Source organism: Henckelia pumila, chromosome 4, assembly GCF_033568475.1.
Source record: "Henckelia pumila isolate YLH828 chromosome 4, ASM3356847v2, whole genome shotgun sequence".
Lineage (NCBI taxonomy): Eukaryota > Viridiplantae > Streptophyta > Magnoliopsida > Lamiales > Gesneriaceae > Henckelia > Henckelia pumila.
The window spans coordinates 11550671-11668865 of record NC_133123.1 but is presented as its reverse complement, the minus strand read 5'-3'; the positions used below and the strand labels follow the sequence as shown (position 1 = coordinate 11668865).

General features: G+C 33.7%; 7 protein-coding genes and 1 pseudogene across 7 annotated transcripts; 5 read left to right on the top strand and 3 right to left on the bottom strand.

Annotated features, from left to right (window-relative positions):
* Positions 1 to 5386: 5386 nt before the first annotated feature.
* On the bottom strand, positions 5387 to 10332 carry LOC140860355 (3-phosphoshikimate 1-carboxyvinyltransferase 2-like; annotated as a pseudogene).
* An 8168-nt stretch (positions 10333 to 18500) lies between these two features.
* Positions 18501 to 21412, top strand: LOC140860265 (pectinesterase 2-like). Its single transcript, XM_073263201.1, has 2 exons — positions 18501 to 19397; positions 20479 to 21412. The coding sequence occupies exons 1-2, from the start codon at positions 18539 to 18541 to the stop codon at positions 21165 to 21167; spliced, it is 1548 nt and encodes a 515-aa protein (XP_073119302.1). The 5' UTR covers positions 18501 to 18538; the 3' UTR covers positions 21168 to 21412.
* A 12671-nt stretch (positions 21413 to 34083) lies between these two features.
* LOC140864783 (pectinesterase 2-like) lies at positions 34084 to 36227 on the top strand. The gene is made up of 2 exons (XM_073269139.1): positions 34084 to 34965; positions 35480 to 36227. Exons 1-2 carry the CDS (start codon positions 34089 to 34091, stop codon positions 36166 to 36168), a joined length of 1566 nt encoding a protein of 521 aa, XP_073125240.1. The 5' UTR covers positions 34084 to 34088; the 3' UTR covers positions 36169 to 36227.
* A 3310-nt stretch (positions 36228 to 39537) lies between these two features.
* Positions 39538 to 43174, top strand: LOC140865629 (Golgi SNAP receptor complex member 1-2-like). Its single transcript, XM_073270317.1, has 6 exons — positions 39538 to 39837; positions 40974 to 41170; positions 41728 to 41817; positions 41900 to 41971; positions 42632 to 42761; positions 42846 to 43174. Exons 1-6 carry the CDS (start codon positions 39717 to 39719, stop codon positions 42941 to 42943), a joined length of 708 nt encoding a protein of 235 aa, XP_073126418.1. The 5' UTR covers positions 39538 to 39716; the 3' UTR covers positions 42944 to 43174.
* Positions 43175 to 56902: 13728 nt separating this feature from the next.
* Positions 56903 to 60979, top strand: LOC140863760 (axial regulator YABBY 1). Its single transcript, XM_073267402.1, has 7 exons — positions 56903 to 57271; positions 58070 to 58222; positions 58631 to 58748; positions 59780 to 59828; positions 60264 to 60339; positions 60500 to 60574; positions 60776 to 60979. The coding sequence occupies exons 1-7, from the start codon at positions 57173 to 57175 to the stop codon at positions 60845 to 60847; spliced, it is 642 nt and encodes a 213-aa protein (XP_073123503.1). The 5' UTR covers positions 56903 to 57172; the 3' UTR covers positions 60848 to 60979.
* Positions 60980 to 80997: 20018 nt separating this feature from the next.
* Positions 80998 to 82975, bottom strand: LOC140865559 (protein GRAVITROPIC IN THE LIGHT 1). The gene has a single exon (XM_073270237.1). The coding sequence runs from the start codon at positions 82833 to 82835 to the stop codon at positions 81384 to 81386; it is 1452 nt and encodes a 483-aa protein (XP_073126338.1). The 5' UTR covers positions 82836 to 82975; the 3' UTR covers positions 80998 to 81383.
* A 23254-nt stretch (positions 82976 to 106229) lies between these two features.
* LOC140867056 (protein RGF1 INDUCIBLE TRANSCRIPTION FACTOR 1) lies at positions 106230 to 108918 on the top strand. The gene is made up of 6 exons (XM_073272124.1): positions 106230 to 106515; positions 106662 to 106708; positions 106821 to 106997; positions 107076 to 107150; positions 107248 to 107388; positions 108470 to 108918. Exons 2-6 carry the CDS (start codon positions 106706 to 106708, stop codon positions 108818 to 108820), a joined length of 747 nt encoding a protein of 248 aa, XP_073128225.1. The 5' UTR covers positions 106230 to 106515; positions 106662 to 106705; the 3' UTR covers positions 108821 to 108918.
* A 6336-nt stretch (positions 108919 to 115254) lies between these two features.
* Positions 115255 to 116408, bottom strand: LOC140894310 (uncharacterized). Its single transcript, XM_073302783.1, has 2 exons — positions 116014 to 116408; positions 115255 to 115810 (listed from the first exon to the last, which is right to left on the bottom strand). The coding sequence occupies exons 1-2, from the start codon at positions 116131 to 116133 to the stop codon at positions 115484 to 115486; spliced, it is 447 nt and encodes a 148-aa protein (XP_073158884.1). The 5' UTR covers positions 116134 to 116408; the 3' UTR covers positions 115255 to 115483.
* Positions 116409 to 118195: the final 1787 nt, after the last annotated feature.

Below are 118195 nucleotides of genomic sequence, written 5' to 3'. Positions count from 1 at the left end.
TGACTCGCTAGAAGAACCAGGGTCGGGCTCAAGATTAAAATCGATAGGCTTTGGGCTCTGTAATGATGCCGACGCAACGTCAAGTGTGACAGAATTACTCAAACTGACGATACCTACACCTGAGCTGGGACTATAAGTCGGCAATTCAGTTTTAGAGTATCGCTCAGAATCAGGGCTATGATTGGACTCAGTCTGGGATTCACGTAGAGACATTAATAAGGAATATTCTTTCCCTCTGCCGCATCCTACGTAATTTTGCGAGGATCTCACGAATTAAATTTTGTATATTTGAGATTCTTCTTTGAAAATATTCCTCAAAAATAATTAATGCATAAACATGAAACACATATACATAAACAAATATACAGTCAATAAACTGAAAATTAATTATATAACACATAAATACAGTAACAACAACCAAGGGAGCGACGCCCGCTCTTTCCCCTCCCATCTTCGCCAGAACAGTAAAATGAGCGACATCCGCTCCATGCACACGCAACCCAGCAGCACGCCGCTGCCCTCCTCACCGCCTATCACCACATCTCCGCCGATCAAGAGCGACACCCGCTCATCAGCACAACCACCCCCAGCAGCACGCCGCTGCCCCGTCTCTGCCAAAATAGTACCATGAGCGACACCCGCTCACCCGCATTCCACTCCAGCCCTACATCGCCCAAAGCCTTACAAAGCTTCACCATGATTAGTAGCACGCCGCTACAAGAATCACCCCTCCACGGCCAACTCACCATCATCCCACCCAACTCCAAATAGCAGCAAGCTGCTACAAACATCCCGAACAGCGCCTCGCCGCGCCCATTACTCCGCCCAGCAACACACCGCGGCAGCCACTCCTCCACTACGCCGCTACAATCAACACCCCGAAAAGCACCCCGTCACCAACGACCAGCCGCTTCAGCAGCTGTATCTCCGCCCAAGAATCGCAGCCTCCATGCCATACAATAACATCACTGCCGCACACCATCGCACCACTTCCAAAATCAACAAAGAGCGACGCCCGCTCATCTTCTCCGCCTAGCAACGCATCGCTGTTCCCATCACCACCTCGAAACCCCTGGCGAGCCATCGCCGCCATCACGCGCACACCAATCCTCACCCATCGCCCCAACCATCCCTCTGCCTCCTTCGAAATCTCAAAAAATTAGTGGAGAAACCACCAACAACACAGAAAGATGTCTATAAGCTTCGCGCAAGCATATCCACATGAGAACGGAAACTCATCTCTAATCGGCTACAATCAACGCCGTAAGAAAGAAAAAAAAAACAACAAACAAACAAAAAAAGAGGAAACAGAGCACGAAACAAAAACTAAAAAAGAGGAAAGAAGAAGGGGACAAAAGAGGTGCAGATTATATAAATATATAAAGAAGAAAGCACAAATGTGGGAGAAATGAGTAATGAACCTGTCATTTCGTGGGAGGAAATCGAGGTGAGCCAGCGGTACACTTACTATTTATAGGGGAGTCATAAACCCTAGAGTCGGGTAAGTGGATGATAGTGTGAATAAAAATGACTAAAAAATCCTTACTCTCAACATTTTCCAAAATAAATAAAATCGAGTATAAAATATATATATATATATATATATATATATATATATATATAGACGAATAAATTAATTTTTGGATAAACATTGAGAGTAGGGGGCCTATGATGGGTATAAATATATTTTTAATATACTTATAAATATAAATAAATAAAATGGTTCAATTTGCGAGAATAATATTTTTAAAAGGACTAATTCTTAAATTTAGAGTCCTGGGTAATTAATTTGCATTTTTGAAGCCTAGGAGGGTTAATGTGCGATTTAGCTCAATTTTGCCTATAAATAGAAGTAAATCTCTTCATCTCAAGGTAAGTGACTCTTGAGCCTACAAAAGCTCTCTGCTCTCTTATTTTGTGTGGTGGTGATCGCTGACTTGAGCGTCGGAGGGTTTTCGCCGGATAACCATCCGGCGCCTCTAACGTGTGTTCGTGAATCAGGTGACAGCCCAAAAGGAAGACGTGCGACTTTTTCAGGTGATCATAGAAGTAGGAGACCAGGAGGACGTATGACTTCCTATTTTATTTGCTGAATAGGGACATAATTATTTCGCTATTTTATTTGCTGAATAGGGACATAATTATTTCGCCCGCATCAATATGTATATATATGCACAAAATTTTTTATGTTTATTATTGTGTTATGTTGACAAGAATACACATAAGCATGTTGATTATGAGGATTATTTTGATTTGTACGAGATAAAATAAAATCAAAAGAGGGTACACATTGTTAAGATAATGCAAAATCTGACGATTAGTTCAAATCAAATTCATCGTAAGAGGTGGAAGTTGCAGTATATGTTGTGTTCCGAAAAAAATATTAATATTAGAGAATCAATTAGTTTTTTTTAAAAAATAAAGTTCTTGATTTTTTTAAAGTAAAATGATAGGAGGAAAAAAATATGGTATACATAATTGGATGGTTAGAGGGTGTTTTGGGAAGCAAAAAAAAAATTCATCACAAAACATCAAAGTTAGTTAGTAAAAAGGTGTTTAACTTTAATAAATAACTAGCATCTCGAAATAAGCATTGCGTACTTGTATAATCATAATTTTATTTTTACTTTATTCATAAATTTTGTAATTAAATTATAAAGTAAGAAGATTTGTAAAAACAAAACTTAAAAGTAAATTAAAATTTGGAAAACAAAAAACCAACTAAGGGTATTATTGGTATATTAAAAAAACTTCAACAAATTCAATTACTATTCATCCATCTCCTTTAACTAATAACTAGTCGTGCCTGAACACGCATTGTGTGTGCGATTCAAATATGAATATTATTTATTATATACATATATTATATTTTTTTATTTCAAATCAATTTAACTTTGAAAATAAAATGAAAGCATAAAATGGAGAAAATCATGGATAAAAATAAAGTTTGAAATAGAGATAGATATTTTGTTCATTTCTTCTTTTTTTTGAAGGGTATTTTAGATATTTCGTCTTTAGTTTCACCAAATTAATTTTAATTCGGATACTAATAAGTGATCTTTTTTAATAATATAGTAAGAGGGTGTTTGGGAGAGCTTTTAAGCTGTTTTAGAGCTTAAAAGCTCTTCGGATCTGCTTGGTAATTTTTTTTAGAAACATCTTATAAGCTGTCAAAATAAGCTGTTTGACAGCTTATAAGCTGTTTTTAAAAAAGTAAGGGGAGAGGTACTTTTTTCAAAAAAGATCTTATTTTAACATTCTATCTCTCTAAAATATCATATCCTTAAATATTTTAATAAATCTTCATCATATCCTCCACCCATTAAATTTTAAATATTATTTAAAAAAAAATTTCAAATCACATAAATTTTTTTAAAATAAAATATTATAACAATTTATTTTTAATATATGTTTATTCTAAAACTATTTTCATATATGTATAACTCGAAACATTATTTTCATATAATTATACCCTTTTTGGTAATTTCGACGATAAAAAGATCTTATAATACCAAACACATCAACATCTTTAAGTTATTTAAAATAAGTTTATCCAAGCACTTTAACAGCTTATTTTTAAAATAAGTTCTAACAGCTTATAAGCTAGTAAAACAGCTTTTAAGCTCTAGGAGCTTATAAGTTCTTTTTAATAAGTTTAGTCAAACACCCTCTAAGTAAGATATATATACATATTCAAAAAGCTTCACCAAAATTTATTTTTTGCTATTCACTCCTCTCTCTTAATTTTTTTTTGGCAAACACTCCTCTCTCTTTGAATAGTATAGATAATATATATATATATATAATACCGTTCCACTGCACCCCTTGGGCGCAGGAAAACTTGGGCACCTGCCCATGTGGCGCCCAAGTGTCTTTTTTTTTTTTTTTAATGTCATGTGGGTTTACATTTTTTTAATCACCTAAAAATCTTCTTCTTAGATCCCCAAACATCGCGACAATTATTTTTTTCTCGAGCATTTTTTAAACAACACTAATGCAGAACGAAATTTATACACATACAAAATGACATTACAAACAAGTCAGAACGCAATTTTCCCCTTTACAATCTACCGCAATCGAATGAGTAGAAGAAACCCTCAAAGGAGACCCACGTACAGAACAGAAATATGAACTAATCTTAAAACCAAATACCCGATATTCAGATGTGAGATGTGCAAGAAATGTATGCCAGTAGCTTGTTCGACGACGGGAAACTTGGGCATAAGGGAGATATGTTGTCCTTTTTTAGCGGTTTTGAAAATCGCAAAAAACCTAAACGTGAGAAGAGAAAAAAGGGCTTGCGATGTAATCGCCTATTTTAGAGGAAGAAAAACCTTAGAGATGGTGGAGATGTGGTCCTCCGATGCCGGATTTGAGCGGAGAAGCTTAGAGGAAGAAGAACCAATTCGTTGAAGAAGCTCGAGGAAAAAATAATTGTCGCGATGTTTGGAGATCTGAGAAGAAAACTTTTAGGTGATTAAAAAAATATAAACCCACATGACATTAAAATAAAATAAAAAAAAGACACTTGGGCGCCACATGGACAGGCGCCCAAGTTTCCCTGCGCCCAAGGGGTGCAGTGGAACGGTACTCTATATATATATATGTGTGTGTGCGTGTTTTTGTTTTTAATACATTTTACCAAAAGTTTTAGAAAAGATAAAATTTATTATGATAAACGCTTCGTACAAAACTAGAACTTTTTATTAGTAAATATTAGTTTTATATAGATTGATGATATGTATGTGGTGATGATTTATGTAATTGTCATTTTATTTTCATTGATCTTGATGTCATATTTTTGGAGGTTTACATTTATAATCGTTTTCATAGTCCTTTAATATATAACCAATTTGAGGTTGATTCTTTTTTTAAATAAATATTTATTCTTAAGAGTCGAGCAAGTGATTTTTACAAGGTGATGCTATAGATACAACGCAATTTGTACACCAAATCTTACTCAAAATCTCACAATATATTAAATACAAAATCTCGCGATAAATACACCAAATATTAAGACACAAAATACAAGAATTTAATATATCAAAATCTCACTATATATTAAATACAAAATCTCGTGATAAAATAGTAAAATCTCACTATATTATTATTGCAAATACCGTTGTATATAATATTTGCAGTACCTTTAATATTTCCTCTTTAACAATGTGGAGTCTCTTGATAAATAAGAAGAATATATTATAAGGAGTCTTCTAAAATTTTCATTCATTTCATCTCCTCACAAGTTCAGGAAAATTTATGTATTTCGATGCCTACATAAAATTTGAAAGGACACATATTTCTTTGAAATGACAACTCTGTATGAAATTATATATTTTACAACTTTACTTTAGTAAAATACATATGTCAGAAACATAGGTGAAGAACATATTTTATTCAAGAAATGATTAACATACAAGGACATACACCTCAACACCATTTCTGCACTTCTTACAAACAATCCCAATACGTTCGTACATAATTGAACTTAAAATCGACAACCTCGGTGGTTTTGCATCCAAATATCTTACTCATCAGGGACAATACTTGAAAATGCCCTGCGTAGTAAATGAGGAGTTCTCAGTCGTGAACATATAGAAAGATCGTTCAGTTCTTTGTAAAATTTGCAAGAACGTCGAAATAATTAGGGAACGTTTTTCGCGTGCAAGCAGGATCTCGAATAGTAACAGGAACATCAGCACAGGCTGCAAGTGAAAAGGCCATGGCCATTCTGTGATCATCATATGTGTCAATGGCTGTGACATTTAATTTCTCTGGTGGAGTAATCACACAGAAATCTGGCCCTTCTTCCACTGTTGCTCCCAACTGAAATTTGGAGTAAAATATTGCGGTTTTAAAAAAAAATATTTATATTAAAGTTAAGTATTTATGTATTTGATTGATGTGGCTCAAAATCTTGAATAAAAATGAAGGGACAAGCGATGAACACAAACCTTTCTGAGTTCAGTGCATATGGCGATCATTCGTTCAGTCTCTTTGACCCTCCAGCTTGCCACTGCAAATGGATTTATAAAGGTTCAAGTTGTTTCAAAAGAAGAGTATAATTTCGTAAAACACACTAATACCATCTCTTATGGTAGTCGTCCCATCAGCAAAAAGGGCTACCGCAGCAAGAGTCATGGCGACATCTGGCATTTTATTCATGTTAACATCAATGGCGCGTAGATGCTTCCTTCCTGAAAAGTCACGTGGAGGACCTTTAACAGTGACGCTGTTCTCTGTCCAAGTGACGTCAGCACCCATTTTTTCGAGGACCTCGGCAAATTTAACGTCACCCTTTAAGAAGAAAATACATGTGAAATACAAGAGAGGAGTTAATGAAAGGTCAAAACAGCTTGAAATGCATCCCATTCATGCACAAAGTGTCAACTGAGAATCAACTATATCATGTCTATATAGCACAGTAATTGACACGTGATATTTGAGCTACTATATGATTTCAAATAGTGTACGGTATAGCAGAAGACACTCATGATTGAGAATAATGGAGCAAAATAGCACCTGTAAACTACTAGTTCCACAGCCTTCAACGGTAACAGTTCCACCTGTAACCGCAGCACCAGCCAAGAAGTAACTAGCGCTTGAGGCATCACCTTCAACATAGGCGTTTCCTGGAGACCTAACGAATAATCATCCTTTATACTCTACAAAAAGGAGTTTACTTAAACTTAAAACATAAGAATAGTACTGACTTGTACTTTTGACCTCCTCGAACCAAAAATCGGTCCCAGTCATCACTGTGCTCTACAGAGACACCGAACCTTTCCATCAACTTAAGAGTCATCTCCACATAAGGAACGGAAATTAGTTTGTCGATTATTTCAATTTCCACATCGCTTAAAGCCAATGGAGCCGCCATGAGTAGAGCAGTTAAATACTGGCTACTGATTGATCCAGAGAGCTTCACCTGCAAAAAGAAAGATTGAGAAGAAGGAATATAAATAGTCAATACATGTTAACTTTGATCCAGTATTCCGTCGCATGGCGTCCTCCCTCAATTATGTTTCCACTGACTAAATGCAATAATGTATACATGATAATAAACTCTCGTGAAGGAACCATAAAGAAGCTAAAAGAAAAGCTGGAAACACATGATCGACAAGCTTATGTACTACGATGATGTGTAGACTACATCTTAGAAAATGGTGCCCAAACTTCAGTCCCAGTAACAACCATGTGTTTCTCTGCTAATTGAGTAATAAAATAATCACAAACTGGAAAATTTTGGTTCACAGGGCTCGGAAATAAAAAAATCTAATATCCCTTCTTTCCTTGATGCTTATGTTGTTGACAACGTGGGCTAGGATTGGATTTACGCCATAGTTATTGGGATAAGAATCTCGTCGATCGTCAATGTACTTCTGAACTGAAGAAAAACTATCAGACTTCTTTTCATTCCATTCAAAGTTGACGTAAATGTAAATTTCATGGACAACATCTTGTTCTTTCTTTATATGCATTACAAAGAAGGTTTGTGATACTGATACTTTGAACTAGAAGGTAATTGAATTCCATTTCGTGGCGTGACATATAAGAGCACAACCAAAAAAAATACCATATAAAACAGGAGTACAGGACACCTGCAAGTAGTTGCGAGTGATCTTAACATGATGTAGTTTGGAACTTACACCATAAGAGTTGAATATATGAAAGAAAGACAACCCACCTTTCCTCCAGGAAGACCACCCTTTCCAACAACACGAACGGGGGGACAGTTTGTTCCAAGGAAACAATCAACTTCTGCGCCAAGCTGTTTAAGTCCTGTCACCAGATCGCCAATTGGTCTCTCTCTCATACGAGGAACCCCATCAAGTACATAGCTGAAAATATTTTTTTAAAAAAAAGTGATGTAATTTCCGTATTCTCTGGCCAAGCCAATCAATTGAATCGAAGTTCAAGCACTCCCTCTCTTAACTTGAGATATTGGACACACTAGAGGCTAGAGCAAAGAATGTCAAGATCAACCTTATAAGGTGTCAATGTGTTACACAATGCAGAGGATGAGGACATTTATCCGGTTTTAAAAAACTGAAAAACCGGCAAAATAACATAGTGAGTGCCAGAGTATCGACAAGAAATTATGTGAATGAATATCAATCTGTTACACTAGTGTCTGGTAAATATAACATGTTTCTGTGAAATAAATCATGACAAATCACAACAAAGATCACAAGATGATGGGATTCAAGAAAATCCTCGAACAATTGAGGATGAAATAGAAGGAGAATAAACTATTTGTGAGTAATCAATATCCCTCTTCCATCATGTTCAAATAACAAAATGGAGGTCCTTCTTTTAAATAAATTTTTCCACAGGGTTATTTGCCCAAAAAACCCATATCCCAAAAGAATGACAACAATAAGAAACTAATGCAACATACCTTGAGTTACCACCAGCAGCAGTTACTGCAGCAGCCAACGGGCGCATTGCTGTTCCTGCATTTCCAAGGAAGAGTTGAATTTCGTCTTTGGCTTCTTTGGACACCGGAAATAGACCACCACAGCCTTCCACAATCGCTTTCTTCATCCAAATTCAGTCCAAGCGTTCTCAAGGCACCGAGCATGTAATGGATATCGTCACTGTTTAATAAGTTCTCCACAACAGTAGTTCCCTGGAAAACAGGGTATTTATGTAAGCCCAAGGATGACAACAGAAAACGCCCCTAATTCATCATTTGTACTGAAAAAGGCATAGAATACTGAAAAAGGAAAAGCGAAAAATTGTCACAGAAACCAAAAAAGGGAACACAGATGTTCCTGCGCAGTCTAGACTAAGCATTAAGTTTTGACAAAATATTCTTCTTTCATAATGCAAATGCTCCTATTTATAAATTATATGCTACCAACAATTTTAGCATCAATGATACCAGCTTAAAGCAATGAAGTGAACTCCATCAATTGTCAACAACTACTTTTAAAAGTTAGAAACAAATCCATCTTTAAACATCATATTACAATTAAATACCAAGAATAAAATGCCAACCTCCTCTGACAGTAAAAATACAAATTCCATATGTTGATTAACAGTGACGATGCCGAAGCACATGTATGAACGACAATATTGATTAATGCAAAAACTTAAAATGCATTTACAAGCTATCGAAGATGACATTCGCATTTCGCACAATTCTAGATAGAGTTAGAAGCCATCCAGGGACGATGTTGTTTCCATGAATTTGCCTGCAATGCCATGAAACTCATTGTGTAATGTAAATCGAGAGGCATTTTCTTGATCAGGATTCGTGATAAGTTCTCAATTCAACTGGACCAAAGTCTCTTCATTTCTTAATACTATTCGAAGATCAATCTACGTGAACAAAAACTTAAAATCCGACACACACTCCAAGAATTGTTTAACAAGAGTTTTGATTACATGGGCAACTATCATCATGGCCAACTACGTGAGCAACGACGTGGTACCTTGTACAATTCAATGAGTGGTTGTCACGTCAGCTGTCACGTCAGCTGGTGCCGACGTTTTGCCGTAGTTGCCCAGACTGGTGGACCATGTTATCGAAACTCTGTTTAACAATATATATATATATGTAAAGAAACGGTTGTCCAATCTTAAACACAATTCCAATACAAACACATTGACATTAAAAAGAACGATCACAATCATACATCATTATTCACGCATCACATTACCTGAGATAGAGCTGCTAGAAGTAAAATACGGTTAGAAAGTGATTTGGATCCCGGCAATTTAATATTGCCGGAGATTTCTTTGATGGGCTGCAACACGATTTCTGGCACCGTCGACGGCTTCTCGGCGGTGGCCACGGATGCAACAACCTTAAACGAATTCTTCTTTTCAGAAGTAAAGATGGGAGTTTTACCCAAAACCCACGAAGATTTTGACGAATTTTTTCGACTCTTTAAGCCAAACAACAAAGAGTTGGAAGTTGAAGCAGAAGGCTTGGCATCAAGGGTGGGAACTCCGGGGATGTGGAGATTTTGCGCCATGTTGCTAACGTGCACCATTTCTTGGGAAAAATTAAAAAATCTTTATCTTGCTATAGAAGTTGGTGAATTGTTTGAAACAAAGGATATTTAATGGGATTTCCGATTCGGGTGCGTATATTCTCCTGGGAGATTAGGTCGAAGAAGAGGAGTGAGTAGGTTGGCAGGGGCAGTGCGCAGGTTAGAGGGAATCATCATCAATGATGTGATTGCTTTTCCTCACCAACCAATCTTCATTCTTGACGGTAAAAACATAAATAATCTTCAACAATATATAAATGGTTATAAATAATTAAATCCCATTATATTATATATTAGAACATAATTCATGATTCTACCCTTTTTTTAATCTTTCGTGTTGATGCAATAGCTTACAAAACACAAGCCACGACAATAAGAATTATCATGTACGATATGTTTGATCTAAAAAATTTTTGTAAGTGAGAAGAAATCCGTGACCATTTGACATCATGTTCAGAGATCGTCTACTTCATTATCTTGTACTCACATTCACATAGAGTCTTTATTTCACTATTTATTAATTTTAGTTCATGTTTTCTTTAGCATTCGTTTTTGTCAAGTGAAAACTTTCAGCTGATATGGTTTGTGTTTTCCATTTTTGTTACATCCATGGTTGTGTAAAGAAACTCGCAATCTCCTTAATGGTATTATATCATTCGTTTCAGATCTAAATCTTCATGAATTTGTTTTTGAACTTTGATAAAAAAATGAAAAACATCATAAGTCTTATCTCAGTGGAAATAGTTTGGTTGCGTTCCAAACATCCGTGAAAACCTTTCATTTTCTTATATAAGTAGCCATCCGTGTTTTTATAAATAATAATAATTGGTCCATACTAATACAAATTTAAAATATCTTCATCAATTTTTTCTCCACTAATAAAAATATTAAAATATAATATTAACACACGTTGAAGCTAAATCCAATGCCTTGAGTTGAATCATGAATACCATTTGCAGCCACCAAATACCACCTAAAGGGTGGTGGTGGCACACTTGGACAAGAATTTGATGTGGGCCTGGACGTAAAATCTTGTTAACCATCTGGTCCAATAGACACGTGAAGTCCACTTGGTAACAGTTTTTTGTTTAGTGTCACTGGTGGCAGAGCCCGTTTGTTTCTTGGGGGTGATATTTAAAGGTCTGCCAAATTCGATCCAAATCATTTCTGGCCCAGGATGGCCTGAAATGTGTATTATAAATTATTTTTCCATTCTTCAATTAAAATACCATCACGTGAAGCCACTGGCTCGCTCCAGTCTACCTTCGAGCAATGATGGAACATGGATTTCAATTCCACTCGGGCTAAAATTTTTTAGCGAGAAATTCAAAAATTATGGAAGCTGAAAACATCGATTTTTGTAGAAAAAATAGTAAAATTTTTTATTTAAAAGAACCAAAAAAATCGCATCAAAATTAGTTATAAAAAAATTAAATATTTCTCAGCATATATACAAATTTCATAATTGTTTGGTCGATATATACTTTAAAAAATTTGGAGCATTATAATGTCAGAGCATTTTATAAGTTGGAGAGTGAAGAATATGACACTAACACAATAATAGATTTGAAGAAAAACCCATTTTTTTTATTTTTTTTAGACTAATTTTAAGAACTAAAAGGTGGGCTTCTTCATTTTTTTAATTGGACTATCCGGGCTAATATAACATTAGCCCCAAAAATAACACTTAAAATTAATTTTTTAAATTTTTGTGCCATATAAAAATTTTAAAAAAATTTGGGTCAACCGGGCTGAAGCCCGGGTGACCCAAAGCCTGCCTCCGCCCTTCCCTTCAAGTGGTGTGTTATATGATATAATTAAATATGCCCCCATAAAATTACGTTTTTTCGTGTTCCGATATGATGAACATTCACTTTGGATATCTTACAGCATTAACTTAGGTGATATGCATCTATTAGATATGCAAGATATCAAAAATATATATCTATACCATTTATTTAAATATTTCTAAATAATTTATTTCTTCCCGAATTTCTTAAAATATGAAATTTTAGACTGAAATTTTTAACTTATCGAATGCTTCAATCTGTAAATAAAATGGAACGAAAATTCTGAACATTAAAATAAATTTTAAAAAAAAAATCAAAACCACGAGTCTAATCTTGAATTTTAAAACATAGAATTTTTTTATAAAAACAATATAGTTAAAAGGGGAATTAAACCTTGAAATGAATGGCGGTGTGTCCTATTTATATGGATTTGGATTAAAAACAATTATGATTTTTCGGACAGATAAATTGATAGTTCTTATTATGAATTTGTATTTATTTTTTCTTAATTGTATTTTACATTTGAAGTGAAAGATGTTTATTCCTGGATCTACGTACTTCATTAACAGCTTCCATCGTACGTGACGAATTAATTATGTCAACTTGGCCATAAAATATTCCGACCAATATTATATAACATTCTTCTGATGATCGCGCTCGACCTTTGTATCAACTATCAAACACATTATTATTTTTCACACCCCCAAATGGACAGAGTGGCATAAAGTCTCCCCATTCCCCGCCGAGGGATATTTTACATATATTATATATATACATATATTATATATATAATATATATGTGTGTGTGACGAGAAATATTTCAATTTCATGGATCTTTTTTCATAAAACGAGTCAATTATGTATATATTTACAAAAAAAATATTTTTAGCATAAAAAATTATTTTTTTATAGGTGACTTAAATAGAAATTCGTGTCACAAAATTGATCATGAGATCGTTTCACATGAGTTTTTATGTATATATATGTGTGTTTATCTGCACACAAGTGTGTGTGAAAAGAGTAGTGCAAATGTGCAATCGACCAGTGTGTCTAGGTTAGATCTGGAATAATACTCTCTACATATTTCTTAAATAAAAAAAAATACTCTCTATATATTATTATCATTTTGTGGGCTCAATTTAGATGATAAATCGAATATTTTATCTTAAAATAGAGATAGACCGTTACTCCAAATGTAATATAAACGGACCTGAATTGAACTCATTTTTGAAAAAAAAGAAAAAGAAAAAAGTAGATAATAATTATAACAGAAAAGTTGTCATGTACGTTGCTGCAACGTGCAAGTTCACGGAAAAACATTGATGATAAATTAAAATATGGGAAATCTGTCACTATATTATTGAGAATTTTGTTATTATAGTAACTATTTTTTAATGGATTAATGATTGACTTTCATGATCATATTAGAATTTGGATCCTTTGAAAGCTATATCTGTTAGTCCTCAAAGACAAAACTTTATTTCTGTTGGTGTATTGATTTATGTCCCACGTAGGTTGGCTAAATAACCTGAACCTCTTTATATGAACAAGGGCAAACCTCACCTCTTGAGCTAGCTTTTGAGGTGAGTTAAGTCCAAGTTTAATTTCTAACATGGTATCAAAGCCCGGATTCCCGTTATGTGTTGGACGGCTCATAGTTGGCCTCACCCGTCCCATAGTTGGCCACCCATTTAATATATCCACGCTCCAGTCGTTTCATTCTTGGGCGTGAGAGGGGTGTGTTGGTGTATTGATTTATGTCCCAAATAGGTTGGCTAAATAACCTGTACCTCTTTATATGAACAAGGGCAAACCTCACCTCTTGAGCTAGCTTTTGAGGTGAGTTAGGTCCAAGTTTAATTTCTAACAATTTCTTTATATTTGTGGCAGCACAAATGAGTCGGGTTGTTGAGCCAATGTGTCTAGGGAGGGGCGTGTCTTATTGCTGATGCTGTCTTATATCCCTTTCGAGATCAGTCTTATCATCTTCCTACTGTCGACTCTGTCCCCAGCAAAGATAATATTACCCACTAAGATCTGGTGTCCTTCTATTAAAGTCCACTTAACCAACTAGATCAAACAGTGCAACGTTAGCATCTTAACACACTAAAATTTCTCAAGAGGTTACTCATCCTAGTACTACTCTTACATTTGCACCCTTAACCCAACATGATCTTTTATCAATTTTTAAAATTAAGATATCACTTTTATTTTAGTATAACTCAAATTAATCACAAATTTTTTTTGGTTAAGCTCAAAAGAAAATTTTCAGAAAAATAAAAGATTGTTGCGTGCGCGGAAACATTAGTTTCTAGATTATGTTTTAGCTGTTCATAACAATTTAAGTGCATATATTTATTTATTTTGTTTTGACGCTCAGATCAAAAGATTCTGCCAGAATTTAATTATGCTTATTACCTGCAAAATAATTGGATGTAGTGATATGTTTATTTGCCAGCTCATTCCTTGCGATTTACAGCTCCCAAACCTCCATTAGTGTGCACAACTTGAAGTCGTACGTGGACAAATTTTCGTGCCAATATGCCCGCGGAATGTTTGGTAATATATATTTTAATTTTAAACTATATATTTCTTCTACCTTAAATATATGTCAGAATTTTTTTTATCTTTAAGAAATGAAAAATATATACCAAAGTGGCCGGGATGATTTAAAAGAACATATATTTTCAGTTTATTTTTTAAAATTAACATGCTTAAAATATCCCCCTTTTTACAATCCGATGGCAAAAACTGATCAATATTGTACAAAACCTTTAATATTCAGACAGTAGAAAATTAATTATTATTATTGTTTTTAAAAAAGGCAAAACTTCAAAAGTATAAGCCTCAATTAACCCTCGGATGTTACTTGGAAGCTTGGGATGTCAAAGGATAATACTAGAAAAAGACTTTTGAATGAATATCAACTAGTTCAGGCGTTATATAAATAATAGCTTGTAGCCCAGAATAAGACTTTTGAAAGTTAACTATTTAGGTGTCACATTCGCAATATTTTTTATGCATGCGATAATTGCAAACTGTTTTAGTTATGTAAAACAGTCGCACATTGATTCATTTTCCCGGAATCGCAACGACCCCAATATTGCAGGAGTGGAACTCTACCAACTGAGCTATATATATATATATATATCCATCCTCCGAGGAGCATGCATGAGACCAGAGATCTCGCCCGTGAAGTAAATTGTTGTACCTACGGCTCTGTATCTATAAGCCCTAGTTTTGGTGATCAATTTATGGGTGAAATTAGGGATTATGAGTACTGATCGTTTTATTAATGATTTGGGAGCAAAGAATGAATTCATGCGGTACCCACGTTCGTTTATGAATTTTTTTCTTAACAAATTTCTAAAAAAAAATTAAGAAAGAATTTAAAGAATATTTGCAATATTTAAAAATAAGTGATTATGAATTTGCTCCTTATTAATTTCTAAAAAAAAATTCATAATTACTTATTTTTAGAGGTTGCAAACACACCTTAACGTCGGAGAGATATAACTTGGACACATGAGAATTAGATACATACTATATAATTAAACTATAAAATGATATAATTATGAATAATCCGGAATTTTTAAAACGAAAAGTAATATTCAAATGTCGTGTCAGGATACAACGATAGGCGCTGTTTGGCTTTTGACTTTTGGCGTCTTTAGGCGAAATAATGTGAACTCAAAATGGAAAATAAGACTGGGTCAACCGGCATTGTAATCCCAGTTGCCAATAATAATCTTTTTTTATAACTAGAGGACATTATATTGAACAATGAATCCGAATTAAATACAATAATCTGTTAATCTTAACTAATTTCAGATATATCCGAATTTGTCATTTAAATACTATTCTTTCTTTTTGTGTTTTTGTTTTTTTCTTAAATAAAAGCAGAAGCACTAAAATTAAAAATTTCACTTTGTTCGTTTTCCATTTTGAAAAATCAACTCTCGAATTCCCTACGATACTGCCAAACGTTATTGTTCTTTTCCAAGATATATATTTTGTTTCAATTTTATATATCTTTGAACTTGATAATTGATTTGAAACCAATATTTGGCAAATATAATTAGATATGAAATCAATTATAAGGAAAATTAATATCGAATCTAACAAAATTGGGCGCTTAGGTGGTTAAGGAAAGGTCTTAAACGGACAATTAAACCAATAATTGGTGAGAAATTTTACAAGGATTATGCTAATTTATAGGTAGATATTTGTTTAGTTACATGCATATAATATAATTAAGGTACACACGGTACATTTCTACCACATAGAATCAACAATCAACAAATTATATATATTTTCTATAAGTTGATCACATTACAATTATCATCTTAAGTAATCAAAACTTCAGTCTTCTAGCGTTATTTATTTATTTATGTAATTTTAGTTTATTTTCCATAAGAATATTGATATGACATCGGATATTACCGCGATATATACATAATACGATGTCACGTCAACACTCTCATACAAGAAAAAAAAATTAAAATCACAAAATAAATTTTAATTTAATTTAATTTAATTTATTTAATTTAACTGCTTAAAATGACAAAAATCACGGTATGCGCTCGGCGCTCGCTCTCAATTTTCTTGTCACTTTTAAAAGGGACAAAAAAAGAATTTTACAAGTGGCATGCATTCTTCTAGTTACCAAAAACTTTATAGATAAATGAAGTTACGTATTATTTACAACATTGATTAATGGTGGTCTTCAAAATTCAAGGGGATGTTATTTTTTTTTTTCGAAAAAGTAAACAATATGCTGCGGGACTCACAATTAATGAGACCTAATTTTAACTTCTTTTCTATGGGTTTGTTGCATGCATAATTAAGTCAAATTTATAAAGTCTCGAACTGGTGAGCTAATTATTAATTTATATATTCCACATGTCATAAGCTACGTCCCCAAACTAGACAAAAAATATTTAATTTAAACTAATTAAAGACTCGCACACTATAAGTAAAATTTAGAGGTGAGCTAGGGATTTAAAATTAATTGAACCAAGTAACGGAGTTGGGGGAGTCTTCGTTCTTCTTTAATATATATTTTTATTCCTTGTTTCGCATTTTTTGACTGACAAAGTTGTATAGGGACGAATTAAACATAAATACGAAGATTCTAGCTAATTAAGTTTATAATTGTCATAAGTCCATATTTAAGCGGAGAATTGAAGAATGAATTGGTTGGCATACGTATACAAATTGTATAGTGATTCCATAAAATTCTTCGAAGAATATATATATCAAGCTATTCAACGTAATTATATAAAATTAATTGCTGGAATATTGGTGAATAACTTCGATCTTAATATATATATTGATGCCGGTGGAACTCGTGGTTGCTATCATTTGGGTTAACATGCACGCAGTATCTTGCAAGGCTGCAAACTACGCAACGAGACAAAACTGTATATTTGACAAATATGTGCGACGTACTTTCTTGAAAAAATGTTGATAGAAAAATCGAATATATAATCATTAGTCAAACGTACATCGACCCAAACATCATGAGAGACATATGTCTATATATTTGTGTGTTTAACAATATGTCCGCCACTATTAGTTAAAATTAACGGATTTATGCCAGCCAGACAATTGGCAAGAAAATGTCTTTCATTTAGTTATTTTGATATATATCCATTGTCAACGGGCAGGAGGGTCATTATTGTTCAACTAAAAAAAGATGCCAATGAAGAACAAGTGTGAATTACATTACATCTCGATCGTACGCACACATCTTATAATTTCACCAATATTGCTATGATGAATTGATGATTATTTAATATTTCACCTGAAATTTAATTTCATATATATTTTGCATCTCTTAAAAAATTAAGCGATGAATTTCGAATTAATAGTGAAGCGGCAAGATCCACGTCGGCTTATTAACTAAAAAAAAAATTTGTTATTAATTAACAATGAAATATAATTAAGAATATTTCAAATGCGCGTTTCGTGCATGCCTTTTCCTTATATATAAATTTTCAAGTCAACTCTCACACAAATTATTACGTAATAATATTTTGGCTGCCCAATTGCATGATAAAAATCTATAGTCTATCCAGAATTAAAACATACGATCGAGAACAACAAGAACGACTCATGAATTAACATACTTTACACGTTGATTTTGTACTTTGAGGAATAATATCCAAAATTAATTCAGAAATTAACTTAATTAACACCAAAAATAATAGAATCGATAAATCAATAGGAATTAAAAAAACTTATTTTTCTTTATACCAAAATTAATTAGAAATAAATTTTGTTAATGTCTTTTGAAAATAATGATGACAAACTGGATTAGTTTTTTTAGAATTCAAACACTTTGATCCAAAAAACTTCAGGCCAATGTGCGACGATCTGGATCCTCTCCAGTGCACAACATCACCATCATATCCAAATATATATATTTTTTATTTTTTACTTTAATATCAATTGGGGGATTTGTTTTTCACTTTTACGTGGCCAGAGTATTATGATTGATTTTGGTATTGTGAAACTCAATATATATACTTTTAAGAAATTTTATATATCTTTTCAATCACACCAAAATAAAAAAAACTCCATTTTTAAATTTTTTTTTTTATTCTCGTCAAAGTATGTGTTTTACTTTTATACCATAAAAATCCATTTATCCGATACCAACAACTCCAAAATTCTCCTCTCTATATAAACCAACCATAACTCGAAGAAACAAAACAAAAACATAACGAAACATATCAAACAATGGCATCAAAAACCCTATTCTCCATTCTTCTCCTCTCTATCTTTATTTCATCATCCATCTCCATCAACCCTAACCCTGCACCAAATTGGTGCAGCGAAACACCGAATCCGCAACCCTGTGAGTACTTCTTTTCACACAACCCCAAGTACAAGACCATCAAATCCAAAGCCGACTTCTTCAAGCTGTCGAAAGAACTCGCCTTGGACCGCTGCTCCCTCGCCCACAACAACCTACTACTCCTCGGCCCAAAGTGCCGTAACCAGCGCGAAAAGGCGGCTTGGGCCGACTGCGTGGAGCTGTACGAGAGCACGATACTTAAGATCAACCAGACCGTTGATCCAAACGTTAAATGCTCCCCTGATGATGCCCAGACTTGGCTCAGCACGGCCGTGACCAATCTCGTGACATGCCAAACCGGGTTCTACGAGCTTGGCGTCGCAGATTATGTTTACCCTTTGATGTCCAACAACGTTAGCAAGCTGCTCAGCAACGTGCTTTCCTTGAATAGTGTCGGAGGAGGGTTTCAGAAGCCGAGTTATAAAAAAGGGTTCCCGAAATGGTTGAGGCCCGGCGACAGGAAGTTGCTACAGGCATCCACCCCCGCCGCGAATATCGTGGTGGCTCAGGATGGTTCCGGCAACTACAAGACCGTGAGTGAGGCTATTTCCGCCGCCGGTAAACGATCCGGGAGTGGAAGATATGTGATACATGTGAAGCAAGGTACTTATAGAGAAAATGTGAACATTGGAAATAAACTGAAGAACATTATGTTGGTCGGGGACGGGATCGGGAAGACGATCATCACCGGAAGTAAGAGCGTCGGAGGAGGTAGCACCACCTTCAACTCGGCCACCTTTGGTAAGTTCAATAACTAATTTTGCATCCCATTTCAATATTTTTTTTATTGATATTAATTAAACTAATAGTGAAAATATATATAATATATATATATATATATATATGTAAATTTTCAGCTGTCCAACCAATGATGTTCAACTCATTCCCGATCACTAAAACCCGGTACCATGTTTTAGTGATGCAAAAATAAAAAAAAACAACTAAAACCCGGTACCGAGTTTTAGTAATCGGGGACGAGTTGGGCAGGAATGGTTGGACAGCTAAAAACTTATATATATATATATATATATATATATATATATATATATATATATATATATTTCTCGAGTACCTTGTATTGAAGGGAATTAAGATAATAATGATTCTACACTAATCTTTAATTTCTTGGTCAAGTAAAAAGGTTGAAAGAGTTAGTTAACAAGAAATAAAAAGTCTATTACATCTAGATGAAAATGATAAGCACTGATAGCTAAGAGTATTTCGTCTCCTGATCTCCTTTATTTTAAGGGAAATTATGTGAGTATGTGACTATCTATATATATTTTATAATATGGAGGGAGGATTTTGAATATTCAGAAGCGAAAGATTTGTGTCGATATATATATTTTTTAAAAACATTTCACGTCGATTTTAAAACTTTTTAAATTGGATGGAAATATCCAGGTTGGCTCAAACGTGGAAATGGATGACAAATATATTATATGATGGATGTATATAATGTAAGAATGTGACAACTTTTGCATGCATTGACTTTCATGTAGATTTAAAAGCACTGATGCAGACGGAATTTTTAAAAAATATAACAATATCTGACTTCGAATTTTGATTCGATTAAAAAATACTACTACATGTTTGACACTCAGCCAACAGGCCCCTTTGTAAGTTGTAACACAAAGTATTGCCCAAGTAAAAGATCAATATAATATCCACAAGTTAACCAATATATATAGTCCATCAATATTCATTATTAAACTCATCTGAAAAAATCAAATCATATGGATCTTGTTGAACCTTTGAACTAGCTAGCTAGGTTATTATTAATTAATTTAATTCTAATATTCTATGACTTATTCATCTGCAGCTGTCACTGGTGGTGGATTTATTGCTCGAGGAATCACCTTTAGAAACACTGCTGGGGCCAGCAACCACCAGGCCGTCGCGGTCCGATCCGGGTCGGATCTCTCCGTATTCTACCAATGTAGTTTCGAGGGCTACCAAGATACGCTCTATGTTCATTCCGAGAGACAATTTTATAGAGAATGCGACATATATGGCACAGTCGACTTCATATTTGGTAATGCTGCCGTGGTACTACAAAATTGCAACATATACCCAAGAAACCCCCCGAACAAGACAAATACCCTAACGGCTCAAGGCCGGACCGACCCGAACCAAAACACCGGGATATCCATCCACAACAGCCGGGTCACGGCTGCTCCGGATCTCAAACCGGTTCAAAGCTCCGTAAAGACGTATTTGGGGCGTCCGTGGAAGCAATACTCTCGCACCGTGTTCATGAAGACCTTCTTGGATGGTTTGATCAACCCGGCGGGTTGGATGCCGTGGAGCGGGAACTTTGCATTGGATACTTTGTATTATGGGGAGTATCTGAATACGGGTCCGGGTTCATCCACTGCCAATCGGGTCAAATGGAAGGGTTATCGCGTGATTACTAGTGCAACTGAGGCATCTAAATTTACTGTTGGGAATTTTATTGCTGGGAGCTCTTGGTTACCGGGGACTAACGTGCCCTTCACTTCTGGTCTTTAAAATATTTATCATATTTTTTTGGTTTATTATTTGCCTTCAATTGTTTGTGTATCTATCTTATTATATAAAAGGGAACAAAAAATAAAATAAAATAGTGATACACTGTATGTTGTTTCTCTGATTCTTTATTTTACGTACAGGAGTTTGTAGGCAATTGTATGTCCAAATATATTTGATTGTTCTCGAGTTGTAATAAAATGCATTTTTATAAAGAATTTCATTTTATTTAACTTGATTATTGGTCATAGCGGGCAACCAAGTCAATGTATGAATAATGTTACATTGGATGACACCAACTTGATTAATCATAAAATGGTGATTATATTTTATGTGTGGAATATTTCTTAATATTAGCTTAGTCATGTCCCTGCGTTTGAGTTTTTTTTTTTGAAAATTATTATATAGGATTTGTTATTATTTTATTATAATGTTGTTTAATTGTGTCTTAATTTTTTTATTCCTATAATTTCTTGTAAAATAAAAAAACGAAAGCGATGCATGACGTGTGCTTGTTCGAATTTATTTAATAATTAATCATGGCATTCAAATTTTAATGACCTTATTAATTGTTATCCATACCATATCGATTCAAATGGTAATATGACCATCCATCACTTTTTTCACTATTACCATCCATCCCTTTTTTCAGCTATGATATTAGAGTTTCGTCCATTAAATTTTTTACGTTTAACTTGGCTTAAAGTGCCTAAAATGAAAAATTATTATAAAAAATGCGATAAATGTTATCAAAACTAGATTTTTTTCTTTCTAACTGCTTCTTTACTTTTAAGTTTATTATATTGTGTTACTTTGTATTTGTTTAGCAATTTCAATCATTTTTCTTCGTAGCTGCAACGTAAGTACTACTTTCATAGTTCTATGGAAGGACTAAAAAAGTGTAATTTTTTTTTTAAAAAAAATAAAGGACCATTAACTGCCAGATAAAATGAAATATAAATAATTAAAACTCAATTAAAATAAGTTATAGCGTAGCGATGAAAATCGCAAACAATTAAACAAAAAGGATGAAAAAAAGGACTCCTCATAAAAAAGAATTATAAATACATATGCTTAATAAATTAATATAGTCCCTCTTTTCAAATTTTTTTTTTAAAAAAATATATTTCATATATTATCGACAATTGCCTTATTCCGTCTAAACTGGGAAACGAACTATAATTTGAAGTTCAATAAATAATTTATTTTCTGAATTTATGGGCTGTAATCGTTAAATAGGGAAAAAAAACTGAGAATATAATAGCCTAGGTCCGTAGAAAGAATAATTCCAATACCCAATTTTGGTACTCGACGATTTCTGATTTCCTGTACGGTGATGATATCAAATTTTTTGGTACGGTGACGACATGAAATTTGAAAATTTTGGTATATATCGGAATCCGAAATATCAAAACAATATATAAAATTTAGAAAATATTCAATATTTTAAACAAATAAATTTATAAAATTTTAAAAATATAAGGTACTTTTCGGTATAAAATCTTTGTATATACCGATACAGTTTCTATTTAAATTTTGGTATTCCGTAAACGTAAATTTTCAGTATGATCGGTATGCTAGTTACATTCACTGAAAATTTCGGTATATACTGAAAGTTTCGGTACGATATCGATAAAAAAAAAATTTATACCATAATTTTCGTCACGATGTATCTTTCTATCTTATTAAAGTTGAGGGGTTGGTATGTTGGTATACCAAATCTTCTTTATTTACCCTTTAGTATATATTTAATTACCAAAATATCATTTTATTTTGTACATTTATAAATACTTATTTACAAAAATACCAAGTTTATAAATTATTTACAAAAAAACACCATTCAAATTTGTTCTCTGTTTTTTTTGTATTTTTTTGTTTTTTTTTTTAAAAAACCGTATTGTTTAAACATGCAACGCGTGCTCCCGAGTACTAGCACGATATGAAGTTTTCGGTACAGTATGGTATGGTACGTATACCACCTCTAATTCCATTAACAAAAAAATTAAATGATATATGCTTGTCGTAATAACATATAGGATTTTAAAACCATATTTATTGGGTTTTTTTAAAAAAAATTCCTTCATATTTTTTTAGGAAAAATGTTTTTTTTGATCCAATAACTTGTCCACTTTTTAGTTTTGGTCTATTAACTTTTCAAAGTTTGGTTTTGATACACTATGTAGTGACCTGTATCCAAAATTAATGATTAAGTGAAAATTAATCAATTGATCATGTTTAGATTAAGTAAAACATGATTAAAAGATTTTATAATGGGTCTAAGGAGTTGGAAAATGATTCTAAAAAACTTGAAAATGGTCGCGAGAGTCCAAGCTCTCGCAGAGATTGGAAGGTCCGAACTATAAGATCGGACAATCCGAAGGAGTAGAGTTCGGAGGCCCTGATCCAGTTCGGAAGGGCAGGGTTCGGACGATCCGAACAGGGATCGGACGATCCGATCTCCATTGGATAAGATAAGATAAAAAATGAAATTTGATTGGCTATGTAAGGGAGTTCGGACGCTCCGAAGTAAGGGTTTGGACGATCCGAACGGGGTTAAGCCAGGTGTTCGAGTTGGTGACATCACGTATGACGTAATATCGGGATCAGACGATCCTAAGTGCATCTTCGGACGGTCCGAAGTGCTGGCAGTGACACATGTCACGCATGCAGAGATCGAACGATCCGAAGATGGGATCGAACCGTCCGAACTCGCTTTATAAATAGGGGTGCCGAGGCTTAGTTTGGAGTGCACCGAGTCCCTCTTCCCTCTCCAATTCTAGCTAGTATTTTAGACTTTTAATGGTTTTAGGCATCCTACTGGAAGACCGGAAGTAACGGGACGCTAAGGGGATAGTAGCGGAGATGTGCCTAAGTTTTGAGGCTATCGCATCAGCGGCTGACGACGAACGCAGATATAGCTTTGACTCCCTAAAAATATTAGGGAGTATCTATGAGCTTAGTTAGGGCTTTTAGAGCATGTTTAGTTATGCATGAGCATTTTGCATTGTAGACTTGTAGTACTGGATGGTAGGTTGGGAACCTAGATGGATGCTTTTAGGACTGCCTTAGTGAGATACGTAAGTATTGACTGAGATGGACAACATGATGTATGATCTTGTATGCATTAGTATGTCACTACAACAAAAAAGGTAATAGACAAGGGTGAAAAAACGTTGTTAAAAGGGGGTCTAAAACCGATGTTAAAAGCTATGTTGTTAAAAGCCTGGTCAAAGACAACGGTTTTTCACTGTTGTTATTTTGAGTTTACGACAACGGTTTTTCACCGTTGTTGTTCGAGTGAAAAACCGTTGTCATTTGCTAAAAACACAACGGTGAAAAACCGTTGTCTTTCACCACACTTTTAACAACAGGATCTTTAACATCGGTTTTAAACATGTAATAAACAATGTTTTTCCACCCTTGTCTTTTTTCAACTATAAAATAAAAAAAAAATTAATATACGGTTCTCCAATATTATAAATTACATGAAATTGAAAATAAAATTTATTATAAAATAATTTAGTATAACAAATGACTCAAAATTTAAAAATTAAAATTTGAATCATATTCTATGCACACTAGAATATAGAGCTATATATAATAAACATGGAATCAGATAGAGAACAAGAAAGCCTTCTTTAATCCTCTTCTTCAAATCAACCACGAACGACTTCTCATTTAACTCAATTTACTGCTAACGAAATAAAAACAAGTAGAAGAAAATCAAAATCATTAAGAATAAGCTGATGAAAATACCGTTTATAAGCAATGAAAATACCATAGAGATAATGATGTAGACGCAAATGAGATAAACTTTAGAAATGATTTTATAAAATGGGAATATGAAAGAATCGTCAGAACGAAGTAGGCCAAATGCATGGAGCCGCAGAGGTGAGAAATTCCAGATTTAATATGCAATTGCAATATCATTATGAAGGAAAACAGAAACAGATTTAATATACAAAATCATTATCAAGGAAAATAGAAACAGATTTAATATGCAAAATTCCAGTCAAATCATCAAATAGATGGCATCGTGTTACTTCAAACATACGGGGGCAGCGAGAATAACTAAACAAAGTATTATGGAATATATAGAACTTACCACCTTCCTAATTTTTTTAGAGACATGGAAACGGCACTGAGTTGATCATGGTGGAGCCGCAGAGGTGGGAAATTATTGACCTTCATGATATAATATATATTAATTAAATATAAATCCATACAAATGAAGAATCATATGTTCAGGAACAATAAATTACGACCAAGAGAATAGCAAACTGAATGGCCAAAAGACATTTAGAGAATTATTGTTCCGAAAGAAACATGTATCTACTTATTTGAGAGAAAAGATATCAATTTGCCTCCACATGTCTTTAATTTTCAGTAGTCTTGTACATGTGTTCTTTTATTTTTTTATTTCAAATTTTTTATAGAGTAAAGGAACATTAGTGGTAACTAAAAAATGTTCTGAAGCAGAGAAAAGGGGATTCCAAATATGTGTCGTTAAATACATAAATTCCTACTAAGTCAGGGTAACAACAGGCAATAGCTATTTTTATTAACCATTTCAACTCAAGACATGATTTTTCAGAAACCACATGTATTTTTAGTTGTGATCAATCATAAACTAAATATAATAGCTCTCTCGGAGGCACATTTGCAGGTTTGTTTAAGAACATCTGTATATCATAATTCTTACATTATCAAGTTCCTTGCTATAACCTTCAGCTTGTCTGATGTTGGTATCACTCTCCATCGAGAAACACGTATCTAGTTCTTTGAAGTTCACCTTGTGGGGAGTATCCCATGTAGAGATTCGAGAATGCGCCTATGAATTTTCAATACAATGATCCCCTTCCTTAATATCATGGTTGGATATCTATCAAAAGAAAAACCATGTCACTTATTGTATAAACAATGGAAACATTATTACAAGAACTTCACGAACTGCACAAAATGGAATGAATATCTAGAAAAGCAACAGATAAAACATGTCAGACCTGGATAACCCAAAGGCTTAGACCGAACCCAATGAAGTAGAAAACCTGTGAAATTGATTATTTTGTTATCAAATTACTGCTACAGAAGAAAGTGGAGGAATCTCTTTTGCATCAATAAAGTCATAAACTTAATCTGCTACATATATGTTAAACTACTTGCTCATCATCACAGCTCAGTGGGGATTAAAAACTCACCCCGTCTATAACATGATCGCCTATGATATCTATAGCTGGCATGATACTTTGTAAAAACCATCATCCGTGATCAGACTAAACATCATTCGAAAAGCTTCGAGGATAATACAACACGAATTCAAATGAAATAATGCAAAATTAAGTGAACAAGGATTCGCAGGCGAAAATCATGAAATGAAAAAATTTCAAGGAAGAATTACACCAGGGATTTACCTTTGAAAACAATAGGAGGCGCAAGTGCCACAAATATACAAAAGCCAATGTTAAGCTGTAAGGATATGCAATGAAGGATTGTGATCAGTTTGCAGATACAAAAATCCATGACAACTCATATAAGAAACTCACCAAGTAAAACAAGAAAAACAACCCAAACTTCAACGCACTCTCTGTTTCTGTAATATATAAAGGAACAAGAAGTCAAACTCTATAAAGAGATGCTATTACAAGAAAATGAATCCATAATTGATACACAGTAAGCACATTTACTCACCGAAAATGGAATATACATCCATATTATTTTGTTAATTTCTCTTTCTATTTGTTTATTAAATCCGTGTCTCGAAAAATGGTAATATCTAATTCAAAATAGAATTCTATCCACACGAGTGTCGTGACTCATTCCCAGTTGATTATTATTCTTATCTATCGGTGCCGATAGAGACAAAAAACAGATACATGCAAAGAAAAATGGGTCCTAAATTATTCAACAAATTTTACCATAAATTTCTCTCATTTCCCCAAAGACTCAGCGTAGTAGAAGAACTAAACTAGCAAGAAGAAACCCACCAATTATTATCTATGTTGAGGCCATGTTATCTCCGTCCCCTTTCCCGCTTCGTCTTTGGCGGAGGATCATTCAACTAATTACAGGTTTTCCATATCCATGAAGACATGGAAAATGTGACGGGGTATTAAAAAAGCAAACAAATCAACCATATTAAAAAAGATATGCAGTAGTACACCGTATCCATGAAGACATGGTGGGTGGTATGAACACACAATATATTTTCCAAAAATATAATTACATCAAAGTACACTCCCAATTTGTCATTCTTAATCTATTTTAACATGTGAATCAACTAAAATATAATTTAATCAAAGACCACTCAGTATTCACATTACCATGATTGATCTGGTTCAGAATTCCAGATTAAAATTCATAAACAAGTAATATATGTGATACCATTTAACTTGTCAATTCAACGTATCAAATGCAAGTAAAGCATGTAATATGATATGGATATACCAATAAAGACAACAAACACAAAGAATATGAGATTAATAAAACCAGTGCCCACAACGGATATTCATGTGTGAACAAAGAAATAAGAAACAACAAAGTTATAAAAGCTGCAAAAAGAAAAAATTGCAAGGACAACACTGACAAAAGAAACAATAGCCGTAAAACTGTGATGAATTCAAAATAATGAAGTGAAAAGCATAAAAGATACATAAGTATACACATAAAGGGGGAAAAGCCACCACATCGCGAAGCTCCCGAGCATCCACACCGCTTCCTTCTGCCGCCGTCGGATCGGAGAGAATAAGCTAATAGATAATCGATCAATGTTTATAAACGTACGAGCAGCGAAAGGGGAAAAGCTAAGAGATAATCGATCGATTTAGGTAAAGAGAAAGCTGGATGAGAATCGATTCAAGAAAAAGGGCAGAAACTTATAATCAATCTCAACAAGAGATAATCGATCGATTTAGGAAAAGAGGAAGCTGGCTGAGAATCGATTCAAGAAAAAGGGCAGAAACTTAGAATCGACCGGGGGAGCTGAAGATGATGCGCGATGGATTTAGGTCTAGGCGCCATGGGAGCGAGAGTTTTCCCGATCCCCAATTAGTACTTGTAAACATTTGTGGGGGAAAAGTTCACGACATCTTTTATGATTTTTTTTTTAATCTTTTAACTTTTTTTTTAATAAAAATAATCCAAAGCTTGATCAACAACACACAAAGACAACAGTTTAGAATAACTGTTGTCTAATTTTTTTAAAAAAACGCTCATAGACAACGATTTTTAAAAACCGTTGTCGTAGACCCAAAACAACATCGGTTTTTATTAAATCGTTGTCGTAAATTTTAAAAAAACGCCCATTAACAACGGTTTTTCTAAAAACCGTTGTTAAAGGCCAAAAGACAACGGTTTTCTATAAAACCGTTGTCTTTTGAGTGATGTGTATTGCCAATTTTCTTGTAGTGTGTGCTTTGTTTATACCATGTTTTACTGATTTATCACATGCATGATTTTATACCAGACTGCATCTCGTGAGAGGTGAGTCGAGTGTATTGGGGAGGCTCAGTGTAGTAGCCCGTAACCAAATAAAGTTATTAAGAAAATAATCGCAATTAAGAATCCTAGGTTCGAACGCTCCAAAGGGAAGGATCGAAGGCTCCGAACGAGATCGGACGATCCAAAGCCAGGATCGGAGGCTCCGAACAGGTTCGAATGCTCTGTCGGCAGGTTCGGACGGTCTGAACGTGATCAAATATTACGTCATTGATTATGTCAGCAAAGTGACGTCATGGCTGACGTACGGATGGGACATCGGATGACCCGATTCTAGATCGGACGGTCCGATCATGTTCGGGCGCTCCGAAGCCGGTTCGAACGGTCCGAACTTCGTATATAAATAGAGGTACCGAGATTCATTTTCAGACGCACCAATCATCTCTCTTCTCTCAATTCCTTAGTCTTCTAGCTTAGATCTAGGAAGATCTAGGCTTTCTTTGGGAAATCCGGAAGTGACATAGCGATCCAGGCGTCGTAGCGGAGCTGTGGCCTAGTTTTGAGGCAATCGACAGCAACGGGCTGACGACGGACGCATGTATAGCTTTTGCTTCCTAAAAATATTTAGGGATATGCGATAGCTTAGTTAAGGCTTTTGGAGCAATATAATGATAATAGTATCATTTCGCAGTGTAGTGCGGATTATAGGCGTGGACCTAGAGCTGGTAGAGCTTGCCTAGTAGTTGAGGTACGAAAGTACTGTTCGAGATATCCTGACTGAGTATGCATGTATTATGTGACTGCATGATTTATATAACATGATTTTATGATGCACACATTTTGCATATTGAGCTTATACAAATATATCTTTGAGATATCCTGTAGTATGGTTTTACCCTATCCTGTTAGTGGATGGACTTCCATCGATTGGGTCCGAAATATCCACTGGTATTTTGGTATGGGAGCCACCTCCTGAGGTGATGGCACAACGTGCTACATACCAGGACCTAGTCTGTCTTTGTTAATATGATCTTTCGCCTCTAGTTTCAGTAGGCGGTACACTTGCATTCATACATTTATATGATACAACATGCTCATACTCTTGTGCTAAGTGTTTTATGCTCATGTCTCGTACTTTGTATATCTGGACGCCCTATTCCATGGGGCAGGTTTGCGTTTGGATCAGGCGGGTGGATCCAGGAGGGATTAGGCAGTGGATGGCCAGCTGGGATTTCGCCTAGGGATTTATTTTGATATAGTTGGGATTATACACTGTTCGATTTGGTTGTATAATTATTCGGATATTTACATATTCCTTTCGTTGAGATTGTATAATGTTTATTGCTTCCGCGGTTTATTCTGGATTACTGTTTTAATTAAGTTAATTTCATGCTTAAATTTCTGATTAGTAAGTGATCTCGGTAAGGGTCACTACACTCAGCCCCCACGGTTTTGTCTATCACCGGGAGACGCCGTGACGGTGGGGATTGACGCTACGATGATAGGGGAATATACGAGTATCCCACGGACTAGCTATCCAGCACGGTACTTTATATTCAATGGCGCCCCTGAGCAGACTGTTTTACCAGAGTTTTAAATCCATTTACATGCTGCATATATGTTTATATATCATTGCTTTCGCATTGAACGTAGTCGCTCACGTCCAGTATTTTCTGTATGTTTAGACACCCCATTCGACGGGGCAGGGGCAGGGGCAGGGGCAGCTAGTGCGCCCAAAGACTTGGAGTAGTCGGAGACCTGAAAGACATCAGTGAGTAGCTGTTATGAATTTGTATATTCGATTGGGTTGTATTATTGGAGTTATTTAACTGGTTGTATTCTGTCGATCAGCATTTATTTAAACTTTTCGCAGTGTATTTTGATTAGTGTCATGCTTAATTATGCTCTAATTCTCTGATTAATAGTGAATCCAGATTGGGTCGCTACACACTAACTTTTAATTTTCAGTGATTTTGGTTTAATTGCTGACGTGATAGCTAGACACGTCATCATTTTACGGTGTCACGTCATCATTTTTCGGTGTCACATCAGTATTTTCCGGTGCCACATCAGCCGTTGGACCAGAATACCCGAAAACTAAAAGTTAGTGCATCAAAGCCAAAATTTGAAAAGTTAATGGACCATAACGAAAAAATGGACAAGTTAATGGACAAAAAAAGACATTTTTCCATTTTTTTTATAAGGCAAAAACTCATATGAGACGGTCTCAAGGGTCATTTTTATGAAACGGATCTCTTGTATGGGTTATCCATTAAAAAGTATTACAATTTATGCCAAAAGTATTACTTATTATTATAAATATGGATAGGGTTGACCCGTCTCACGGATGAGACCGTCTCATTAACTTGTCCATTTTTTCGTTATGGTCCATTAACTTTTCAAGTTAGTTTATTACTTATATATATATGGATTATCCATTAAAAAATATTATAATTTATGCCAAAAGTATTACTTATTATATATAAGTAATAAACCAAAAAAATGAACAAGTTAATTTCTTTCCAAAAATAATTAATCTACAACCAAAGAAACTCTTGTCAGTTTGGAACATAAATTAAATCTTTAATTTTGTGTTTGGTCACAAAATACAATTTAATTACTTGACGTAACTATTTATCATAATTTTTTTTAAAAAAATGGGTCTCCATGTGTATATATATTCAATATATATGTTATGCACTCACATGGAATAATTTTTTTCCCTCTCAATGAAATAAAATGAAGATAAAGAAAGCAAATTTATAAACTCTGAATTTTGATGGTCGTACAACCCTATATATATATATATATATATATATATATTATAGAGTGTAGCTTAAAAGCTTACATGAAATGCATTAGATCGAGAGATTTGAAGATGCAGAAAAAATTTCCACAGCATTTGGTGCTGTGGCAGTTATTTTGGGCATGTGTTGGTTTAGGATTTGGATCCCTTACTGTGAGCATCCCCACAGTAGGGGGTACTGTGCCATAATTATGGCAAGTTATCAATTGAGATCTCAATTGAAATCCACTATTGGTGGTAAGCTTTTATGGGATTTATTAATGTGGGTTTTTTAAATTTAGCAAAACGTTTTTAGGTTTAAATTTATTTCTTTTTTTTTTTCCTTCTAACAATTCGTCATTATTCTTCTTTTCTTTTCCGACCAATATATTAATTTTTTTGTAAAATTTATTTTATATAAAATAATATATAGTATAATTCATATAATTTAGATTAATCGTTAATCGAAAAAAAGTTAAATTAGTGATTTTAATATTAAATATTATTATATTGATAATAATACTTTTTATCATTTAATAATGTCTCCGTATCATTTTTCCGAATTTTATGAGTTTTGTCAAAAAAATATTCGAATAATTTGGCTCGATTTTTTGTTTCCATAAAAAAATTTCGATTTCATAATTATAAATAATTAATTATATTTTGATTTTTTATATGGTATTTTTTAATATTTATATTTTTAATCTTTTTCTTATTTTTAATTTTTTCAAGCATAATGTGTTTTATTATCATAAAATCCCTTATTCAATTTTTTATTTTTTTATTTTAAAAATAGTTTAAAAAACTAAATTAGTTAATGCGGTTATCGACCGAACTAACCGAGTTTAATTCGGTTCGGTTACGTAGATTTTAAAAGAAATTAAATTAAGTTTTATTAATAAAAAAAAGCCAGTTAAACCAATTTCGGTTAATTCGATTCGTGTTTTAACCAAAGTAACCAAATGTTCACATCTAAAAAAGAATATTTAGAATGATCAAGTAGTGCTTACATATAATAAAAATAAAGATTGTGACAAAATCTTTTTACTTTATATGGCTGATTTTAAATTTTTTACATGTCAAAATTTTTCTTAAATATATATCGTTAAAATTTAAATACAAAATAAAATATTCGACAATCAAAACAATTAGAAAAAAAGTGAACATATAAATGATCAAGAAATAATATTTTGATACAGAAGAAATATGAAACAAAATCCAAAAACATGAAGGAACAAAAAGAAGATTTTAAAATATATTAAAAAAGTAAAAAAAAAAAAAAAATTGGATTGTGGGGGTAAACGCTCACAGCATCCCCTACTGTGGGGATGCCCACAGTAGGGGATCCAAATCCGTTGGTTTAGGCCTTGTAGGGAATAAATAAGTTTTGTCAACTTAATCGATATATAACAAGGATAATGGATCGAATACATTTAATAAAATTAGAATACAAGTAATGTAAAATTCTTGTTAAATTTAAATGTTACAAAAATGATTTTATTCTTGTTCAAATTTTTTGTTAATTAAAGGGTAAAATTTTTAAATAATTATATATATATATATATATATATTAAATTCTTGTTAAATTTATTTTATATGAAATACTGTATATAGTTTAATTCATTTAATTTAAATTAATAATTATCATTAAAAAATTAAATTAATGATTTTAACATTAAATAAATGAGTATATATTCTTTTTTTAAATTCTTTTATTTTTCTATTGTTTGAATTTCTTGTTTTTTTATTTTTGTGGGCTTTTTAATTTCTCTTTTGTTGTGGAAGCAAAACATTTTTTTATATTTCATTTATACTTTGTTTTTCTTCTTTCCCTCTTCAACTTAACCATTTTTCGTTTCTTTTCTTCCATTCAATTTTTTTTAAAAAATATTTACAATAGGAAAGGGAAATGCTCGAATATATAAAGCTCGAATTTCTTGATTTTTTACGTATTTAATTTTTTTATATTTTTACTTAGTTTGTAGAGGGTTTTTGTTTTCATGCACACATAAGGGATTAGTTAATTTTACTCCCACTGCCCAATAGCAACATTTTTTTAAATTTTTTTTAACAATTTTTATATTATAATTCTTCTTATTTTCTTTTATATATATATATATATATATATATATATATATATATATTCCTCTTTTTTATATTGTACATTTTTTAAAATTATTTTTTCTTGTTATAATTTATACATCTTCATTTTAATAGGTGGAAAAAATACTATTTGATAAATAAATTTATTATTTACTTCTTTAAAAAAAATATAGTTTATTACTTATATATATATGCAAAAAAATATTTAAAAAAAAAAAGAAAAAAAAAAGCAAAAAGTTGAAAGTGGGGCTGTGGGAGTAAAACGAAACCGTTTCACTCCCACAGCATCCCCTGCTGTGGGATCACAGCAGGGGATCCGTGTCCGAAAAAATTACGTTTCTAATAAATTAGTTACAATACCAATTGAAATAATTTTATTTTCTTTGAAGACCAGGTATATAATATCTTCACTATCGTTATCCACTGTCATGCTCTCCAGAGGTGTATGAGTGTGTGGTCCTATCACACGCTGACATGCACAATATCTCTACAAATGCATGCCACTTGCTTCAAGCTAGTTCTTTGTATCCCTATATAAACCAACCATATCACATAACAAAAACTTGCAACAAATTACTAATAAAGTAAATAGCTAACAATATATGGCACCAAAAACCCTCATCACCATTTTTCTAGCGTTTTCATTCTTCAAACAAGCCATTTCAATGTCCTCTAATTCCACAATCAAATATTGGTGCAGCCAAACTCCATACCCACAACCCTGCGAAGACCTCTTCTCACACAAGTACCCTAACAAAGCCATCAAGTCCAAATCCGACTTCTTCAAGCTGTCCAAAGAACTCGCCCTGGACCGCTGCGTGGCTGCGCGCGACAACCTGCGATCCCTCGGTCCAAAATGCCGCAACAAGCGAGAAAAGGCTGCTTGGGCCGATTGCGTGGAGTTATACCATGGCACCGTCCGTAAGCTCAACCAGACCATCGATCCAAACGTCAAGCACCGCAGGTCGTCCGATGATGTGCAAACATGGCTCAGCACGGCTCTCACCAATCTCGACACGTGCCGAACCGGCTTCGTTGAGCTTGGTGTCACGGATTTTGTTCTCCCGTTGATCTCGAACAATGTCAGCATGTTTCTTAGCAACACGCTAGCCTTGAATGATGTCGGCGGAGAGTTCGATCATCAGCATATGAGTTATTATAAAAAAGGCTTCCCGACTTGGGTGAGGCACGGTGACCGAAAGTTGATGGAGGCCTCGAACCCTCAGGCAAATGTGGTGGTTGCTCAAGATGGTTCTGGCCAGTACACGACGGTGAGTGAGGCGATTTCTGCGGCGGGTCAGCGGTCTGGAAGTGGAAGGTACGTGATATATGTGAAGCAGGGTACTTACAAAGAAAATGTGAATGTTGGAAGTGGTTTGCAGAATATTATGTTGTATGGGGATGGGATCGGACAGACAGTCATCACCGGAAGTAGGAGTGTCGGAGGAGGGACCACCACTTTCAACTCCGCCACCTTCGGTGAGTGATCGATATTAGAATATATATATGCGCGCAGGTGACAGATATGTATATATTATTTCTGGAAGTGTAATTCATATGGTCATCAAGAAATATGGGTAATGCTTCAATATCATACATAATCACTCGAGAGGCAAGTGTTAAGTTTTCGAAATCCGTATAGAAATTAGTCATGCACGTTTTTTTTTACAAATAACTAAATCATGCATTAATCTGTTTTTGGTTACGTATATTTGGAGGAGCTCAAAACTATCAATATATATTCCAATTTATTAACAACATATTATAATTCATTATCATGCCTCATCCAATAAATCAAGTTGTGTCTAACTTTGTTAAATTGTAAGAGGGATTAATACTAATTAATTATTATTTTAAAATAATGAAATATATAGTTGAGAAACATATTTTTATTAATCTTAGTTAGTACTTTATAAATGGAGTGAGACCATTTTTATGGAAAAGAATTTATCAGTAAAAAAATTTCAAAATAGATCATATTTTTTGCATGCAGCTGTTATCGGTGATGGATTCATCTCCCGAGGAATCACCTTCAGAAACACCGCCGGAGCCAGCAACCACCAGGCGGTGGCCCTCCGGTCCGGAGCCGACCTCTCGGTATTCTACGAATGCAGTTTCGAGGGGTACCAAGACACGCTCTATGTCCACTCCGAGCGACAATTTTTCAAGGAATGCAACATATATGGCACAGTGGACTTCATATTCGGCAACTCCGCCGTTGTATTCCAAAATTGCTACTTATTCCCAAGATATCCCCCAAACGGGATAAACACCATAACGGCTCAGGGTCGGAGTGATCCGAACCAAAACACCGGGATATCCATCCAAAGTTGTCGGGTCACCGCTGCTTCGGACCTTAAACCGGTGCAAAGCTCCGTGCAGACGTATTTGGGTCGTCCCTGGCAGCGATACTCTCGGACTGTGTTCATGGAGACTTTCTTGGATAGTCTCATCGCCCCGGCCGGTTGGTTTCCGTGGAACGGCAACTTCGCTTTGGAGACTTTGTACTACGGCGAGTACGCGAATATGGGTCCCGGTTCGTCGACCGCGAACCGGGTCGAATGGGAGGGTTACCATGTGATTACTAGCGCGGCCGTTGCATCTCAATTTACTGCTGGAAGTTTCATTGACGGGAAGAATTGGTTACCTGATACTGGGGTGCCATTCACTTCGGGTCTTTAAAAATATTTATTTATTGTTTTGTTTTGTTTTATTTTATAATAATTGTTTTGCGTTTGAATAATTATAAATTGTCACTTCGTATACATTAATGTTGTCAACTGTAAGAGTCGTTTTTGAGTCAAATTAATTGTATGATTCCGCTTATTACATTTTTGTAACAGATCGACTTGGCCACATTTTACACATTTGAGTATCCGACTTTGATCAATATTTTATAAACTCGCCGAAATTTAATTGTCCATAATTATTTTTTAAAGAAAAATGTACTCTATGTACATATAGTTCTCAAATACATAGCACGCGAATGACAGCATCCAATTAAAGTGAAATAAGAGTCGTATATTTAAATGCATTTTGTGACTTTTGGCTGCATGGCGGCGGTTTTGCTCGCCTATGGCCGCACGTACTAGATGACTCCATTATGTGGTGATATGGTACAACGCTACTTAATTAATTACGGTCTAAACTTATGCTAATTACTAATTAGCATCCTCAGACTGCAAGTTAAAGGAGTGGAAACATTTCTCAACCAGCTTATTAATTATACAATTTTTTTTCATTTTTTACGACAATTATTGATGAGATCGGGTAACTGAACTAAACCTTCGTTTTTGTACCAAACAATATATGAAATATGGGCCCGAAGATATTAAATTTCTTATTACCTATTATTAGGCATACCAAACCAAGCCTAAAACTAGTGATGGGGCATAAAATTATTCCTTTATAATTATTTAGCAATGGAACATATATACAGGATTCTATTGCTAGTACTTTTCACAAAATTATAAATAGTACCTATATACAATCTCCATTTTTATTTTTTATTTTTTATTTTTAATCTAGAAACTTTTATATATTAACAATCAAAGGAGGCATCAGCTTTTACAAAGTAATGTAAAAGAAACAATGTTCTAAAAAGCGCTAGGCGGCAGACGGGCGGCTACCCCTAGCTTAGCGCCTAGGCGCCTAGGCGTTTTTTTTTTATAGCCAAAAGTGTAAATTTTTCTTGGAATATTCGTAAGTTTTACCATAAAAATATAATTTTAATGTTTTCTTATTATGTTTTTTATATAAAATATATATACTTGTAAAGTTGTAATAATAAATTAATAATAATATACGAATATTATCATATTAATAGTTTTTTAATATCAATAAACTACCATCATATATATGTTTACTACAAGTCTACAACCTTCAAAATAATATATATATATATATATAAATCCTAAACATCTAATTCTTCTTGTTCATCTCCATATGTTTTCAATACTTCATCTGTGTCGGATTCAAACTCAAAATCTATTGCATCCACCTCCTCTTCATCCGATACAAATTCTTCTTCGTTTAGTTCTCTTACATCTTCAATATTTGTCTCAACATCTTCATCTCCACCATCAACTATCCATCCTTGTGACATATTTGATTCACTAGAAAGTAGCACATCAACTCCTTTTTCTTCTTGTCTTACTCTTATCTTCTTGTTGATTATCTTGGCATTGAATTGAACATAGACTAAATTGTTCAACCTTCCGATATCTAGTCTATTTCTTTTCTTTGTATGGATCTACATTAAGTTGGGCAAATAAATTTAAAACAAATAAAAGAAAACCTAAAACTCAAGGTGGGCTAGGCGAATTTGGGACCGCCTAGGCCATTTTGGGCCGCCTAGACGGATTTCGGACCGCCTAGGCGGCCGATTAATTTCTTTGCGCCTAGAGGCTCGCCTCTACAAAAGGCGAGGCGAAAGGCATCCGCCTACCGCCTAGGCAGCGCCTTTTAGAACACTGAAAAGAAATGGGATTGCATCCTCCCACATGAAATTAATTTATGTCTGACATGTACATGTTGAGCTATCGTATGAGCCACAAAGTAGCTGATCTTCAAGTCAATTGTAGGAACTTGCGAATATAATTCAACATAGATTTTTTCAGAGCACGAGTCTGGATAGATATCACTCGTACCATCATCTCTGGCATTCTCCGCATCTGTTCCCTCAATTGTCGCATAATGATCATATTCATGATCGGATGCAATACGTCCTTCCAAACGAAAAAATACGATTATATATGAGTATAAGAGCAAGATTGATAGGAGAAAAATGTAAAAATGAAATGATGATTCCTATCTCATTCCCTACGTTCATGTTTGGTTGACTTTGGAATGAGAACGTTCATTCCCATTAGAATATCTAATCTCATCTTCATGAGAATAGCCATTACATCCATTTTGAATGGGAATGATTATTCTCACTCCTAATTTTTCTCTATTTATAAAATCCTTCCATTCTTTAGTTTATTAAAATACCTAAATTAAATTAATAATCATAAAAATAATAATGCTATGAAATTAAATCATTGTAATTTATAAATATAAAATTATGATAATTTAATAATATTGATGATAATATTAATTACTAAATAAATAAAACAATAAATTAATAATCACGTATATTATAAAAATGTATAATATAATAAAATAATTGTTAAATAATAACTATCATAATATATTATTAAAAGACACTTATTTTAATAAATAATAAAATACTAATAATAATAATTACTAAATTAAGATTAATAGTTATATTAATTTTACTATAAAGATAATTTTATCATGATTAATAGACTATTAATTGTTATAATTTTTTTATTGTTTTTAAATAATAATTATAATAAATATTTTTTAATCTATAATAAATATTTTTGAGTAGCTATTATTGTAAATTTTAGTGAAAAAATTATTTGATAATTAAGAATAATTTTATTCAATTCATGTTTTATTTTTCTGATACCAATCATTTGAGTGAAATAAACTTATCATTGCATTCATATTTTTATTCCATTTTAAAAGTTGAATATATTCCAACTGTATTTCATTTAAGCATAACAATCATGGCCTTAAGTGTCCTTATAGAACACGATCTTTGACGAAGGCCCCGTTTGGTTACAAAAGTCAGGCCGAAAAAACACTTTTTTTAAGTGATTTTCAGTGAACAAGGTGTTTGGTTGACCAAAAAAAGTGTTTAAATAAGTACTTTTTAAGTCAAAATTAGAGTTTTTTTAAAAGCCAAAAATTTTAGCTTTTAAAAGCACTTATTTTAAAAAATCTTTACAAAATCCAAATGGGCTCGAAAACAACCAAACCATTTTAAGTTATTAATACATGATTAGTATTTTTCTACTAAAAATATTTTTTAGATCAAAAAGTGACAATACAAAACTATTTTTAATTCTGTAATTGAGTTCTAAAAAGAATTCGTGGTTATTTATTTTTGGGCTCATTTTCAAAAATTGTATGATAAAACTAAAAGGCCCAGTTTCATGAGCCCATAAAATGAGTACCCCATGGCCTCTGACTATTGACCAAACGTTTCCCCCGAAATGGAGTATGAGCTTCGAGTGTTTAAAAAGCAAGTGCAGCACCGAATCATCGGATCCTGCGATTCCAACTGTAATAACTGACGGATTCGGATCGCAATCAGGACAAGGAGTGAAGTGGAGGAGCTGTTGGAATCCGTATAGATCCGGATTGCTGGGGATCCAATTATGGACGTGTTGCAGGAGTCGGGATGGGAAGAGCTCCGCAAAGAGGCGCGAAAAATTGAAGGCGATCTCGATGTTAAGCTCTCTTCTTATGCGAAGCTCGGCTCTCGATTGACCCAAGGAGGTACTAATTTTTTTCTGCGCCGGCGATTAATTTGGTGTGGTGTTCATTTATTTATTCATCGTTTATACAATTTTACTCTGTATTTCGGTATTTGCCAATGGTGACGGGAAGTTTCGTGTCGTAAAACATGAATTTCCATTTTATGTTTTGGGAAAATGTTTTATATTTTAGGTGGAGAAGTTTTGGTTGCTGGATTGGTTTTCGTGTAAATTTTGGATGTAATTGTGAGTCACTAGTGCTTCAAACAATTTTCATTTGGAAGTTTATTGTGAAATTCACCATGTACTTTGTGATTAATTTGCGAACAGGAGTGTTGTCAATTGAGTAACGTGTATTGGTAATGCTGTAAAAGATGATCTCATGATATGGCTTGTTAATAAACTCAGAAGCATGCAGAACATGGATCAATATCTGAATAACTCTGCGTCTATACTCTAACGCACTTTTTTTGTTTCATACATGTGCTTTTAACTAGTTTGATGGAAGAGATTTATACGAAGTAGAATGTCGTGCTGCAGGCTTTGTGTTAATTGTTGAGTTTTGTTCTTTTCCTGTGTACCCCCGAATTCAGGAAGATTGGGGGAAATTATTCTGAGAAATGGCACTTGCGTATGGATCTTTGCAGTTTATTAGCGGAACTTGTTTTATCAATTAGTGTTTGGTTCCTTGGCTTGTGCCTGATTGAGAAAACGAATGAGCTACTCCGCCTCTGTATTTTCAATGAGTTGCCATGTTTAAACCAGATCATGACGTGCTTTTATATCCATAACATACAGACATTCTAGAAAGCAAGTGACGGTATTGAACATACTTTAGCCTGCTTGGCTGCTCGAGATGAATTGGATCAAAAAAATCAAGTCTTGTAAGGAACATCATGATATTAAATATTAATATTTCCGGACAGGTCTTATAGCTAGTCGTTTCTTTGGCATCCATCACAATTTATTTTATAATAATATTTGTTGCTTTTGTGTTGCGATCATTTTGTGTTAGTTTGTAAAATCTAATTATTGTTATGATTGCAAGATATCTCTCCTGGGGTAGTGTGAAAAAAATTATGACTAGCTAAATCCTTTGCTTTTATTTCATGACTTTCAGTTAGGTGCTCATGTATCTGAGTTTGTGCTGTTTTCCAGGCTATGTCGACCCTGGTTCACCAACTCTTGGTTCTAGCAGGTCTTTGAAGTCTGCGGAAATGGAGATTCAGTCATCACTTGAGAAGCTACAGGATATAAATGATTCCATGAGTCGATGTGCTGCATCTGCTGCGCCTACTGCTTCAGTTACTCAAAAGCTAGCAAGACACAGAGACATACTGCAAGATTTTTCCCAGGTTATTCACTTGATACATGATCTTTTTGCTAATATATAATAACTTGTGCAAATGATGAAAAAGTTTGAAAATTTTGTTTCTTAGTTCAATTATATTGCCTTGTCTACACAACAATGAAAAAACTTGAGAACAGCTCAAGCAAAATGTTTGTTCATTTTGTTCATTATATCATCTATGAAGGTGAAAACTGCACTAGGTTTTGATGTCAATGCTAACTTCTCAGGTTTCGGCCATATTAACTTGCAAGTTGCAATTTTCTTTAAAATATTTATTGTGCTTGCACGTGCACACTTCACAGTATATATAAACCTTTTGTTCTTCTTGTCTTTAATTCACTTTTTATGATGATTTGCTCTGTGTTTTTAGAAACAAATCTAATGATTGAAAAAGTTGGTGTAGGAGTTTCAGTTCCTTTGTGGTTTTTGTTTTTGCATCATGTCGAGGGTTTTTCAAAATGCTTCCTTGTGCTTTTCTTGTATCAGTCTTTGAATTGTTTGCTGTTTCATATTTTTTTAAATCTGTTATCATGGTTAGGTTAACTTCTAATACTAATATAGGAATTTAGGCGCATAAAGGGTAATATTAACTCAACGAGGGAACATACGGAGCTTCTTAGTTTTGCCCGCGATGATATCAGTGACTACAAGGTGAGAGCATCAAATATCTAACTATGAGCAAAAACATAATTTGTTCCTGGTGCTCTTCTTGCTAAATGCTAAATATGTGCAGGCATATGACAGTGATTCTCCAAGAATGCAGTTACTTCGGGAGAGAGCTGCCATAGATGGAAGCATATCTCATGTAAGACTTATTAGCTGCTTGACTAAAGTGTCTTGATAAATATTGCAGAAGAACGTTTCTTCCATCATGTGTGAATTGGTGAGCAACCAAGGTTGATGCTGTAATAATTCAAATTGTACCATTGATATAAGGCTAATACACCAAGTGCCAGCTATGGATTCCAATGTCTTTGCATTGGGAGAACCTGTTAGCTTACCAAACAGTTTCACATTTTCTTTAATCCGGGATTGACAATTTAGGCTTTCTTCATTTAGGAAAGGAAATAGAGCCAGCCAGCATTATAACCTCATGAGCTCGCAGCCCACCACTATAATGACGTGTATTCTTGTGATTTTGTCCAAATTGTTAGTCCTACCTATCAACAGAACCGTGTTTAATCAAATGCTTGTCACATGACGGAATTGGGAATAATAGCATTCAGTTGTAACACTGTTCACACTGTTTTTATGTAGTTCAATATTCTTGTGTAAGTAATTGTGATGCTACACTCTTTATTTTCTTTGTTTGCGGCACTGATTTTGTAAGATCGAAATCACAATCCTTGTTGACCCTCTTTTTTTTGGGTGTTTGCGTGTACTTGCATGGTTTTATGTGAGTTTTACAGCTTCTTGTGGCTATGCATCTTTTATCCCATAAACACTTTCGTTACTCCCCTAACAGATAGATGACGTGATCAACCAAGCTCAAGCTACTAGAGCTTCCTTGGCCTCTCAAAGGGCCTTGTTTGGAGATGTACAAGGAAAACTTAAAACACTAAGTGACAAATTTCCAGTCATTCGGGGTGTACTTGGTAATTATCTACCGACGATAATTTCTGTCGATCTTTTTAAATTTGAAAATACATTTATGAATATGTTATCGGTTATCCTCACAGGTTCGATCAGAAGGAAGCGATCAAGAGACAATCTCATCCTATCTGCAGTCATTGCTGCCTGTACACTTTTTCTCATCATCTATTGGCTTTCTAAGTGACCACACTCTGTTGTCAAAAGTAAGAGGCTTTTCCAAGAAATTTTGCCAAGTTTTTCGATTCCAAACATGCCTTGTTTGACGTTATATTGTCCAAGACTCGTATATGTACACCTACAATCATTTATCAAATACACACAGGGGCTTACGTTTTAATTTGCTCGTTACAGAAGTATCAAATGACGAGCTTCTCTATTGCGCGCATTTGAAATTAATCCAGATGAACGCGTTCAGTTATTGGAATCATTATATATCTTAGCTTTTACATCATCTACTTATCTTGAAAAATAAGTATATATACATTTGCGGGATATTTATTCATATTTCTAAATTTTTTTAGGTTTTCAAGGTCGAGGTATTTAATGCATACGTGAATCACATGTGATTATATATATAAATGGACTAGTCGATCACACTTGGGCCAAATTTGAATATTCAAATCACGAGTGGATTTAATACTGAAATTTGATTCGTCTAAATATCTAATCGCAGTACTGAGATGTAGGGCAAAAAGAGTAAAATCTTTGGTATGATTTCAGTGAGATAAATATTGGTGGGGGATGGGTTGTCTTGGCCGGATGACTTGATTTCTTGATTAATTGCTACGTACAACAATTACAAGGACAAACTCCTGCTGGCATTTTAAATGCATGCTTCGTCAGTTTGACATCTTGCTCTATCATTTTCTTGTATAGCTCCCATCTTTTGCAAAATTTAAAAATCGCCGCACAAGAAATATATATTTATCAGAACATGAGGAGAATATATCATCGTCTTTTATAATTTTTTTCACAAATGATAATGAGAAGTGTTATTTTATCATGAATCGGATCGAATAGAAGATGTATCTCATAAAATTGAGTTTTTGTGTTTCAATATTAATTTCGACTATCTTTCGCAAAAAAAGCAATGGAAAAAATATACGACACATATGTCATGTGTCTCTAATGTACGTATCAGGCGATGCAGGGCAAAGATGAAGCAGATGAGAAACTATATATGTGTGCTCCACCTCTATGACAAGTCAATGCGATGATCGTGAAACGGCAGATTGCCTCATTATTTCTTGCAAATAGAATATGAGAATTTTGATAATATCACAATGTATGACAAGAATTGACTGAGACACAACCTGAGAACAAATAGTGTTTTAATTTCTTGTCCGATGCAGTAAGCTGGTAAATCATTATATATTATTATTATATTATTATACATAAATTTGAAGTAAAAATTAATATGATATATTTTAATTAAATTAGTGGCTGTAGCTAGCTGGTGACAGCCATAATCAGTAGTACTTAAGGCAAGACATAAATTAAGATAGGTGGTGTTTTGTCAAAGCTTTTTGCCACCTCTATATAAAATTAGATTCCTTTTTCATTCTTACAAACATCAAAGCATGGGGGATCATAATCACACATAGTGCCTAGATTTGATACAAATGCAGATTTCTTGTAATATTTTAGAAGGAATCTGCAGTAAACTCTTCACTAGGTGCATGGGAAATAAACCTATTGCACGCATTTATATATATATGTTATTTCATACCATACACCTACGCATATGTGTAGCACACTCTACTATATTCCACACCTTCATTTTCAACCAAAAGCCTGCAGTTGCAATTCCAGCAATTTAATTTCCCTAAAAAAAATATATGATCTTAAGTTGAATTCAACAAACATTTGCTAATACATAAAACTCGGGCTCAAGTTGGAAGTATAAATGTATACGTAGCGCACGTATATCCGACCGGATTCGGTTTGTCTTGCAGTTTTAATATATATCATCTTTCCCCAGCAACAAAATCATGAACATATTTCAAAATTTTATTCTTAAGTAGAATATATGCATGTATATATATATACATACACAGAAAAGTCTAGCTAGTCTGTATAGACAGCCCTACTATTCAGCTTAAGATGCCAAAAAAACATGTTTCAGCGTCCACAGTTCTTTATCTGATTATAACTTTATTGATTTTCACACTCTCCAGTGTGTGTTTCTGTGAGGGATTTCGTGGTGTGGATATCTAAGAAAATATGATTTTCCCTCTACCATTAATATATACAAGACATTAAGTCAAAGTACCAGTGGCAGGCCAAGTATTAAGCTCGAAATCTTGAATAGATTAATACTCCATATCATATTAATGAGACGACTCAAGTTTTTGGGGGAAATTAGCCATGGGAAATTGATTTTTTTTAATCAATTAACTTGTTTATTTTTTTGTTTTGGTTTATTAAATTTTCAAAGTTTGGTTTTGATATATTAATTAATTTTAATTTTCAGCTATTTTTGTTCAATTCCTGACGTGACAGCTTGACATTTCAGCATTTTTCAGTTCCACGTCATCGTTTTTCGGTGTCACATCAGTATTTTCCGATGTCATGTCATCAATTGAACCAAATTAGACGAAAACTAAACATTAGTGTACCAAAACCAAAATTTGAAAAACTAATGAACTAAAATCAAAAGATTAACAAAGTTAATGGACCAAAAAACTATTTTTACATTAATAATCGGTGGGTTAATTTCATAATAACAAGTAATGAATAAAAAATATATAATGTCACGTCCTGAACTTAGATCGGTGCAAACGTAACTGTACAATGATTCTTATAACAGCTATCATGTATTATTTCTTACCTTACGAAAATGATTAATATAAGTTGTGCTATACAGAAATTCATTGCAATTGAGCCCAACTTTCATTTTTTTTTACGTGGGAACTCGCAGCCGTTACCTTTCGGTGCGCACTAGGTAAACACCGAGACTAACGCAATTGTCTGCAAACTATGCTAGTCATATAAACCACAATAGGCAAACCCAAGTTTCATTTTCAACAAATGCACTTCCGACAAATTTATCACGTATTCACGTGTAGCATGAAGCAAACCTGAAAAATATGAAATTCGGTTCATAAGTATTGTGGAATCAGAAATTTTTAAACGTAACATTTCGATCGTTGTCATGCAAGTGGAAACTAAAAGGGTGAAAACATTATAAACTAATTAATTTACTAATCAAAGGAAAACTAATTAATTTACTAATCAAATCCTTTTGACAAGAAAAGTTAACCTTTAATTACTTCGCGTGGCCAAGGAAAAGTCTCACCTAGATGTCGAGGTATGAGTATGACTTGCGTTAGTAACGAAGTCCACTGCATCAATATTCATGTTTAAAGCATATTATATATATAGGACTTTTTCGCTGCTCAACAATATTTCTCCACCTCGTTTTCGACCACTAAAACCCGGTATCGGGTTTTATTTGCTAAAACACGGTACCAAGTTTTAGTGGTCGGGAACGAGTTGGACATCATTGGTTGGGCAACCGAAAATTTCTATATATATATATATTATATATATATTATCTATCTATTACCTATCTAAAAGTGTGAATAAAAGAGTAAAATTTTACAATTGCAAATCTACAACTTTATCCTTTTACTCTACACAAATTTATGTAAAAATAAATACATATAACGATATAAATGTAAAAGTTATATATTGGCTATGACATAAAAGTAATATATTATATTACTTATCTATATCTATACCAATCTATTACCTATCTAAAAGTGTAAATAAAAGAGTAATTGCGAATCTATAACTTTGCCCTTTTACTCTACCCAAATTTATGTAAAAATAAATACATATAACGATATAAATGTAAAAGTTATATATTGGCTAGGACATAAAAATAATATATTATATTACTTATCTATATCTATACCAATTATAAAAGTGTGAACCAAGGTCAAAATTTTTAATTGTGTATTTTTAATTTTGTCCTTGGTTACTACACACTTGATAAATTCTATGACATCAATTATTATGATAAGGTCAAAATTAACAATGTGTGCATATTAGATAAGGTTCCAGTTTCCAAAAAGATTGAAATACAAAAATATTTTAGTTTTTATTTTCTTTAGATAAAGTGAACATAGTTTTTCTACAAAAAATTTAATTAAATTAAATATTTATCTAGTTTTCTAAAAGATTAAAATACCAAAATACTTTAGTTTTTATTTGTTTGTAGGTGGAATGATATATTTTTTGAACAAAAAATCTTATGTATTTTAATTTGCGTAAGGACCTATTGAACTAAATAATTATATCATGAGTTCATAAATATAAAAAAATATCAGATTTTTAAACGTTATTAATATATATATAAATTAAATTACACATCGATGTTGAAATAAATCAATTCATGTGGAGTCAAGTTTTAATCTAAATCTAAAATAATAAATAAAGAACAAACCAACACACAAATATCATATATGTAAAAGTTAAAATTTAAAAAATTAATTATTTTTCATCCTCAAAAAATCTAAAAACTATAACAATTATTTTATGAGATGATGTTACAATTAAAGAAAGAATATTTTTACAAGAGTTGGAGATGAATATCTTCAATTTTTTTAAGCAAAACTGTAGGATTGATATTATTTAAATATTATTAAAGTCTGTAAATATATCTATTTTAATCAATCTACTAAAGGTTAGTTAATAAATAAAAAAAAGTCTAAATAAATTATGGATGACACGTCTCACATTAAATTAAAGGTCCTGTAAAAATTACATTGATGCAAATTTTCAACCAGATGAATAAATAAAGAAAAATATACAACAAAACGGTTGAGATAAAATATAAAATGTTAACATTTTTAATTAAACACATTCAAAATTCAATCAAAAATTTCAGCAATGAGTGCATTGTAAGCAAAAAAAGAGATGATCAATAGATTTTGAAAAACGAAAAATAAAAAAAAAAGAGGATGTCCAACAAATACATTGATCGTTAACGATACTGACATACAAGTAATGAAAGACGATAACATACCAGAATGCAGATGAGAATGATGAAATTATTGTTATTCTTTGCAAGTAAATATTTTTAGTATAAAAAGAGACCGTCTGATAAATAATAACGATAGAAAAATGCAAATAATTGATGAAGATAGTATCACAATAATTGTTATTAGAGATGATGATAGTAATGATTCTTTCATTGATAATAAAAAACACATGATATGAAAAATCGTTAAAGGGAGAAAAATTTCAAATATAAAATAAAAAATATCTGACACAATAATTTAAATTAAAATTTAGAATGTATTATCTATACCAAAATTTTTTTCCGTACATCAATAGTGATCAACATATAACATAGAAAATTACAAAATCATATTTAATATAATTTGATTAACTTATCTCACTTATTAACACATAAAGACTAAATCATGCATACATGAAATAGAAAATAAGACGAATTCATGGTACGAAGCATGTCATAATTTTAAAAGATTAATAAAAAAAATAAAAAACTCGATCGAGCTGTAATAATTACGTAAGTTTTCAATATCAATATTGTGTTAATGTAAAACTACAATAAACGTAACACTTATATCTATAGGCTTACATGAATTATTGATAATGTCTTATTCTAAATTGTTAATGTGGATGTAAAATAATCAAAAAATAATCATGACCGTAAATAATACAAGCATTGAAACTGCAAGTGTTATATGTTCGAAAATGTTGCAAATATTTTTTTTCAAAAATTATATATTATTGCATGAAAATAATTTTTTAACTGAGTGTTAATATTTTTTCATCTCAATTAATTTATTTAACAACGTTTATCGAAAACAAAATATGTTTCCACGTGCATCGCACGTGACTTTTACTAGTATATATATATATATAATTTTTCAGTTGTCCAACCAATGATGCCCAACTCATTCCCGACAACTAAAACCTGGTAGTGGGTTTCAGTGATACGATTTTTTTTTTTTAAAAAAACAACTAAAACCCGGTAGCGGGTTTTAGTGGTCGGGGACGAGTTGGGCAGGAATGATTGGATTTCACGGGATTTGAGTTTATAAAGCAATAAAATTATTTTTAATAATAAATTCATATACTTTACTTATAAATTTTAAGTTTTTTTTAATAATTTTTTATAAAATATCATTTATTCAAAATTTATACTATCAAATTCCAAAATATATTTTAACTTTTTGCCAAACACAAAATGGAATTTCAATTCCATGGATTTTAAAATCCAAATCCAATTCCAAATTCTATTTTTTAGACATTCAAACACACTGTAACTGTTAGCTAGAGCTTTTAATGACCATGTATATTAAATTATCTTTATTTTAATATAATTTGTTTATAGTTTTGGTAAAAGTTTTATCTATTTACTCATTCAAATTACATAGATAAAAAACTTGAATTTACTATACTAAATGAACGATGAGACCATACATATGATGGTTGTCATAAAACACATATTTTAATTATTGTATAACTTTACTATATTATAATACTTCTCTACCTTTTAAAAACTGTTTTTGTATGCAAATGATGACACCATTATAATATTACATTTATACCCTCAAAAATATCTTTGTCTTTTCATGGATAAAATGGACAAAAATAATTCAAACCCACTATCTTCATCTCTCACCATCTTCTCCCACTATCTTTGTTTTTTCAAATCAAACGATTTTACTCACTATCTCTCCCACCATCTTTTCAAATCAAATATTTAAAATAAAATAAATATATAAGATTTATATATGAGTTATTGCACCAAACACCCCTGTAAAATATTGAAAATGCACACTTCTTCCCTGTGAAATTTTAATAGGCATTTTCAACTCTGGCCTTTTATTAAATTAGCGCACTCGCCCCTTCAGATGAGTGATTGTTGTGCACGCGCTCCTCATGCGACTGGGCAAACATTTTGATATTTTTTTTGCACCAAATACCCCTGTGAAATATTAAAAATACATATTTGACCCCTTTAGAGTATTTTTTTTAAATCTATTCAACCCATAATACACAATTTTTATTAAGATCCAATTATAAATATTTAGCAAATATTTTTTTATTAATTTTTATTTTTTATTTTAAATGTATTATCATTAATTAATTATTTTCTAAAAAATATTAATATTTTATCTTTCTATCATTATTTTATTAAACTCACTTCGTATTTCCAACTTCTCCATTAAACATGCATTTATAAACAAATATTTAAATAATTTCAAGTACCAAAATATTGAACTAAACTGATAAGTTCAAACATATTTTTTTTTCGATTTAGGACTATATATTATTGAACCAAAATTTAAATTTTTTGAGAAAATGCATTGCACAATTTGTAATAAATAATAAAAAATAACATAGTTATATCATTCTAAATCGAAAAAATCAATATTCATGAACTTATCATTTTGGTTCAATATTTTGGTACTTTTAGATATTTAAATCCTTATTTATGAATCATATTTAATGGAGAAGTTGAAAACACAAAGTGATTTGATAAAATAATGATAACGAAATAAATTAATAATATTTTTTTAGAAACAAATTATTTTTAAATTATAAATTTAAAATAAAAATAAAAAATTAATAAAATTAAAAATGTTTGAAAAATATTTATAATTTTATTTTAATAAATATTGTGTATTATTATTTAATGCAAATTCTGCAATGCATTTAAAAAAAATTTAGATTTTGTTCAAAAATATATAGTCCTAAATTAAAAAGTAATATGCATGAACTTACTATTTTGGTTTAATATTTTGATACTTTTAGGTATTTAAATCTCGTTTATAAATGCATGTTTAATGGAGAAATTGGAAATACAAAGTGAATTTAATAAAATAATGACAGCAAAATAAAGTAATAATATTTTTTAAAAAATAATTATAATAAATTTAAATTTAAAATAAAAATAAAAATTAATAAACAAAAAGTGTTTGCTAAATATTTTATAATTGAATTTTAATAAAAATTATGTATTACGGGTTGAATAGATTGAAAAATTATACTCTCAGGGGTCAAATATGCATTATTAATATTTTACAGGGGTATTTGGTGCAAAAAAATATCAAAATGTTCGTTCAATCGCATGAGGGGCGCGTGCGCAACAATCACTCATTCGAAGGGGCGAGTGAGCTAATTTTATAAAAGGTTAGAGTTGAAAATGCCTATTAAAATTTTACAGGAGATAAATATACATTTTCTATTTCAAAGCTTGTGCTTGGATGCTAGTTATTATAATGTTTCTTCTTGATACTTAATTGAACCACCTAAAAGAAGGAAAGAAGCCGCTCGAGTTTGAGTCTAGCATCTATAACATCTACTAAATATTTCTTGTGCGTAAATTTTTTAATTTTGGGAATTTATTAGAAATTTGGAATCATTTAAAATAAGTTTTCAGTTTTCTCGCCACTTGAGATATATCTTAATCATATTCAAAAAATAAAAAAAATAAAGAATATGTCTTAATTCAAAGCAGAAGAAATTAAAGTTAAAACTTAAATTAAGTAAAATTAAATAAATATTTGGGAATTGATTTTATTTAACATAGAAAAGTCCTTTTCGTGAAAAACACAATTCTCGTAGATTATTAGTCTTGGATCCATCCTCATTTATGAGGTTTCTAAATCACATGCTGATGCACTCGTTTAATTTATAAACATGACTAATATAGAGTAGATACCGTATATCTTATTATCTTATACAAATAGAATCTCTGTCGGTAAAATCTTATTTAAATTTATAATCATGCCTTAATCGTATCATTTTATTTCTGATTTTTTTTTTATTTTTAGTAAAATAACTTTGTTTTTAATTTTTTAATTCTGTTACTAAAGAGATGTTTTATATCTTTCAATCCTGTTATTAAGAAGTAAATATTTTTGAACTGATATCTTAAATAATTTAATTTCTTTTAAGTTTATATAATTTTTTTGTGTATAGAAATAATGTTTATTTTGATCACTCAGTGTGTCATGTGTGTGTTCAAATACTAGTATCATATTAGAAATAGTAGGAAAACCTACATATAGGGTCCTGTAATTTGAACTTTTTTTTTATTTTGGTTAAGTTAACGGTGAAGTTATATTTTCAATCCTATAACTCCATATATTTTTATTTTTAGTCTTGTTAAAATGAATTTACATTGATAGTCCTATAACTTATATATTGTTTTTTTTTTGGTCCTCTAACTTATATTTGCTTTTATGTATTTTTCATATTAGAAATAATAGGAAAACTACATATAGGGTCCTCTAATTTGGATTTTTTTTTTGGGTTAAGTTAACGGTGAACTTATATTTTCAGTCCTATAACTTCATGTATTTTCATTTTTAGTGCAATTAAAATGAATTTTTATTGATAGTCCTATAACTTATATATTGTTTTTTTTTTTTTTTGGTCCTCTTAACATATATTTGATTTCATTTTCAACATAACCGGCAAACATAATAGACTCATATAAAAAAAGATAAAAATAAAAAAAAAACATACAAATTACATGACTAAAATGAAATTTTACCATAACAGGACTAGAGACGATAAAAAAAAAAATGCAAGTTACGGTATAAAAATACAAATCCATTTTAACAAAACCAAAATTTTTTTCTTAAAAAAACAAAAATAACAACACCGAAAATATATTTCTCCCAGATTAATTTCCCAAGATCGGTATTATGAGTCGTCAAAGATGAATTGAATGATTCCATAATGTCTATTTTGTCATATTATACGTAAGTACACGTCCATAATATGTCTAGTAATGTTATGTATCCGTATTCGTGGTGTGTTTGTATGGTTGGTTTTTATGAATAACAATTGTTGAAATTAAATTAATATTTAGATACAAACAATTTACATTGAAAAATATTTTTTAAATTATTTTGTTTAATTTTTAATATAATTGCGTGTAAAATGTGTTATTTTATATAAAAAGAGAAATTTATATTTTGATCCTTTATTTTTATTTTTGTCTTCTATATTGCCAAATTTCAATTTTTAATCTCGTACCTTTCAATTATGGGCAATTACAACCCTTTCATTGGGAGTGTTGATGCGGTAATGCCCACGCCAACACCATGTTTACCTGCACATCAACGTAAAATTACAAGAAAAAAAGATATCAAATTAAAACTAAAATTTGATAAATAGCAGATCAAAATCATAAAAAATAAACATATTAAACCAAAAATAGAGCTTTTCCTAAAAATATTGACACACATATAAGAATAGCTACGTATAATTTGATAGTGTGTGTCTATATATATATATATATATGAGAATTGGGAAATTAATGAAACCCGAATGACACCACTAACGTACTTGTCATGACACACCACAGTGGATTTATATTTAATGAAATAGAATTGGACCACAAAACCATGTGTATACATTCAAGGGTCTACTCTCCTTCTTTTCTTTTTCTTTTTATATAGGATTTTTTTTTTCCAATTGTCCAGTCGAATCATAAACTTGCATATCCGCAAATCATTTTTTTTAAAAAAATGGTATCAATTCTCAGACTGTTATTTTGAGTGATTCTAAAAACTAAATTGATTTAACAAAATGGTGCTTATATTTCGAGTATAGTATTTCAAGAACAAAGATATTGCCGTTCTATTTGTACTATGTGAGAAGATTAAAAAAAATTAATGCTAACATGCATTTTTAATACATGTGATGTGTGTAATAATTAAATGGGAAAGAAAACCGTTTACTTTTGTGTTAGTTTTTTGTTTATGGATGTGATGGTTTGGCACCGTGAGATAAAAGGACAGCTATTTATACATGGTTCGTCTTTGGTGAGATAAATTTTTTTTTGAAAGAGGTAAGATAATTAATCTCATGAATATTTATTATCTCTAAACATATCTATATATACGTTCTATATATAAAATGTAAAAAATATTTTCTTCATAAAAAAAAATAATTTTCAATATATCGAATCGGATAAAAATTCATCTCACAAAATAACCGTGAAACTATATTACAAAAAATTTTGTGATAACCCATAGAGGTTCTATTGTTCTGTTTGATTCAAATTACTGCGTTGGACCATAAAATTCTAAATATAATAATATTATGAGTTGGTCTCTTGTGAGACGATCACACGAATTTTTATCTGTAAAACGGATTAATCTTACTCATATTTACAATAAAAAGTAATATTTTTGACACAAAAGTAATACTTTTTTTATGAATAACTCAAATAATTGAGCTGTCTCACAAAATTAGTCCGTGAGGTCATCACACATGAGTTTTTGGTTAAAAAAAATACAAAAAAATATACAAGTTATCAATATATTATTTAAAATTTTTCTAATAGAGTATTGCCTAGATTAGTAGCTTCCACAGTGTGAACGAATCATGTTCTATAAATTATAATGTGAGGCGGCAACTTAGTATGATATATACTATATATAGATAAAATTAACAATAATAATGATGGAGAAAGCGGCAATAATTAATTAGTTTAATTTTGGGGATAATAGGACAAAGGGGAGTCGCAGAAAATAATGCAAGGCCAAAGGGCTAACTACATAACAAATAATTAAAAAAATTGAAGAAAAATAGAAGATGTCTGTCTTCTTTTATATTTTACTGGTGAGACAGTAACGTATCTGTGTGTGTGTTTCATTTGTGTGGGAGAGAAAGCTGAGCGAACCGTCAAATCAACAAAATTTTGTAACCCTTTCTTGGTTTTTGGTTGTATTTTGCTTCTTTTTCTACTTTATTATATTTTTCAATTCAAGCTCAGAGTACCCTTTTTCTAGAGCATAATATCATATAATTTAGTTCTATATTTCTATCATTTTTTTAAAAATTATAAATACCATTTTGAATTATGTGCGTGCGTAGAATGATAAACTAATTTGGGTTGGTTCAGTTTCTTTTTCTACTACTTGATTCAAAATGCTATACATACATAAAGATCAAGACAAAAACTCCTATGAGACGGTCTCAAGGGTCATTTTTTGTATGAGTTATCCATTAAAAAGTATTATAATTTATGCCAAAAGTATTACTTATTATTATAAATATGGATAGGGTTGACCCGTCTCACGGATGAGACCGTCTCACATGAGTGTTACTCAAAGATCAAATAAATGGGAATGGCTTGATTCTTGATTCTCTCCTCCTTGTTTTGAGTGTAAAAAGTTTATTTTGGAACATATATATATATAGCATGCAAATCTTATATATACAATATTGTTAATTTCTTGAATATTTAGCGTTAACCCCTCATCGAATCTTGTAAATTGTAGTGGTTCTTGGAGACAAGAAAGCAAACAAAACAACCAATACTATATACAATTCAAGAAAAATATAGACTCGATCTCAATTGTATGTGTATATATATCCACTACTACCGATTAAAGTTTGGCAGCAATATATAATATAATAGATGGAATCAAATCTGATGAATGAGCTAGAGGACTTGACGTTCAAAATCAAAGGGTAATAATAGTAAGCGCAGAGGATAGGTGCCCGCCATTTAAGGCTTTATTAAACCCCTACACTTACGGTTAAAAAAATACATACATACACACCACACCAAGTAAGTTATAAAATGGGGAAACACAGCAGTAATTTAAATACATATTGATTCAATAAATTTATTTAAAGAGTGTGTGTGTGTGTGTGTGTAATTAGAAAGAAATAAGTGTGAAAAGAACAGGTGAATGTGTGAGGGGCATGCACACGTCCCTGTCGGAGTGCCTCTCCCCCACCTCTGCCGCCTCTGTCCATCGGGAATGCCAACCATACATCTCGCCTTTCTAGTTTCTACGGCCCCATATATATATATATATATATATTTATATATTCTATGTGTAGCACACGCGGTAGGAACATCGAGCATCACATCTGGTGTAATATAGACTGACTCGTATATACATACGCACATCTACAAGTTGTAGTGCTCGTCGAGCTAGAATATTGTAGGGAATGCTTCCGGTATATATATACGAATTTAGGGTGGGGATTTATATATGTTTTTTTTTGGAAAAAAAAATTTGTAGTTAGAAATTAGAAATTTTTACAATTCGATCGATTTTACGACTTGCTAAGTCTGATCAAGTGTCGATATTCATTGGTAGTTATTTGATTTTAGGGAAGAAATATATAGGTTCATAGAATGTACATTGGATTTATTGGAAAGGGGATTGGAGGGAATTAAAGGGACTTATAATGTTAAATTTTGGTTTATTTATTTCCCCTTATTGCTTAAGACATTTGAATCAAAAGTGAGTGAGCATCGTGTTTTGTAAATGGTTGCATAGTTTTCTTTCCAGAGAGGACTTGTAAATCGAACTGATCATAATTTTTACAATACATATTATTTGACAATTATTACTTTGAAAAAAGAATAATTTCAAAACGATAAAGTTTTATCTTCATGAAATCTGTTTTCTTGCCAAAAGTTTTTAAGTTAGAACATTTTTACAATTGAATATTGGACTACAACTGAAACTGGAACATAATATTAGGCTAAAGTTGATATGATCAAATATAAAATATATGATAAAATGAAAATAATGAATGTAAGAATAAACTATAAAGTATGTTAAAACTTAAAATTTCTACTTTATAAGAATGTCTCATAGTAGAAAAGTTTGGCTGGTAAGAAAAGAGCATGGCAATCTGAGTATATGGGAAGGATTTGTGCCATTTCAACTCATTATTTTCCTTTAGAATAATTGAACTTCAGCATCCAGTAAATGAATTTTGAGACAGTTGAATCCTTGATCTTTCAATATAAAATGGTGACAATTAAGGTGCATGGGATGATTAAGACAAAACAACAATTAATGTATTAACGACCCCTTTTAAACGAAAAAAAAAACCCTTCAATTTTTTCTTATATATATATTCTCAACTTCAAATTTCGATTTTTTCTCCTTCCAGAGGTCAAAATTAATTTGTTGAATACCTACATACCATGTGTATTATATAATGAGCATATATACTTTGAAACACATGATTATATATATGTTATATGTATAATGCGATGAATGAATATTAAAAAAAAAAAAACACAACTTTTGTAGATGTTTCAAATCATCTACTATATTAGTGGGCACCCCCCCTTTTCAAACACACCTCATTCTTGATTCTCTCAGCTTCTTGTCTACCATAACTCATCCCCAACAAAAAAGTTAAATAAAAAAAACAAAAAAGAAAAAAGGAAAAACAATTCAGAAGATCAGATCCAAGGTGGTTAATCTGTCAATCCCAAACCCCCATATATACATACCTCGATCAGTCAACCTATCAATCAATCAAATCAATCTGAGAGAATCATCAATCCAAAAAAAAAATAGCAAAAAAAAAAAAAAAAAAAAAACATCCTCAGAAAAATTTTAAAAAACCCCAAAAAAATAATAAGAAAATGTCCTCTTCATCTGCTTTTGCACCGGACCACCACCACCTCTCTCCTTCGGAGCAGCTCTGTTACGTCCATTGCAACTATTGTGATACTGTCCTAGCGGTATTATCATCACTTGTTCATGGAACAAGACTATACACTCATGTGAAATAGAGTTCATCACATTCCTTTTTTTTCATATACATATATATAGATATATGTGTAGTGTGTTTTTTTCTGGTTTTGTTTTGATCTTTTCCCAGTTCATTTCTTCTGTTTTGTATTGATTTTTTTTAAGTCTTATTGGTGAGGGAAGGAACCCTTTCAATTTCTTGATCTTCTTAAGTTTTCTGGTAAAAATGATTCCTTTTTTGGGAGGATGTTTTTGTTCTTGTTGTTTGGGTGAAAATCATTTACTCTTTCCCTTGATATTCTTGCAACTTCGGTTGATTGATTTTTTTGAGGGCTTTAGTGTATGTTGTTTTGAGTGAAAACCCTTTCATGTTTTGCTAGATAATCTTGAAAAAAAAAAATGCTTCCTTTTTGTAAAAAGGTTTTTGATTTTGAGCATTCATAGTTTTAACTAAAAACCCTTTAACCCTTCTCCTCATTTTTGCAGAAAAATTCTTTCTTTTTATGAAAAAGATTCAATATTTATGATTCGAGAAAACAAAACCCTTTAATCTTTACCTAATTGCTCTTTTAAAAAAAAATGCTTGGTTTATGTGAAAAGCTTCAAGTACATATGTCTGATTTGTATGACAGTCCTTTCAATCTTTACCTTACTTTTTCTTGGAGATGGTTTCCTTTTTGTAAGAACTTTTGGTACATAAATTTTGACTGATCAAAAACCCTTAATCTTTTCTTCTCATTTCATCCTTTGAAGGTATTGATTATATACAAATTCTTGAATTGTTTTAGGTGAGTGTTCCTTGCACCAGTTTGTTCAAGACTGTGACTGTTAGATGCGGCCATTGCACCAATCTTTTGTCTGTAAACATGCGCGGATTGCTTCTCCCTGCGCCCAATCAGATTCATCTTGGCCATTCATTTTTCTCCCCTCAGAATCTCCTGGTATACAGACACACAAAGTCAGATGATCGATTAGGGTTTCCTCTTCATTTAAAGATTTTTTTTTTTAAAAAAAACTATTTACTTTATTCATTCTTTTTCTCCCCCAAAATCCATCTGGTATGATATATAGCAGCATTAAAATCTGGAGTTCATGCTATGGATTTGTGTATTTGGTAAAAAAAAATGATTTTGTGCTGTATTTTATTGAAAAATCAATTTATATGTAGAAAGGAACATTACTTAATTCTTGTGTTCTGGTCAGTTTTGGGTTCTTGAAATTACAGGAATAAACATAAAAAATTTTAATCTTGATCAGATTGGTTCCTAGTGTTATATTTGATATTTGGTAACATTTTTTTTTTCCAGAAAGTACTCTTGGCTGATTATAGCTTTATTTTTCATATGCAGGAGGAGATTCGTAACTCGCCATCGAATATGTTGAACAATCAGCCAAATCCAAACGAATCGTTTATCGTACCCGTTCGAGGAATCGACGAGCTTCCTAAGCCACCAGCTGCTAATCGACGTAAGATCCTTCACAGTTTCATTCTGTCGTATTATTTTTATCTACTATAAGATTATTATCAGATTTTTAATTAAATTTATAAAGAGTACTACACAAATATTTGAAAATTTAATCCTCTTTGATTTTTTTTTAAAAAAAATAAGTTCTTGCTTTAATTTCAACCTTAATTTGATTCTTTGTGTGTAGAATGTTTTCAATCACTGTCAACTCTAAACTTTATGTTGTACAGTATTTTCTAGCTAAATAAGATCCTAAAACTTCACTATAATGTGTGACTTAAAAAAAACGTATATAATTTTTTTTTTTAAAAATCGAATACAGAAAAGAAAAGGAAGGAAAATGCTTTTTGAAAGTTTACTCTTAAACAGTGATTATACTTTCTTTACACAAACATTGGTAATCAAATGATTTTCCTTTTCCTCTCCTTCAATAAATGCTTCCATATATATCTTATACTTTTAAACCTAATCTATTTTCATTATGAATCAGACCGAATTTTTCGGGTCTAACATTAGTTGCTAATTTTATGGTTTAAGTCACATCATTTTAGACTAATTAAGTATCACAAATATTATTCCAAATTGTGAGTTTTCTGACCAAAATCTTGATGAGATCAGCTTGTATGTTTAAGGTTGCTTAATTTCCAATTCATTTCAAACCCTAACTTTATTTTCCTAATGTTTTTCACCATAATTAAGATGAACATGCATGTTTTTAGTCTTTTTACAGTTCTTTTTTTAAAAAAATAAAAATAAAATCAAAGCAAGCAAGCAAGAAATTTATTAATTTATGTCCCCCGGAAACCAAGAAAGTGTGTGGAAACAGAAAAATCTCAGAAGGAAAAAAAATATACTGAAAAGCAAAATCATTAGATAATGATGAAGCAGTGATGAGGAGAAAAGGAGAGGACACATATATGACAGTAAAAGATATTGAATGCAGAAATATATAATAAAGTCAGCAAAGCTATTTATTAATTAATGTGTCACTTTTTGTTTTATTGTTTGTTTGTTATTTATGTTTATTTTCAGCCCCAGAAAAAAGACAGAGAGTGCCATCTGCTTACAATCGCTTCATCAAGTAAGTGGTTGTAAAATATATAAATAATTTATACACACTTTTTTTTTTCTTTTTTGGGGTCCGCATATGGGAATCATATATACGCATCGTGGATAAAAAACATAAAACTCTTATGAAACGATTTTACGAGTCAAATACATATACATATACACAAATACATAGATATAGTCATATAGATCCCCTATATGGCCCTATCTCTATGTCTAGCTGACCCATGTTTAATTTGTATACATGAAAGTTCTTGCAGCTTTATTTATTAATTTAATAGTGCTTTAACAGCTTCTCTTTAGTAAGCATATGAATTCTTTTAAAGCTAATTCTGACTCCTAAGATTATTATATGTACTCTATGAATGTTATATGGTACTAGCTAGCTAGCTAGAATTTAACAAAGGCACGCAATTAATGTCACTTTTTTTATCACATAATTTTGCAGGGATGAAATCCAACGTATCAAAGCTGGAAACCCTGATATTAGTCACAGGGAAGCCTTTAGTGCTGCAGCAAAGAATGTAAGATCCAAGAAAGAAAAAATTAACACCAAAATGTTATTATCAGCCAAAAATTTTCTGAAAAATTCAATAGAAATATATTCGAGTACGGTTACGGGTTACGCGTACTCGATCATTATAGTTACAATGATTTTGATGAGTTTGTTTTTCTTGTTGTTAGTGGGCACATTTTCCTCACATTCACTTTGGACTTATGCCTGATCAACCTGTGAAGAAACCGTCTGTGTGCCAACAGGTATACTTATATATCTCAAAACCCGACATCTTCATTGACTTTATATATATACAAATTTTGGAAAGCATTTTTTTTTTTTAAAAAAGAAAAGAAATCACCAATCAATTGTTTAAGGCATATTTTATAATATTTTGATGATCTTGAACTCATGATCTTTGTTGCATAATTGATGATTAATTTAATTAGTCGTTAATCTCGTAGGAAGGAGACGATGTTGTCCTGATGAAAGATGGCTTTCTTGCTCCAGCAAATGTGGGTGTTTCTCCCTATTAAGAAAGTTGCAGCTGCTGCTTAATTTTAATTATGTTCCTATGTTATGCGATTAGGGTTCTTAATTAATTAAATTTGGCCTGTATTTCAACGAAAAAGACTTAATGGTTGCGGTGCATGGGAGATGATTTTGCATGCGGTATGAATGTTAACTACTAATCTCTCTTCAAACCCATCTTAAAAATTAATTAACCCAAAGCTCGTTTACTGTTTATAATCTATGTTTTTATATGTCAGCAACTTGCTTTGTCTCATGATTCACCTTTGTTTTCATCTAAAGTTGAGATCGCCAAATTAGTTGTTAGATGCGCAGCCATATATACTACTTATTTTATCGTAATTTAATCCATCGTCTCAAATACATCGTTCGTAGATTTTGCTTTTGTAACATCTTTTTCTTAATCCATCAACTTATATATATAGAAGGGATCATATCTCTACAATCTATTAATAACTGCGATATGATAATATTGTTGTCATGATGTATCAAGATTATATATATATTTCATATAATGTTATTATTAGTGAATACATCCACTATACAATGGATATCGTCTCCAATCTGATCAACTAGTTATTTTCTGCATCATTGTGATGTATTTCAAATCTATGTCAATGTGGAATCATTTCAGATCTTTTTAAATTAAAAATAGTACTCCATAAAATCAAAAATTCTCCAACTCAAACGTAGATAAATTAAAATCTAGTTTTACTATGCATTAATCCTAGAATTAATATATATTAAGCTGTATTCATCAAAATATTTAATATATATATATATATATTGCATATTAAATTTTAAATTATTATTTTAACCCTCTTCCAAACATGCACATTCATGATTAATTTCATGTTAGTTACATCATATGATGAGAAAATATTAATTATCTATTATCAGTTAAATAAAGATAATGAATTGTACAAAAATGGCCGAAATATATATAATATTTGAATGTAATACAAGTGATCACATTCTTGTCTTCGAAAGTAATTTATTGTCTGGAAATTAATCAATGAAACAGGACAGAAGCACTGCATGGAAGTCTTCATTTAAAATCACATATACAGAGCCTTATTAATATTCCATTAATTAAATATAGTATGTTTTTTTCCCCAGTCCCCGCCATATGTAGAAAATAGGATACGTAAATTTTGATGAAGATTTTCATCAAAATCGAGTTAGCCGTTAATTATTACCCTGCAACTTGAGAGAGAACGACCACATGCACCGAATTAAATTAGGATTTGTGTCATTTAATTGGTTAAATATATATTTCAACTCACTACTAAAGGGAAATGTGGATTAAAGTCCTTCAATTTAAAATTTGAATCATATTATTATTAATGTTTGTCGTACAAAATTTGTAGCAACAATTTGTTGTCAAGATCTACCTTGTTTGGTCAAATCACTAAAAAAAATGGATAGTCGACAATGGAATTTCGACAATTATGATTACACTTTACTAAATCCATTTCAAAACAAAAGTAATAGGTGACATATATGTCTTTGGCCAGAAGACAATGTAGACAAACACACACATTTTATTGTTGTCAAACAAAGAGGAAAAAGGGAAAAAAGAATTTACATGATGAGACATTAATTAATTAGTTAGTTGAGGGGCTCTCTTGGTTCTTTTGCACTTTTTCAACATGTTTGTGTATGTATATATATATATATATATATAAAGAGTTTCGATCACATGGGCAACCATCATGTATGGGCAACTACGTGAGCAACAACTGACGTGGCAATCAGCCAATCACTCATTGGATGTACAAGTTTCCACGTTAGCTGTTGTTCACGTAGTTGTCAATGGTGATTGTCCATGTGTCAAAACTATATATATATGTATGTATGTATATGTGTGTGTGTGTGTGTGTGGACGGATCCAAGATTCTATGTTAGGAGGGGTAGTCCTTATACAAAATGACGAAAATATTTATTATTATTATTATTATATATATATATATATATATATATATGTTTATATTTAACTTCCAATAACAAAAATACAATGACAAAAAATAAATATAATATCTAAAGTTAATATTAATATATTACCAAAAGATAAAATTCAATTTTTTTATTAAAAATATACTTGATTAAGTATCAAATCCCATCGTTGTACCTATTAGATCTTATTTCTTTTTATATTTCAGAACTATTTTTTTTATGTCTATAGCCAATAAAGACATGTTAAGCCAGTGACACAAACTTAATTCTCAAATATGTTTTATTTTTATGTATAATCAAAAGAATTAAAGAAGTACTATGTAAACCATCATTCTATAAATTAAGTTTTATTGCATTTTATAAATTTGGATCTTGTTTAATTAATTGCTTGCAAGCTAGTTGCAATGCTTTTTTTTTTTTTTTTGAATGAAAATTTGTTGAGTGCAATAATTGTCCTTATTGGATAGAGCGGTCGAACCATGACACTTGGACTGTTATGCAGTTTAAAATATTTGAGTTGCATCATTATCATCAACTATATATTTTGGTAAAGTGACAAACGTTCGGTCCAACAAAATTTATTCATCGACTTGGACCAAAATAAAAACATATCCACTTGTGTCACCAAAATTTAAAAAATTAATTGATGTTAATTAGAAATTTCAAAAAATTATTAATCTTGGACGTTTGAAAAACAATGAAATTATTGACTACCAAAAGCTGAAAAATCTCACATCTTAAAATCACTTCAAATATATTAAAAATATACCAAGGTATTATGCATGGAAGCCTAGTAAAATAAGAAAATTAAAAAAAATTCTCGCATTTTATTTTTTTAAATAAAAGGCGCTAATTTTTTTAAATAATAAAAAAATAAAAGGTTGTAAGAGGGTTTTAAATAAAGGTGTTAATTAATTTTCAAATAAAAAAACTTAAAAAGTGGTAAAAGAATTTTAAATAAAATGGGTTAAAAGTGTATTGAAAAAATTAAAAGAAGGTTTTAAAATTAAAGATGTAGGTGAGAAGATTCGAACCTTGAATTTAACAAAAGCTGAAGAAGGCTCAACCACTAGACCAAATGAATACACAAAACTTAATGGAGCCAAATAATATATATACCTAAAACAAAAAAACATTATACGATATACTAATAAATTTTTCAAATATTTTCTGCTGGGGTGGGGGGTGGTGTGACCCTCCCGAGCCCTACAATAGTTGATATCCGGCAAGACCGCTCAAAATGTCGTTTTTTCCTGATTTTTGTATCGTTGTACAAGAGAATGCATCCTGAGTCCATTAAAGATTGGCGCAATGCAGCCACGATACTCTCGTGTTTAGCCATCGGGTGGCGTAATATAGACGAACATCGGCCAACGGATCATGCCCCACATCTTCTTGTGGCCCCCCACCTTTGAGCAGTGACAGACGTACCTAACCAATATTATTTTTCGTACTCTCATACATGACACACATTTACATTATTTTAATATTACCATGATTTTATAATAATATGCATGCACGAACTGTTTTGCTTTAGCGAATCAAGTTTGCAGCATGATGGTGAAAGTCATCTAGAGGGAGTGATGGTATAGGTATTGGTGAGAAGAGTAGAAAATGTTTGTTTTTCTGGTTTGTTGTATTGGCGTAGTCCTTGTTTGACTTAAAATCGCACGCAACATCAAACCAATGTTGCAGCTATCGAGAGATTTTCCGTTTTTCCATGCTAGGATTTCTGTCGCCAGGTATTCTACCACATGATTGACAGTCGATCAGCACAGCAACAAAATTTGTGGGGCTTTGTTCTTCTTTCGCATCTTGCTTCTCTTCCTCTTTTGTAGGTTTATCTGGTGAATCGTATCATCTATGTCCTTCGTTGTGCTGCTTCGCCTTTTCTGGTGAATCACAATAGAAACAATGACACTTTTCTCTCTAACATATCCGCGCTTGTATTCGTGATCTCGCATCGCTTCATTTCTCTGACTCGTGGTGAATGTTTGTTGTAATTCATCAAAGTAGTTGTGAGGGTTTCAAAAACAATATATTCACGCTCAATTAGGATCTCATGCACGTCTTCTTGAGGTTCTTGATATGTCAACGGAGGAACTAAGAGATGAAACTAACAATTTTGGATCAAACGTCTTAATTGGTAAAGGATCTTATGGAATAGTGAACTTTGCACATTTAAATAATGGAAAGGAGGTTGATGTCAAGAATCTTGATGTGCCATCTGAGCTCGATTCAAATAATGATTTCTTGACTTAGTTACAATGGTGTCAAGATTAAAGAATGAAAATATTTTTGATTTGGTTGTTATTGTGTCGACTGCAATCCCCATGTCTTAGATCATGAGTTCTCTGCTATAGGGTCTCTTCATTACATCTTACCTGGAAGGAGAGTAGCACAGAGGGCACAACCTGGTCCTATACTTGACTGGATGTAATGAGTAAGAATTGTTGTTGATGTTGCACAAGAGCTTGGAATATTTGCATGAGAAAGCATATCTTTCAATAAATTCAAGGAAATATCAAATCAATCAATGCTCTTCTGTTTGAAGACTACAAAACCAAGATAGACTTTAATATTTCAAATCAGGCTCTGACCTGGCTGCTCATATTTATTTCAACTAGAATTCTTCAAACATCTGGCTATCATGCACTAGTGTAATCTCTCCACATTCATTTTCTATCATTAGGTGATTCTTACATGTAGGCATGCATGGAACATAGTACTTCAATTTCACCTTAAATAATTTCTTCCAATTAAATTTCATATCTACAGCTAAATTTAATTTGTGAAATATAAGTATAGTTCTCCTTTGGTTTCTTTAATATGTTGGTAATAAAATAGTTGACTTGATCACAGTTTGAATCAACTTGATCCAAAATTAGTTGTTGGGGGGTAGATTGTTGTTGTAGATGACAAATGATGTGTCAACTTGATGGTTCTTATTTGATACTTGATTTTTATTTTTCACAGACACACTGGAATACCCTTGTTGAAGTTCAAAAATGACACGTAAAAGTAGTTTATCGCATTTAAACAAACAATATTTCAATTCATACTTGTTATATCTTTTGCATTGGCTCATGCCAATTGTGATGCTTTCCAGTGTGATTTCGGTTTAACAAGATGAGCGCTCCTCCAAGAACTAAATGACTTTCTGATAGTTGATTTGAGTGAATATTCTCTTTAGATATCTTATTGGTCATGCATCTGGTTTAATAAATCCATGTTGTTCTTGTATTGGAAACTGGTGCATTTTTCCCTTGATCCTATGTTTTGTTTATCTTTACATGTCAGAATAGGGAGAGAGAGGACTTTTGAAACGACCCTAACTCTATAATTAATAAATAAATATGCGGAAATTTTTTTTTTTTTTTTATACTTACTAAATAAAATATGTACATATATGCCCATACATATATGCACAGAATAAAAAGTTTTAAAATAAATAAATAAATAAATAAACAACTAAATACTTAAATAAAAATGCATTCTTTCAAATAAATTAAATATCTGAGTCAAATATTTAATTAAAAGTGCTGCATAAATAAAATGTTTAAAATTTGCATGCACTAACAATATTCCATAAAATATTCAAAATTCCCAACCACTGAAAAATAATATAAAATGTAGCATGCTGACAAAAATAAACATGCACGTGACTCAGACATCTATCACGGTCACGGGGTCACTGCATGTCTGCTCATTCATCCTCGCCTCCGGTGGGTACAACATCATCCTCAACGTCCTCACCTGCACCATACCAGTGTAGTGAGCCTAGATGCCCAACATGCTAACATAACAAGGGTTTGAAAATAATTTAAAACAATTAAATACTAATACATACATATCCATGAATGAGCATGCTTAAAAAAATTACATAACATAACTTAACTTAAATAAACTTAAATAATATAATACATAACAATGTTGAGCAAATTAATTTTTCTAACATAGCATGGTTGTATCCGTAGTGTAACCTTAAATCATACATTAAATACTGATCAGCGTGGAAACCAACGTACGTGGCCAGTGACGAATCACCTCTTAAATTGGCAGTAAACTTCCCTTCAATCATATGGGGACGAATCCCCCTTAAATTGTCACACTACTTCAACTTCCAACATAAAATATTTTCTTGCTCAACCTTAAACCTTCAATCTTGCATAAAATAATTTCATGAATGCATGTACTTGAATAAACTCTGTGTCCTTCATTTATATTTAATTTATTTTTCTAATATCATATAGTCATATAAATATTCAAATAACTTTCATGCATAAAATAATTAAATATAAAGTCAGGACACATGCAAATTTCTCATGGTTTGATCCAACTGCTGGCCCTAGACACATTCAAGCCCATTACTTAAATCTGGCCCATTACACTGAGACTGGCCCAAAAATTCCCATGGACTCCCAAGCCCATAAAAATTCACTGGGCTAACTTAATTAAATTATTTAAGCCCAAATAAAATTATTTGGAAGCCCAAATAATTTTCTAATTAATTAATTTGGTCCAAAATCAATTAAACCCATAATTAACTTAAAAATAAAAATACCCGAGCCCGGACCACCAAACCCAGACCCGGACTAACTGACGTGACCCGTGACATTTTAAACCCGACCCGGACCCAAGACCCGACCCGGACCCGTCACTTAAACCCTAAACCCGTGAGCCCCTTATTCCCCCGTACCCGCCGCGAGCAGCAGTCTTCCACGGCTGTTGCCGCCGTGCTCCGGCCACCCAACGGCCAGCTCACCACCACCTACACCTAGAGCTCTCCAAGACGTTTCCAAAAAAACTAAAAACCAGCCCAAACCGATCCCTAACGAAGGAGAACGAAGCAAAACCATCTATCCCTTAATCTGCTCGCGTCCTGCGCGCGACGCCGGACTTCCGACCATTCGGCCGCCCAGCTCCGGCCACCCCTGGCCGGAGCACAACTTGGATTACCTTCCCCTATGTCTTGTGGTTCTAACCCAACTGGAAACAGTCTAAAACACGCCTTATGGACCGAGAACGACCCAATCTCCCAACATCGCTCAACCTGCGCACCCTAGGACCTGTTCTGAACCAGCTCCTCTCCTGGCCATGCATGGCTCGAACCAGGCAAGCCATTCAATCCTAGGGACCCTAAGACATCACCCTAGACGTGGCCAGCAGCCCTGGATCGGTCCCTTCCTTAAAAACATGAGTATGCATCATGAACAAGCCAACACATGCAGAAAAACGTGAATAGTTCATTCAAAATCCAAAGTTTCTTACAAAAATCGAACAGGACAGTACATAATCTGATGCATACACACTCACACATATACCCACTGATATGGTCTTAAAAGTGGAAGAAAACATGCCTTAAACGTGATTAAGAAAAGACGAATGTGTTAGCGGCGAATCCGGGACGACGAGACGAAGAACGATCACACTTGAAGCTTGAACAACCCACGGCTATGGCTTCCCTGGTGTTTGCGTTGAAGGAGGAGAATGGAGAGGGGAGGGAGGCGGCTAGGTTGAGAGAATGGGAAATAAACGTGTGATAGGGGATTCTTGGGTAGACTAGGATTTGATTTGTTTTTAATAAAATAGATAATTAGGAAAAATATATTTTAAAAGCTCCCTAATAAATTTACAAATCTGAACTTAAATCATAAATCCCGAAATATGAATTTAGGGAATTTTTATAAATTAATAAAAGTCATTAAAATGACTCATTTTGGCTAAAAATGAACTTTTATATAAATATAATTATAAAAAAAAGATTTCCTAACTTATAAAGATATTTCCTAACATAATAAATAGCTAAATCCCGAAATTACAAATCAAGGGAATTTTAAAAATATTAAAAAGTCATTATTTTGGCTTAAATCGGGTAAAAACGGACCCCTAAAATAACTCAAATTAAATACTAAAAATTTTGGGGAATAATATCTCAAAATAATATTTTTGGGCTCTAAAAATACTCATAAAATAATTTGGGTAAGAAGTCGTCATCTCGTCCGTCCATTGTCCCGTCTACGCGATTAAATAATGCAATAATTCTAAAATCACAAAAATCACTAATTATGGGTTAAATGCTTAAAAATAACTTAAATCATGCACCAATAATACACATAATATTTAACCCATAAATCTAAAAATTTAAATAAATAATTTCCTAATTATGCATGCGGATTCACGTATTTAAAAATACCGGGTGTTACAATTCTCCCACCCTTAAATTGAATTTCGTCCTCGAAATTAAAGTACTTACCCGAACAACTCCGGGTAGCGAGTCCTCATGTCTGCCTCGGTCTCCCATGTAGCTTCCTCCTCTGAGTGATTCAGCCACTGGACTCTGACCATCGGTATGACCCGCGTCCTAAGCCTCCGCTACTCCCTAGCCAAGATCCGCAATGGCCTCTCCTCATACACTAGATCTGGTGGCAACTGCAAGGGCTCGAAATCCAACACATGCGACGGGTTGGAGACATATCTTCGAAGCATGGATACATGGAAAACGTTGTGCACTGCCGCTAGCCCCGGTGGTAGAGCTAAACGGTAGGCCAACGTGCCAACTCTCTCCAAGATCTCGAATGGCCCTATATATCTCGGATTAAGCTTGCCTCTCCGTCCAAAACGCACTACTCCCTTCATCGGTGACACCTTCAGGAATACGTGATCACCTACAGCGAACTCCAAATCTCGTCGTCTGGCATCTGCATAACTCTTCTGCCGACTCTGAGCAGTCCGCATCCTATCTCGAATCTGAGTCACAATGTCAGCTGTCTGCTGCACAATCTCAGGACCCAGTAAAATCCGCTCACCAACCTCATCCCAATGCACAGGAGATCTGCATCTCCTCCCATACAATGCTGCATAAGGAGCCATACCTATAGACGACTGAAAGATGTTGTTATAGGTAAACTCCACTAATGGCAGTCTAGTCTCCCAAGAGCCCCGAAAATCAATGACACAAGCTCTCAGAAGATCCTCGAGAACCTGGATCACCCTCTCAGACTGACCATCTGTCTGGGGATGAAATGCTGTACTGAACAAAAGCCTCGTCCCCAAAGCTGTGTGCAGACTCTTCCAAAACGCAGATGTGAATCTCGGATCTCTGTCTGACACAATAGACACTGGTATGCCATGCAGTCTAACAATCTCTCTGATGTAAAGCTCTGCATACTGTGTCAAAGTATAAGTAGTCCTCACCGGCAAGAAATGAGCTGACTTGGTGAGTCTATCCACAATCACCCAAATCGCTGTGCAACCTCTGGCACTCCTCGGTAAGCCAACCACAAAGTTCATCGTAATATTCTCCCATTTCCATTCCGGAATAGGAAGAGGTCTAAGAAGTCCTGCTGGACGCTGATGCTCTGCCTTGACTTGCTGACAAGTCAAGCACTCTGACACCACTCTCCCGATGTCACTCTTCATCCCGGGCCACCAATACAATAGCTGCAAGTCTTTGTACATCTTCGTACTTCCGGGGTGAATGGAGTACGGAGATGTGTGAGCCTCTGCTAAAATCTCAGCTCTCAACTGATCGACGTTCGGTACCCACATCCTCCCACGGTACTGAACGATACCATCCTCCACTGTATACAAGAGATTACCTCTAGCCTCATCTCTCTGTCTCCATCGCTGCAACTCCTCATCAGTGGACTGTCCCTCCCTAATCCGATCTCGCAGAACTGGCTGCACCGTCAACACTGACAAGCTCGGTGCACTACCGCTCGGATAACACTCCAAGCCAAATCTCTGAATCTCGCTCTGTAGTGGTAACTGTACGGTCAAACATGATACCACTGACGACTTCCGACTCAAAGCATCGGCCACTACATTAGCTTTACCCGGATGGTAGCTAATGTCACAGTCATAGTCCTTCACCAACTCCAACCATCTGCGTTGTCTCATGTTCAACTCCTTCTGTGTGAAGAAGTACTTGAGACTCTTGTGGTCTGTGAAAATCTTGCACTTCTCGCCATACAGATAGTGCCTCCAGATTTTCAAAGCGAAAACCACTGCTGCTAACTCCAAGTCGTGCGTCGGATAATTCTGCTCATGAATCTTCAGCTGTCTCGGCGCATATGCAATAACCTTACCACACTGCATAAGTACTGCGCCTAAACCTAGTTTAGACGCGTCGGTGTACACCACTAACTCCTCGTGTGGTATTGTCATCGCTAACACTGGTGCTGTAGTGAGTGCTTCCTTCAGCTGATCGAAGCTCCTCTGACAAGCTGAACTCCAGATAAACTTTGCATTCTTCTTGGTCAAGGAAGTCAAGGGTACTGCAATAGAGGAAAAACCCTTGATAAACTTCCTATAATATCCTGCCAAACCCAAGAAACTGCGAATCTCTGAAGCATTCTTCGGAATACCCCAATTCTGCACTGCCTCAAACTTAGACTGATCAACTGCAATCCCATCCTTCGAAATAATGTGGCCAAGAAATGCCACCTGCTCAAGCCAAAACTCGCACTTGCTAAACTTGGCATACAACCGATGCTCCCTCAAAGTCTGCAAGGCCGTCTGAAGATGCTGTCTATGCTCCTCGATGCTCCTAGAATATATCAAAATATCATCAATAAAGACTATGATGAACTGATCTAAATACGGCTGAAAGACTCGGTTCATGAGATCCATGAAAACCGCCGGAGCATTGGTCATCCCAAATGGCATCACTAAGAACTCGTAATGCCCATATCGCGTCCTGAAAGCAGTCTTGGACACATCTGCATCTCTAACACGCAACTGATGATAACCAGATCGCAGGTCGATCTTGGAGAACACCGAAGCTCCCTGCAACTGGTCAAATAAATCCTCTATCCTCGGCAGTGGATACTTGTTCTTCACTGTGACCCTGTTGAGCTCTCGATAATCGATGCACAGTCTCATACTGCCATCCTTCTTCTTCACAAATAACACCGGTGCTCCCCACGGAGAAAAGCTAGGACGAACAAAGCCTTTCTCTAACAACTCCTGAATCTGCTCCTTCAACTCTTTCATCTCGGTAGGAGCAAGTCTGTAAGGTGTCTTAGAGATAGGCACGGTGTCTGGCACTAAGTCGATGCTGAACTCCACCTCTCTCACTGGTGGAATTTCGGCAACATCCTCCGGAAAGTCACGAACCACCTTTATCTCTGATAATGATCTGCTAGATGGCTCTGAAGTCGTGACAATACTCGCTAGAAACCCCTGGCAACCCCGTCTCAACAACTTCCTCGCCTGAATATGAGATATCACCTGAGGAATATCACTGCTCTGAGATGCATGAAAAGTGAACGGGTCGCCCACTGCAGGTCTCACTGACACTGATCTCCGACGAAAATCAATCGAAGCTCCATTGACTGTCAACCAGTCCATACCCAAAATTAGATCAAAACCACTCAAAGGCAAAACTACTACATCTGCTCGAATGGAGTGTCCCTGCAGCTCTAACTCCAGTCCTCGAATAACCTTCGAGGTAGAAATAATCTGCCCTGACGGCATAGTAACATCATACCCACTGTCACTACTCTCAGGTGTGACGCCTACCCGCCTGATAAACTCCAGGGAGATAAACGAATGCGTAGCCCCTGAATCTAGCAACGCAAACGTGGAGTTGCCTCCAACTAGAATTCTCCCTGCACGCAGAAAATTCCCAACAGTTTCATACCATACTAAATTTTCCCCAACGAGTCACTACAAATTCTTAATTCTAATCACAAGTAAAACATGCTTCTTATTCTAACATGCAGTTAAATAACCCAAATAACAAGAATTCCAAATTAAAGACTAAATTTTTAACCAAAGGAAAATTATTAAAATGCTAGGGATAAGATATACCGATGATCAAGGAGGTGTATGGATCTACCTCCTCAGCCTGCATCATAAACACCCTACCAGCGGTGTTCTTCTTCCTGGGGCAGTTAGCTATCTGATGCTCTGGCTCCCTACAGTGGTAGCAAACTCCTGCTCCCAATAGACAAGGTCCCGAATGCAGCTTCTGGCACTTCGGGCAGGTAGGATAAGCTATGGCATTAGGGGCCCCGCCCCTCTGCTGCTGCGGCCTCTGCTGCTGTGGCCTCTGCTGCTGATTCGGGCCCTTAGCCGGCCCTGTATACTGCTTCTTCGCAGGAGGCTGCGAAGATGGTCGCTGGTACCCAGCCTGAAACTGCCTCTTCCCCTGCTGCTCTCTCTGGATCTCTCTCCGACCCTCCTCGGAACGCAAGACTCTACTGACTGCAGACTCATAAGTAAGGACGTCTGCCATACGAACATCATGCCTGATATCAGCCTTCAGGCCCTCCACAAACTATCTCATCTTCTCCTGCGGACTATCAGCAATCAAGGGCACAAAGTGACAGCCCCTCTCGAACAGCCTCACATACTCAACCACGGCCTTGTCCCCCTGACGGAGACTCATAAACTCACGGATCATGCGACTGCGCACATCCTCAGTAAAGTACTTGGCGTAGAAGATACGCCTAAACTCTGCCCAGGTCAGTGTAGGAAGGTGAACTCCCCTGGCTGCACCCTCCCACCAGAGCGCTGCATCACCCCGCAGCATGTACGTTGCACAGTTCACCCTGTCGGTGTCTGTGATCCCCATATAAGCAAAGATGAACTCCAGAGAGCGAATCCATCCCTCCGCCACCAAAGGATCGGTGGTCCCCACAAACTCCTTGGGTCCCTTCTTCTGAAACCTCTCAGCAACGTCCTCCTCGTGGGACAACCTGGGACGAGTAGCCTGCTGCTCTAACAGAGCAGTAATCCCTGCCATCATATTTGCATTGGCCTGCTCCAATGCTGCAATAGGGTTCTGCGGAGGTGGAGGTGGAGGTCCCCCACGTCTGTTAACTGGTCTCGGAGGCATTCTGCACCACCACATATTTATTTACGTAAATCGCCATGCATAACTAAGTTGTTTAAAATTTAATGCTAACTTAAATTCTATAAATTAAATCATGCTATAAACACTTAAAACTTACAGACCGGTAGCGTGGATTTCTGAGCTCGCATAGCAGTAATGACCCCTCCAAGGACCGTGCTCTGATACCAACTGAAACGACCCTAACTCTATAATTAATAAATAAATATGCGGAAATTTTTTTTTTTTTTATACTTACTAAATAAAATATGTACATATATGCCCATACATATATGCACAGAATAAAATTTTTTAAAATAAATAAATAAATAAATAAATAACTAAATACTTAAATAAAAATGCATTCTTTCAAATAAAATAAATATCTGAGTCAAATATTTAATTAAAAGTGTTGCATAAATAAAATGTTTAAAATTTGCATGCACTAACAATATTCCATAAAATATTCAAAATTCCCAACCACTGAAAAATAATATGAAATGTAGCATGCTGACAAAAATAAACATGCACGTGACTCAGACATCTATCACGGTCACGGGGTCACTGCATGTCTGCTCATTCATCCTCGCCTTCGGTGGGTACAACATCATCCTCAACGTCCTCACCTGCACCATACCAGTGTAGTGAGCCTAGAGGCCCAACATGCTAACATATCAAGGGTTTGAAAATAATTTAAAACAATTAAATACTAATACATACATATCCATGAATGATCATGCTTAAAAAAATTACATAACATAACTTAACTTAAATAAACTTAAATAATATAATACATAACAATGTTGAGCAAATTAATTTTTCTAACATAGCATGGTTGTATCCGTAGTGTAACCTTAAATCATACATTAAATACTGATCAGCGTGGAAACCAACGTACGTGGCCGGTGACGAATCACCTCTTAAATTGGCAGTAAACTGCCCTTCAATCATATGGGGACGAATCCCCCTTAAATTGTCACACTACTTCAACTTCCAACATAAAATATTTTATTGCTCAACCTTAAACCTTCAATCTTGCATAAAATAATTTCATGAATGCATGTACTTGAATAAACTGTGTGTCCTTCATTTATATTTAATTTATTTTTCTAATATCATATAGTCATATAAATATTCAAATAACTTTCATGCATAAAATAATTAAATATAAAGTCAGGACACATGCAAATTTCTCATGGTTTGATCCAACTGCTGGCCCTAGACACATTCAAGCACATTACTTAAATCTGGCCCATTACACTGAGACTGGCCCAAAAATTCCTATGGACTTCCAAGCCCATAAAAATTCACTGGGCTAACTTAATTAAATTATTTAAGCCCAAATAAAATTATTTGGAAGCCCAAATAATTTTCTAATTAATTAATTTGGCCCAAAATCAATTAAACCCATAATTAACTTAAAAATAAAAATACCCGAGCCCGGACCACCAAACCCAGACCCGGACTAACTGACGTGACCCGTGACATTTTAAACCCGACCCGGACCCGTCACTTAAACCCTAAACCCGTGAGCCCCTTATTCCCCCGTACCTGCCGCGAGCAGCAGTCTTCCACGGCTGTTGCCGCCGTGCTCCGGCCACCCAACGGCCAGCTCACCACCACCTACACCTAGAGCTCTCCAAGACGTTTCCAAAAAAACTAAAAACCAGCCCAAACCGATCCCTAACGAAGGAGAACGAAGCAAAACCATCTATCCCTTAATCTGCTCGCGTCCTGCGCGCGACGCCGGACTTCCGACCGTTCGGCTGCCCAGCTCCGGCCACCCCTGGCCGGAGAACAACTTGGATTACCTTCCCCTATGTCTTGTGGTTCTAACCCAACTGGAAACAGTCTAAAACACGCCTTATGGACCGAGAACGACCCAATCTCCCAACATCGCTCAACCTGCGCACCCTAGGACCTGTTCTGAACCAGCTCCTCTCCTGGCCATGCATGGCTCGAACCAGGCAAGCCATTCAATCCTAGGGACCCTAAGACATCACCCTAGACGTGGCCAGCAGCCCTGGATCGGTCCCTTCCTTAAAAACATGAGTATGCATCATGAACAAGCCAACACATGCAGAAAAACGTGAATAGTTCATTCAAAATCCAAAGTTTCTTACAAAAATCGAACAGGACAGTACATAATCTGATGCATACACACTCACACATATACCCACTGATATGGTCTTAAAAGTGGAAGAAAACATGCCTTAAACGTGATTAAGAAAAGACGAATGCGTTAGCGGCGAATCCGGGACGACGAGACGAAGAACGATCACACTTGAAGCTTGAACAACCCACGGCTATGGCTTCCCTGGTGTTTGCGTTGAAGGAGGAGAATGGAGAGGGGAGGGAGGCGGCTAGGTTGAGAGAATGGGAAATAAACGTGTGATAGGGGATTCTTGGGTAGACTAGGATTTGATTTGTTTTTAATAAAATAGATAATTAGGAAAAATATATTTTAAAAGCTCCCTAATAAATTTACAAATCTGAACTTAAATCATAAATCCCGAAATATGAATTTAGGGAATTTTTATAAATTAATAAAAGTCATTAAAATGACTCATTTTGGCTAAAAATGAACTTTTAAATAAATATAATTATAAATAAAAGATTTCCTAACTTATAAAGATATTTCCTAACATAATAAATAGCTAAATCCCAAAATTACAAATCAAGGGAATTTTAAAAATATTAAAAAGTCATTATTTTGGCTTAAATCGGGTAAAAACGGACCCCTAAAATAACTCAAATTAAATACTAAAAATTTTGGGGAATAATATCTCAAAATAATATTTTTGGGCTCTAAAAATACTCATAAAATAATTTGGGTAAGAATTCGTCATCTCGTCCGTCCATTGTCCCGTCTACGCGATTAAATAATGCAATAATTCTAAAATCACAAAAATCACTAATTATGGGTTAAATGCTTAAAAATAACTTAAATCATGCACCAATAATACACATAATATTTAACCCATAAATCTAAAAATTTAAATAAATAATTTCCTAATTATGCATGCGGATTCACGTATTTAAAAATACCGGGTGTTACAACTTTCTTATTGCATGTTACGAAGTCCCCATAAATATAATTTTCTTTTTGGTTTGTCAAATGGCCAATTTCGTGTGTAATCAAATGTTTTTCTTGCATCTCTCAGAAATTTCATTGAAGTTTGTTATATGAACATTTGGGGCCTCTTGGGAATTGTGCAATGCCTAGAGTTTACGTTTCTGCATTGTTGTGGTGATAAACATTTTAGTTTCACGTTCTTATATCAATATCAGTTGGAACTGGCATTGGTCTTTTTTTCAAAAGCTCAAAACATGGCTTTTGCCTCTAACTTTCACGTGTGTAATTTTCCCTTGTATGCCACTGATATTGATGGATTGTAATGCGTAAATAATTTTTGGTCATTATTGCTCAAGGAAAACATCAATTTGATGGTCGACTGCTCTTGTCCTATTTACCACTGCCTTTTGATTTAATGCATTTCTCTTTGACGTCATTTTCAAACGAATCTAAAAAATGGTTCTAGCAATGGAATTTTTTTTCGTTTGCAAGCTTTTTAGGCCTAATTCACAATGGATGTATATTAAAAAACTAATGACAATTGCTTTAGTGATTGGTATTAGAGACGATACCTCATAGTACGGTGTGTTTTGAGGACGAGTCAAGCAGAATTTGAGTACGAGTCAAGCAGAATCTGGTGTACATATGACTCCCAGGGTTGAAAATAGTCTGAAAAGTGATCGTCGGTTTAAAACATCGTCGTTATTTTTTGAAACGGTTTTTCTTAAACTGACCCTGGTTCGACGACTATCTTCACTGTATCTGTTAGAAATTGACTTGGACCTAACTCACCTCAAAAGCTAGCTCAAGAGATGAAGATTGTCCTTGTCTATAAAAAGGGCTCCCAAGTTATTTAGCCAACCGATGTGGGACACAAACTAAGACACCAACACACCCCTCTCACGCCCAGGAATGAAACGACTGGAGCGTGGCGATATTAACGTGTAATGGACTGGGCTGCCCAGCCATTATTGCACTCATGGTCTTCTCCCCCCTGGTGGGGAGTTTTTGCCCTCCCCAGGAATCACTCAATGGTACCAGGAATCATAAAATCTTTGTATTTAAGCATGGGGTACAAGGTTCGATTCCTGCGGAGGGCAAAAACTCCCCACCAGGGGGGAGAAGACCATGAGTGCAATAATGGCTGGGCCAGCCCAGTCCATTACAAAAAAGGACGCCTTTTTATGTAACGACCCATGTCCTTCCACCACATCCCTCCCCAGCCTATAGCATGGGCTCGGACCACATGGTTCGACGGGCATCGCACTCATGACCTCCCCACTCCTGGCAGTGGGTTTTTTGCCCTCCTCTACACTTGTACCTTGCACCTCCAGAATAAGTACAAAGATTCTTAAAGTGTTGGTACCAATTGAGCTACTACCAGGAATAATAAAACTTTGTATTTAAGCCTGGAGGTACAAGGTTCGATTCCTGGGGAGGGCAAAAACACACTGCCAGGAGTGGGGAGGTCATGAGTGCGATGCCCGTCGAACCATGCGGTCCGAGCCCATGCTATAGGCTGAGGAGGGATGCGGTGGAAGGACGTGGGTTATTACAAAAAAGGGCGCCCTTTTTTTGTAACGACCCACGTCCTTCCACCGCATCCCTTCCCAGCCTATAGCATGAGCTCGGACCGCATGGTTCGACGGACATCGCACTCATGACCTCCCCACTCCTGGCAGTGATTTTTTGCCCTCCCCGGGAATGGAACCTTGTACCTCTAGGCTTAAGTACAAAGTTTTATGATTTCTGGTACCATTGAGCTAGCTCATGGTTCGATTCCTGGGAAGGGCAAAAACCCACTGCCAGGAGTAGGGAGGTCATGAGTGCGATGCCCGTGGAACCATGCGGTCCGAGCCCATGCTATAGGCTGGGGAGGGATGCGGTGGAAGGACGTGGGTCGTTACATAACGGGTGGCCAACTATGGGTCGTACAGCACATAACGATGGAACCCGGTCTCTGATACCATGTTATAAATTGACTTGGACCTAACTCACCTCAAAAGCTAGCTCAAGAGGTGAGAATTGTCTTTGTCTATATAAAGGACTCCCAGGTTATTTAGCCAATCGATGTGGGACACAAACTTATACACCAACGTTCTTGAATTGTTGTGGCCATGTTGCTTCGTTTTTGTGTCACCGAGTATTCAAACCGTCGACAATGTTAGGAATGGTTTCAAATCATTGCAATGACAACGATGTTATTATGGAACGGTCGCTGTTTGCCACGGATCGTGAAAACCGGGGTCATGTCGCTATGGTTTTTTTTAAACCATCGTTATATTTATCGATTTTTAAAAACGTACGTAGCAAATTGGAAATAAATGTGCATATCGACAGTTTGTATTGATCATGACTATGAAGAACACATAACAATGGTCTTAAAATATATGATTTTTTGATGATTAAGATTCGGAAAGACCGGTTTTTTTTTTTTGAAGACTTTTTAAACATCATCGCTATACAATGGCAGTTTTCAGTAAACAGCCGCTCAATAAGATTTAATTAGCATCAAACCCCTTATTTTCATCAATGCATTCTCTCTTCTAGATATCTTGAATTTTTGCTCTTTTTTCCTTTTTTGGAACCTTTATTGCATAGATTAACACCATGTTTTCAAAATCGGATCGGTCCGGTCTGTTCGATCAGGAAACGATCATTGGTTCGGTTCGAAATACTCTCAAAAACCGTTTTAACAATTGAACCGCTCAGAACCAGTCAAAAATCGATCAAACCGATCCTTGACTGGTTCCATCGGTTTTTCTAATTTTTATATTTTTTTTGAAAAATTATTTTTAAAAAATTTTAAAATCTTAATGTAATATTTTATTATATATATACATATCATGCTTTTTTTACACAGATTTTCTCGGATTGGGAATTTATGGTGCAGATTTTCAAGGATTAGATTTTGGGTTAATGTGCACTTTAGTAAGATTTTTAACTCGTTAATTTTATTTTTGGATATTTGATATCATTGTGCAATTTATTTGTAGATTGTTTTAGAAATTTTGATTTATTTTTGCATTTTATTTGTTGATTCTTTTGCAAATTTTGATATATTTAAGCATTTTATTTGTGGATTGTTTCTTGGAGATCTGAAATTATTTTTAAAATATATATTAAATCATGGCTATTAGTGATAGTTTTAATAAAGTTGACATTGAATTAGCTACACACGACGACAGTTTTTGGAATATCATCGCTAGTATTTGCTACTGTATAATCAAAGCATCATAAATTTGGGACAGTATTGTTATGTCCAATGCCAGTGACACTTATTGATTACTGCCGCAAATATTAGCAACGGCTTTATAAAACCATGCCAAAGCTTCACGATGATGATTTTCGCGACTTGATCAAAACCGTCGCTAGAGCTAAAATAGCGACGCTATTAGCGATGGTTGTGTCATCGCTAATCGTTTTTTTGTGTATGTGCGCGCGCGTGTAGGATTTGAAAACAATTGATACATTATCCTTTAAGCCCATTTTAAATCAAACAAGCTTGTAGTGAAGGCTTAGCATTGTTGAATTTTGTAGCAACATTTTCACTTTGGACAATGCTTCATTGGAATGGTGATTAATTATCTGCCTCAACTATCCGAAGATTTAACAAGTAATGGAGAGGATTTTGCATCCCAGAGGTGGGCCTTGTAAAGTGAAACATATTCTTGAGTAGAAGCAGGCTTCAGCAGGTCCAAGAAAATGAATTGGCCCACCCAAATGTCGGGCCCAACAAAAGCCGCATCAAGCGGCAAAGATCATACGGAGAAAGAATGTTGTGTGAGGAATTGGTAAAAGATAATATTGTAATCGATTTTTTTTATATATTATAATTTTCAATATGGGGATCATAATATAACATTTTATCTGCGAAATAGTGTATTTCAAAATGTTTTGTATTGGTATAAAATATTAATAAGACATTTTTGGGGAAACAATGCAATGTTGAATGTTTTAGAGTAAAGTAAAAAAGACAATGAGATGATAATATACTTTTGGGAATAATAAAAAGTCTTCTTTTTAAAAAAAATTATTTCATATGCTTCTATAATTTTTCAATTTCTACAAAACTTTCGTTTGATTATCAATTTATGTTTTCAGGATATATTTTATGAAATCTGGAAATAAAAGAGCCGTGTAAGATATTATTGTTTGATGAAGAGGTTTTTTTTCACAGGGGTGTCAAGGTGCTGTGACATAAACCTCTCCCAACGAAGAACGGAAATTAGAACGAGACACAAGAGTAGCACATGCTCAACTAATCAAATTCGATACCCAAGTGAAGTTCACATAATCGCATTCTAATTTCGATAACAGCAGAGTTACATACATGTTCGATCTATATGTGAGTCTTCAAACCAATGCCTCGAAAGAGGAATTGCCAATAACTTCATATAACATTTCTTGGCATTCTGCTTTATACAAGATTCGAGAAATCCTAAAGAAATGGATAAAGAAACAAATCTATTTTCCAAATTCAGCAAACCCCACAAACCTAATGCCTAAGTATTGACAGTGTAAGATTAGAGATCAAATTTAGAAAGGTGCACAGCAATTCTACTTCCTCACCTTCGAATAGCGCAAGACGAGCAAACCACTTTTCATATATCCATCGTTTTCTTTGTCTTTCCTATCAACTATCAATCTTGATAAAGAACATGAGATTTCACAAGTCGTCGCACTTTTGGCTCATCAAATAAACCTGAGACTGAATGACCGTCTTACCAACTTTGAACCCAGGAACGACAGTGAACCCGACTCTCTGCATGGTCTTCCAAGTAAAACTAGATTTGCCCAAAATATCTTCCATATAAACCATTGAAAACTCGGCCCCTCTCTCGACCTGAAATATTTCAACCGTGGGACTAAATGAATATGCCAACTTCTGAAGTAGCCATATCGAGCTTGCCATCCTAACGAAGGACTCATAAAATATGGTCAGTGATTTCCAAGAATCCAACACCTTCTCTTTCCCATCCAATTTACTAAAAATGGAGCACTCCATTTTTGGATGAATAAGTTCCTCATACTTCATCTCACAAAACTGCGAGAACTCGCATTTCGGATTCTTAACCAAGATGTCCCTAGGATTACTTGAAACATGCTCGATCAACTGCTTCAAATAAAAACTATTTTCACTATCGCTTACGCCGTTGCCGCTATGTTTAATGTCATTCTCGTTACACATAGGAATAGGATCACTACCACATAATCCGAAATCACTCTTATCAAAATTCTGAAACATTCCCAAACAAATATAGGACAGAAACACGTACCGGAAATGCTCTGTTTTCGAGTAATCCAAACCCGAGTAAACCGAATTGGCCGCCATCTCCAAGTCCCACCCAGCTCTCTTCATCAAATCTATCAACAGCTTAGCAAAGAAACGAACCAACTTCAAAGAATCACTCAACATGGCTTCAAAAACTCGAATTGTCAACAAAACCTCAATCCCTGAGCTCATTTTCCCCTCTTTCAGCCCTAATTTTCGAGACAAATCGGCATTGAGCACCCTCAATTTTTCCAATTTCTTTTTCAAAACCTTTACTTCATCATCCTTAACATCGATTTGGGATTGCAAAGAGTTCACCATAGTCTCCAGTGCCCTGAGCTTGCTCTGATTCTCCTGCACCTGAAATTCCAAAAACGAACCTGCCGGAAACTCAAAATCACAACTCAGCCCACGAATACTTCTTATGTAAAAACCCCTCATCTCCGACAATTTCTGGAGGATTGCAACAAGTGATCTATCAGCAACCTCGAGAGCCTTCTCGTCCACCTCTGGAACGTGGGCAGTTTGAAACTGCAAATACGAAGCTTCAAAGGAAGAAAGGGTGGCGAATAGGGAAGGAATCAAACTTCGGAGCAAAAGGGTCCGCGAAGAATTCGGGCCCGAACTCGTGTCGGGCTTGATAACGACTACTTTTTGATCGGGGATGAATTCCTCTGCAGAATCAAGGAGAGTAAAAAGATCGGCGTCTGCGGCGGCGGCGGAGGAGGACGACTCTTCGGCGAAGAGTTCGTATGTTTTGGACTTGAAAGCGAGGGCGAATTTCTGGAACATGTCGGACAATTGAAGCGGCGGATTAGGTGATGGGCCTCCTTCGAATTCCGCCATTTCTCGGAATTTGTATGCTCAAATCACCAATTGTGGGTGAAATCTCAGAGCTTAGCTATGGGGTACTTTGGATGGCTTGGAAGCAAGGCATGTGTTTGTGAAATGTGCAAACTGGAAATACATTACAATATGGACGCCTCTTTTTTCTGTCAAAACAAACCAAGCATCCTTTTCCAGCTGCTGGTATTTATTTTTTTTTTTAGTGGAAAACCTGTAATTTTATTAATTAATACCGTTTATTACAAGGTTTACAAACCAAAAAAGAAAATCATCATTCATCCAAATAAACGAAGTATGGGATAAAGAAACAAAACAAGCAATGTTGTGGGCAACGACATTAGAAGACCTAGATACATGGATGATGTTATATACTACTGGTTTCTTCAAAATATTCTTAATATCTTTTGCCCATAAACCTTCGTAACCCAAGCTTTCCTTCTCAGCCGTAACTGCTTGCACTGCCAAGATTGAATCTGTTGTCACCACTACATTTTTAAAATTTTGATCATATAGCAATTTTACTCATTCACGAATTGCCAGTAACTCACCATGAACCACTGATATTGGTTGATTTATTTGTTTACCAAAAGTTATCAACAATCTTCCTTGATAATCTCGTAACACTCCACCCACGGTTTCTTTGTTCAGATTTTGATTAACCGAAGCATCGACATTAAGTTTGAGTTTATCAAAATCTGGTGCTATCCAAACTGCCTCTGATTTGTTTCTTGTCTCGATCGCATTGAATTTTCCCATATTTTTGGCTTTCCGAAATTGTTGGAGCATGGCCTGTCCCCATGAGATATTATCTATAATATATTTTGTTCTATCTCCATGAATGTATTTCTGTTTTTCTTTCCAGCAAGCCCAAGTTTGCATAGAAAATTTCTCAAACTCCCTTTTAGATAAATGATTTTTCATCCACAAACATACATCCAAGGTGTTTGCATTTTTCACAGCTTTAAGTAGGCCAAAAAACTCTGTTATCCTCCATCATTTCTTTATTGCCTTGCAAAAGAACAGAGCATGGGTTGTAGAATCCTAAAAAAAACCACATAATTCACATGTAGGATTGACTGGGACATGATGTTTAGCTAAATTCAGCTTAGTAGGAATATTGTCATGAGATAAACTCCACCAAAACAAACGAACTTTGGGTGGTAGAGACAACTCCACAAAAATGCCCACCATTGCTCATTCAATTGTTCCGACTGATTTTCAGGTGGATTAAAAAGACCTCTCTGAAGGCGACATCCATCTCTCACTGAATACCTACCCTTTGAATCAAATCTCCAATGTTGTGTATCCTCCGAGTTTGATGAGTGTAGAGGTAAATTAAGGATTTTTGAAGCTACAAACACGTTAAAAGATTCCATAATTAAGTCTGCATCCCGCTCACCATTTTTTATCAATGCATTGACCGTTTTCTCATGAATCCATGTTTCTGGCAGGGTTCGTCTAGTAGTCGATTTCATGTTTGCAATCCACCTCTCTGAGCATATGTCAATAGATTTTTCATTCCCAATTCTCCAAATCAGCCCCTCCTCAAGAATCTATCTACTCCATAATAATGATCTCCATATGTAGGATGGATTACTGCCCAGGCATGCTTTCATAACCGTCACATGTTTAAAGTATCTGCCCTTCAGAATACGGCTGACTAATGTTTTTGGATTAAGTATTACTATATTTCTCACTTACTCTACGTCCGTCGACTCGTATATCTTAAGTATAATTTTTCATTTTAAAATTATCATTTTTTTGTTGATTATTATATAAAGAAATATTGTACAATATATGTTTGTTTTAGTGAAAAAGTAGTACTTTATATTGTATGATATATGTTTGTTTGAGTTTAAATAAAATATTGTAATTATGTTAAAAGCATTATTTTTTTATTGTAGGTATTCGGATTCCATCTCATAGATGTAGATAAGTGACATAGTTGCACATGATATCCATACTCATAATTCATAAATTATACTGCTCGTCATGGCATGCGTGATGCGTATATACAAAATGACAAAATGTAGACGATTGACGATTTTTTTAAACAAAGAAAATGATGCTATAAAGTTGAATTATTTATTGATCATTGCACATTGAAATTAACTCGTTCATTCGACCCAAAAAAAAAATCAAATTAAAGGAAAATTTTGAAATATTAAAAAAGTTTCACAAAAAGCAATTACCTTTAGCTCATCTCTCTTTATTAATGGTATAGCTATATAATATAATATTACTTTTTTGAACCAAGTGAAAGCGATAAATAGGCTACGTAAAATTTGGTTTCGGTAAAATGTAAATGATATAAACATTTTCAAAATTAGTGAAAAATAAGAAATTGTTCGTTAATCCTTTTTTTATTTTATAATATTTAATTTGCTCGGTTAGAGAGATTATCAATCATATTGTTAAGAAAGATTCGACACAATAATTCATATAACATTTTTTCACATATCATTTTATAAAATAAATTTTTTATTCAATTAGATTCATAAAAAAATATTATTTTTATATTAAAATATTATTCTTAAATATTATTTATTTACCTATACAAATTTATTTCAAATTTAATACTAGATTCAACTACATATTGAGGAATGAAAGTTAAAAACAGGACCTCTAGCGGGACAAATATACAGCATAATATAAAACGTATTGTGTTTGTCGTATCACAATAATTAAAAAATAATTATCGATCGCAAATACATTCCAATTTCCTTTAAAAAAAAACGAATTGATAATGGCAAAAAAAGACAATAATCAGCAACATTTTTTACTCTAGATTATTGACTTTTATCTGGTAAATTTTGAAATGTTGACACCATCTCTCATCTGACTAACTTGATTATAGATTCGTTGTTTACTTCAACCGGTAACATAGTTTAATAGAAATTTTGTATAAATATAATAGGGATCAATCGAGCATATTCCTATTTCCTACTACGTTTGACTTAATATAAAATTTGTGATACTCCGACCCAAAGAAATTAAAGTCCTAAAATGTGTTTTTTTTTTTTTACCTCATTTCTATGTTCTCTGTCTGCTCCGAAATCATATTATATATACTTGCATGCGATAAATTTAAAGCCACTGACCAGTGGCGGTTTGCCACTGGTTATATTGATTAAATTAATGCATTCATTAAAAATAACTAATTTTGTGATTATTGCTTAATTAATATAAAACATGATGTTAAAGTAGTGTTTGTTAGAACTTATAGGAAACACTTCTCACTTCTCCTTAACAAAGTTACAAAATTTTGTCAAGAAAAAAGCCGAAAAATGCTTCATATAAGCTCTCAGAATTAAACACTACCTAAATCAACATCAAAAAGATATATACATCAATATCACGAAAATTTATTCTTTAGATGATCGATTTGATCTATATATGAATCGAATCAAGCAAATATATGTCTCACAAAATTAAAACAGGAAATGGTCTTATTATAGTTTTATGCCGCCGATAAAATTGGAACAATACAAGGGGGAAAAAACACTATTTCCATAAGATTTCATGGCGGACTTGCAGAACGTTGTTAAATTGATTTTATAAAAACATATATCTATGTATATAATAATATGTTAATTACAAATGATTGGCAGCAAGTATGATTAGGGCTGTTCAAATTCAAAAAATTCCAGACCCTTTTCGATTTCCAACCCGTTTCCATCCTGAACTGTTTCTGACCCGAGTGATCGGGATTTTTCCCGACCCGATCAATTTCGGGATCGAGATCGGGATAGGCAAATCTACCCGACGGAATTCCCGATCCGACTCGAATATATTAATAATATTTTTTAATTAAAAAATAAAAAAAAATTTAATAATTTTTGTTTTAATATTAATGTTTTATAATTATCTACCATATAATTATTTTTTTATATTTATAATTATTTTTTTAATATTAACATTGAGTTATAAAATTTTATTTTGTTTTTTTTATTATGAATAATTATATGTTTTTATTGTATTAATCAAGTAGCTGTTTTAGTTTAGTTGTAATGTACTAAGAATATCTTTTAGTTTTTAATGATTATATACAAAGAAATTTTAATTTATTTGAGTTTTTTCATAAAAAAAATTTTAAAAAAAACTATTGTTCGGGATTACTCTCTCCCGACCCAATGGACATTCAGGTCCCGACACTTCTCGAGTGCGGGATCGGGAGAAAAAAATATCCCAATTCTTATCGAGACGAGAATCAAGTAAGAGAATTACGGAACGAGTCCCGACCCAATCCCACCCCTAAGTATGATTAATCTTCTTTTAAAAAAAATTTAAATAATGGAGATTCGTTATCTTTGTCGCGTGGAGAATAAAATCATAATAGTGTCGTCTTTTACTAATTTTATATATAATATTATTATACATATTAATAATAACTATATCATCAGCATGCGGACTACTGGGCCTTGATAGATTATTAGCTGTCTGTACTATTTGCTACCTTTGGTATAAGTGGCCCATTTTTTGTAAAATATAAATAAATTGTGGTCTTATGATAATCTATATTATATATATTATAATAGATATATATGAGAGCCTTATATTTATTGTTTTTTGTGTGTCAAAATCACACCAAATTTTTTTCTCATATTACCCCTAAATTTAACACATATCTTTTTTAATTTATATCTCAAACGACTAATGTATCCTTATTTTTCTTTTGACAAATGTATCTTCATTTTTATCTAACATCATTATCCAAATACATCTTTACAAATTCTCTTTACTTCTTAAAAATTCACGTGGCAGCATTTGTGAAATTGTGATTTTGTACGATCGATAATTTATATATATATATATATATATATATATATATATATATATATATATATATATATAATATAATAAGCGGATTCTTGCATTCTTTAATCTTGAATTGTAAACTAAATGAAAATCCTTTGTAATTTACATATATATATTTTTATAAAGTAATTGTATATATGTCGTATGTGGCCACTCGTTTGATGCATTTGATAAAAGTGGAATAAGAAATATTTTTTATTCATCTCATAATTTGTCTCATTTTTTTATAATTAAATTTCATTATGAGAATCATGATGACACTATATGTGGATTATAGCAGATATCTCTCCATGACAGTAGTATGAGAACATGATAAATATGATCATAATAAAATTTTTAAATAATTTCATTTGATGATTAATCATAATTAATTTAGATTTTGCAATAACATTTAATATATTATAAAATTGTGAACATAATAATATTGCAAATTCAAACATATCAAATAATAAAATATTATCATATACTTATTTTTTATTTCTTATTCATATTACCAAATGGTATCGGGTTTGATTCAGGAGTGAAAAATAACTAAAGTAATGGGAAAAATATTTCTAAAATGTTTCCCTACAAACTTTAGGGCTTGGGCTAACAACTTTGGGAAACTTTAGGGCTTGGGCTAACTTCGGGAAATACAGGTCATCGAGTACATTTACGACAAGGATTTGGACCTGGGCTAGAATTTTATGGGACAAAATTTATCATTGCCCAATCTTATTTTTGGGTCATTGGGTGGTGAACAGAAGTGATCAAAGTCTTTTATCAACCGTCCAGATCCAATTCTACCGTCTCATTTTCAGTTTTTCACTTTGTTTTTTGTAAAAATTGCGATTCAATATGATAATCATAATACATAAACCATACTGTATACATGCTGTCACTTTTATTTCTTTTTTTTTTTTGTTACAAGCGTATTAAACCGTTCTGCCTAAACTATTTTTCATAGAATTTGACCTAAAATTATAATAATATTTAAATAGCACACTCAATTAAAGAAGTAGTCAATCACCCTATCTCAACATTCGTACAAAATAATTCATCCTACACAGAAAATTAATATTCTTGTTAAATATTCTTCAAACTAGTATTTTAATTGTGAGAGTATTCATTTCTTTTGCCAGAAATATTTTTGCTATAATTTTGATGGAAGAAAATGATAACATAGTGTGTGTATATATATATAGTTTTCAGGGGCAGGGCTAGGAATTTGATTGAGTGTAGGCATAATAATTATAATGCAAAAAAAAAAAAAAAATTAATCGAAAACCATAAATAATGTACGTGTCTTAGTTCGAACACAAACTACACACGATCGAAAGCACATTTACTTTATGGAAAAACGTCAAAAAAATGACGAAAAACATTGCGTTCATAATCCGAAATCAAAAGCAAATGTGTAGAAAATGTACACTTTACATTAAAAAAATAAGCAAATTATATTTACTCTTAATTACAAAAAGAGCACAAAATCTAAAAATAATTTAATAATTGACCAACATTGAAGGAAAAAAATTGACCCTAAACCCTGAAATTTGTTGAAATTGTGGGTTTTGTTAATAATTTGAAATATAAAATTAAACAAGTAAATATGAATTGTAATGTTTGTTAATCAAAATTCAAAACACATGATACTTGTGACTCGTGAGAAAAATACATTTTACAAATTGTGTAGATGAGGTAAAAAATTTAATCTAAGATTTGAATCAAAAAAATTATAAAAAAAGAGAAAATAATCATTTTTTTGGATTTAATATGAATAACTAAACATGCAAAATAATAGCACTTAAAATTATAAATTAAAATTTATAATTTATACATAATATATACACTATATATTAAATAAGATAATGTTAATTTTATTTGGACTTTTAAAATTTTAATTAAGTTAGTCCATTAATTTCATGGGCTTTTGAGCCCATAAAAGTTATTGGGCCAATCTTTGGGCTTTTGGGCCCATTGGGCCAGTTTAAGTTGTTATTGGGCTTAGAATGTTTTAAATGGGCTTTAATTAATTTAATTGGACTTAGAATAATTTTTATTGGGCTTAAGTATGTTATTGGGCCAGATTTAAGTAAATGGGCTTGAGTGTTAGGGCCAGCAGTCCATTACAATCCATGAGAAATTTGCATGTGTCCTGAATATATATTTAATTATTTTTATGCATTGAAATTATTTTAATATTTATATGATAGTAAGAAATTAAATTAAATATATATGAAGGACACACATTTTTATTTAAGTACATGCATTCATGAAATAATTTTATGCATAATTAAATGTTTAAGGTTGAGCAATAATAAAATATTTTATGTTGGAAGTTGAAGTAGTGTGACAATTTAAGGGGGATTCGTCCCCATATGTGAACTATTGAAGGGCAGTTTACTGCCAATTTAAGAGGTGATTTGTCACCGCCACGTACGTTGGTTTCCACGCTGATCAGTATTTAATGTATGATTTAAGGTTACACTACGGATACAACCATGTGATGTTAGAAAATTAATTGCTCAACAATGTTTATGTATTATGTTATTTAAGTTAAGTTAAGTTATGTTATGTTATGATATTTTCAAGCATGCTCATTCATGTATATGTATGTGTTAGTATTTAATTGTTTTAAATTATTTTAAACCCTTGTTATGTTAGCATGTTGGGCCTCTAGGCTCACTACACTGGTATGGTGCAGGTGAGTACGTTAAGGATGAGGTTGTACCCACCGGAGGCGAGGATGTATGAGCGGGCATGCAGTGACCCCGTGACCGTGATAGATGTCTGAGTCACATGCATGTTTTTTATTATGTCAGCACGTTACACATTTTATATTATTTTTCAGTGGTTGTGAGTTTTGAATATTTTATTGAATATTGTCAGTGCATGCAAATTTTAATCATTTTATTTATGCAGTATTTTTAATTAAATATTTGACTCAAATATTTATTTTATTTTAAAGAATGCATTTTTATTTAAGTATTTAATTATTTATTTATTTATTTTTAAATCTTTTTATTCTGTGCATATATGTATGGGCATATATGTACATATTTTATTTAGTAAGTATAAAAAAAAAATTCGCATATTTATTTATTAATTATAGAGTTAGGGTCGTTTCAGTTGGTATCAGAGCACGGTCCTCGGAGGGGTCATTACTGCTATGCGAGCTCAGAAGTCCACGCTACCGGTCTGTAAGTTTTAAGTGTTTACAGCATGATTTACTTTTAAGAATTTAAGTTAGCATTAATTTTTTTAACCACTTAGTTATGCATGGCGATTTACGTAAAGAAATATGTGGTGGTGCAGAATGCCTCCGAGACCAGTTAACAGACGTGGGGGACCTCCACCTCCACCTCCGCAGAACCCTATTGCAGCATTGGAGCAGGCCAATGCGAATATGATGGCGGGGATTACTGCTCTGTTAGAGAAGCAGGCTACTCGTCCCAGGTTGTCCCATGAGGAGGACGTTGCTGAGAGGTTCCAGAAGAAGGGACCCAAGGAGTTTGTGGGGACCACCGATCCTTTGATGGCGGAGGGATGGATTCGCTCTCTGGAGTCCATCTTTGCTTATATGGGGATCCGAGACACCGACAGGGTGAACTGTGCGACGTACATGCTGAGGGGTGATGCAGCGCTCTGGTGGGAGGGTGCAGCCAGGGGAGTTCACCTTCCTACACTGACATGGGCAGAGTTTAGGCGTATCTTCTACGCCAAGTACTTCACTGAGAATGTGCGCAGTCGCATGATCCGTGAGTTTATGAGTCTCCGTCAGGGGAACAAGACAGTGGTTGAGTATGTGAGACAGTTCGAGAGGGGCTGTCACTTTGTGCCTCTGATTTCAGATAGTCCACCAGAGAAGTTGAGGCAGTTTGTGGAGGGTTTGAAGGCGGATATCAAGCATGATGTTCGCATGGCAGACGTCCTTACTTATAAGTCTGCAGTCAGTAGAGCCCTGCGTTCCGAGGAGGGACGGAGAGAGATTCAGAGGGAGCAGCAGGGGAAGAGGCAGTTTCAGGCTGGGTATCAGCGACCATCTTCGCAGCCTCCTGCGAAAAAGCAGTTTACAGGGCCGGCTAAGGGCCCGAATCCACAGCAGAGGCCAAAGCAGCAGAGGCCGCAGCAGCAGAGGGGCGGGGCCCCTAATGCCATAGCTTATCCTACTTGCCCGAAGTGCCAGAAGATGCATTCGGGACCTTGTCTATTGGGAGCAGGAGTTTGCTACCACTGTAGGGAGCCAGGGCATCAGATAGCTAACTGCCCGAGGAAGAAGAACACCGCTGGTAGGGTGTTTGTGATGCAGGCCGAGGAGGTAGATCCAGAAACCTCCTTGATCACCGGTATATCTTACCCCTAACTTTTAATAATTTTTCTTTGGTTAAAATTTCGTCTTTAATTTGGAATTATTGTTATTTGGGTTATTTAACTGCATGTTAGAATAGGAAGCATGTTTTACGTGTGATTAGAATTAAGAATTTGTAGTGACTCGTTGGGGAAAATTTAGTAGTGGTATGAAACTGTTGGGAATTTTCTGCGTGCAGGGAGAATTTTAGTTGGAGGCAACTCCACGTTTGCGTTGCTAGATTCAGGGGCTACGCATTCGTTTATCTCCCTGGAGTTTATCAGGCAGGTAGGCATCGCACCTGAGAGTAGTGACAGTGGGTATGATGTTACTACGCCGTCAGGGCAGATTATTTCTACCTCGAAGGTTATTCGAGGACTGGAGTTAGAGCTGCAGGGACACTCCATTCGAGCAGATGTGGTGGTTTTGCCTTTGAGTGGATTCGATTTGATTTTGGGCATGGACTGGTTGACAGTCAATGGAGCTTCGATTGATTTTCGTCGGAGATCAGTGTCAGTGAGACCTACAGTAGGCGACCCGTTCACTTTTCATGCATCTCAGAGCAGTGATATGCTTCAGGTGATATCTCATATTCAGGCGAGGAAGTTGTTGAGACGGGGTTGCCAGGGGTTTCTAGCGAGTATCGTCACGACTTCAGAGCCATCTAGCAGACCATTATCGGAGATAGAGGTGGTTCGTGACTTTCCCGATGCCTTTCCGGAGGATGTTGCAGGAATTCCACCAGTGAGAGATGTGGAGTTTGGCATCGACTTAGTGCCAGACACCGTGCCTATCTCTAAGGCACCGTACAGACTTGCTCCTACCGAGATGAAAGAGTTGAAGGAGCAGATTCAGGAGTTGTTAGAGAAAGACTTTGTTCGTCCTAGCTTTTCTCCGTGGGGGGCTCCGGTGTTATTTGTGAAGAAGAAGGATGGCAGTATGAGACTGTGCATCGATTACCGAGAGCTCAACAGGGTCACAGTGAAGAACAAGTATCCACTGCCGAGGATAGAAGCTTTATTTGACCAGTTGCAGGGAGCTTCAGTGTTCTCCAAGATCGACCTGCGATCTGGTTATCATCAGTTGCGTGTTAGAGATGCAGATGTGTCCAAGACTGCTTTCAGGACACGATATGGGCATTACGAGTTCTTAGTGATGCCTTTTGGGATGACCAATGCTCCAGCGGTTTTCATGGATCTCATGAACCGAGTCTTTCAGCCGTATTTAGATCAGTTCATCATAGTCTTTATTGATGATATTTTGATCTATTCTAGGAGCATTGAGGATCATAGACAGCATCTTCGGACAGCCTTGCAGACTTTGAGGGAGCATCGGTTGTATGCCAAGTTCAGAAAGTGCGAGTTTTGGCTTGAGCAGGTGGCATTTTTTGGCCACATTATTTCGAGAGATGAGATTGCAGTTGATCAGTCTAAGGTTGAGGCAGTGCAGAATTGGGGTATTCCGAAGAATGCTTCAGAGATTCGCAGTTTCTTGGGTTTGGCAGGGTATTATAGGAAGTTCATCAAGGGTTTTTCCTCTATTGCAGTACCCTTGACTTCCTTGACCAAGAAGAATGCGAAGTTTATCTGGAGTTCAGACTGTCAGAGGAGCTTCGATCAGCTGAAGGAAGCACTCACTACTGCACCAGTGTTAGCGATGACAGTATCACACGAGGAGTTAGCGGTGTACACCGACGCGTCTAAACTAGGTTTAGGCGCAGTGCTTATGCAGTGTGGTAAGGTTATTGCGTATGCGTCGAGGCAGCTGAAGATTCATGAGCAGAATTATCCGACGCATGACTTGGAGTTGGCAGCAGTGGTTTTCGCTTTGAAAATCTGGAGGCACTATCTGTATGGCGAGAAGTGCAAGATTTTCACAGACCACAAGAGTCTCAAGTACTTTTTCACACAGAAGGAGTTGAACATGAGACAGCGCAGATGGTTGGAGTTGGTGAAGGACTATGATTGTGACATTAGCTACCATCCGGGTAAAGCTAATGTAGTGGCCGATGCTTTGAGTCGGAAGTCGTCAGTGGTATCATGCTTGACCGTACAGTTACCACTACAGAGCGAGATTCAAATGTTTGGCTTGGAGTGTTATCCGAGTGGCCATGCACCGAGCTTGTCAGTGTTGACGGTGCAGCCAGTTCTGCGAGATCGGATTAGAGAGGGACAGTCTACTGGTGAGGAGTTACAGCGATGGAGACAGAGAGATGAGGCTAGAGGTAATCTCTTGTATACAGTGGAGGATGGTATCGTTCAGTACCGTGGTAGGATGTGGGTACCGAACGTCGATCAGTTGAGAGCTGAGATTTTAGCAGAGGCTCGCATATCTCCGTACTCCATTCACCTCGGAAGTACGAAGATGTACAAAGATTTGCAGCTATTGTATTGGTGGCCCGGGATGAAGAGTGACATCGGGAGAGTGGTGTCAGAGTGCTTGACTTGTCAGCAAGTCAAGGCAGAGCATCCGCATCCAACAGGACTTCTTAGACCTCTTCCTATTCCGGAATGAAAATGGAAGAATATTACGATGGACTTTGTGGTTGGCTTACCGAGGAGTGCCAGAGGTTGCACAGCGATTTGGGTGATTGTGGATAGACTCACCAAGTCAGCTCATTTCTTGCCGGTGAGGACTACTTATACTTTGACACAGTATGCAGAGCTTTACATCAGAGAGATTGTTAGACTGCATGGCATACCAGTGTCTATTGTGTCAGACAGAGATCCGAGATTCACATCTGCGTTTTGGAAGAGTCTGCACACGGCTTTGGGGACTAGGCTTTTGTTCAGTACAACATTTCACCCCCAGACAGATGGTCAGTCTGAGAGAGTGATCCAGGTTCTCGAGGATCTTCTGAGAGCTTGTGTCATTGATTTTCGGGGCTCTTGGGAGACTAGACTGCCATTAGTGGAGTTTACCTATAACAACAGTTTTCAGTCGTCTATAGGTATGGCTCCTTATGCAGCATTGTATGGGAGGAGATGCAGATCTCCTGTGCATTGAGATGAGGTTGGTGAGCGGATTTTACTGGGTCCTGAGATTGTGCAGCAGACAGCTGACATAGTGACTCAGATTCGAGATCGGATGAGGACAGCTCAGAGTCGTCAGAAGAGTTATGCAGATGTCAGACGACGAGATTTGGAGTTCGCTGTAGGTGATCACATATTCCTGAAGGTGTCACCTATGAAGGGAGTAGTGCGTTTTGGACGGAGAGGCAAGCTTAATCCGAGGTATATAGGGCCATTCGAGATCTTGGAGAGAGTTGGCACGTTGGCCTACCGTTTAGCTCTACCTCCAGGGCTAGCGGCAGTGCACAACGTTTTCCATGTATCTATGCTTCGGAGATATGTCTCCAACCCGTCGCATGTGTTGGATTTCGAGCCCTTACAGTTGCCACCAGATCTAGTGTATGAGGAGAGGCCAGTGCGGATCTTGGCTAGGGAGGAGCGGAGGCTTAGGACGCGGGTCATACCGATGGTCAGAGTCCAGTGGCTGAATCACTCAGAGGAGGAAGCTACTTGGGAGACCGAGGCAGACATGAGGACTCGCTACCCGGAGTTGTTCGGGTAAGTACTTTAAATTTCGAGGACGAAATTCAATTTAAGGGGGGGAGAATTGTAACACCCGGTATTTTTAAATACGTAAATTCGCATGCATAATTAGGATATTTAATTATTTAAATTTTAGATTTATGGGTTAAATAATTATGTGAATTATTTGTGCATGATTTAATTTATTTTTTAAGCATTTAACCCATAATTAGTGATTTTTATGATTTTTAGTATTTTAATTATTTTATCACGTTGACGGAACCGTGGACGGACGAGATGACAACTTTCCATCCAAATTATTTTATGAGCCTTTTTAGAGCCCTAAAATATTATTTTGAGTTTTATTATCTCAAAATTTTAAGTATTTAATTTTATATAATTTTAGGAGTCCATTTTATTCAAAATTAGCAAAAATATTGACTTTTTAGTATTTTTAAAATTCCCTTAATTTAATATTTCGGGATTTTATTTTTAGTATCAGATTTTTAAGTATTAGTTGGAGTTTTTAAGTTATATATTTTAGTATTAAAATCATTATTAATATTTTAATTATCCTAAAACCTATTTTAATTAAAATAAACTCTAACCTAATCTACCCCAAACCCTTAACCGATTCTTCACCCTAGTAGCCGCCTCCATCCCACTTCTCCATCATCTTCTTCATCGTTCTAGCAAGAAAACTCCATAGGAGATTGATTTTTCAAGCTTCCAATGTGGTTGATCATCGTCCCGTCGTCCCGGAATCGTCTCATGCCCGTTTTCTCCTCGTTTTTACGGTGCAAGGCATGTTTCCTTTCGATTTTTCTTGCCATGTCAGTTATGATAGTGTGTGTAGTGTTGTGCATCGAAAACTTTTAGTTTTTTTTCAGAAAATGTTTGAGTTTGATGAAGGCGTGTGGTTTTGGTTGGATTAGTAAAGCATGCTCACGTTTTTCTTCTCCCATGGTAGACTAGCTGCTGGTCGAGGGTCCAGTGTGTGTGTGTGAACTGGACTCGAATGGCTCGAGTGGTTCGAGCCAAACGAGTCCAGGAGGCCTGCTGTTCGGATCGGGCTCCCTAGAGGTGCAGTTTAGGGTTGGAGGGAAGAGGGGTCGGCTGGGGCATGCAGGGCCGGGAACCAGCCGACCCATGGCCAGGTTAGGACCGGCAGGACCTTGGGAAGGTCCCGTCGGCGGCGGTCCGGCCAGTGTTGGCCGGACTGGTGTGGCAGCAGCCCTTGAAGGGCTGCTGCACGCAGCCGAGAGGAATTGAGAGAAGGGGGGATCGGGTTGGGCTGGGTTCTGGGCCTGGGTCGGGTCTGGGTGTCTGGGTCGGGTCAGTAAGGTAGTGGGTCGGGTTAAGTGGGTTCGGGTCCGGGTTTGGTGGGCCGGGCTCGAGTCTTTTATTTTTAAAATATTTTATGAAATAATGGATTTTTGGGTCAATTAATTAGAAATAAAATTTTTGGACTCCCAAATAATTTTATTTGGACTTTTAAAATTTTAATTAAGTTAGTCCATTAATTTTATGGGCTTTTGAGCCCATAAAAGTTATTGGGTCAGTCTTTGGGCTTTTGGGCCCATTGGGCCAGTTTAAGTTGTTATTGGGCTTAGAATATTTTAAATGTGCTTTAATTAATTTAATTGGGCTTAGAATAATTTTTATTGGGCTTAAGTATGTTATTGGGCCAGATTTAAGTAAATGGGCTTGAGTGTTAGGGCCAGCAGTCCAGTACAATCCATGAGAAATTTGCATGTGTCCTGAATATATATTTAATTATTTTTATGCATTGAAATTATTTTAATATTTATATGATAGTAAGAAATTAAATTAAATATATATGAAGGACACACATTTTTATTTAAGTACATGCATTCATGAAATAATTTTATGCATAATTAAATGTTTAAGGTTGAGCAATAATAAAATATTTTATGTTAGAAGTTGAAGTAGTGTGACAATTTAAGGGGGATTCGTCCCCATATGTGAACTATTGAAGGGCAGTTTACTGCCAATTTAAGAGGTGATTCGTCACCGCCACGTAAGTTGGTTTTCACGCTGATCAGTATTTAATGTATGATTTAAGGTTACACTACGGATACAACCATGCGATGTTAGAAAATTAATTGCTCAACAATGTTTATGTATTATGTTATTTAAGTTAAGTTAAGTTATGTTATGTTATGATATTTTCAAGCATGCTCATTCATGTATATCTATGTGTTAGTATTTAATTATTTTAAATTATTTTAAACCCTTGTTATGTTAGCATGTTGGGCCTCTAGGCTCACTACACTGGTATGGTGCAGGTGAGTACGTTGAGGATGAGGTTGTACCCACCGGAGGCGAGGATGTATGAGCGGGCATGCAGTGACCCCCGTGACCGTGATAGATATCTGAGTCACATGCATGTTTTTGATTATGTCAGCACGTTACACATTTTATATTATTTTTCAGTGGTTGTGAGTTTTGAATATTTTATTGAATATTGTCAGTGCATGCAAATTTTAATCATTTTATTTATGCAGTATTTTTAATTAAATGTTTGACTCAGATATTTATTTTATTTTAAAGAATGCATTTTTATTTAAGTATTTAATTATTTATTTATTTATTTTTAAATCTTTTTATTCTGTGCATATATGTATGGGCATATATGTACATATTTTATTTAGTAAGTATAAAAAAAAAAATTCCGCATATTTATTTATTAATTATAGAGTTAGGGTCGTTTCATTACTAGGAAAAACCCAGTGGGATAAAAACTATAGTAAGAAAAAAAGAGTGCAGCCACGTAAACTCTCCCTCATGTTAACATGAGTGATTCTTCACATATTTCGTAGATTGTGCATCTCAATGTTGTATATATGCTTTCTGAATATCGTCGTGGGAAGTGCCTTTGTGAAGAGATCTGATGAGTTCTCACTTGATTGAATGTAACAGATATCAATATCTTTATTCTTCTCAAGCTCTTGAGTGTAGGAAAAGAATTTTGGGGAGATATGTTTGGTTCTGTCACTTTTGATGTATCCTTCTTTCATTTAAGCAATACATGCAGCATTATCTTCATATAGTGTCACAGGCTTCTTGTCTACTGTCAATCCACATGATATTTGAATATGTTTGGTCATTGACTTTAACCATACACATTCACGACTTGCTTCATGTAATGCAATAGTCTCGGTGTGATTTGATGAAGTTGTTACGAGTGTTTGTTTCTGTGAACGCCAAGAAATTACGATACCTCCACGAATAAATACATATCCGATTTGGGAACGTGTCTTATGTGGATCAGATAAATATCCAGCATCAGCATAACCAATGATACTTTGATTGGTGTCTTTTGAGTACAAAAGTCTCAAATCTGTTGTTCCTCGTAGATAACGGAATATATGTTTAATTCCGTTCCAGTGCCTCTTTGTTGGATATGAACTAAATCTTGCCAATAAATTTACAGCAAAAGATATATCAGGTCTAGTGCAATTTTCAAGATACATAAGGGCACCAATGACACTTAGATATGGTACTTCTGGACCAAGAATAACTTCATCATCTTCACATGGACGGAATGGATCCTTTTCTATGTTTAATGATCTTAAAACCATTAGAGTACTTAATGGATTTGATTTATCCATATTAAAATGTTTAAGGATCTTTTCTGTATAATTTGCCTGGTGAACAAAAATTCCACATTTTTTTTGTTCGATTTGCAAACCCAGACAATACTTAGTTTTTCCAAGATCCTTCATTTCGAATTCTTCCTTCAAGTACATCATAACTTCTTGAATTTCTTTATTCGTTCCAATAATGTTTAAATCATCAACATATACAGCAATAATTACACATCCGGATGTTGTTTTCTTGATGAAAACACAAGGGCATATTGGATCATTTACATATCCTTTTTTCATCAAGTGCTCACTTAGCCGATTATACCATATTCGGCCGGATTGCTTTAACCCATATAATGATCTTTGCAATTTTACAGAATAAAATTCTCTGGGTTTTGAACTTTTTGCTTCAGGCATCTTAAATCCTTCAGAGATTTTCATGTATATATCACTATCAAGTGATCCGTATAAGTAAGTTGTAACAACATCCATAAGACACATTTTCAAATTCAGACAATGCCAAACTAATTAAATATCGAAACATAATTGCATCCATAACAAGATAATACGTTTTTTTATAATCAATTCCAGGCCTCTGAGAAAAACCTTGTGCAACAAGTCTAGCTTTATATCTGACTATTTCATTTTTCTCATTTCGGTTTCGAATAAAAATCCATTTGTATCCAACAGGTTTTGCACCTTCAGGTGTGAGGACTATAGGTCCAAAAATATTACGTTTATTCAGCGAATCCAATTCAACCTGGATGACATCTTTCCATTTTGCCCAATCATGACGAGTTTTACATTCACCAAAGGTTTTTGGTTCATGATCCTCGTTTTCATTTATGATGTCACATGCCACATTATAAGAAAATATCTCATCAATATCATCTATATCTTTTCGGTTCCATATTTTTCCAGTATTAATATAATTGATAGAGATTTCACGATTCTCGTCAGTTTGTGGTTCTGACAGAACATTTTCATCATCAGGTGTTTCTTCTGGAATACCATTTTCTATTTTATGATCATCGTGTTTATCTATGCCTTTTTTTTCCAAGGATTTTTATCCTTGGAACCGACTGGTCTTCCACGCTTCAAGCGTTTTATGACATCATAAGTGTCTTCAATTTGTTTCTTTGGAATTTCAATTCGAGCAGGGGCATTTACAACATGTAAATATGATTTTGTTATCCCTTTTGTATCTGCAAATGCATCTGGAATTTGATTTGCAATTTTTTGCAAGTGCACAATTTGCTGTACATCTTTCTCACATTGTTTGGTCCTTGGATCCAAATGTAACAATGATGGTACATACCAGGTGATTTTTTTTCGATGTGTTTCTTTTCTCCCCCTAACATTGGGAAGATTTCTTCATTAAAATGACAATCAACAAAACGTGTTGTAAACACATCGCCTATCTGAGGCTCAAGATATCGAATGATTGATGGACTATCATAACCGATATAAATACCGATTTTTCTTTGAGGACCCATTTTTTATCATTGAGGTGGTGCAATAGGCACATACACCATACATCCAAAAATTCTCAGATGAGAAATATTTGGTTCTTTACCAAATGCAAGCTGCAATGGGAAGAATTTATGATATGCATTTGGTCTGATGCGAATTAATGCCGCAGCATGTAAAATTGCATGTCCCCATATAGAAATAGGGAGTTTTGTTCTCATAATCATTGGTCTAGCAATCAGTTGTAGACGTTTAATCAATGATTCAGCTAATCCATTCTGTGTATGAACATGAGCAACAAGATGTTTAATAGTAATTCCCATTGACATACAATAGTCATTGAAAGTTTGGGAAGTAAATTCTCCAGCATTATCAAGTCTTATTTTCTTGATTGTATAATCGGAAAATTGATTCCGCAATTTTATTATTTGAGCCATTAGTTTTGCAAATGCCACATTCCGAGTTGACAATAAGCATACATGTGACCATATGCTGGAGGCATCGATCAATACCATAAAATATCAAAATGGTCCACATGGTGGATGAATTGGCCCACAAATATAACCCTAAATATGTTCAAGAAATATGGGTGATTCTGTTTGGATTTTAGCTGGCGATGGTCTTATAATAAGTTTTCCAAGAGAAAATGATTTACATTAAAACTTATTATTCTGAAAGATCTTCGGGTGTTTCAATGGATAACCATGCGTATTTCAATAATTCTTCGCATCATTATTGAACCAGGATGTCCCAATCAATCATGCCAATTGATTAATATTGAAGAACTATTAACCACCATATTTGATTCGATTGGCCTTATATGTGTATAATGCAATCCAGTAGGGAGCATTGATAATTTTTCAACCACATATTTCTTTCCTGATTTATATGTGGTAAGACACATATATTTCTGATTTCCATCAATTATCGTCTCAGTATCATATCCATGAGAATATATGTCATTAAAACTCAACAAATTTCTTTTCGATTGTGGTGAATATAAAGCATCATTTATCAGAAATTTTGTACCATTTGGTAACAAAAATTGTGTTTTACCATAACCTTCAATCAAGTCTACAGGACCTGATATTGTATTCACCATTGTTTTTGTTGGTTTTATTTCCAAGAAATATCTTTAATCTCGCAGAATAGTGTGCGTTGTACCACTATCCGGTATGCAAATTTCCATGATATTATTTCCATGTTTGCTCATAGCATTTTCCATATCAAACTTCACAAAAATGCAATAAAGAAAAATTAAGTTCAATACAAATGCAAAATATAACATGCTTTATAATACAAGAATGCATGAAAAATACAAATTTGTTACAATCTAGTTCCACCAATCTTTAATCAATGTCTTCGAAATCATTCAAAAAATCTGCAGCATTGAAACTAGTTGAACCAATTAAATGATCACTATTTTCAACAAAATTGGTCTCTTTTCCTTTCCCCTTTGTTAATTCTTTATAGAGCTTACATAGGTGCTCAGGGGTTCGACAAATATGTGACCAATGTCCTGGATTGCCATATCTATAAAAAACACTCTCAGTTCTTTTTTGAGTGATTTTCATTTTCACTCGTATTTTCATGCTGCCTTTTTGGTGGGTGGTTCGTGACGTTCTTTTGAGATGAGTTATTGAAGTAACTATCTCGATTATTTTCATATCCACGGCCGCGACCACGACCGCGATCATTTTTACGTCCACGTCCACGTCCTCGACCTCGTCCACGACCAAAATATGGTCTATGCCTTTGATTTTGATTTTCATTTTTTATTACGACATTTGCTTCAGGAAATGTCGGTGATCCAGTGGGTCAGGATTGATGATTTCTTATTAACAATTCGTTGTTCTTTTCCGCCACAAGAAGACATGCAATGAGTTCAGAATATCTCGTAAAACCACGCACTCTATACTGTTGCTGTAGAGTTATATTTGATGCGTGAAATTTGAAAATATTTTCTCAAGCATTTTCATCTCTGTGACTTCAAGTCCACAGAATTTTAATTGCGAGACTATTCGATACATCGCAGAATTATAATCACTGACTTTTTTTAAAGTCTTGGAATCTTAACATATTCCATTCATCACGGGCGGTCGGGAGTATCACTTCCCTTATATGCTCAAATATTTCTTTCAACTCTTTTCATAAAATCATTGGGTCTTTTTCTGTGAGATACTCACATTTCAACCCTTCATCAAGATGTCGGCGTAAGAAAATCATTGCCTTTGATTTATCTTGTGAGGTTGATATATTAATTTCTTTGATGGTATCACTTAGACCCAATGACTCAAGATGCATCTCAACATCAAGAGTCCATGACATATAATTTTTTTCAGTGATATCGAGTGCAACGAATTCAAGCTTTGCCAAGTTTTACATGGTGGTACTAATGCATTTTATTAGTTAATTTTCATTAATATGACAATACAAAATAATGAAAAAATGAAAATTACAAGTGCGTATATAAATAGATAAAAAGTATGTGGTGGAAAATCGCTAGTGAGTACAAGATTCGTGAGCATGATGATCATAATCGTTATGAAAAATAGCCTTATAAATGCCATCATCTCCATCTTCGAAAAATCAAGTAAAAATATTTTGAGAGAAAGAGTGAATTTTGGTGTGATTGAAAATAAGTTTGAGTGAACATATTTATAGGCCAAAAACTAGCCGTTTGTGACCGTTGAGGGTAAAGAAAAAATCGAGTATATGTTGAATAAAAATTCGTGATAATGATGCAATGCATATAATGATAATCATAATTAAATAATTATGTATATCATATCACATTATTATAAGGTCAGTGTCGTAGACAGCTTTTTATATAATATTGTGAAATTATACCAATATAGTTAATATAAAGTCAGGTATAATATATCATATCACATTATTATAAGATCGGTGTCATAGACAACCTTTTATATAATAATATGAAATTATACAAATATGATTATATTGTTTAAGAACCTTAGAGGCTTTTTTACTTGTCGTATCCCTTACTGGGAGTGTGGGATGTCGTCTTAACATCCTCCCAGGATTTATAACAAGTTTTTAAAAAAACTTATTTTTTTTCATAACATGATATTATATATTAATATATACACAATAAAAACATATAAACAGTAAAATAAAAATTCTTACTTGTTGAATATTTTTGACTTCTTCTTGTATTTTGGAGCGTCGGATATTATAGAGAACCTTCGAGCGATCGTGCTGATAACGTGTTGTGAAAAAGTAAAAATTTACAGTAAAAAGTAAATACTCCAAAACTCAAAATATATCAAACTCTACACTTTATAATATTTTTCTCTCAACTCAATTGTATTTTTCATCACAAATGAAGACCTATTTATAGATCCACATTTGAGATTAGTCCAAAAATTAATATATCATCATCTACATCATCACAAACTCATTTTCCACATTTTACAACTCAATATTCAACATTCAACAATCAATATTCAATATTCAACATAATAATAATAATATATTTTTCAACACAAAGCTTTTACTTATTTTCTTTCGACATGAGAATTTATGGTTTGTATTTTTCATGTGAAACGTGAAAACTTTTAAGTTAACACAATAGTTTACAAATCACGTTAGTCAAATAAATCATACTAGATAATACGTGCACGATAGATTTGACCATGAAAATATTGATAGAAGGAACTGAACTCGTAATTCACTTAACAAATGTTTCGTCTGTTCCACGAACTAGTAGCCTCGCTCAGATAAAATTTTTTTTTTTACAGTACAAGTACAAATAATCAATTACAACAATTAATGAAAATGTCTGCACAATCGACGAGACTTAAGCATTGACCCGAGACTTATTTATCTCGAACAAAAAAACTACTTAAATCTACTTAAATAAATTAAAAAAATTATTCACAATCAACTATTCACAATCAACAAAAATCGAACCTAAAACCAATTGGTGTTAAGATCTCACCCTTAACCATTAAGCTAAGGGCTTGTTGGCCGTCGGATAAGCTTTTACTTGATTGCTCCAAAGGCTGTATCTTGACCAATCGTGTTTTATTTCCATCAACGGCCCACATTTATTGGAATTAAATTTCCTTCAATACAATCCTTGCAGCTATCCAAATCCAATCCAATCATCCTCAAGATTTTCCTGAACTATTTCAAAACTTTATGTTCCATGGAACAGTGTTTTGGATCTCGTTACTGTGCAACAAAAGCATCACTTTATAATTATATCAACAGCAAAGTAAGATCAGGATTTTTTTTTTTGGATTAATAAAAAAAATTAACCATTTTGATATGGATATTTCAGTTCTGCTTAAATACACGTCATATAATTAATTTTTAAGTATGGGATGTAGTATCATATATTTATATCCACGATATAAGTATGACTAGAACCGCTCATATTTACAATGAAACATAACATTTTTCAGATAAAAACTAATTTTTTTTATGCATAGGTAATAAGAGACTCATCAAACAAATTAATCATTAAAATCATCTCATATGAATTTTTATAAAAAAATTTTAAAAAATTAAGATGCTATTCATTAAACCGCTAGAAATACACAAATCATAGTTTACAACTGAAATAAAAAATAAGGACAAAAATCCTTAAATTTTTGTGGGTCCTGAAAAATCTATGAGTAATTAAAGAGTGCGTAATTTGATTCGTTGATCTTCGGCAGTAGCGGACAATCCATTTAGAGGATGTTTGGAAACACTGACCGGTTATATATGATATTATAGAAGAATGCTGTAATTGATTAAAAAAATAAGACAAAATAAAAATCAGGCAAAAATAAATAATAGAGTTGACGATAAAATTATTTAGAATACAACACACAATTACACTTGAAAATTAACCCGAGAAGGCAGAAATGTCGCTTTCTTGTGTGTTGTCTTTTAGCAGCTCGTCATAGAGGGAAAGGGATATTTACTGGCTTTGCCTGCAATTCATCCAACTACACGTACGTACCTTATATTATATTATTTAGCAAAGGGTTTTATTTACCACATGTTTATTAATTAATTAACACGAAACTTTACTATATACAAAATCACACTTATGTAAAAATAAAATAAAATTGTATTATAAAGGAAACAAAATTCCATTATTGTTTCAGAACAGAACTTTTCAATAATGAGATCAGTGCATGGAGTTATCAAGTGCAAGATTTTTATCTCGAATGATAAATAAAATTCAAGTTTAATATCTTCACTAATTTTATATTACTTCATTGAATTTAAGCGCATGCTTTCCCGAAAAAAATTCTTTATTAAACGAATCATTGCACGGGAATTCTCTTGAACTCCTTTTTTCCAATATATTAATGGTAAGTCCAATTACTACTAGAATATCACATTGTACAAGATAAAACCTGCTATACACTTTTCATTTCTAAGTCGATATATGTGAACTTGTTGTACGTGGTTTGTCTAATACGATTTATCAACATGATTTATTCGATTAAATCATGATGTACTCTTGTTCTAAAACAGAGTACATGAGCAAAAGGTCACGTGGGAATAAAGGGAAAAATAACGAAATGTTGTTCATACTATATATTATATAAAATCAGATGAGAAAACCCATATTATCGGTTATCACTGTGTACGAGACAAAGAGCAGAAGATATTGGTTTGGTACAAATAATGGGTAGTGGTAGTAGTAGTAGTATAGTACCAAGAAAAATTACAGATACAAAATAAAACAACAAAAACTTTAAAATTAATGAGGCCAACCCCCTCCATTCCAATTCCTGTTTCTGTTCCTTTTCCTGTTCCTTCATTGGTAACAGTAAACACCACAAAGTCTCAGTTTTTGCAGGCGCGCGCCGCTCTACATTTCCCATCCCATTCCCCTCAATTTATATATATACACAACACACACACAAAAAGAAAAACTAGCCTTTATGAATGATGTATGTGTGCAGCCATTATATATTATATTGTTGTTTTACAGCGAAATCTCTCTCTCTCTCTCTCTCTCTCTCTCTCTCTCTCTCTCTTTCCTTTTTTTTTTTCTCCTGATATTCTGATCATGGGTTCCCTACATCTATAATTGTAGTATAGATAGATTTGCCCATATTTCAAACCATTGAATATCAAGTCATGGTGGGCTCCTCTCCTTTCCTCCTTTTTTCCTCTCTTTTTCCGATCACTGATTCATTCCATTCCAGTAAATTAATCAAGTGTGTTGATGGAACTTTGGTTCTCTCGTTTGCAGTTGGATACTTCGGAGATTCCCAGGTGGCTTATGGCCCTTCTGCGGGAGAAATTCTTCAACGCTTGTTTGATTCACGAGGATGCCAAGAAGAATGAGAAGAATGTTTTTTGCTTGGATTGCTGTGAGGGAATTTGCCCCCACTGCTTCGTTCATCACCCTTCCCATCGACTCTTGCAGGTGTGTGTGTCTAATTTACGTGATCCGATTACCATAATTTATAATGTACGATTTGATTGATTTGGTTGGATTTCACAGATACGGAGGTATGTGTATAACGATGTTATAAGGCTGGGGGATGCTGATAGTTTAATGGACTGTGCTCGAGTGCAAGTAATTTTATGATTGAATTCTCCATTCTTGAATCTGATTTCGTGTTGTGTAAATGCAAGTTTGCGATTCTTTTTAGTTAATGTTTTTTTTTTTGCAGTCATATACGACGAATAATTCGAAAGTAGTGTTTTTGAAAGAGAGAGCACAGTCGAGGGCAGGCAGAGGCGGCGGCAGCTTGTGCTTCAGTTGCGACAGGAATCTGCAAGAATCCTTTCTCTTTTGCTCTCTTTCTTGCAAGGTATTATTATTTTTTAATTGGTTCATCTTGAAATTTAATTGATTAATTAATTGTCTCAAATCTTGGTGATTTTTGGAATTTTGATTTCAAGTACTATTAAGTACCGACCCATTTTATATATTTTATCTGTTGGTTTTTCTTAATTATTGTTAAAAGTTGGGTTTTATTGATCAAGTGGGAAAAGAATGTGAGAATTAGTTGAAATAGTGGGTAAATGATGCAACACTCTCGAAGCAAGGAAAATGGAAAATTACCTCCTGATATAAAATTGAAGGAAAAAATAAAAGATTCTTGTTTGATATTTTGGTTGAATTTGTGTTTTGATATGAGAAAATGCTGACTGTGAAAAGTGTATCAATCTCGAGGCAAATGCTTTGTCAGGTTGCGTTTTATGGCGTTTCCTGATGTTACTTTTAGAAAATGTGTCTTCGAGAAAATGGATTCATTTGTTTAAAAAAAAAAAGGAAAAAGAAAAAGGATTCATAAATTTGATGTACATTGCTAACGGTGTAATTTGGTTATTTATTTCTTTGAATCGATTGGTGAGAGAGATTTTACAAATTGGTTATATCGTGTTATGATATGACATGTTGATGTTGTATCGTTTTGGAAATTGTGAAAAATTAAAGTTCTTAACTTTTTTTTTAGAAAACAAGAAAAGTAATGGGAATGAATGCGTGGAATTCAGTTGTATGTGTTTGGTCTTAAAACACTCAAAATCCATTGAGTGAAAGTATTTCGAATATTCTCTTTTTTCATATTAAGTAAATGTTTAGAAAAATAATTTTTTTTAAACAATCTCTCATTTTATTTTTATTTAATGAAAATTTTAATAAAATAAAATAATGTATAAGTAGTTTATGATATTCATTTAACATAGATAAATTGATCGAAAAAAGTATTAAATATAGCTTAAATGAAAGAGACGCCAGAGTAAATTTTGTGTTTGAAAGTTTGGATTTTGGAACCACTTATAACTTTTTTAAAAAAAATATTTGAAAAAATAAACCATTAAAAGTTATGCACTCTCAAGTGTAATTTTACCTGTCTTTATCAAAATTTAGTTTCTTTGATTGCACAGCTTCAGCACGTACTGAGAAGTGGCTGCGAAGTTTCGAACTATCTCCGCAAGTGTGAGTTTCTTGCAATGCCTGAACCGGGTTTAGACGACGGCCAAAGGACACCCGATTCAGTGCTAGAAGCCACCGGTCCGGGAAGTTCAGACTCCGGTTCCGACTGCGTCGGCCCAACTAGTTTACCAGGTGGCCCCGCCATCACCTGCACCGCTACCACGGAGATCGTGAGGAAGAAAAGAAGTAATCTCACTGGATTCCGGTCTAATTACAGTCTGGCTTGTGAACCGGTTTCAGAAGTATCCGAAGTGATACTGAGCCGGAGAAAGAGTACCCCACATCGGTCTCCATTTTACTAATTTGTATAGGGAAATATATTGTGTATGGGATGAAAACAAAGGGTTGGGGGCAGATTTGGTAATTCGTATCGTATATCCAAATATGGCATATTATCATTCTTTTCGTTCACCCCCTCCTAATCGATCGGTTCGACTTTTTATTTTAATTTTTTCGATATACGGTTAAAGAAATATATAATCTGATATCCGAATTGTTTTTCTTCGATTTGGTCGTCTACTAAATCGATTTGATTATTTCGGTTTTGATATAATTATTTTAATTAATATTATAAATATAATTTAAAATATAATATGTTATTTTTAAATGATTTTTTTGTAAAATCTTTTAATTCAAAATTTAAAAAAATTAAATAAATAATAATCAATTATAAATTATAAAGATGACTTTTTATTCATTAGATATCATTTTCAAAAATATATAATATAAACAATTATATAAATAAAATTATTAATTTAATAAAAATTTGGTTTTTTAGGTTGGTTTGGTTTTGAGATATATAATTCGAAATCAAACCAAATAAATTTCGATTTTAACATTTATATCCGAATTTTAAATTTCGGTTTTCGATTCGGTTCGGTGTTAGGTTTTTCGGTTTGAGTTTACAGTTTTTTCGATTTTATCCGAAATTTGAACACCCCTATCCTTTGAGACCTTTTGTGCTATTTAGGAGGGAATATAGTCAAAATGGTCATGTAAGTTTGCTCATTTTGTGTTTTGGTCCTGTAAGTATTTAATTTTGGGTTTTGGTCCTATAAGTTAAGTTATAATTGGTTTTTAGTCCTTATAATTGATTTTTAGTCATTTTTAATAAAGTGTTGATGTGACATCAGAAAATACCGACGTGACAACTAAAAATGTTTAAGTGGCATTGAGAAATCATGATGTGTCTATTGTGGCATCAACAATTAAATGTTACGTTTTCAAAATCGGATCGTACCCACCGGTTCGATCCGGAACCGGTCACTGATTTGATCCGAAACATTTTCAAAAACCGTTTTAACGATTGAACTTGCAGAACTGGTCAAGAACCGAAAAATTAGTTTTCGTTTTTTTTTCAAAAAATTAGTTTTTTTTATTTTAAAACCTATGTATATACATGATTATTTGAAATTATATCCTCGTTAAAAATATTATTTATTAATATTAGAGTTTATAATTTTTTAAATATATTTATATAGTTATTTAGTTTTCAAACTATGATAAATATATATATATATATTTATTTATTTATATAAAATTTTCAGGTTTTTATAATTTAAAATATATTATGAATTATATTATATTATATAATATAAACAGTTTTTCGATTCGACCGTCCGGTTAAAACATTTAACTAGTTGGACCGCTTTTTTAAGTTAGATTCGTTTGATCACCGGTCCGGTTATAAATTAAAAACATTGCTTAAATGAAAAAAGACTAAAAACCAAAATATAACTAAACTTATAGGACCAAAATCCAAAATTTAATAATTACAAGACTAAATCACAAAACAAGCAAACTTACAGGACTATTTTGACTATTATCCCTATTTAGGAAGACCCTTCGAATTTTGAATCACCAATTTGACCTCTTCTTGTAGTTTTTGTCAATTAAAAAGTTGAGTTGGCAATATATCTTTACTATTTTATAAAAGTTGAGTCATGATAAAAACTAATTTTGGTGTGTCAAATCACACCAAAATATGTTTTCCCAATTTCACCCTAAACCTTGTGTTATGAAAAATTAAGTTTGAGGGTTTCGTAGTAATTTCACTTAAATTTGGTTACTTATTTTGTGTCTAAAAATGTAAAACCGCTCAATGTGTAGTGATTAGTGGATTGATTTAAAATTTAAAATTTAAATAACCACCCAACTATGTAGTAATTAGTAGATTGATTTAAATCTTTGTTTCACAACTTCGGTGCTATAAAGCTCATGGGGCATGCGAAACCAGTCTCACGACATTTTCCCATGTAGAATCAACGTACAACAATTATAGCAGGCTCCCAACTTGAGATCAACAGTTAGCTCTTACCATGCACGGATTCATTGAATTGGGGAAAAAAATTTATAATTGCCGAGAAACGATACAATTTGAATATCCAAGATACTTTTGTTTATTTTATGGCTTGGAAGACCAAGAGTCAATGCCTTCCATAAATCCTCTGCTTTTCAAATACATTAACTACTTGTAACAATTTTTTTTTTTATCCTACTAAATTTATTCTTCAATACCTATATGTAGCCTATAGCGTTAATTAATTATTTTCGAAACAATCAAGGGGTTGGTTGATGTCCAAGTTGGAGTTGGGCGCCGGTACGCGTGTTTTTAAGATACTTTGTTCTTATTTGCAATTATAATGTCCTTTTATCAATGATTTGTTTTCGCTACTTGTTTGATCTACCAATTTACATCGTACGCGCCACATCAATTCAATTAAACTTTGCAATTACTCGTTAGGGTGTAATTTCACTGATTTGTACCCATACTTTTCAGCGTGTTAATTAAAATTACACTTGAGGAGATGCATTGAAAAGCCATGGATTTCGATGAATTTCTAAGTTGGTTGGAATTGAAAAGTGTTCTTATTGAAAAATCAGTTATCAAAATTTATTAGAATGTGACTGATAACTTAAATAGGTGTACTGATTATATATACTAAATTATAATGTCTGGAATTGGATCTAACATCTTTTCGGCATCGACACGACATATCAGGCTTCAATCTAAACTATGGTACTATTTTATTGAATTAATGACATAATTATAAATAACAATAATGCTGACCAAAAATAAATAATAGCACACAAATAATACTTTTACTATTGTGGTTTCCGAAGGGAAAAATAAGAATTTAATATATTCCGATATCATCATCGTTTCATCCACCAAAAAAGAAAAATCAACCATCAATATCTTAAAATGAGATCGCACAGAAGAACGATTCCATTGCAGAAACTATAATTAAAAAAAGGAGGAAATTACGATGAATCTGCCATTTTAGGTTCTGGGTTAGTGGAAGATGTCTCCTGAGTAGTCTTGCTGGTGGGCTCGGTCTTGGTGTAGGTTCCTCCGACTCTTTCGTACGCCTTTAGGAACTCATCTTTGACATTCGGAACGTCGTAGTTTTGGGCGATGTATGCGCCGCCGATGAGGCCCAGCATCAACTTCATGCTTCCTTTGAGAAATCCCATTTTTGATCGAATTCTGCCTTTGATTTTGATTGATTTCAGAGTGTAGGGCGATGATTCTGTAACTTTGGATTTATGGGTTCTTGGTGTCTTCTTGACCAAGAAACCTAAATTATTATTATTATTATTATTTATTCATATATATTAATATCAATATTGGGTTATTATTTTTTGGGATAATAATAATGAAATTATATACAAGGGCGCGTGTTTGTTTCCCCTTCTCCAAGACTCGAGAAATAATAATTTTAGAATCGATAAAATAATAATTTTAGAATAGATAAATTGTATTTATCTCAAAATTCATTAAATCGTTTCATTCGCAATAGGCTTCTCATTATCGCATATTCATTCTCAAATAATGTTACGTTGCATTAGACTAATTATGATGGGCCCAGAAACCCGTTGTAAGTTGTAACCTATGGTTGACATACAAATAAAGATTTAAGAGACCTAAGACTTTTTTTTTTTTTTTTTTTTGCAACATTCTATTTTATGTTAATAATTAGTTGTTAGATGTATCAAGAAATCAACTGTTTTTTGCATCATAATTATAAGTCTATCACACAAATACTTACTATAGTATTATAGCTAAACCCATTAGAAAAACTAATTTTGGTCATTTTAATAGATTTCAAAGACAAAAAAAATAATTTATCATTCAAAAACTTCCCACTTCCTCTCCTCACTATCCAATCATCCTAATTTATAATTATCACTATCTCATTACCCATTATCCTAATTTATAAATAAATTTAAATTTATAAAAATATATTTTGTTCACACGTTCTTCGCTGTACAAGTTAAAACTATTCACACGATGATGTTATAATAATATTGCAAGAAATGTTGTAGAGATTTTTTTTTTTACATATATATATGACTCTTACCAACATGTTTTTTAGCAATAAAATTATGTACTTGTTTACATCAAATTTCCAAAGGAAAAACTGTAAATTTGGTTATGTATGTTTGCCACTTTGCGATTTTGATCTTTTATGTTTTCATATTTTAGTTTTAGTTTTGTATGTTTTGATTTTTGGCAATTTCAATATTTTTTCTTCGAAAATGCTTACGTGGAACCATACACGTCAGCTCCACATCGGATAAAGGACTAAAATTACCAAAAATATAAAGATAACAAACTACAAATAAAATATGAAAACATAAAGGAAGTGACAAACATACAGGACCAAAAAGAAATTTTCCGAACAAATTTTGCAAGATTTTATTGGCCACACTCACGTGCGAAATATTTAATCGAATATAAATCGCCAATGAACATAAGTTCTAATTGCTTATTGGTTCAATAATTATTCCCCAAAACTTTTCTCGTCCATTTGAATTTGAGGAATCCTACATACATCTTACATTCTTACTACTTGTATCACAGTTTGGTTGACGGGATTCAAAAGATAATAAAAAATATATATAGTTGTGTATAATATGAGTGATAAAAAAAAAACATATATAAAGAGTTTACATATAATATAGTATACATGATATGTGATATGTCGAATATCAACACTTATCTTATCAACCACATTAAACAATATCGTATTCTTTAATTGGTTTACCATACTTTTCATCGATATCTTTTGTTTACACTTTCCTGTGTTGGATGGCTTTTTTGATGTTTCCACTTCTCAGGACTAAATTTTTAGTTATGCTATCGAATCAATTATATATTCATGGTTAATTTCAAGCTTTTGTCTAGCTATCTTTCAATTTGTTTCGATCGCAAATACTAATGCGTGTAAGGTAGTGTTTGGAATTGTTTCCTAAAATTTGTTTTGAACTGATCAAAAGCACTTTTAGGAAGCAATTTCAAACACTATTTAAGTTCTTGAAACTTAACACCAACAATTGATATTTGAGGCCACCAGTTTTAATTCGTACCCAAAATGGCATTCCTTTATATAACAGAAGTATTTCATCCTGGTTTTTGTAAACGGCCAACGCAGTATTTACATGTGGTTTCGGATTTAATTTGTTTCCTTGACATTAAAGAAGTGCTAAAACTAGTGCTTTTCAATTTGTTAAGTACTTGTTAATTCAACTCTTTTTTATATTGTCTCCATGTGAATTTTGACAAAAGACCATCACAATTTGATATATATAGCATTGCCTCCACTTTCTTGAATATGTTATATATTTTAGTTATAAGATCGTGCATGTGTTGTCTCCACTCAATTCAAATTTTCACAATCGTATCATATATATAATAATATTATTAGAAGGCGTACAATTAATTACTAACGGATATAATATCGTTGCAATTAACCTAACTTATGATCTCACATGTTACAAGGAGAAAATGTTCAAAAGGTGTATATGTTGATAATCTTTTTGAGCCTTTTGTTCGGGTAGAGAAAATGTCACACTCATTTCCAATATTATATATTTTGCTCGATATCTCCTTAATTTTTGGATCAGAAAGGTGTACTTAATTAATAAGTTGATTTCATTATTTTACATCAAAAGGGCTGCATCGGTATTTTCCAAATCAAAGATGGAAACAGCTTTGAATTGCTCAATCTTGTGTCTCGTTTTTGTTTTTATACGAGTGCTGAAGTTGACCATCACAATTTTATAATCAAAATATGGGAACCAACGTAAAATGTCTATATATAAAACAAATCAATTTAATTTGAATCTTGTGAAAATTAAAACTCGGCCTGTTTAAATTTATTTGAAACATTTGATTAATTAATAATTGCTGACAAAAAATTATGCCAACAAAACACTACTTGGAATTTTTTTGTACGAAGATTGAAGAATTTCTAGTAAAAATATTTGCCATAAGTTTGATCCCTAACGCCTATATATATAACTGGATAATTCTCAAGGAAGAATCTCTACAATGCACAAAAATGGTTGCAGAAACCCCATATGATCCAACGATGGTGTTGTGCAGAATACCAAATCCAAAACCATAATTCTTGTTTTCATGCAACAACCATTTAATTAGAAGGAAGATGCATGCAAAACCTAACTGATGAGAAGATGAATCTCCGATAAGGAAATAAAGTCGTTGGCTATCGGAATAATATCAATATCGAGTAAAAGTACAAATTGGATGAAGAATTGGAGTCAATAAAAACTCAAGACATTCTTATGAATACTTAAAAAATCAAAACTGATCTCAAAATATATAAAAGTGAGGCATGCATGATTATAATAAGGACATCATGTCTAAGAACTTGAAAGCATTATACAATAAATTATATATATCATGTAAAAATACCTAGAGACCCACCCGCCTTATCACTAACCAAGATCAATTTTAGTCCTCTTAATTAATATTTCCCAGATACAATCCCATCCCTACTGTTAAAAAAGGTAGTGAAATATATAAATACACACTACAAATATTGACTAGCTACTCATTGCTTTTATCAATTATATATCAAGATAATTAATAATACCTCAACGTACACTCAAGTTCTGATCAAGAGGTATATGTATGTGATATATATCATTGATCAACATCAGTTGTGAATCGGAGGATGAGTTTTCGGCGGCAAATAATCTAAGTTAAACCCTGGTTCAGGATCTTCTCTTTTCTTGTTAGGCACCTTCCAAGATACACTAGCTAAAGACTCGTTTTTTCCGGAATCCGGTACATGTATCTGATCGCCTTTCGCCTTTGGATCATCCTTATTTCCTCCGTCTTTGGAATTAGCACTGTTAACCATAATCACATCCTTGGATTTGTACTCCTTTTTCGCCCCCTCGGATACTTTAGGTAGTGAAGAGTACTGCTTGTCATGTTGACTCAAAACCCCCGTGTCATTCAACTTCCCAGCATTATTTTCCTGCATATAACCCTAAATCCACTTAATATATACTTTCAAAATCATCCACCCACACCGGAGCCTCGAGTTGATTATGATGTTAAAATATTGTCGAATTTAAAAACCATATACTTGTGACACACTGTTACTTCTTCATTACCAAATAGGAATATAATTAAAGTGTAGAAATGAAACAAATATAAAGCACTTGAACTTATAATTACCTGTCTTTTTGAGTGAAAGTGATCCTGTGTAGGCTCCTTATTCACCACTCCAAGACTTCTAGCATTACATGCATGGAATGAACACAAAAGAACTAATACAAGACAAGATATGTGCGACATTTGAAGGAAAAAAAATATCTCTAAAATACTCTAAAGCTTCTCCACAAGATAATTAGATGAAATAGTTCGCCTCAAATCCGTATCGAAAACAATCCATACAAGTGGTTTCTGTGCCAAAACACATTGAAGATCAAACGAAGCTGGTTTTGGAGGGATCAATTAATTGGTTTTCTGAATTTCTTGGTAACATGCAGGTGTATGAGATTGTGAAAATTTTAGACACATATATATGGGTGGCCGGCCAACAACTTCTTGCGTGCCCGATTGGAATTGGGAACCCGAGACTTTACAAGATCCCCCGCCAAACAAGAAGAAGCATACATATATATATATGGGCTTATTCTTAACTACACGGATGTGTAATAATATAACAAAAACCAATCACTTATATACACGAGTATTGATTAAAAAAAAAGACGTAAAATAAGAGTAAATTGCAAATTCAGCATTTTTTTTAATTAATCCCCTTGTATCTTCTAAAACCAAACGTTACTAGTTTTTGGAAACGTGTTTATATTTGATATATATAATATATAGTTACTTAATGGTCATTAAATCTCCCTTTAATTAACAAAATAGCATATCGATTTTTTTTATTATTCATGATTTAAAGGGATTTAATTAGGCCATGAAATAAAGTACGTAGAGTATAATTCTGTGCGAGAAAGAACAAGAAAACCGATAAATAAGCAAGAGCTTGTCCGATTTGTTTCCTCCGAGGAACTAATTAACCCTTTTGGTTGTGTTGTGTATGTGTTACGGTTTTGGGTTTTCTCATTTTTTGTTACAACTTTTTCCCGACCATGTTTACATGGAAAACATAAAAGCAATATTATTTTAATCTTCAATGTTAAAAAGTGAGAAGCCTTTATATAAGATTGTACAAGAGTTCTTTAATTATTAAATAATTCTATACATGCAATTGGTTTTCGGGGGAATGATCGAGTGTAGATTTTAAGCTTTTGATGTATTGACCTTTTGAATTCTTTCAAGGATAAACTTATTCGCTTATATTCAAAATGCTGTCGTTATAGGTTATGAGTTTGAGAAACCTTATTATAAATTGAAATATAAAAAAAAATTGATTTCCAAACAATTTGCCCCAAACTAAATGTCTATAGAACAATTTTACGTTTCTGAAGAACGAAACTAAGAATAGTTTAATTGTGAGGTTTTTTATGTCAAAATATTAAGTACTTTTCACTTGAAATATAAATGCGTCGACCTATTTCTGTTTTACAAGAGACCTACTCATGAGAGAAAACGGATAAAAAAACATACATCTCATAGTTTTTTTTTTTCAATGGTTTTTGTAATAACTTCATTTTTTAATTTTCATTCGTTTTGAAAGGGAAGTGCAGTTCTGTTTTAGGTTCTAGATGCTTTATAATTGGCGAGCTTAATAGCGTGATATATATAGCGGTAATTTGAGAATGATATATAATATGAAATCCCTGTTTTGTATAATTATTTCTGTAATTAGCTAAATAATTTAAAAGAAAGGATCAATGAATTAGCTAAGTAGAGATATATAAGCTAGCTAGCCCTTGATTAATTAGTCTGACTCTACTTGGACAAATAATTTAAAAATATTTTTAATGTTTTATTGGTGAAAATATTTACAATATGTGTTTGAGAAGAGGTTTGTAAAAAAGTTTATGATTTTTTTTTTTAAAAAAAATGTTCTCTAAGTATAATTTTAAAGAATGATTGAAATATAATTTTTCTATGTTTTTTAAACAAAAAAAGCCGATTAAATAGATAATAAATAGCAAACAAAAAATAATGATAAAAATTACAATTAAAATGTTTTAAGTAGTAAAAAAAATTAATTATTTTTAACTGTAAAAATATTTTTACAAAATAGTTGTCCGAACACATATTTATTCTTAAATAATTTTAATTAAACTCTTCATAAAATTGTAAAAGTGATTATATTAAAAATAAAATTGCAAAAAATAACCTTATTGGATATCACAACTCTCTCTTTCTTCAAATTAACTAGAGGTAAGAGTATCCAAAAAAAATTTGGATTTATTCACCAACACATCATAATCACTTT

Coding starts and splice junctions, on each gene's coding strand:
- LOC140865559 (XM_073270237.1), bottom strand. CDS start 82,835: ATGGCGGAATTCGAAGGAGGCCCATCACCTAATCCGCCGCTTCAATTG.
- LOC140864783 (XM_073269139.1), top strand. CDS start 34,089: ATGGCACCAAAAACCCTCATCACCATTTTTCTAGCGTTTTCATTCTTC. Junction 34,966..35,479: donor TTTCAACTCCGCCACCTTCG/GTGAGTGATCGA, acceptor TTTTGCATGCAG/CTGTTATCGGTGATGGATTC.
- LOC140894310 (XM_073302783.1), bottom strand. CDS start 116,133: ATGTCGCACATATCTTGTCTTGTATTAGTTCTTTTGTGTTCATTCCAT. Junction 115,811..116,013: donor ACTTTCACTCAAAAAGACAG/GTAATTATAAGT, acceptor GGTTATATGCAG/GAAAATAATGCTGGGAAGTT.
- LOC140867056 (XM_073272124.1), top strand. Junction 106,998..107,075: donor CTTCCCATCGACTCTTGCAG/GTGTGTGTGTCT, acceptor TGGATTTCACAG/ATACGGAGGTATGTGTATAA. Junction 107,389..108,469: donor TTTGCTCTCTTTCTTGCAAG/GTATTATTATTT, acceptor TTGATTGCACAG/CTTCAGCACGTACTGAGAAG.
- LOC140863760 (XM_073267402.1), top strand. CDS start 57,173: ATGTCCTCTTCATCTGCTTTTGCACCGGACCACCACCACCTCTCTCCT. Junction 58,223..58,630: donor TCTCCCCTCAGAATCTCCTG/GTATACAGACAC, acceptor TTTCATATGCAG/GAGGAGATTCGTAACTCGCC. Junction 60,340..60,499: donor TTAGTGCTGCAGCAAAGAAT/GTAAGATCCAAG, acceptor TCTTGTTGTTAG/TGGGCACATTTTCCTCACAT.
- LOC140860265 (XM_073263201.1), top strand. CDS start 18,539: ATGGCATCAAAAACCCTATTCTCCATTCTTCTCCTCTCTATCTTTATT. Junction 19,398..20,478: donor CTTCAACTCGGCCACCTTTG/GTAAGTTCAATA, acceptor ATTCATCTGCAG/CTGTCACTGGTGGTGGATTT.
- LOC140865629 (XM_073270317.1), top strand. CDS start 39,717: ATGGACGTGTTGCAGGAGTCGGGATGGGAAGAGCTCCGCAAAGAGGCG. Junction 39,838..40,973: donor CTCTCGATTGACCCAAGGAG/GTACTAATTTTT, acceptor GCTGTTTTCCAG/GCTATGTCGACCCTGGTTCA. Junction 41,972..42,631: donor TAGATGGAAGCATATCTCAT/GTAAGACTTATT, acceptor CTCCCCTAACAG/ATAGATGACGTGATCAACCA.